Source organism: Bidens hawaiensis, unplaced genomic scaffold, assembly GCF_021521415.1.
Source record: "Bidens hawaiensis isolate Kalapana, Puna unplaced genomic scaffold, B.hawaiensis_p1.1 tig00002772_1, whole genome shotgun sequence".
NCBI lineage: Eukaryota > Viridiplantae > Streptophyta > Magnoliopsida > Asterales > Asteraceae > Bidens > Bidens hawaiensis.
This window is the reverse complement of record NW_027491150.1, coordinates 2,807,119-2,908,587: the sequence shown is the minus strand read 5'-3', so window position 1 is coordinate 2,908,587 and position 101,469 is coordinate 2,807,119. Positions and strand designations below refer to the sequence as shown.

Genomic DNA, 101,469 nt, shown 5'->3' with positions numbered 1-101,469 from the left:
ATGCGAAGATATAAGTAAAGATGTTTAAATATAATGTTTTGGGTTTTGGTATCAAAAAAAAGATTTAATGTTTTGTAACAAATTATTGATGTTTTATATTCCGCGAAAAGTTTTAATAAACTCTGATTGGTAGAACTGTGTTTATGAGTAAATCCGACGCTAAAGTAGGTCTACCGGGTTCGGGGCCATACATGTTTATTCTTATTTTGTCCAAACAGTTACCACTATAATTTCAATAGGCCACATGATCATTCCCTCTGGACACACATTAGTACTAATGTAATGTGCTTTCTATTTCTCATCATCCTCTAAACCTTAAAAATATTTTGTTGTTTCTGGCTTGATTACAACAAGTTATCAAGATAAAATCAACAACTTGGATATTCGAAATGGCATGCTATTCAAGATAAATTCAATTCTTGCTTTCAAAAGCAACCAACAAGCTATCACCAATACATCTTGCTTGTATAGCATGACGTCCCTCCAAAGTTTTTAACATAAATGGTACGGTTGGTTAGGATTTAGGAGCTCTTCCACAGTACTGAAATTAATTCAATAATTATTCTTGTTTTATATGCAAGTGGGTTTTCTACAAAAAATAATAATTTAAGACTAGAGTAGAGGAGACTTTTAGTTTTCTCGTTTACTCTATGATGTGGACCTTAGTCCTTGTGCTAATTCATATACCCCATTCAACCTTAGCCATTTGAAATATTTAATTCAACCCTATATTTGTATATTTTAAAAAAAGAACCTCATTTTATATATTTTATAAACTACCCCACTCAACATAGTATCTAACATCATTTTGAACAATGTATATTTTAAAATTTAACATGTTAAAATAAAAAAATATGTAGAAAGTAGAAACCGGCCAGACCAAACATATTTCGGTCGTCATTCTCTCATTTTAGTTTTGTTAGACACAGTGGTTACCATTTGCTTTGAACACCATTTCATCAGTGTTTCAATTGCTGCATATGGACCTGTTCGGTCCCGTTCGTGTTTTGAGTCTTTCTCGCAGCTCTTATTGTCTTGTTATTACTGATGATTACTCACGTTTTACTTGGGAGTTTTTCTTGTCAAATAAGAGTGAAATTGCATAATTTATTAAACGCTTTATGGTGCTTATGGAGAATCAGCTCAACTTAAAGCTGATGGGTATTCGATGTGACAATGGCACGGAATTCAAGAATTCTACACTAAATTACTTTTGTGCCGAAAAGGAGGTGCTTCGACAGTACAATCAGCTCGGAAACCGCAACAAAATGGTGTTGGTAAACGAAGGAACATAACTCTTAATGAGGCTACAAGAACTATGTTGTGTGATTCGAAGCTACCACTGTTTTTCTAGGCGGAGGCTGTTAACACATCATGTTATGTTCAAAATCGAGTGCTGATCAACAAGTCGCAAATGAAGATTCCATATTTATACGGGTAATTAGTGTGTTTGTGTTAATATTAAATATGCATTTAATGTGTTTAATCGGGTTATAAGGAAAGATATAGGTATTATAATAAAATTCCAAAAATAACGTGTCATGGTTGTTTACAATCTTGTCCTTATATGGTATATTAGATCTAATGGTTAAAATCACTTCTTACACTTTTTATAGAAAAATACTTCTTATTATAACTTTCCTCTATATATATATATATATATATATATATATACACACACACAGATATATATATATGCATATATATATGCTTTAACCAAAGTTCAGAAAAGTGATCAACTAATATGACAGATTTTAAGAAAATACGAAATATTTATGATTTACTAACAACTAACTGTAACGATTCCGACGAAACCCGGTATACCCTAACCGGTAAACAATAGTTACATCATATTTAATGTCGGGTACATGAGTTACCATAGTAATTATACGAGAATACATGGTTCACTGTATTGATTGTACGTGAATATATAATTCATCGTATTGAATATGCGATCAATCGATCGATAGTTATTGTAACCCGAACGAATCGAGGGTTCAATTATAGACGATATCTATAATATTTAGTGATTTTACGAAGCATTAATGCTTCGGGATAAGTGAATTAAAGCACAGAAAAAGAATTTCGATTTAATGGTACGTCGGTACATTAAACGAAACCTTTAATACCAAACCGAGCAAGAGACGATCGATCAAGCCGAAAAAGATGCGCAATAATTAATAATATGATGTTTTAAGTTAATAAATGTCATGGTTTAAGTTTTTAAAGTTTTTAAATCGGTTTTATATAAATTTCATTTTTTAAGCCAAAAACGACCGTTTTAGCCTCGTTTTAAGCCGAATTAAACATTTAACCGAAAACGAAATGAACCAGATTATCCAAAACATTATCCAGATTGCCGAAATCCGAACATGTGGCCAAGAATGGAGAAGTGGGTCCCACCCCACCCCCCTATCTTAACCGATCGGACCCAAAGGGGGATTAAACCCCATTCATTTCTTTTTTCCATCAAACTCTTGCAACATCCATCAATCCTCTCCAAAGTATGATTCAAAAACCGAGAGTTCTAGCAAGAAAAACGAGGTAATGATCGAGTTATGTACGTGTTCATCTTCGTTTCTTGAGTTTGTTTGCAAGAAAATGAGGTTTCAAAGATGAAAACCGATTCTTGCATGATCAAGTGATGTATACGGGTTATACAAGGGATCTTGGTCCAAGAAAGGAGTTAAACGAACCAAGAACGAATTTTTACGGTTTAAATCTTTGTTTTTGAATCATAACCGAAACTATAGTGTAAGAGGCTTGATCGTGAGTGTAACTTGCTTGGTATTGTGGTATGTTGGTTGTAGGTTCTGTGTTTAGTGGTAGATAAGGCGGAAAGACGAGTTTGTAGCTTGTAGTGGCGGAAAACGAAAGGTATATTCGGTTATGTTCGGTTTTGGAGTTTTTGGACAGATTGTGGTAGGTTTAGAGTTAGGTCATGAAATTTGACAGAGGTGTTAAACACATGAAAATAAGAGTTCTGTGAAATTTTGGTAATTTTTGGACAAATGATGAATATTTGGTGAATTTAATGCTTGGTTTTGGCCAAAAATGGTGAAAAATAGTTAAATATCATGAAAAATTCTGGAAAATTTCAGATGAGCTTTTTATATCATGTTTATGTCACACACAAAATTTTAGGTCAGTTGGAGAAGTCTAAGTAGGCTTTTCGGTTAAACGAGTTCTAGGGCTTTCTAGCTCGGTTTTAGTGAAAATGGCATGTAAAAAAAGATTTTGGTTCTGGAAAAATTACAGGGGACTATGTGGATGGAAGGGGACATCCAGGAAAAAATTGGAATTTTTCTAAGGTCGTTTGGTATTTACGACATATTTAGTGTTTAAATGGTGTTTAAAAATAGATAAATAAATTTTAAATATAAAAATTAATTCTGGAAATATTTTTATAAAATTCCCCACTGTCAAAAAGTGATTTGGGAAAAATTTCAAGATCCGAGACAAAACGGATAATTATTTGTGCAAAAACAAACTTTTAAAGTTTAAAACGCGTAAACCGGTAAAGTTCGTCTAAACGAACTGAATGGTGTATAAAAACCCTAAAAATGAACTATTTTCATATAATTGAGTTAAACAAGTAAAAATGAATCATCCGAAAATAATTCGGATGATTTGGGTATTTTTAACCAATTTAACAGTTTCCGGTACGCTAAAGACGGAAATGGGTCCCGCGGCCAATCGGGGCGTCTAAACCGAGCTATAATTTCACATCTTTAATTAAATTATCAGTCAACCACTACTTTCGGGACGTGTGTGACCAAACTCATTTTTGAAACGTAAAAACGGATAACCGTGCTAGGCACGCAAAACGAGAAAAACGACTAATAGTAATTGTGACCATGGAACTCTAAACGATATCACAATCTGAGTCCGGGGAAGTGTTTCTGGGTTAACATTTCCCCCGGAATGGGTACAGTACTGGGTTAACAGTGTCCCCAGATGTACCGGTTAACACGGTTAAAGATTATATAAACAATAATTGTATAATAACGATCGTAGGGATCATATTACAAGATTTGGACGTGTTAGTTGATAATGATTGTTGTTACCTGCTTGCATGTGCTAAGGTGAGTTTCACGAGCCCCTTTTTCTGAATTGCTTCAAATATTTTCCCGGGGCGGAAGCATGTTACTATTGAAATGTTTAAGTACATACTGAACGCATGGATTTGCGTGTGTTTATAATTATATGATTGTACAGGAATCGTACGGAATGGGTACAGTACTGGGTTAACAGTGCCCCCAGATGTTCTTAAAAGTGTTTCTGGGTTAACGTTGCCCCCGGAATGGGTACAGTACTGGGTTAACAGTGTCCCCAGATGTCCAAAGAGGTGTTTCTGGGTTAACATTGCCCCCGGAAAGGGTACAGTACTGGGTTAACAGTGTCCCCAGATAATATTATATTATGATATTGATTTTATCAAGGTTTACTCAAATTGTGAAACTCACCAACTATTCGTAGTTGACCCGTTTTCTCACATGCTTTTCAGGTACAATTAAGATGAAGTGATTGCTTACGTGCTAAGTGCTTGATGTGTGTAAGATTTGCGTGCGGGATGTTAGGATTTATTATAATAAATAGAATTATGTATCGTATGGTATGATGTGTGTATCACCTAGACGGTAATGAAATACGAGATAATGTAATTTGAAGTATATTAATGTATTCAGTTTTCTTTATAAACAATGTGGTTGATATCAGAGGTGTCTGTTGCACCCCGTTTACGTTTCCGCTGCGGTTACGGGGTGTTACGCTAACTAACAAAAACCATAAAAATAAAGGGTTGGCAGAGACTCGAACCCGCACCAGTGGCTGGCACAACAATAAATACGCACACCCCTTGTGACATTCATCATTTTTGGTTTAATCGTATTTGTATTTGTATGGAAAAACCGATGGTGGTGGTGATGATGTGGTGATGATGATGATAATCATGATGAAAATGGTAGTGGTGGTGGTGGTGGTGGTAGTAGTGATGATGATGATGACGATTATGGTGATGGTGATGATGATGAAGATGGTGCTGATGATATTGATGCTAATGATGATGATGGTGGTGGTGGTGATGATGGTGATGATGGTGATGATGATAATGATGATGATGGTGATGGTGATGGTGATGGTGATGATGGTGATGGTGATGATAATGGTGATGGTGATGATGATGATGATGATGATGACGACGATGATGATGATGATTATGATGATGATGATGATGGTGATGATTATTATGATGATGATGTTGATGATGGTGATCGTTAGAATGATGATGATGATGATGACGATGATGATGATGATGGTGGTGGTGGTGGTGGTGATGATGATGATCATAATGATGATGATATGATGGTGGTGATTGTGTTAATGATGATGATGATGATGGTGGTGGTGATGATGAAGATGTTAATGATGATGATGTTCATGATGATGATGATGTTGATGACGGTGATGGTGATGATGATGGTGATCGTGATGGTGATGATGGTGGTGATGATGATGATGATTATGATGGTGATGATGATGATGGTGCTGATGATGTTGATGCTAACGATGATGGTGGTGGTGGTGATGGATGATGTTGATGATTATGATGATGATGATGATGATGATGATGATGATGATGATAATGATGGTTATGGTGATAGTGACGGTGATGTTGGTGATGTTGATAATGATGGTGATGGTGATGATGATGATTATGATGATGATGATGGTGATGGTGATGATAATGATGATGATGATGATGGTGGTGGTGGTGGTGATGATGATGATGATGACGATGATGATGATGATGATGACGATATGATGATTGTGATGACAATGATGATGATTTAGATGATGGTGATGATAATCATGATGATGTTTATGATAATGATGGTGGTGATCATAATGGTGATAGGTGATGATGGTGGTGGTGATGATAATGATGATGATGCTAATGTTGATGATGATGATGATGATGATGATGATGATGATGGTGATGGTGATGATGTTGGTGGTGATGGTGATGGTGATGTTGATGGTGATGGTGATTGTGATGGTGATGGTGATGGTGATGGTGATGATGATGATGGTGATGATGATGATGAAGATGGTGTTTATGATGTTGATGCTAATGATGATGATGGTGGTGGTGGTTATGATGATGATGATGATGGTGATGGTGATGGTGATGGTGATAATGATGGTGATGGTAATGGTGATGGTAATGTTGACGATGATGGTGATGGTGATGGTGATAATGATAGTAGTGATGATGATTATGAGATGATGATGGTGATGATGATGATGATGATGATGATTTGATGATTGTGATGATGATGATGATCGTGATGGAGATGTTGATGATGGTGATGGTGATGGTGATGATGATGATGATGGTGGTGGTGGTGGTGGTGGTTGTGGTTGTGGTGGTGGTGGTGGTGATGATGATGATTTGATGATTACTGATGATGGTGATTGTGATGATGATGAAGATGGTGGTGGTGATGATGATGATGATGATGTTCAAGATGATGATGATGTTTATGGTGATGATGATCGTGATGGAGATGGTGATGATGATGATGATGATGATGTTGATGGTGATGGTGATCGAGATGGTGATGGTGATGGTGATGATGATCTGATGATGTTGATGCTAATGATAATGGTGGTGGTGGTGGTGGTGGTGATGATGATGATGATGATGATGATGATGATAATAATAATGGTGATGATGATGATGATGGTGATGGTGATAATTATGGTGATGGTGATGTTAATGGTGATGATGGTGATGGTGATGATGGTGATGTTTTTGATGATGATGGTGATGGTGATGATGGTGATGTTTTTGATGATGATGATGATGATGATGGTGAAGATGATGATGACGTTGACGACGGAAATTGTGATGATGATGATGATGATGATGTTGATGATGGTGATGGTGATGGTGATGATGATGATGGTGGTGATGATGATGATGATGACGATGGTGGTGGTGGTGGTGATGTTGATAATGGTGAAGATGATGATGGTGATGGTGATAATGTTGATGATGGTAATGATGATGATGGTGATGGAGATAATGATGGTGGTGATGGTGACGGTAATGTTGATGGTGATGATGATAGTGGTGGTGATGGTGATGGTGATGATATTGATGGTGATGATTTATGTAACATAATGGAATATGTAACATAATCGATTATGTAACATAATCGATTATGTAACATAATTGATTATGTAACATTATCTATTATGTAACATAATCGAAAATGTGACACAATCGATTATGTTACATAATGGAAAATGTAACATAAAACATAATCGAAAACCGAAAATGTAACATAATCGATTACGTTACATTTTCGAAAATGTAACATAATCGATCGAAAATGTAACATAATCGATTATGTAACATAATCGAAAATGTATCCTAATCGATTATGTAACATAGTCGAAAATGTAACATAATCGATTATGTCAAATAATCGAAAATGTAACATAATCGATTATGTAACATAAACGATCGATTATGTAACATAATCGATCGATTATGTAACATAATCGAAAATGTAAAATAAATGATTATGTAACATAATTGAAAATGTAACATAATCGATTATGTAACATAATCGAAAATACAACATAATCGAAAATGTACCATAATCGATTATGTAACATAATCGAAAATGTAACATAATCGATTATGTAACATAATTGAAAATGTAACATAATCGATTATGTAACATAATGGGTTAGTAACATAATCAAAAATGTAACATAATCGAAAATGTAACATACCCGATCGATTATGTAACATAATCGAAAATGTTACATAATCGAAAGTGCAACATAATCGATCATGTAACATAATCGAAAGTGTAACAAAATCAAAAATGTAACTTAATCGATTATGTTACATTTTAGATTATGTTACATGATCGATTATGTTACCTTTTCGATTTTGTTACATAATCGATTATGTTACATTTTCGATCATGTAACATAATCGAAAATGTAGCATAATCGAAAATGTAGCATAATCGATTATGTAACATAATTGAAAATGTAACATAACCGAAAATGTAACATGATCGATTATGCAACATAATCGAAAATGTAACATAATCGAAAATGTAACATAATCGATTACGTAACATAATCGATTATGTAACATAATTGAAAACGTAACATAATAGATTATGTAACATAATCGATCGATTATGTAACACAATCTAAAATGTAACATAATCGATATAATCGATTATGTAACTTAATCGATCGATTACATAATAGATTATGTAACATAATCGATTACGTAACATTTTCGATTACGTAACATAATCTATTATGTAACATTTTCGATTACGTAACATAATCCATTATGTAACATTTTATTTTTATATTTTTTGTGGTGAAGAATAACAAAATATAAGAATGATGAAAGAAAAAAAATTTAAAAATATTTTTTTTTATTAAATTAAAAATATTTCATTATTAGTTCTCTAGTTCTGTTCATAAAAAGAGTTCTCTCATGATCATCTCCCTATATATAATATATAAATATATATATAGAGAGAGAGAGGAAGGTTATAATAAGAAGTATTTTTTTATAAAAAGTGTAAGAAGTGATTTTAACCATTAGATCTAATATAAGGACAAGATTGTAAACAACCATGACACGTTATTTTTGGAATTTAATTATAATACCTATATATTTCCTTATAATAAGATTAAACACATTAAATGCATATTTAATATTAACATAAACACACTATTTACCCGTATAAATATGGAGTCTTCATTTGAGACTTGTTGATCAGCACTCGATTTTGAACATAACATGCTGTGTTAACAGCCTCTGCCCAGAAAAACAGTGGTAGCTTCGAATCACACAACATAGTTCTTGCAGCCTCAATAAGAGTCTTGTTCCTTCGTTTACCAACACCATTTTGTTGCGGTTTCTTAGCTGATTGTACTGTCGAAGCACCCCCTTTTCGGCACAAAAGTAATTTAGTGTAGAATTCTTGAATTCTGTGCCATTATCACATCGAATACCCATCAGCTTTAAGTTGAGCTGATTCGCCATAAGCACCATAAAGCGTTTAATCAATTCTGCAGTTTCACTCTTATTTGACAAGAAAAACTCACAAGTAAAACGTGAGTAATCATCAGTAATAACAAGACAATAAGAGCTGCGAGAAAGACTCAAAACACGAACGGGACCGAACAGGTTCATATGCAGCAATTGAAACACTAATGAAATGGTGTTCACTAGTTTTGGCTTATGAGATTCTCGATTGTGTTTACCCAAGGCACAAGCCACTCATTTTTCAATAGTAACAAAATCTTTGACATGTAATATCGGGTGGAGCCACTCCATTACCGTAGCCTTCGAGAGTTGGCCTGGCATATTGGCTCATGTTTAGTTCATTGTTTTGTGCTTCCATGACGAATATTTTATTTGTTATTTTCATTTCATATTCTTATCCCTTCTAAGGTACTTTGTCTAAGGCCTTTATACTCCTTCATCTATTGTTAAGTCTAACAATTAATCTAAGACCATAAAGCACAAAGCACTGTATATGCACATATGATGCAATAAATATAAACACGCACATCATTTCATGCATATTTATTTCCCCCCTACTTACTCTTTGTTGTTTTCAACACAATATAATTCTTGAGAATTCATAACGGTATGATACATTTGCTCTCATACAGGCCAGACATGAAAAAAATATATTATACTCATCCTGATCCCCCAACTAATATATTGTCTTTTAATATACAAATTTTAGTTTTCACATATTTTCTTTTTTATTTTCATTTAAGCACCCATACAAAACTTCCCTTTGTAGCTTCCATGGACCGCTTTTGGACTGAACCTCTCTTTTATCAAGAGCAATTATGGTTCGAGTCTAAGTATTTATCTCGAATACTTAAATTTCTCGTACCGTGCTCTGATACCAACTTGAAACTTCCTATTTCTTTTTATAAATACTACTTTCACAAAAGTTATTAGAGTAGGTCCCAGTTTACATCTAAAATATGTCACTCGTGGTAACATGTTATTAAAATATTTATTTTACAAAAAAAACATATTTATTTAATAAACTTTTTTATACAAACTTTTATACACGAGTAGGGTTCACTTGTCAGTCCAGTCCCGTCCATGAAGCTTCAACCGTCTAGGGGTGTTTTTCCTAAAAACATTTTAAAACATATTTTTATTAGCTTTCGCTAAGTAAGTACACCATTTTATAAAAATATGTTTTGTTTTTATTTGGAATTTAACAGCCAAATTCCTTGGGATTTCAACACTCAAAATCCTTATATTTACTCCACAATAATCTTTGGGAATTCAACACCCGAATTCCTTGGGATTTCAACACCCGAAATCCTTAATTTTACTTCTCATTATTCTTTGGAATTCAACACCCGGATTCCTTATGAGCTCATTATTAACCCATGAGGGTTAATAACTCCCTTTTTTATATTTGGGGTTCAACACTCGAACCCCTTAAGATTTCAACTCCCGAAATCTTTTATATATAGTATTAAAAGTTTGGAGTTTCAACTACCAAACCCTTGGGACTCGTAACCCGTATATTTATTAGAGGCATACCACCATATTTATTTTAAAGTTAGAGCCTCTTTTTAAGCCACACATTAATTCATATACTTGAACCCACAATCAATTATCAAATAATCATATATATGCATATAAAAATAATCATATATGAAACATTTGCAAAAGTAACATGACTATGGTCCGTGTAGGCATGCTTACCTTGAACTTAGAGGAAACACTAGTGATCACTTCGGTCGAGGTCCGATTAATATGGCTCACAACCTTTTAACTCTTACTTCCTTTAATATTGACACTCAAAATTATTATTATCATTATTATTATTATTATATTATTTTAAGGTTCACGCCCTATTCTTATATAAAACCAAACATATATATATATATATATATATATATATATATATATATACTAGGAGATTTATGGGATATACAAAACTTCAAGTTGAAGATTTAACTTATGTGTTTATCCATTGGGCTACGTAGCTTCCGTTAGTGCCGTTAAGTTTTCTTATTATTGTTAAGTTTCAATGTTAGTTAAGTTAAATTAGTTAAGTTAGTTTTAAATAAATAAGATAAAGAAATATAATATTTAGGCAGAACTTGGATTAGGGTTAATTATCTGAGCCATTCTCACGTGTCTTTGTGTTCGACATCCAGACTTCCATTAGACTGTGCTGCTACGCGATTGGTACACTTGCCGTTGTGGAAAGTTTAGTTAGGATTGTTTGGTTTTATAATTTAAGACTTAGTATTGAAATGCGAGAATTAGTTATTAATATTTATATATAGCTATTCGCACATCACGTTTACTGACTCGCCTTTGTTTGTTTCAGCGGTTTCCGCAGTCCGTTCATGTGCTAGTCGAAAAAAAAGTCGTTCCAGTTCAGAAATTGGAGAAACAAGCTCAGGTCCGAATGTAGAGGACATACATGGGATTAAAATCAAATTTAAACTATTAGGAGGAATTTAGGATGATCATCCGCATCTCGCGGAATTCTCTTACAACAACAGTTACCATTCAAGTATTGGTATGTCACCGTTTGATATGTTATACGCTAGACGTTGTAGAACTCCTATATGTTGGGGAGATTGGTCAGAAAGATATTGGAAGTTTAAAAGTTGTTCAGGAAACCTCGTCAAGGTTCGATCAGATCAAGGCCAGAATGAAAGCTGCTCAAGACCGACAAAAGTCATATGCTGATAAGCGGCGACGACCGATTGAGTTTAGCATTGGTGATAATGTGATGCTCAAGGTCTTGTCTTGGAAGGGAATTATTCATTTTAGGAAGAGAGGAAAGCTGAGTCCAAGGTACATTGGACCGTTAAGATTGCTGAGCGTGTGGGTGAAATGGCTTACAAGCTAGATTTACCCGAGGAGCTAGAAGGAATTCATCCTACTTTTCATGTTTCTCATCTGAGAAAATGTCTAGCTGATAACACGTCTCATGTGCCATTAGTAGACACCAAAGTTGACGAAAAGTTAAACTATAAACGATTAAGTAACAATATCGATTATGTAACATAATCGAAAATATTACATAATCGATTATGTAACATAATCGAATAAGTAACAAAATCGAAAATGTAACATAATCGATTATGCAACATAATCGAAAATGTAACATAATAGATTATGTAACATAATCGAAAACGTTACATAATCGATTCTGTAACATAATCGAAAATGTTACATAATCGATTATGTAACATAATCGAAAACGTAGCATAATGGAAAATGTAACACGATCGAAAACGTAGCACAATCGAAAATGTAACATAATCGGAAATGTAACACAATAAAAAACGTAGCATAATCGAAAATGTAACACAATTGAAAATGTAACATAATCAAGATGTAACATAATCGAAAATGTTTCATAATCGATAATGTAATATAATTGAAAATGTTACATAATCAATTATGTAACATAATTGAAAATGTTACATAATCAATTATGTAACATAATCGAAAATGTTACATAATCGATTATTTAACATAATAGAATATGTAACATTTATGTAACATAATCGAAAATGTAACTTAATCGATTCTGTAACATAATCGATAATGTAACATAATCGAAAATGTTTCATAATCGATTATGTAACATAATCGAAAATGTTACATAATCGATTTTGTAACATAATCGAAAATGTTACAGTATCGATTATGTAACATAATCGAATATGTAAAATAATCGAAAATGTTACATAATCGAAAATGTAACATAATCGAAAATATAACATAATCGATTTTGTAACATAATCGAAAATGTAACATAATCGAAAATGTAACATAACGAAAATGTTACATAATCGATTATGTAACATAATCGAAAATGTAACATAATCGAAAATGTAACATAATCGAACATGTTACATAATTGATTATGTAACATAATCGAATATGTAACATAATCGAAAATGTAATATAATCGATTATGTAACATAATCGAAAATGTAATATAATCGATTATGTAACATAATCGAAAATATTACATAATCAATTATGTAACATAAAAAAAAATGTTACATAATTGAAATGTAACATAATCGAAAATGTTACATAATCAATTATGTAACATAACCTAAAATGTAGCATAATCGAATATGTAACATAATCGAAAATTAAACATAATCGAAAATGTAACATAATCGATTATGTAACATAATCGAAAATGTAACATAATCGAAAATGTTACATAATCATTATGTAACATAATCGAAAATGTTACATAGACGATTAGGTAACATAATTGAAAATTTAATAAAATCGAGTATTTAACATAATCGAAAATATAACATAATCGATTATGTAACATAGTCGAAAACGTTACATAATCGATTATGTAACATAATCGAAAATGTAACATAATCGAAAATGTAACATAATAGATTATGTAACATAATCGAAAATGTGACATAATCGAAAACGTTACATAATCGATTCTGTAACATAATCGAAAATGTTACATAATCGATTATGTAACATAATCGAAAACGTAGCATAATCGAAAATGTAACACGATCGAAAACGTAGCACAATCGAAAATGTAACACAATTGAAAACGTAACATAATCAAGATGTAACATAATCGAAAATGTTTCATATTCGATTATGTAACATAATTGAAAATGTTACATAATCAATTATGTAACATAATCGAAAATGTTACATAATCGATTATTTAACATAATAGAATATGTAACATAAAAGAAAATGTAACTTAATCGATTCTGTAACATAATCGAAAATGTTTCGTAATCGATTATGTAACATAATCGAAAATGTTACATAATCGATTTTGTAACATAATCGAAAATGTTACAGTATCGATTATGTAACATAATCGAATATGTAACATAATCTAAAATGTAAAATAATCGAAAATGTTACATAATCGAAAATGTAACATAATCGAAAATATAACATAATCGATTTTGTAACATAATCGAAAATGTAACATAATCGAAAATGTATCATAACGAAAATGTTACATAATATAATTGATTATCTAACATAATCGAAAATGTAATATAATCGAAAATGTAAAATAATCGATTATGTAACATAATCGATTATGTAACATAATCGAATATGTAACATAATCGAAAATGTAATATAATCGATTATGTAACATAATCGAAAATGTAACATAATCAAAAATATTACATAATCAATTATGTAACATAATCTAAAATGTTACATAATTGAAAATGTAACATAATCGAAAATGTTACATAATCAATTATGTAACATAACCTAAAATGTAGCATAAACGAATATGTAACATAATCGAAAATGAAACATAATCGAAAATGTAACATAATCGATTATGTAACATAATCGAAAATGTTACATAGACGATTAGGTAACATAATCGAAAATTTAATAAAATCGAATATGTAACATAATCGAAAATATAACATAATCGATTATGTAACATAGTCGAAAACGTTACATAATCGATTATGTAACATAATCGTTTATGTAACATAATCGATTATGTAACATAGTCAAAAATGTTACATAATCGAAAATGAAACCTAATAAAAAATGTAACATAATCGAAATGTAACATAATCGAAAATGTTTCATAATCGATTATGTAACATAATTGAAAATGTAACATAATCCAAAATGTTACATAATCGAAAATGTAACATAATCGATTATGTAACATAATCGAAAATGTAATTTAATCGATTATGTAACAGAATCGAAAATGTTACATAATCGATTAGGTAACACAATCGAAAATGTTACATTATCGATTACGTAACATAATCGAACATGTAACATAATAGAAAATGTTACATAATCGATTATGAAACATAATCGAAAATGTAACATAATCGAAAATATAAGATAATCGATTAGGTAACATAATCGAAAACGTAACATAATCGAAAACGTAACATAATCGAAAATGTAACATAATCAATTATGAAGCATAGTCAAAAATGTTACATAATCGTTTACGTAACATAGTCGAAAATGTTAACATAGTCGAAAATGTTACATAATCGAAAATGAAACCTAATAAAAAATGTAACATAATCGAAATGTAACATATTCTATTATGTAACATAATAAAAAATGTAACATAATCGAAAATGTTTCATAATCGATTATGTAACATAATTGAAAATGTAATATAATCGAAAATGTTACATAATCGATTATGTAACATAATCGAAAATGTAATTTAATCGATTATGTAACATAATCGAAAATGTTACATAATCGATTAGGTAACATAATTGAATATGTCACATTTTCGATTACGTAATATTATCGAATATGTAACATAAATGAAAATGTAACATAATCGATTATGTAACATAATCGAAAATGATTCATAATCGATTATGTAACATAATCGAAATTGTTACATAATCGACCATGTAACATAAGCGAAAATGTTACATAATCGATTATGTAATATAATCGAAAACGTAACATAATTAAAAATGTAACATAGTCGAAAATGTTTCATAACTGATTATGTAACATAATTGAAAATGTTACATAATCAATTATGTAACATAGTCGAAAACGTAACATAATCGAAAACGTAACATAATCGATTATGTAACATAGTCGAATATGTTACATAGTCGATTATGTAACATAGTCGATTATGTAACATAATCGAAAATGTAACGTAGTCGAAAATGTTACATAATCGAAAATGAAACATAATAAAAAATGTAACATAATCTAAAATGTTACATAATCGAAACTGTTACATAATTTATTATGTAACGTAATTGAAAATGTAACATAATCGATTATGTAACTTAATCGACAATGTTACATAATTGAATATGTAAGATAATAGATTATGTAACATAATCAAAAATGTAAATTAATCGAAAATGTTACATAATCGATTATGTAACATAATCGAAAATGTTGCATAATCGAATATGTAACATAATCGAAAATGTTACATAATCGAAAATGTAACATAATCGAAAAGGTAACCTAATAAAAAATGTAACATAATCGAAATGTTTCATAATCGATATGTAAAATAATGGATCATGTAACATAATCGAAAATCATCATCATCATCATCATCATCATCATCATCATCATCATCATCATTATCATCATCACCACCATCATCATTATCATCATCACCATCATCATCCCCATCGCCCCTAGCTGATCGATTGTGTTATTTTAATGAAGTCGTTTCCTAAAGACTTTTCGCTGATAGATGAAATGAAGAAAATTAATAAGCATAATTAATAAATAAATGACGTTAAAGGATTGTCCCCTCTTCTCAGTTTAATGACGGATTACCGAAGAATATGTCGCTGAAAATTATTTTCTCTGAGAATGAGGAAATCCGAAGATTTACATATAAGGTGTATGTATCTTAGTTACAGTTCGACCTCGTAATCCAAGGTATTATTTATATTTTGATGTGTTTTCTTTATTTTTTAGTGTTTAGTCCATAGTAACACTCGGATAAGTCTGCCCGAAATGGCTCATACATATGTTATTGGATGTTTGTGATTTTTGATGGCTTTATGGTAGATTTTCAATGGGTGATGTGCTAGTTTGACTAGCGGATGTGGTGATGATGTGACGTAAATGGAACTTGTTTTAGCGGAAGTGGTGACATGGCAGCTTTTGGTGTCTGTGCTAGTGCAACTAGCGGATGTTAACAGTTTTTGAAAATCCACCGATCGCTTGAGGATGTGGATAACGATTTGGTTAAAGCTCCAATGTTGCTCTAGGATTAATACCAAAAGAAAATTTTAAGCTTCTCTCAACGTGACGGAAGACCAAGTCAATTACAAATTAATGGAACTTACTATTGGGTTTGTGAAGGCTTAGAGATCTTGAGCCCGGTTTTGGCCCATGTTAGGTTTCTTGGGGCCCAAGCTGAAAACCTTAATTTATTCTTTATATATATCGTTATCATGTAATCGTAATCTTTTGTCTAAGCTTAATGAATAACCCTAGTTGCGACCCGTGGATGTAGGTCCCCCACTGAACCGAACCATGTTAAAATTCTTGTTTCGTATATGGAAGAAAAAAATTGTTACAGCGTGCTTAATTGTTGTGCTCGTTTATGTGTTGCTTTGATTCCACATCGTTGCTTTGTTCCTAACCCCTACCTAGTACCTTCTAGTTATAGATTTCTTTGATTTTCAACAAATAATATAATTTTGTTTTTCTTCACATCCGCTAGTGGCTAGTCCCACTAACGGATCTCACCAAAAGCCATCTGGATCGTTCTCCATGATGTCACAACCACATCCGATAGTCAAATTAGTGGATCACCCATTGTCAAAAGAAGTTTCAAATTCCAACCAAAAGCCATGCAATAACAATAGATAACTACACCAAAACAAAAAACTAGTCATATCTTAATCTTGCAAAAGGTTGATTTTTCAAAAGACTAAAACACACGAGCAAATATGAAGTTTGAATTATATATGTCTCCAATAACGCCTACATTTCATGAGTTAAACTAGAATATACTCAAAATTGCAAAACTGAAGTTTTGTGATATAGCCTGACCCGCATTATTCAACCAGTTTTCAGTTTTATTACATTCAAGTTTAAGAAAATATTGAACTCGTGTAATTGATTCGATTAACCTGCCGTAAGCACAACTACTAATTACACGCAAGAAGCAACATCTGAACTTGATAGATAATTTGAAGGTCATGCGACTCAGTCACTAGTTGTCGTAGTTTCTTGGAAGACAGCCGCAAATCTAGCATATGACAATGGGGCTTCAAATCCAGACACAAATCTAGCGAAGGACATTGGGGGTTCCGATGGTATCGGAAGTTGTGTGGACCAGTGGCTTTCAAGCATAAAAACAACGGTTGACATGGTTGGACGATCTTGTGGGTCTTCCTGAACACATAATAACATGATAGATCCATCTAAGAGCTTCGTCAATTGCAACATTTTGAACTAGTGAACGATCTATTAACTGTTCTCCTTTATTTTCTTTCCATAAGTGTCATGCCTTCAATAATTGGATACGTTAAAAATTGTTCATATTTCTAAATAAAAACCCTAATATAACCAAAGATTTTATCGAATATAGATAGTGAAGGTAAATTGCTTACTGTTGAGAGGAAGTTTTGAGGCTCATTGTCTAAACAGAATCTGGTGTTTCGTTGTCTAGAAATGACTTCTAACAATACCACACCAAAACTATAAACATTTGATTTTGTAGAGAATAATCCCTCCATTGCATATTCGGGTGCCATGTATCCACTATGGTAATACGTTCCATTATCAGTAACAAAAATGATATAGGCCTTTTCGAAAGAGAAAAACTGTATATTAAAACCTTGCAGATTATCGGAGGTGGTAATTAGTTTGGGACTGATTATGTATAACTATTTATTGAATTTTAAAGGTAGTTGTACCAACATACTTAAATATTTGATTGAAAAAAGTGTGTTTGCTTGTCTATTCTAGAATGAATTAATTGTTTTTAATAAGAAAAGGTTGCAAGAGTAACCAATCCCAAACACCCTTAATATATAATTTATAAAAAAAAACTAAAATATGAAGGATTAGAATGGATTACTAAGTTCCAACGATTCTATTGGTGTTAGCTTCCATTTGATTGCACCCAAAAATTCTAGCAGTGCCAAAATCGGATATTTTTGAGTTCATCTCACTGTCCAAAAGAACGTTGCTGGCTTTCATATCCCTGTGAACTATTTTGAGGCGCGAGTCTTCGTGTAAGTATCGAAGTCCCTTAGTGAGTCCACTTACGATGTTCGAGCGCTTAGCCCAGTCGAGTTCCTTGCACTTTTTAGGATCTGTTACATTAAAATGTTAAAGATATAACAAACAAAAAATAATCTATTGATTAACTTAATTGTACAAAATCCCTATTAAGAATTGGGGTTTATGTGGTGAGAAGTTTGTCGTAAAAAGAAGTTCTAGATCTCTTGTGATGAGAGAATAGAGAGAACCAAACATGAAGGTTTCAAGACTGTTGTTAGCCATAAACTCGTAAATCAAAATTCGTTCGTTTCCTTTTATGCAATAACCCAAAAGCCGAACTAGATTCTTGTGTTGCAATTTTATTATCAGATGTACTTCTGTCTTAAACTCTTTCAGACCTTGCCTAGAGTTGCTAGATAGCCGTTTCACTGCTATTCGTTTTCCATCTAGAAGTTGACCCTATAAAAAAAATTAGGTTGAAGTGAAAAGATGATTAATTAAGGATTTTAAAACTACTTGTTTAATAATTACTTTGTAGACAGGACCAAAACCACCTTCTCCAAGCTTATTTTCTACGGAAAAGTTATTGGTGGCAATTGCAACATTCCCGTGAGGGGCAATTTATTCTTTTTTATTCCTTTTCCTAAATACACCCCAGCCGTACACGTAAGGGAGCTTGCAAATTAGCACTAGGGTTTATTTGAGGAGAAAAATGACAAAATTGCCCCTCATATGAGGCTGATGAGTTTAATGATCAGACTTAACGGGGTTTATGGATTCGGGTTTAACTGCAAGTGAAATGAAACGACAGTGACGAAAACCACAAATTTAAAACTGTTGGACTAAAACCAAATATTTGGACAAAACTTATGGACATAAACCCCAGTTTATTATTATTATTATTATTATTATTATTATTATTATTATTATTATTATTACCTGCTCTATTTTTTTTCTTATATGCAATCATATCATATCTTCATAACTTAGACTAAACATCATCTTCTACATTCATATCATATTTTTCTCGCGTCTGAAGCTGTATAGTTATTTAGCCGAGTTTAACGAGTCATGCATGGTAATGTCATGATCACTCCAAGATCAACGAATGTAGTTTTCAGCAGATTGAGTTTTGCAATTAAAAAAAGATAGCTTACCCGCTTGCCTTTTGTTTCGACGTAGTCACTACTTTATTTATTTTAATTTTTAAAATTTATCTAAAGTATAATTAAACAAACTGTCCCTTTCTTTTCCATGCGAAAGTTAAACCAATGGTCCATTTATTTTCCTATTAAACCATAAACAAACAGAAAAAAAGGAGAAATAAAAAATTCGTTCATGGCTATAACACATTTCAGCTCCATAATACAATATTATAACAGTAATAAACAAGTAATAAATCATTTATTAAGAGTCCCACCTTGGTTATAGTGGCTGCTTACTTTTTATTATCATACACATATCGATATTAATATACCAACTGTAAGAATTGTTTGTATGCATTATTTTATACATATACTTATTATTTTAAATGGCTAAATGATAAGACGTCTTTAGGGCTTATTTTTTTTTTTTTTAATTTTTACAAGTTATTTGTTTTTTCTTTATTGTGAGAGTTGTTTTCAAGAAATGTTTTTCAAAAAAGTTTTTCGCCAAAAACTAAGAAAAGAGTTGAAGTGGGGCCTTTTGCAAATGGTGGGGCCAGGCGGGGGTTGAATAGTGTTTAAAAAAATAGTGGTAACTTAGGATAGTGATGAACTGATGATTTAAGTATTTAACCATGCTTTTAGGTGTTTTTAAAACTTTTTATTAGATGGGGTTTTGAGTGTTTTTAAATAATTGTGTTTTTATAATGTGAAAGCTGACTAGGTATGTTTTGGGTGTTTTTGTACCTTCTTATTGTGGATGGTCTAACAACTAGATCATGTATTATTAATTCAAGACTCTGTTGTACGACTCTTGGTACGTTGATTACATGTTTGCTCTACATTTATTAGCAAAATAATTTTCCCACCGGCTTTCTTGGTCGCTAGATGTTGTTTCTGACGTTTTTCCTACAAAAGTTTTGTCGGAAGTTTTTTTTATTTAAATGAACTGGCAAAGGGTTGTCGTGTCCACATATATAGGTAGCCATTGCGTCATAAGTTGGGTCGCTGATTATTCAAACCAGAATCTAAAAACCAACGGTTCCAGATTCGAATAAAGGATTTGAATCGGGCTTTCGAATATTCGACTCTGGTGAACGGGCTTCGACAAATTTTAATCAACAAAATATTGGCCCAACAAATAAGCTTGGGTTTGCATCCCCGGTAGGCCCATACCCTCTTTTAAGGGCCCAACCTCCAATTCATACCTTTAACTCATTAATTAACCCCCAAGCCCTTCAATATCTCTATGGACTCCCCAGCACTTGAGGCCAACATGTAGTGAACATGCGGTGAAATGTAAACGAGTCAAGTCAAGTCGAGCTAACATGGGCTCGAGCTCAAGCTCAAGCTCAAACTTAAATGAGGCAACTCGGCTGAGCTCGAACTCGAAGTTAAACAAGCCTAGCAGTGAGCCAACGAGACGAGTTGCCTCGTTTAAGTTGTTTTAGCTGGCTTTATTCGAGCCTTTATCGAGCGAGCTATGAGCCATGGTCTTTTTGAACAACACTAGGTGAAACATCTGGCTTATTAGGATATATAAACATCTTACAAATGGGTCCAACAACTAGTTCTCTCCATTGTTAGTTTCATGGAACTGGGATATTCGAAAGGTTGATGTCAACAATCATATGCCTAACACTGTATATATCACAACCTCGCTTCTTTATTAACCCGATGCATGTTCGTCATGTTTGCTTGCCGAAGAAAGCCATACTTTTTTGCCTTAAGCATGCTCTTTGAGCTTGGTTCACCCTATGATGTGAGTATACATGTAACAATTTATATAAATACTATAGTAATCACATGACCTGTGTGTATAAATTAACAAATTGTAAATAATCATTAATCGACAACTTAAAATCAAAACTATAATTTGTAAACTAATTACATTTAATCACCGTGTTCGATACGGTTTGGTTAGTTACCAAAAGTCTACTCATTATTTTCCACAAGGACCCCAATCCACAACTATTATGAGTCAAGGACGCGCACTTGGTTTCCTAGTCAAGAATTAGTTGTCACTTCTCTTTCCCAATCCAAATCTATTGATAAACTAATGTTTTACCCGGCCGTTATGTCTGTAAACCCCAGACATTGTCGGTCCCAAGCGTTGAGATGACAAGTCGACGCGAATTTGGTTGGTTTCAGCTACGTGCTTTATTGTACCGGAACTAAAACCAAAAATAAAACAAAACAATTATAAAAAATGAGGTGGCCAATGGGGTGGCATCGATTGGTAAAACTCGAGCATTAATAAAACCCGAGCGTTGTCGATACCGGTGGTAAGTCTATGCAACTTCTGATGGTTTGTACTTTATGATAAAATAACTAAAACAAAATCAAAATTCGGTTAGTTTTCATAACGTTCGTTACGCTATTGGAACTAAAACAAAGCGTTGTGAGTCTACGCGAATTCGGTCGAATTCCGTCACGTTCGTGATGGTACCAATACTAAGATAAAACAAAAATAAAATTGGAATTCGGTCGGGTTTTGTTACATTAATTACGAAGCGTAACTAATAACAATGTGTTAACCAATACGGTGCCGCCAAGTGATCAAATGTAGTCCTTGTGACACCAAAGCTCTGATTTATATATATTATTTAAAATAATGCATACCACAACTTTTGTGAGAAGTGTAGGAAGCCATATGAATTTAACACGTGGCAATAACACACCGAACTGTACAGGGGTATTTTGTACAGGCGACCATGAAAGAAGACGAGACCTTGACACCTTGTTTGTCGAGAAGACGAAGGGGGGATCTTGGTTTGGTAAACCATCAAATCAAAAGTTTGCTTGAAATCGTCAATCAAATTGGAATAAACCGAAGGCTCCAGGGAAAAAAAAAGGATTGTCGGGTGAAAGCAAAGAAAAATACCTAAATAAACGTTGTCTCAGTAAGTGCTACAATTGTGAAGAATTGGGACACATGGGCAAGGATTGTAAATCCGAACTGAAAGACGAGGAAATGTAACCAAGGTCGAAGAAGGACGAAACGTAGAAGCAAACGAGGCCTAAGCGCAAGAAGTACGTTAGATTAGTTATACTATATTTGTTTAACAAATCAAAGATAACAAATCAATGATTATGCATTTGTGCTAAATTTTCCACAAAGACTTTGTTTGAAATAGTGTCACTATAACGTGTCCTTGACTCGTTAATTGTTAGTGAATCGTGACTTGGTTTCCTTTATATAAGGTTCATGAGGAATTAATCACTACACTCACCACTACCATTGTTGAATCAATAGTGGCTGACCAATCATGTCAACAGTAACATGGAAACCATTTTTGTTACTCTCACTTATATTCATATATTTGATAAACTTTCCCATAATATTAGCCCAAACTGATCCATACGTAGATAAACTATGTGATAACTCCTATCTCAATTACACTACAAACAGTAGTTTCCAAACAAATCTCGATCAAGCACTCCGCATTCTTCCCACAACCAACTCCGGGTATGGTTTCTTTAACACGTCTTCTGGCCGAACCCCCGATACAGCCTATGCTATCGCCCTTTGCCGGGGTGACACCAACACGAGTTCATGTGTTGATTGTTTGAATAATGCTACTGTGAGATTGAGGCAGGATTGTCCCAATCAGAAAGATGCTGCTATATATTATGATAATTGTATGGTCAAGTATTCGGATAATATATTTTGGGGAAAACTGCTGTAAAGAATATTATACCGCATGCGAGTCTGCTTAACGCTTCGGACCCTGCTGGGTTCAATCAGGATTTGCGGAAGCTGTTGGCAAACCTGACAGATGAAGCGGCTGGTGCCAGTCTGCTCAAGTACGCTACCGGCACAATGACACGATCATCTGATCCCCCAGCGACGTATGCGCTTGTGCAGTGTACTCCAGATCTAACGAACCAACAGTGTACCGAATGCTTGGGTGATGCGGTTAGTCAACTCGCGAAATATTTCGGGAGTACTGGGATGAGGGTGCTTCTCCCTTTGTGCAATTTAAGGTTTGAAACTTTTCGGTTTTATAACGATGTGGCGGTTCGTCCTCCACCTCCGCCTCCATCTGTGCCTGGTACGCAATATTTTCATTTTAAATAATAATCTATACATACTAAGCCTTGCAAAACGAGTGGATCATATCAGGTCATAAAGAGTTCAGGTTAGGACTTTAGTCATTAACTAATTATCATATCCTGCTTACTAAGGAGCATCAAAATGAAAAATTTGCGCTCAACATCATCATCATGCATAAAAATACATTGTTAAAGACCATATATTGATTTATGGCGTAGGCCAAATGTCATGTTAGAACATTCACAACAACAAACTCATACAAACCGATACATTATCGTCACATCAGATTCCAAACTTTTTTTAAAAACCTCAACTTTCTTCCACAAGAACAAACCTCCACAAACTTTATTTAAAATATTAAATATGTATGCATATGTATATGTATATATAGTATGTGTGTGTATAAGAGGGGAGGGACCCACTATGCAAGTTTGAAGCATGTTTGCAACCATGGATTTTGTTTCCTTGGACGTGGCACCACAATGATGTTTCCTTGCCACATCAAGTTTGCTTCCTTGCCACATCAACCAAACCCAAAATGTGACGCCACATAGGCATCATGTGTGGAGTATATGGGACGGTATCACATTTCACACTTAAAATCATGTATTATGACGTGATGAAATGTAAAATGTAGTGGTGGGGTGGTAGATAAATGACTAGTTTATATTACCAATTAATAATTAAAAAGTAAAAAAATGAAACAACTTCGCCTCATGCCCACGAAGATCCTAACGGTTGCGCCGCACCCGGTGTGTGGCAATGTTTTGCACCAGATAGCCTACGTGGCGGGGCTTAGTGCCCACCCCACCATTTCACTAACACATTGCCTTAATACGAGAAAACCTTTTATAAAAATTTCATTTTAATTATTTTATTGTAAAAAAGAGAAAATATACTAATATTTCGACACCTTTACCTTTTTTTTAAAAAAAACTCTCATAAGTAAAAAAAAACAATTTGTATTAGTTACATTTAAATTTTAAGTGGACCATTTAAATTTTACACAAATTCATCTAACAATTTGTGTGACCGTGACAGTGGTGCGTGCAAGAAATAATAAAAACCTAACTCGAATAGTAACATCTATCGTAATGACGATTGCTGCATGTCTCGAATAGTAACATCTATCGTAATGACGATTGCTGCATGTGTGATAATTGTCGTATCTCTTTGCAACTTCGCAATATTAAGGAAGAAGAAACTGCTTGAAAAGAGTTTAGAAGGTAGACTTTCAATTTCCGTTAACATTAATCCAAAACATCTAGGTAAAACTTATATTGGAGTACAAATTTATATTGTCATCCACCCCTCCCTATCCCCTAGGTAAAACTACGGACATTAGCATTCTGGAATTTTTGGAGTACAGTTTGGATAGAGTATTGGAGGCAACAAATGATTTTAGTGAAGACAATAAGATCGGACACGGTGGATTTGGATCGGTTTATAAGGCGTAAGGCCCCGAACCCGGTAGCCCTACTTTCGCGTCGGATTTACTCATAAACACAGTTCTTACAAATCAGAGTTCATTAAAACTTTCGCGGAATATAAAAACTTTCTTAAAACATTTCATATCAAAACACGTCTTGTCTTAAAACATCATTTTGCCTTTCAAAATAAACGAAACATTAAACTTAAACATCTTGAGTCTTCCGATGCCAGCCTCTTTGTGACACCCGGTAATTTCCCAATCCTATAAACTAAGTAATCAACCTAATAATTAGGTGATTGTAAATATTATGCGCGCTATGTTAGAATCAGCGCGGGCAATTGTTATGTTCGCCCTGCGCGAGCGCGCTATGTTAGAACCAGCGTGGGCATATGTTATATGCGCCATGCGCGAATGTTTTGGCTTTATGTTTTCATGTAACTTAACGTTATGTTGTCTAATGGGTTGACCATCCCGCATGATGCTAAGGCGGGTGCATCCTAAATCGTTTATGCGCGTGCGGAAGGGAACTAACCTCCCCGCATGGCGGGAACATTGAGAGCTAGTTTGTCTGAAGCTCCAAGATGGAATTGACTTCAACATGACTGATCACTATGTTGAAATACCAAGACCACCTGGAGAATTTACAAATGAAACTCAATGTCCCTAACTGCGAGAAGGTTACGCACCTACCCGCAGCAAAGAAATGTCCTTCACGCAGAAAGCTATGCGCACAAAGTGATACGCGCAGAACACTTAGTCTATTCTCCAGATGTAAGGAGATTACTCCCGCCCAAAAGGAAACAGTAGCGTGTTTCAGAGATTTTCCACTTTTTACTGTACACTGACAAAAGTACCTGAAAAAGCATACTGTAACATGAAAAGTCAACTGTCAGCCACCCTACTCCCACCAACCACAGACCTGCACGTCCTGACCAAATCAAATCAAAATCTTTTATCCACTACTCCACTTTTAAATAAACAATAATAATTTCCATACTTTATCATCATTACACCTAGATATGAAAAGATTACAATCCCCTAAAGCAAGGGATTGTGTTCCCTCGAGTTTGCCTATAAATATGTAACCTAAATTATCACCCAAACACACTTCAAACTTCTCTCTTAAGAACTGCAAACTTGCACTAATCATCTCCCAAGCATCCATTGTTTTCATTTCCGATCCTGTTGCTAGGTAAGCCAAGATTATAACCTTGAGATCTACTTTCCAACCCTTATATTCTCCTATTTCTTGATCTTAATATATATACTTCTTGTTATTTAATCGTATTCTAGACCTTCAATTCAAAGGCCAACACCAAGAAAACCCGAATCTCGATTAATCCCTTAACAAGAACCACAGGTGAGTCTCACAGCCCCTATTTTCACTGTTTTCACTATTTTTAAACTGTTTTCGGGGCGAGGGACACGTACTTAAATAATGTTTTATCATGGTATACTTACAAGCTATGCAAGCGATTATGAGTTTAAATTATGTTTCATGATGATCAATGCAAACGGTTATCTATGATTTACGATGTATGTGCGCCAGAACTCGAGTAAGTGATCACTTTACCATTGGAACTCTAAGGGTAGGGACTGCTGGTTTGATCCGCCCACTCGTAGGGGTCGCACCTCTTACACAGACGAGTGCCTAGTAGGGTCATGGGGCAGTACTATGGGATTGAGCCCGCTCGTAGAGGTCGCTCCTCTTACGCAGATGAGCGCCTTGTTTTCCGGCACAACGTCCGCGCGTAACCCGCGGGACGGTATTACAGTATTATTTCGCTCGTAGTGGCAGCGCCACTTACACAGACGAGCACGGCTTTTTAGAAATGTCCACGCGCAACCCGCGGGACGGTATTACTTATTTCGCTCGTAGTGGCAGCGCCACTTACACAGACGAGCACAGTTCCCAGAAATGTTCGCGCGTAACACGCGGAACGATTTTATCAGAATATGTTGATAAGACTATGATTTACCAAGCATGTGTTTTAATAATGCTATCAGAATAATGTTTCAGAATGATTTTTATCAAATTATGACGCGATTCGATTTATCAAGTTACTAAAACTTGTGAACTCACTCAGTTTATACTGATTCAAATGTTTTACGTGTCTTTCAGGAGATAACTAGGTAGCGCATGGAGTCACACTTAGAGCACCACACGCTGAACATCTAAAACTAGCTTTTTGGAAGATTTTAGTTCTATCCCTTCGATGCGCGTGGTTGTTCTCGCCGCGCAAGGGGATATGGCGTGGAAATCTTCAACAGTTTTTCATACTTGGATGTTTTTATGTAATTTTTAAACAATGTAATGTATTTGTATTAAACGTTTCATGCGCAATGAAAATCTTATCTTGAATGTTTGCAATGGCCCGTGCTTAAGTATCAATCCCCACTCGCGCGCGCCCGGCTGTTTCCGCCGTTCAGGGCCGGGTGTGACAGATTGGTATCAGAGCACTGGTTATAGCGAACTAGGAAAAGAAGTTTTAACTTAGACTATAACCGTTGGGGAATCGCATGAAATATTTTTCAAAGAAAATATTTTCAAAAGAAACTATACACACACTTAGGAACACGGGTCACACAATGTCTAGTGAATAAAGATAAAGAACATTATGTGCTCAGAGTACATGCGCTAAGTTTAATATATTTTCGTTCTCTTTTAAAGCGAGAATGCCTCCAACTAGAGCCAAGGGAATCACCATGACACCCGAGGAACTCGCGGAAATAATCGCGCAGGCGATCGCGACACATGAGGCCAGCAAGGCCGAATCAAGTCAGGGTCGTCAGAACGAGACCCCAGAACCCGAATCAGGAGCCTTGGACAAAGGATGCTCCTATAAGACATTTATGGCCTGTAGGCCTTGGCCATTCAAGGGTACCGAAGGGGCCATTGGGCTCTACAACTGGATTGACAAGATGGAGACAGTTCTCTCCATTAGCAGATGTAGTGAGAACCAGAAGGTCCTTTACGCGACCTGCATGTTCCAAGAAGCAGCTTCGTCTTGGTGGAAGCTTCAAGTGAAGACTTTGGGGCGAGAAGTTGCTCTTCACAAGACCTGGGAAGAACTGAAGGAAATGATGATGAGAAAGTTCTGCTCTCGCGCAGAAATCCAGAGTCTGCAGCAGGAATTCTGGAACCACACCATGGTAGGAACGGATATCGACGCCTACAACAACCGGTTCAACGAGCTTTGCCAGTTGGTGCCAGACATGGCAAACACGGAGGAAAAGAAGATCGAGAGGTATATTTTTGGGTTACCTCCTGTTGTTAGGGTTCCGCTCAACGCCGCAGCGCCTCCAACCTTTGATGAGGCGGTAGCGCGGGCCATCACCCTTACAAGGGATACGGTCCGTGCGGGTATGTTGACTACGCGCGGAAGCGAGCAGCGAACCTCTGACTCCAAGAGGAAATGGAACTCTCACCACCGAGGGTCCGACTCCAAGCAGCCACCGTTCAAGAAGCAGGAGAGCGCAAAGGTTTACGCGATCCAAGCCGCAGAGCCATCAAGGAAAGGATACAGCGGGCCTTACCCATGGTGCAACAAATGCAAGTTTCACCACGAGGGTGAATGCGCGAGCGTCTCGTGCGCCAAATGTAACAGGCCAGGGCACAAGACGGTGAATTGCCGTGCTAAAGAAGCTGGAGCCAGTGACAACTGCTACGCATGCGGAAAGCTAGGGCATTTTAGTCGGGATTGCCCGCAAAAGGGAAACCAAGCTCGCGGGAGAGCTTTTGTGATCGGCGCGGGCGAAGCTAAAGAAGAGCCGAATGTGGTAACCGGTACGTTTTTGCTTAACGGCCATTTTGCATCTGTTTTATTTGATACTGGCGCTAACCTAAGTTTTATATCCGCTGAGTTTAAAAACCCCTAGGCTTAGCAACCAGTAGGCTAGACACGCCTTATACTATAGAACTAGCCAATGGTAGGCAGTTATGCGCGAACGAAAGAACTGAACAATGTGTTATAGTCATGGGAGGTCACGGGTTCAATATTAACTTGTTGCCAATAGACTTGGGAAGTTTTGACATTGTGGTAGGTATGGATTGGTTAGTCGAGAACCACGCGGAAGTTATTTGCCATGAGAAGCAGGTTCGGATCCCACTGTTGAACGGAGAAACCTTGGTAATTCAAGGGGAAAGAAGGGGAGTTGCGACGAAACTGATTTCGTGCCTAAAGGCGCGCAAGTGCCTAAGGAAAGGGTGCTACGCCTTCCTGGCGCATGTAGTAGAGAAGAAAGGAGATGAGCGAAGAATTGAAGACTTACCAGTAGTGCGCGAATTTCCAGAAGTTTTTCCTGAAGATTTGCCCGGATTACCGCCGCCGCGACAAGTCGAATTTCATATTAATTTAGTCCCAGGAGCTGCGCCAGTAGCTCGAGCGCCTTATCGATTAGCTCCATCTGAGATGCAAGAGCTATCCAATCAGTTACAGGAACTATTGGATAAGGGTTTCATACGCCCAAGCTTTTCACCTTGGGGAGCTCCAGTACTGTTTGTTAAGAAGAAGGATGGTTCCTTCCGGATGTGTATTGACTATAGGGAGCTGAACAAGCTGACAGTCAAGAATCGGTACCCCTTACCGAGGATTGACGACTTATTTGACCAGTTACAGGGATCCAGTTATTATTCGAAGATAGATCTACGGTCAGGATACCACCAACTTAGGGTCCATGAGGAAGATGTGCCGAAAACAGCCTTCCGAACTAGATACGGCCATTATGAGTTCTTAGTGATGCCTTTCGGGCTAACTAATGCGCCGGCTGTGTTCATGGATCTGATGAACCGCGTGTGCAAACCATACTTGGACAAGTTTGTAATTGTATTTATAGATGATATTCTGATTTACTCTCGGACCAAGGCCGAGCATGAGCAACACCTGAGATTGATTTTGGAATTGTTGAGGAAAGAAAAGTTGTATGCGAAGTTTTCCAAGTGCGAATTTTGGCTTAGAGAAGTTCACTTTCTCGGTCACGTCATAAACGAGAAAGGAATACACGTTGATCCTTCCAAAGTCAAGGCCATCGAAAACTGGGAAGCGCCAAAAACCCCAACTGAGGTGAGGCAATTCCTAGGACTAGCTGGCTACTATCGACGCTTCATTGAGAACTTCTCCAAGATAGCTCTACCACTGACCGCGCTAACTCAGAAAGACAAGAAGTTTGTTTGGGGCGAAAATCAGGAAGCGGCATTTCAAATGTTAAAACAGAAGTTATGTAGTGCGCCAATTTTGTCTCTGCCCGAGGGGACGGATGACATCGTCGTTTACTGCGACGCTTCACATCAGGGACTCGGATGTGTCCTTATACAGCGAGACAAAGTCATAGCATATGCCTCGCGCCAACTCAAGAACTACACAACGCATGATCTGGAACTTGGAGCGGTTGTCTTCGCGCTAAAAATTTGGCGCCATTACCTCTATGGTACAAAGTGTATAATCTTTACGGATCACAAGAGCCTTCAACATATATTCGATCAAAAGGATTTAAACATGAGGCAACGAAGATGGGTGGAACTGTTGAATGATTATGATTGTGAAATAAAGTATCACCCTGGAAAGGCGAATGTGGTAGCAGACGCGCTAAGTAGGAATGAGCGAATAAAAACGCTACGAGTCAAGGCCCTAAGGTTGACCATTCGCGCAGATCTCTCTACCCGCATCCGAGACGCTCAGCAAGAAGCCTTGAAACCAGAGTTTGTTAAAAACGAATCCCTTGGGGGTATGATTAAGGATTTGGAGCTCAAAGAGAACGACACTCGATATTTTGCTAACCGCATATGGGTCCCTCTCAAGGGAGGATTGCGCGAGCAAGTATTAAACGAAGCTCACAAGACGCGGTATTCCGTACATCCTGGCGCAGACAAGATGTACCAAGATGTTAAAGCGCTGTATTGGTGGCCCAATCTTAAAGGCGCCATCGCGACATATGTCAGTAAGTGCCTGACGTGTTCGAAGGTAAAGGCTGAATACCAGAAACCATCAGGGTTGCTTCAACAGCCAGAAATTCCCATGTGGAAGTGGGAACAAATCTCTATGGACTTCATCACCAAACTGCCAAGGACACCTGGGGGTTATGACACGATCTGGGTTATTGTGGATCGGCTAACTAAGTCAGCGCACTTCCTGCCGATCAAGGAAACCGATAAGATGGAAAAGTTAGCCCGATTGTATATTCGAGAAGTAGTTTCAAAACATGGAGTCCCGGTGTCCATCATTTCTGATAGAGATAGTCGGTTCACCTCAAGATTTTGGAGATCGTTACAAGGGGCTTTAGGTACTCGTCTTGACATGAGTACGGCATATCATCCCCAAACGGATGGACAAAGCGAGCGAACAATCCAGACATTGGAAGATATGCTGCGCGCGTGCGCAATCGATTTCGGAGGTAGCTGGGATGCTCATCTCCCATTGGTCGAATTTTCTTACAACAACAGTTATCACACAAGCCTCAAGGCTGCGCCGTTTGAAGCTTTGTATGGGCGCAAGTGTAGATCCCCACTGTGCTGGGCTGAAGTGGGTGAACAGCACATGACTGGTCCAGAATTGATCCAAGAAACAACAGACAAGATTTTTCAGATACGGGATCGCCTTAAGACAGCGCGCGACAGACAGAAGAGCTACGCAGATGTGCGAAGGAAACCGTTGGAGTTTCAAGTAGGGGATAGAGTACTTTTGAAAGTCTCTCCATGGAAAGGAGTCCCCCGTTTCGGCAAGCGAGGAAAGTTGAATCCGCGCTACATTGGACCATTTGAGATCCTGGAGAGGATCGGTCCGGTTGCTTATAAACTCCGTTTACCCGCCGAACTCGGTGGAGTTCATGATACGTTCCATATATCCAACCTCAAAAAGTGCTTATCTGACGAAACGTTGATTTTGCCGTTGGAAGAGATTCACATCGACAAACAACTGCACTTCGTAGAAGAACCTATAGCAGTAACCGATTGGAAAGAACAAAAGTTACGCAGAAGCAGAATCAAGTTAGTAAAGGTTCAATGGAACTCGAGGCGTGAGCCTGAATTCACTTGGGAAAGAGAAGACCAGATGCGCATGAAATACCCACACCTCTTTCAGAGCATGGCTTCTGCCAGCAACGTCTCCTAAATTTCGGGACGAAATTCACTTAACAGGGGGAAAATGTGACACCCGGTAATTTCCCAATCCTATAAACTAAGTAATCAACCTAATAATTAGGTGATTGTAAATATTATGCGCGCTATGTTAGAATCAGCGCGGGCAATTGTTATGTTCGCCCTGCGCGAGCGCGCTATGTTAGAACCAGCGTGGGCATATGTTATATGCGCCATGCGCGAATGTTTTGGCTTTATGTTTTCATGTAACTTAACGTTATGTTGTCTAATGGGTTGACCATCCCGCATGATGCTAAGGCGGGTGCATCCTAAATCGTTTATGCGCGTGCGGAAGGGAACTAACCTCCCCGCATGGCGGGAACATTGAGAGCTAGTTTGTCTGAAGCTCCAAGATGGAATTGACTTCAACATGACTGATCACTATGTTGAAATACCAAGACCACCTGGAGAATTTACAAATGAAACTCAATGTCCCTAACTGCGAGAAGGTTACGCACCTACCCGCAGCAAAGAAATGTCCTTCACGCAGAAAGCTATGCGCACAAAGTGATACGCGCAGAACACTTAGTCTATTCTCCAGATGTAAGGAGATTACTCCCGCCCAAAAGGAAACAGTAGCGTGTTTCAGAGATTTTCCACTTTTTACTGTACACTGACAAAAGTACCTGAAAAAGCATACTGTAACATGAAAAGTCAACTGTCAGCCACCCTACTCCCACCAACCACAGACCTGCACGTCCTGACCAAATCAAATCAAAATCTTTTGTCCACTACTCCACTTTTAAATAAACAATAATAATTTCCATACTTTATCATCATTACACCTAGATATGAAAAGATTACAATCCCCTAAAGCAAGGGATTGTGTTCCCTCGAGTTTGCCTATAAATATGTAACCTAAATTATCACCCAAACACACTTCAAACTTCTCTCTTAAGAACTGCAAACTTGCACTAATCATCTCCCAAGCATCCATTGTTTTCATTTCCGATCCTGTTGCTAGGTAAGCCAAGATTATAACCTTGAGATCTACTTTCCAACCCTTATATTCTCCTATTTCTTGATCTTAATATATATACTTCTTGTTATTTAATCGTATTCTAGACCTTCAATTCAAAGGCCAACACCAAGAAAACCCGAATCTCGATTAATCCCTTAACAAGAACCACAGGTGAGTCTCACAGCCCCTATTTTCACTGTTTTCACTATTTTTAAACTGTTTTCGGGGCGAGGGACACGTACTTAAATAATGTTTTATCATGGTATACTTACAAGCTATGCAAGCGATTATGAGTTTAAATTATGTTTCATGATGAGCAATGCAAACGGTTATCTATGATTTACGATGTATGTGCGCCAGAACTCGAGTAAGTGATCACTTTACCATTGGAACTCTAAGGGTAGGGACTGCTGGTTTGATCCGCCCACTCGTAGGGGTCGCACCTCTTACACAGACGAGTGCCTAGTAGGGTCATGGGGCAGTACTATGGGATTGAGCCCGCTCGTAGAGGTCGCTCCTCTTACGCAGATGAGCGCCTTGTTTTCCGGCACAACGTCCGCGCGTAACCCGCGGGACGGTATTACAGTATTATTTCGCTCGTAGTGGCAGCGCCACTTACACAGACGAGCACGGCTTTTTAGAAATGTCCACGCGCAACCCGCGGGACGGTATTACTTATTTCGCTCGTAGTGGCAGCGCCACTTACACAGACGAGCACAGTTCCCAGAAATGTTCGCGCGTAACACGCGGAACGATTTTATCAGAATATGTTGATAAGACTATGATTTACCAAGCATGTGTTTTAATAATGCTATCAGAATTATGTTTCAGAATGATTTTTATCAAATTATGACGCGATTCGATTTATCAAGTTACTAAAACTTGTGAACTCACTCAGTTTATACTGATTCAAATGTTTTACGTGTCTTTCAGGAGATAACTAGGTAGCGCATGGAGTCACACTTAGAGCACCACACGCTGAACATCTAAAACTAGCTTTTTGGAAGATTTTAGTTCTATCCCTTCGATGCGCGTGGTTGTTCTCGCCGCGCAAGGGGATATGGCGTGGAAATCTTCAACAGTTTTTCATACTTGGATGTTTTTATGTAATTTTTAAACAATGTAATGTATTTGTATTAAACGTTTCATGCGCAATGAAAATCTTATCTTGAATGTTTGCAATGGCCCGTGCTTAAGTATCAATCCCCACTCGCGCGCGCCCGGCTGTTTCCGCCGTTCAGGGCCGGGTGTGACACTCTTATTCAGTGCCACGTGTCTCCTCAAGCGAGATGCCTCCTCCTACTCACCTGCGTGCATACTAAAAGTCAGCTACGCTGAGTGAGTTCTAGTTAATCAAGCAACTTATCATACAACCACTACATGCATCATATACGTATCCGAAGACACGTAGTCCACTATCTAACCTGCTTACCTTACCACTTAGCCTCTTATTTACACCTACCACCTTACCACTTTGCCACTTTAATAACGTATAACGTTATGCCACTTTGCCACTTAGCCACTTTAATAACGTTTAACGTTATGCCACTTTTCCACTTTAATGACGTAGTCACGTATAGGCTTACCCTACCACGTACTATCGTCATGCCACTATCACTCTTACTACACCCTTGCCACTTCTAACACGCTCTACCTCTACTTATCTACAACATGCTTCATATCATTTACATAATAAGCAAGTCACAACATAGCATACATACACACTAATAACCACTTGGCAATCACTGTCCTTGGCGATGCGTGCAATATCCGAAGATCGTTCACGCACCAACAAGTATTATATAATAGCTACCTCGTATAACATCTATAGCATACACTTACCACTTAAGGTAAGTGTATTCACACTTCACATCGAGTATGCACACAGCCCCGAAAACATAACAAGAAAATGGGGCTAGAAACTCACCTGAACTCTGCTTCTTCCTCCGATAGTTGTAAATCCCTTCTTTAACTGAGCTCGGCTGACTGAATAAGTTACACGTATCAATACTCGCCTGATTTAATCTGGTGGCCTAGTATTAGCTTACTTTTACTTATCGTTTTTAATTTATTTTCTAATCGAACTTGACTTTAGGCGAAGTTAAACCTTAGGCGAACTTAGCTTTAGGCGAAGTTAAACCTTAGGCGAACTTAGCTTTAGGCGAAGTTAACCCTTAAGCGAACTTAGCTTTAGGCGAAGTTAACCCTTAGGCGAACTTAGCTTTTAGGCGAAGTTGTGATCAGGCGAACTTAGCTTTTAGGCGAAGTTGTCATCAGGCGAACTTAGCTTTTAGGCGAAGTTGTCATCAGGCGAACTTAGCTTTTAGGCGAAGTTGTCATCAGGCGAACTTAGCTTGCAGGCGAAGTTCATCAGGCGAACTTAGCTTGCAGGCGAAGTTGTTGGCTGCAGCTACTGTTCGTCCTTAATCATCTTCGTTTCTTAATCAAATAACTCGATTTAGGTACCCACGTAATCGTCTGACCAGCGCCTACAAACCCCAACCATCCAATCGGCCTAACATCGATGTTTAAGGGGTGCGATTTAGGCATATAGGTTACGGGTTCTTTTAGGTTAACAATTAACCTATCAAATGCTAATCAATTCCAGTAATATTTGTTGTTTTAGGTTCGTTTATAACAAACTAACACAGATCTATGATTTCCCAAATCAAACCGAACCTATACGAACGATTTCTAACTATAAACGTACCTTGAACGAGTCGAACTACGAACCCTGTTAAGTCTTGATGTTGTTTTGGTCCGTCACGACGTTCCAGCACTAACAAGCTCGGGTTTTCGCCTTCGGATCTTGGTTCGGGTTATAAGATGGTGTTGTGTGTGTTTTGGTGGTGTATGGAATATGTGAGAATGGGGATTAAATGGTGATTAATGGTATTTATATTTAGGGATCATGGGCTTAAGCCCATGGACTCTCCTTCCTTCTTTCATAACCCAAGTCCATAACCCATATCCATTACCCAACACTAGCCCGACCCATACCAACTCCTACTCTATTTATTTATTTCCCGCTAACCCGAGTAAACTTTCCCTCTATTATTAAGTAATACAATATTATTTTGGAAATTTCGGGATGTTACATAAGGTAAGAAAAATGATTTTAGTGAAGACAATAAGATCGGACAAATAGAGCCTAATGTTACATCAATGTATGATAATACAAGGGGGAACTTGAAGATGGAAGACTAATAGCTGTGAAGAGGTTATCAAGGGATTCTGGACAAGGTGAACAACAATTCAAGAACGAGGTTATGTTGGTCGCAAAGCTTCACCATCGCAATTTAGTTGGGTTGCTTGGTTTCTGCGTAGAAGAAAAGGAAAGACTCCTCATATACGATTTTTTGTCAAATTCAAGTCTGGATAAGTTTTTATTCGGTAATGATGTTCTTCTAAACCCACAAATAAATTTGGTTATGAAGTCCAATTTGAGTGTTTTCAGCGTGTGAATTTGCAGATCCCACCAAGAGAGAAATTCTCGATTGGGATACGAGATTCAACATAATAGAAGGTGTTGCTCGGGGACTACTCTATCTTCACGAAGACTCACGCCTAAGAGTCATTCATCGTGATCTTAAAGCTAGTAACATTTTGTTAGATGATGAGATGAACGCCAAAATCACAGATTTTGGAATGGCAAGATTGTTTAACGCTGATCAAACACAAGCCAATACAGGGAGGGTTGTCGGAACCTAGTAAGTAGACAACCCTCAACCCTAAATTATTATATATTTTCAATAACTTGTGACAATTTTTGTCACAAACTGATCATAGGGCCGAAGATGGTTTTAGCCACACGATTTTCACCCTTAACTATCTTACAATTAAGCTAATGAAACATTATCAAATGCTAGTTCATAGGTTATCATCTTATCGTACTCCTACTTGTCATCACGTTCCAACTCTATTCCCTCAATGCAACTTACAGTGGCTATATGGCACCTGAGTATGTTATGCATGGCCAATTCTCAGTTAAGTTAGATGTCTTTAGCTTTGGTGTGTTGGTGTTAGAAGTTATAATAGGTCAAAACAACCAAAGTTTCCAGCATGAGGATGGAGTATACCTTCTCACCTATGTAAGTGCCACATATATTTCAAACTTAAAACCAAAATATTGTGTGTTTTATTTATTTTATGCAAACTAACATGATATCATACCAAATATATTGATCTCTTCTAGGTATGGAGAAATTGGCGAGATGGAACACTATCAAACATAATTGATCCCGTATTGCTGGGAGGATCAAGTTCATTAAACGACATCATTAGAAGTATTCACATATCATTATTATGTGTCCAAAAAAATGTTGTAGACAGACCAACCATGTCTCAAGTCATTCTAATGCTCGGCAGTTCCACCATCGCTCTCCAAGTACCACTAGAGCCTGCATTTTTCATCCACGACAGTGTTGATAATGTCGATACTTCGGAGGGTAGTAAAACATCTGAATCACCGTTGGCCTCAGTGAATGACCTTTCGAATACTGATATGGCTCCTCGATGATTGTTCACATTTGTTTATGTAATAAAAGTTTTAAATCGTTTTTACCTTTTAACGAATGTTATGGAAAAGAAAGGCTTCCGTACGGCAATAATTAATTAGTTCATGTTACTAATTCTCTTTCACATTCCATATTTATTGACAAATATTGAATATTATAAAAAAAATTAGGGGCCACCATACGGCAAACAGGTTATATGCAAGAACATGTTAGGGGTGGTCCTAGCATGTTTAAAACGTAAGGCTTCTGTTAATCGGCCAGTTTCAATCGACAACTCTTTCCACACTACACAATTATTATCGAATTAAAGTTGGTAAAAGAGAATGTGACATGAATTGACTATTTTCTTTTCTCGTAACAATAGTTTTTTTTTTCTTTTTTTGTTATAAATATAACTAAAACAGTTTGTTCCATATATAAAAAGAATGAATCTGTAATTATATTTAACATGTAATTATTGTTGGTATATATGTTTGTAACTCTTTCTACTTTGTTGTATGACTTGTATGATTGACTAAAATTTATTTTAATTCTTAGAAAAATATAATCAAATGCGATGAAATGTACTTGATTTTCTTCTGAAATTGAAGCTTGAAATTGGCCTAGCATTAAGGACCATCAATTCTTCCATGACTATCAATTTTTAAGTTATGAAGGTTGTATGTAAGTTCACAATGATTTCTGAACCTAGTCAAACATTATCTAAAAAGCCGTGAAAAGCTGAGAAGGGTGTGTGGTGATCCAAAACGACTCGTATAGGCTATATTAGTCGTAAAGAGGGTGTATGAGGATTATACGAGTAGTATAGGCTATACTACTCGTATGGATACCAACAATGTCTCGTATAGTCCATACAACTCGTAGAATAATTTGGTCAAACACCTTTTTCAAAAAGCTGGTTGTTGTCAGTGTACGGATATCTATACGACTCGTATAAGCTATACGATTCGTATAGAGGGTGTATGAATTTGAAGCAGGGTGTCTTATTAACAGGCCCCAAACTAATTAAGACACTCTTTTTCATAGGAAAATAATGTTATGTTTTGACTACGTCTTAAAATAAGGTTATACAAAATTTTAACTTAACATTTACAAATTGACATAGTAAACATAAAAATCGAAAGCGATATAGACAAGAATCTTCGAAATCATACATTAGAACAACGCGAATTATGATGCTCCTGTGACGACTTTTAACTAGCTACATGGAAGCTGTAGTAGAAGTTGTTATAGGGCGATTAGAACTCAGGTCACTGGCTGTCTTAGTAATTTGTTCTGAAGCGAATGCAAATCTAGCAAATGACAATGGCGGTTCAGATGGTGCGGGAAGATTAGTGGACCATTGGCCTTCAAGCATGAAAACAACTGTTGACATGGTTGGGCGGTCTTGAGGATCTTCTTGGACACATAATAATGCGATATTAGTCCATCTAAGAGCGTCGTCAATTGCAAAAGTCTGATCCATCCTTTTTCGTCACATCACCACAACCATCTGGGTCGTTCTCCTAGTCACCGCCACATCTACTAGTCAAACTAAATGGATCACCCATTTTCAAAAGACTAAAAATACAAGTGGCATATGAAGTTTGAATTATGTCTCCAATAAGGCCCACATTAATACATGAGTTAAACTGGAATATTCACATAATTGTGAAACTCAAGTTTGGTGATCATATATTTATCAGTTGTAAACAGAAAGCCTGACCCGGATTATTCAGCCAGTTTTCATTTGTATTACATTCAAGTTCAAGAAAATATGGAACTCTTGTAAGTGGTTCGATTAACCTGCCGTAACTACTAATTACAAGCAAGAAGCAACATCTGAACTTGCTAGATAATTTGAAGGCCGTGCGGCTCAGTCACTAGTTGTCGTAGTTTCTTGGAAGACAGCCGCAAATCTAGCATATGACAGTGGGGGCTCAAAGCCAGACATAAATCTAGCGAACGACATTGGGGGCTCCGATGGTATGGGAAGTTGTGTGGACCAGTGGCTTTCCAGCATAAAAATAACGGTTGACATGGTTGGACGATCTTGTGGGTCTTCCTGAACACATAATAAAGCGATATTGATCCATCTAAGAGCTTCGTCAATAGCATCATTTTGAACTAGTGAACGATCTATTAGCTGTTCTCCTTTGTTTTCTTTCCATAAGCGCCATGCCTTCAATAATTGAATACGTTAAAAGATTGTTCATATTTCTAAATATAAACCCTAATATAACCAAAGATTTTATCGAATATAGATAGTGAAGGTAAATTGCTTACTGTGGAGAGGAAGTTTTGAGGCTCATCGTCTAAACAGAATCTGTTGTTTCGTTGTCCAGAAACGACTTCTAACAATACCACGCCAAAACTATAAACATCTGATTTTGTTGAGAATAATCCCTCCATTGCATATTCGGGTGCCATGTATCCACTGTGGCAATATGGTACATTATCAGTAACAAAAAGGATATAGGCCTTTCCGAAAGAGAAAAAATATATATTAAAACATTGCAGATTATCGGAGGTGGTAATTAGTTTGGGACTGAATATATATAACTATTTATTAAATTTTTAAAGTAGATGTACCAACATACTAATATGTTTGATTGAAAAAAGTGTGTTTGCTTGTCTGTTCTAGAATGAATTAATTTTTAATAAGAAAAGTTTGTAAGAGTAATCAATCCCAAACACCCTTAATATATAATTTATTAAAAAAAAACTAAAATATGAAGTATTAGATTGGATTACTAAGTTCCAACGATCCTATTGGTGTTAGCTTCCATTTGATTGCACCCAAAAATTCTAGCAGTGCCAAAATCTGATATTTTTGAGTTCATCTCACTGTCCAAAAGAATGTTGCTGGCTTTCATATCCCTGTGAACTATTTTGAGGCGCGAGTCTTCATGTAAGTATCGAAGTCCCTTAGCGATTCCACTTACGATGTTCGAGCGCTTAGCCCAGTCGAGTTCCTTGCACTTTTTAGGATCTGTTACACTAAAATGTTAAAGATATAACAATCAAAAAATAATCTATTGATTAACTTAATTGTACAAAATCCCTATTAAGAATTGGGGTTTCTGTGGCGAGAAGTTTGTCGTAAAAAGAAGTTCTAGATCTCTTGTGATGAGAGAATAGAGACGAACCAAACAGGAAGGTTTCAAGACTGTTGTTAGCCATAAACTCGTAAATCAAAATTCATTCGTTTCCTTTTATGCAATAACCCAAAAGCCGAACTAGATTCTTGTGTTGCAATTTTATTATCAGATGTACTTCTGTCTTAAACTCTTTCAGACCTTGCCTAGAGTTGCTAGATAGCCGTTTCACTGCTATTCGTTTTCCATCTAGAAGTTGACCCTATAAAAAAAATTAGGTTGAAGTGAAAAGATGATTAATTAAGGATTCTAAAACTACTTGTTTAATAATTACTTTGTAGACAGGACCAAAACCACCTTCTCCAAGTTTATTTTCGACGGAAAAGTTATTGGTGGCAACTTGTATCGTACTTAAATCGAAGAAATTTATATCTCCGGTGTCGTCATCTTCCCTATCATGGTCAGGTGAATCGTTGTTTAATTTTGTATGTTGCTTGGGCAGCAATTGACCTATATCAAATTAAATCATTGGTCACAAAGATCATTATCATTTTCGGGATACTTGAATCCATGGTTATTGCATAAATCATAACTAGTTTAACGGTACTTATATGTTGTAAAAACTTTCTAACATCTCGATCGGTTAACTACTATTTTTCAAGATACCAGTGTGTAGATACCAAACTATGTTAACAGCTTTTTATAAGAAGTACAAGCGAGCTCGATCGGTTATGTTATTACCTTGATACTTCTGTTTTTTATGTCGTCGTTGATAAATAAAGATCACTACTGCAATCACCATAACAGATGCTAAAATTGGACCACCGATCATGAGTACTCTTATGCTACTTTTGTTTGTAATTCGTCCTGTAAACGTGACAGTTAAGTGTCCAAATTAAAATAGGCGATCGATGCCAATATGGTTTGATCAGAAAGAGTTTAAGAATCAATTAAAAGTAGTGTAAAACCACTCGCCTGGTGGATCCGGATACCATGTCGAATTGACGCAACTATAATTCTCGTATCGCAGAATACAACTAGGATTGTAAACTCCTACTCCCAAACTTCTGTCGAATAATCGACTAAATGCAGTAACTCTAGCCAAACAATCGTCACATTCAGTCGCAGACAAATCAGGTGTACACTGCATGTATGCATATATAGTCCACAATATTCCTGGTACAGTCATGTTGCCTGAAGCATATTTACGGAGCGTCCCACCATTCGCTGCTTCAAGACGCAGTGCGTCAAGCAACATCACCACCGTCTGGTTCCATTGATCGTAGCTAGAATTTTCAATAAGATACGAATTGTAGCCGTAGGCAGGACTACCATCATATGATAGGTAATTTAATGACCTGTTTGAGTACTTTAGAAAACAAAAATCATACCATCCTGCAGCCTCGGTTGTATTACCACACTGGTTTATTAACTTGCGAATGGCATCATCTACACATCTTCTGCAGCTTTCTGGCTCAATGTCTCTGCGGCAAAGGGCAGCTGCATTAGCTTGTCCAGACGTCGAATTGTAAAACCCGAAAACGTTATTTGTTCTAGTGATGGTGTAGAGTACGTTGTCAAGGTCTTGATTGTAAGGAGAGTTATGTTCGTAAGTACCAGTGTCACCGCAGTACGGCCCCCAGAAATCACTTTCCGCGGTTGCGATATTAAGTATGTATAATAAGATTAATAAAAGAAACAAGAACCAGATGTGTAAATTCATTTCTATTGATCCTTGATTCATAACTGATGTGAAGATATAAAAATTAGTGACAACTTCGTCATCTAGGATATGTGCTCTTGTTTCTTGTTGATCTAATTATATATAATCATTAATTAGCATAATCAAACAACGACATAAAACAATAAACATTGTAACTAGTGTAACAATTACAAAAACTATTACATTTTTTTTGTTTTTCACGCGTTAACATGGGTTTGATAATGAAATTCGAATACAAAATATTATAGAGATTGTGTTGATAATCAAATACGTCTAAATTTAAAAAAAAATCTACATACGCAATATACGCACTATGATTTAAAGACAGATTTCTTACTGTTGATAAGAGGTTTTGGGGCTGATCTTGGTAAAAGAAACGATTATTTCGTTGTCCGGAAACGATTTCTAACAAGACACCAAAACTGTAGACGTACATCTGATTTTGTGGAGAATAGTCCTTCCATTGCATACTCAGGTGCCATGTATCCGCTATCAGAATCAAGATTCATCATAGGTTGTAAATATTTTCTAGAACGAAATGTGTGTTGTGAAAATTTATGCTTGATTTCAAGTTAGCCCATTTTTAGAGATTTCCCTTATATAGTTGTAGGATAGAGTGTACTAACTTTGTAGAAAGGCCAAGTACAATTTCCTCTATCTTGGCCCAGACGGATCAAACAATCAGATCAAACGAACAAACAAACGAATATACACACGATATTAAGGTGACAACCTCGACTCTTTTCATATAATCAAACGAACTTAACAAACGAACATAATTTCACGAACATACAAGGAGAGACCTCTCTTGACTCTCTAGTTATCGGTAAAGAATAAGTTGAACTCGAGTTTGTAGGAAGTATTACGTGATGGATAATAAATGTAGATAGTTGCAATAAAAATCAGCAATCAAAGACCAAGACAAAGAGCAAGAGCTACTAATGTATACACAATCAAAATTTCAGCAACCAAAACTTTGTATTACCAAATAATTTAAATATTTAATACAATGAACAACCAAAAAGTCAGAATAAGTCAATCAGCAATGTATACACTAAGGAAACGAAATACGGTCTTCTGTTCTAGTCACAATCTCCAACTAGCTACCTAGAAGCCGTAGTAGAACTTGTTACAGAGGGATTTACACTTAGGTCGCTAGTTGTCTTAGTTTTTTCAGAAACGGATTCAAATCTAGCAAATGACAATGGTGGTTCTGATGGTCGAGGAAGTTTAGCGGACCATTGACCTTCTAGCATGAAAACAACCGTTGACATAGTTGGGCGGTCTTGGGGATCTTCTTGGACACATAATAACGCAATATTGATCCATCTTAGAGCTTCGTCAATTGCAAATTTCTGGATTAGACGGTTATCTATCAGTTGTTCTCCTTTGTTGTCATTCCATAAGCGCCACGCCTTTAATAATCAAATACGTGCAAGTTTATAAAACTCACTATACTCATCATATGTCGTAGGATTTATAGGAGTGAAGAAAAGATGGATTTCTTACCGTTGAGAGGAGGTTTTGGGGTTGATTTTGGTAAAGGAAACGATTATTTCGTTGTCCGGTAACTATTTCCAACAACAATACACCAAAACTGTATACGTCTGATTTTGTCGAAAATAGTCCTTCCATTGCATACTCGGGTGCCATGTATCCACTGTCACAATAAAGATTAATCATCAATAGTAAGTATTTTAAAAAATGAAAAATATGTTGTAATAATACGAAATATACCACATAAATTATCAAATATTGTTCTATATATACAAACACCTTGATACTGTCATATTGACCCTTTCGTTTTAATGATTATTACTTAGTAAGTTAGAATTAGTAAAATTTGAGAACTTACTAAGTTCCAACAATTCGATTGGTAGCAGCTTCCATTTGATTGCCTCCGAAAATTCTAGCAGTACCGAAATCTGAAATCTTTGCATTCATCTCGTTATCCAAGAGAATGTTACTCGCCTTCATGTCCCGATGAACAATTTTAAAACGTGAGTCTTCGTGGAGGTATCGAAGTCCCTTTGCAATTCCAATCACAATATTGGAACGCTTAGCCCAGTCTAGTTCTTTACACTTGTTAGCATCTGTTACGATAAAAACTTAGTCGGTTCACTCATCAAAGATTACCTAAGCTAAGGCTAAACATACATAATGACTTTTTTAAAACAAAAACTAACCAAAGAGGAAGTTGTTGAGACTGTTGTTAGCCATAAACTCATAGATGAGAATTCGTTCGGACCCTTTTACACAATAACCCAAAAGCCGAACTAAATTCTTGTGTTGAAGCTTTATAATTAAGTTTACTTCGGTCTTAAACTCTACAAGACCTTGCCCCGAGTTCTTAGATAACCGTTTCACAGCTATTTCTTTTCCATCTTGTAGTATACCCTATAAAAATAGTTCAAAAAATAAATACATTATAGTTATTTGATGTAATAGCCCTGCTTGCGGTGCGCACATATGATGTATATATGTGTGAACCCTCGGGTGGGCAAAAGTGAAATTGCACTAATTTTGACGTTATTTTACTAATCTCGTGAAAATAACGTTAAAAGTGACGGACGGTTAATCAGGCATCATGTAGTGGCGTTGATAGCTGAAAGATAAGGGTACATGCACCGATCAGCCGGTGTCCCGATGATTGAGTGCTATGTGCCTTATGTCCAAGGCTTGATGCAAAACTACTATCGAGCCGGGGGTCTCACCGGAAGCAGCCTCTCTATCCCTATGGGGTAGAGGTAAGGCTGCCTACATCTTACCCTCCTCAGACCCTACCATAGCTTTGCTATTGGTGGGATATACTGAGTACGATGATGATGATGATGATAGTTATTTGATGTAAAATTGATAAGCATATATTTTGATAACTATAAAAATTGTTTGTTACTTTGTAAACGGGACCAAAACCGCCTTCTCCGAGCTTATTTTCCTGTGAAAAATTGTTGGTAGCAGTCTGTATGGTACTTAGATTGTAGGAATTCATCTCTCCCGTGTCGTCATCTTCCCTTTCACGCTCGTTACTTGAACCGTCACTAAGCTCCACTTGAACCTCCGGTAACAAGGGACCTATCCAAATTTAACATGTACTAAATGTTCAATTTTCTTTAAAAAAACATCTTATAGGATACTCTAAGTTTACCTGTTTGATTCTTCCTTTTCTTCCGTCGTCGGAGAGTAAGGAAAACTACAACGATGATAATTCCTACCACTCCTAAGATCGGGCCAACGATGACTCCAATGTTAGTCTTACCTGCAAACACGACGGTTTAGTAATCTAACACAATAATAAAGTTAACGAGTTCAATCATCAAAAGCAGAATGGTCTTTGAGATTTTAAATGCCCGAATACCAAAAAATGAGCCCTTAAATATAAAACAATGTCAAAGATCCACAATAATTATTAATTACTAATACAGTTAACACAACATAATTTGACCAGAATGATATACATAAAAAAGTAGCCTTTCTAAAAGAAAATAATACTTTACTTTCGGGTTTTAATTAAATGGATATTGCGTGATAAATGTTGACCCTTTACTTTAAGCTTTAATTATTGGGTTTATAAAAATGGTTGGGCCGGCCCTGAACAAAAGAAGCTAAAAAAACACTTGCCCGAAGATGTCGAAGACGGAGACGATGGAGACGTTGGAAGTGGAGACGATGGAGGGGATGGAGATGGCGTTGGGGCCGGAAGCCAAGTCGGACCGAAAAACGAATAATTCTCATACTGAAGAACACAATTAGGCCTGAAAACTCTTCCACCCACTCTTCTAATCAAGGGTCTAACCATGTCAAAGGCTACACTTAAGCAATCGCGGCAATCCATCGCGGATATATCCGGTGTACACTGCATAATTGCATACACGGTCCAAAACCCGGGTGGCGTTAAGTTTCCGGAAGCATACTTCCGGAGCTGCCCGCCACCCTCAGCCACGGGTAACAACTCGCTCAACAAATCTTGCACCGTCTGATTCCATGTCGCAAACATGGAATCAGACGCATTTCGAGTGTTTGTAATGTACAAACCAAACTGATTGTTTATCGAACCCATAGACCGGTTCGAGTACCTTAAGAAACATGTTTCATACCATCCTGCAGCCTCTATTTGAACTGGACAATCTTGTTTTAGCCGACGTGTAGCGTCGTCTACACATCTACGGCAGTCTTCGGGTTCTACATCTCCACGACACAGGGCAGCTGCGTTGGCTTGTCCTGACGTGGAGTTGTAGAACCCGAACCCGTTATTTGTCCCAGTTAACATGAATAGGACATCATCCAGGTTTTTTCGGTACTCGGAGTTCTGTGTGTAGTTACCGGTCACGCCGCAGTACCGGCCGCCGCCCCAGAATTCGTCTTGGCTGGTGGCAAGATTGAATATGCATAATAAGATTAGAACAAAATAGATGAGGAAGTCCATTTGGGTTAATAGTGTACCAAGTGATTGATTTATGGTTTGATACTTTGAATAAGTTATATATTATTATAGGTATTAAATGACTTGGTCAATGGAGTTGGTCAAACTTTTGAAAATGAAAAAAATTAACTAGACCTCATCAAGTCAATACAGATGCATTTTGCTTTAGTTTATACCTTATAGATATAAAAAACTAGTAGCTAGGATGGTATGAAGAATGTATATAAAACATGAATCAGAACTAATCAAAATAAAGTTATAAGTTACTGTGTCGATTCGTCACGTTGTTGGTATATGGTAACGACACAAGTAAGTTTATGATAGCAGTAAATACTTTATTTCGAATACAACTCTGTTTTAATAAAGGTTATATAAAAACATTGGGAAATAAAATAACCACAAGTCCACAACCACATATCTAGTTATTTTTTAAGCTAACGAACACAAATAAATAACGAAAAATAAAATTATTAAAAAGTTAAATGGGGTAAAAACATAACATGTATGTGTTATAGTATAAGAGGTAAAATACATTTTTAACGACATGTATGTTTTACTTTTAACATTAAAGTTGCTATCCAATAAATAGGAACTCTTCTTCACAAAACTCACTTTGCTTTTTATTTTACATAAATGGTAAATAAAATGATAAATAAAAGGGGTAAAATCATTGCAAAATAAGTGTTGGTTTAACCCTATAGCAATCAGTGGTTAAAGTTATTAATTGGTATTATATTTACATTATCATTTTTTTTACCTTTTTAATTTTTTTGATAGGTTTGCCTCTTATCAAAGTTTCCGCAAATTTCATGAAAGTAAATAAATTGAAAATTTTTAATAATATAGCTCATACGTTTACCCATTGTTCATAGTTAACCCGGAACATTATTTCGATTTCAAAATAAAAATCCAGATGGGAAATTCGTTCGTGTTAATTATTGACTAAGTGATTTAAGTGTTTTATTAAGGTTAAAGATGGTCTCAATCTTATGAATAAGTCTTTGGAATCGGACGAAGTTATGAAAATGAAGAAAACAGACAAAGACAAAGTGATGACATAGATAATATATATCTTATAATAAAGTTTTATGCGTATTATTTTGACTAATTAGTTTCCTTAAATTTGTTTGATTTAGGTCATCAGATGTTGGAAACAAAGAAAGTTCGGTACGAAGGCTAACTAACTACTTGTTTCCTAAGATAAAGTCATAAAACAGTTATTTTATTTGTATTTGGAAAACTGTTATATGTTTTTCATCTTGGTATATGTTTTTTATCTAGAACGATGAACATTAGCTAAACCCCTAAAAAGCTCTCAGTCTTAGGTAGGTTTGATATCATAGGACATAATCCACCTAGTGGCGCTTCACGCAAACACAAGAATATGATGCCTGAGTGAGATTCGTATGGTGATAATAGTCATATCGTATGTTATTAATTAAAGAGAAGTATAGTGGATCACCACCCCACACGATTCCTTTATATATTTTAATAAAAAAAAATTTCTACATTTGGTAAGTATAAGAAATCACACCTTAGTTTTCACACTAAACTGGTAACACGGTTGGTCTTAAATTGGATGTTTGTCTACTTTTGACGGGACTCGTTACATCTATATAATGATATGTTAGTCATTTTAGGTTATATTTTTTAAATCATTGAGCCTAGTTTACTCTACATCATCATTTGTTAGCTAAAGATTATCCCTATCATTTAATTTGGTTTAGTTCAATCTTTTATAATCAAATAATATGTGTAATACTAATCACATACTTTTCGACTATCTAGTATCCTACTTACACCATCTATCTAAGTTAATATGCTTTTGCATGATTTAGTGATGGTCATCAATGTGCGAGACGTGTTCAATCGGATTCATGTGCCTGATATGATTTCGGGTTTAAATTGTTTTCAACATATAAATTATTTTAGTTTGTGTTGGGTGTCCATTTTCATTGGGCATTTAAAATAAAAGCCCATGATTTCCTATCATTTAATTTAGCTTATCAAATAGGCCATCTCACCATCATTTGATTTTAGCTTATTAAAGCTTGAATTGATCGTAATTAGAATCACTACCAGAAAACATGTCCTTTTCCTACAAACATTTTTTACAAAATTTCCACAAAAAATAATTCCAACAGATAGGAAAGTTGTAAGAAGTTTGCAATGGTATATATTTGTAGCAATTTTGTAAGAAAAGCTGTTGGAAAACGGTTGAATAAAATTTTCAAGTATGTATTTTTTTAACACCACTTTTTTGTTGGAAAATTGTTAGAAATTGGGTTTTTTAACAGATTTCCTACTAAATCAGTCATAGAAAAATGTCTAATTTTCTAGTAGTAGTTTTTCAAACAGATTAGCCCATATTTTCTACTTGTCTCGGGCCCTCGGATGTTTTGGGATTCTCGAAGACGATTCAAGGGACCATGAGTCCATGACTCCATTAAAGAAAAAAAGCTATTAACAAATCAAATAAATTCAAAACAACACCGGATTTGACTTGTACTTTACACTAATATATTTCCATACATTATCCAACATTAATAACATGTAACAACCAACCAAATCCAAACAAAAATAATGTGTCCAGTTCTTCACTAAAACATAACATAGAGAATCAATTTAAACATAAAACCTTAACTCATGAAATCCAATTATATAACACAAGAATTGCCACAAGAGCCAAGATCATGTCACCTTTTTTATACCATCTTTTTCCACATCCTACATCACATGAATTAATACAATCATTATCACTATAAATTACAAAAAAAAAAAAAAAATTATTTACCCTTAAAAAATAAACAGAAATACCTGACGGGTTCGGGGATGGAATATTCGGCCTTGAATCGTTGTCATAAAACTCAAAATCATCATACCACATACCACAGCTCACTCCAAGCATCTCCCATCCCGTTCGATTCAACACATACGTTTGATAAGTCGTTAAAAGCTCCCCCAAACACTTTACACAATCCGATTCGCTTAAATCTTGACTACATTGCCCCAACCCATACCTCTCTCTATTGTTCCCAACATCAATAACATCCGTCGGATACATCTGTGATGCTTTAGAAACATTTCTTACTAACGTTTCCATCATCGAGAATCCTCTTGTAAACACATCGGGGTCATCAAGTCCATGGTTCCCATAAGTTGACGACGATGAGCTATTCCAAAGTTCACCAAAGAAAATATTATTCGAAAACCTTATATTGCACAAACTAGACCATATTGCCAAACTAATGCTTTCGGGACATTCTTTAAAAGATGTGCTAATGGAATCGTTCAAACAATTCGAGCATGTGATGGGAGAAGCATCTGCCCGACACCACCCTAGACCATAAACTCGGCCTGAACCATTCCCGACACTAGTATTGAAGAACCCGCCTTGAAGAGGAGCGTTCACGACTAAGGAGCCTAAAAGGGTTTTGAGGTTTGTTTTGTAGACGGTGGTCACGTTTGGGTTCAGAGCATCTAAACATTCGGGACCCAAATGAGTTGCACCGTCTATGTGACAAACCCCTGATAGAATAAGTAACATTACACATATCATTAAATTGTCCATTTTTGAATTGATGTTTTGTGTTACTGTTTGGTCTATTTAAATTTGATTTTTGGGTTATTAAAATGTAATCCATTGACTTTTGATAAAGTATATCTGGCTCTTGTTGACCTTGTCATTTGACCATATAAATATGGTCAAATGACAAGGTCAACAAGAGCCAGATATACTTTATCAAAAGTCAACGGATTATATGAATTATAATAATATGTATAACGGGAATGTGGGATTCTTAACTGTATAAAAGAAATAAAAATAAGTAACAGTAAAAACTTTATAAAAATAAGTAGCAACAATACTACACGCAACCAAGTATATATATGCGTATGAAAATAAAATCACAACACTCTTAGTAGTTAATATTATGCAAGTATAGACCAAATAGATATAAAATACCAAGATTGTTCAATAACATATTTTTATACACATTGTAATCACTTGTTTTGTTTAATTATAGTGAGATTTCTTATACATTATGACAAGGTTTTTTTGCCTAAGAAAATTCAGTATATGCTTAAAACATAAAATATTTGTCTTGTTACTAAAACTTGGTTGACCATCTACGATAATAGTGCTCAACCAAGTTTTAAGTAAATCCAGTTGCTCCGTTTAAGGAATATACAGGTTATTGCACAAAACTTTTTCGACTATTATATACACTTTCATGAAGGTACTTATTTAATTTTCGACTATTATAACATAGACAAAAAACTCTTATTGTTTTGTGCATTATCGAATCCTCTCGTGAAGCAAATTATCGTCATAACGCACGAGAATATCCAATTAACGGGCTACCTAGATTAGCATAAAAATACATAAGCATAAGCATTTATAAACATAAGCATAAGCATAAAAATTACATAAGCATAAGCATTTATAAACATAAATATAAGCATAAAAATACATAAGCAATAAACATAAAAAAACATAAGCATAAAAATACATAAGCATAAGTATTTATAAACATAAGCATAAGCATAAAAATACATAAGCATAAGTATTTATAAACATAAGCATAAGCATAAAAATATATAAGCATAAGCATATATAAACATAAACATAAGCATAAAAATACATAAGCATAAGCATATATAAACATAAGCATAAGCATAAAAATACATAAGCATTTATAAACATAAGCATAAGCATAAAAATACATAAGCATAAGCATTTAGAAACATAAGCATAAGCATAAGTATAAGCATAAAAATACATAAACATAAACATAAACATAAAAATACATAAGCATAAGCATTTATAAACATAAAAATACACAAGCATAAGCATAAAAATACATAAGCATAAACATATATAAACATAAGCATAAGCATAAAAATACATAAGCATAAGCATTTATAAACATAAGCATAAGCATAAAAAAACATAAGCATAAGCATAAAAATACATAAGCATAAGCATATATAAACATAAGCATAAAAAAACATAAGCATAAGCAAACATATATATAATACATAAGCTAAGCATATATAAACATAAGCATAAGCATAAAAATACATAAGCATTTATAAACATAAGCATAAGCATAAGATTATAAATAAGCTTATGTTTATATAAGCATAAAATTAAGTTTTTTTTATGCTTATATAAGTATAAGCATAAACATAATTTTATGCTTATATAAACTTATGCTTATGTATTATATATATGTTTGCTTATGCTTATACTTATATAAGCAAAAGCATAATAATACATAAGCATAATCATATATAAACATAAACATAAGCATAAGATTATATATATGCTTATGCTTATATAAGCATAAGATTATGTTTATGTTTATGCTTATATAAGCATTTATGCTTCTATAAGCATAAGCATAATAATACATAAGCATAAGCTAAGCATAAGCAATATATAAACATAAGCATAAGCATAAGATTAGATATATGCTTATGCTTAAATAAACGTAAGCCTAAGCATAAGATTATATATATGCTTATGCTTATAAGCATAAGATTATGCTTATGCTTAGCTTATATAAACATAAGCATAAGCATATATAAACATAAGCATAAGCATATATAAACATAAACATAAGCATAAGCATAAAAATATATAAGCATAAGCATAAGATTATATAAGCATAAGCATATATAAACATAAGCATAAGCATAAGCATATATAAACATAAGCACAAGCATAAGAATATATAAGCATAAGCATATATAAACATAAGCATAAGAAAATATAAGCATAAGCATAAGAATAACTAAGCATAAGCATATATAAACATAAGCATAAGCATAAAAATATATAAACTGGAGTGGCGATCGAATCTGAATTCTCACCGGTGGTAGCCAAGCAAGCTTTGGGTCGAGGAGGTGGCTGACTTCTAGAACGGTTCAGGCAATCCCATTTCGTGTGACCTGATATAAACATAAGCATATATAAGCATAAGCATAAGCATAAGCATAAGCATAAGCATAAGCATATATAAACATAAGCGTAAGCATAAGCATAAGAATATATATAAGCATAAGCATAAGAATATATAAGCATAAGCATATATAAACATAAGCATAAGCATAAGAATATATAAGCATAAGCATATATAAACATAAGCATAAGCATAAGCATATATAAACATAAGCATATATAAACATAAGCATAAGCATAAGAATATATAAGCATAAACATACGCATATATAAACATAAGCATAAACATACGCATATATAAACATAAGCATAAACATACGCATATATAAACATAAGCATAAGCATAAGAATATATAAGCATAAGCATAAGAATATATAAGCATAAGCATAAGCATATACAAACATAAGCATATACAAGCATAAGATTATGCTTATACTTATATAAGCATAAGCATAATCATATATAAACATAAACATAAGCATAAGATTATATACATGCTTAGGGTTATATAAGCATAAGATTATGTTTATGTTTATGCTTATATAAGCATTTATGCTTCTATAAGCATAAGCATAATAATACATAAGCATAAGCTAAGCATAAGCAATATATAAACATAAGCATAAGCATAAGATTAGATATATGCTTATTCTTAAATAAACGTAAGCCTAAGCATAAGATTATATATATGCTTATGCTTATAAGCATAAGATTATGCTTATGCTTAGCTTATATAAACATAAGCATAAGCATATATAAACATAAACATAAGCATAAGCATAAAAATATATAAGCATAAGCATAAAAATATATAAGCATAAGCATATATAAACATAAGCATAAGCATAAGCATAAGCATATATAAACATAAGCACAAGCATAAGAATATATAAGCATAAGCATATATAAACATAAGCATAAGAAAATATAAGCATAAGCATAAGAATAACTAAGCATAAGCATATATAAACATAAGCATAAGCATAAAAATATATAAACTGGAGTGGCGATCGAATCTGAATTCTCACCGGTGGTAGCCAAGCAAGCTTTGGGTCGAGGAGGTGGCTGACTTCTAGAACGGTTCAGGCAATCCCATTTCGTGTGACCTGATATAAACATAAGCATATATAAGCATAAGCATAAGCATAAGCATAAGATTATATAAGCATAAGCATATATAAACATAAGCGTAAGCATAAGCATAAGAATATATATAAGCATAAGCATAAGAATATATAAGCATAAGCATATATAAACATAAGCATAAGCATAAGAATATATAAGCATAAGCATATATAAACATAAACATAAGCATAAGCATAAGCATAAGCATAAGCATATATAAACATAAGCATATATAAACATAAGCATAAGCATAAGAATATATAAGTATAAGCATATATAAACATAAGCATAAACATACGCATATATAAACATAAGCATAAGCATAAGAATATATAAGCATAAGCATAAGAATATATAAACATAAGCATAAGCATAAGAATATAGAAGCATAAGCATATACAAACATAAGCATAAGCATAAGAATAACTAAGCATAAGCATATATAAACATAAGCATAAGCAAAAAAATATATAAACTGGAGTGGCGATCGGATCTGAATTCTCACCGGTGGTAGCCAAGCAAGCTTTGGGTCGAGAAGGTGGCTGACTTCTAGAACGGTTCAGGCAATCCCATTTCGTGTGACCTGATATAAACATAAGCATATATAAGCATAAGCATAAGCATAAGCATAAGAATATATAAGCATAAGCATATATAAACATAAGCATAAGCATACGAATATATAAGCATAAGCATAAGCATAAGAATATATAAGCATAAGCATATATAAACATAAGCATAAGCATACGAATATATAAGCATAAGCATAAGCATAAGCATAAGAATATATAAGCATAAGCATATATAAACATAAGCATAAGAATATATAAACTGGAGTGGCGATCGGATCTGAATTCTCACCGGTGGTAGCCAAGCAAGCTTTGGGTCGAGGAGGTGGCTGACTTCTAGAACGGTTCAGGCAATCCCATTTCGTGTGACCTGATATAAACATAAGCATAAGCATAAGAATATATAAGCATAAGCATATATAAACATAAGCATAAGCATATATAAACATAAACATAAGCATAAGTATAAGCATAATAATATATAAGCATAAGCATATATAAACATAAGCATAAGCATAAGAATATATAAGCATAAGCATAAGCATAAGCATACGCATATATAAACATAAACAGAAGCGTAAGCGTAAGCGTAAGCGTAAGCGTAAGCGTAAGCGTAAGCGTAAGCGTAAGCGTAAGCGTAAGCGTAAGCGTAAGCGTAAGCATAAGAATATATAAGCATAAGAATATATATAAGTATATATAAACATAAGCATAAGCATATATAAACATAAGCATAAAAATATATAAACTGGAGTGGCGATCGGATCTGAATTCTCACCGATGGTAGCCAAGCAAGCTTTGGGTCGAGGAGGTGGCTGACTTCTAGGACGGTTCAGGCAATCCCATTTCGTGTGGCCTGATATAAACATAAGCATATATAAACATAAACATAAGCATAAGAATATATAAGCATAAGCATATATAAATATAAGCATAAGCATAAGCATAAGCATAAGCATAAGCATAAGCATAAGCATAAGCATAAGCATAAGCATAAGCATAAGCATATATAAGCATAAGCATAAGCATAAGCATAAAAATATATAAGTATAAGCATATATACTTAATCTTTTCATTAAACAATATTCTTCACGTGCCTCAAATCAAACAAAACCTAATTTCTGTCCAAAAGTTTTGCCATGATAACAACGTTTACCTTGAATTTCATTCTACTTTTTATGCTGTGAAGGACAAGTGTACACACATTACCCTCCTCACGGGTCCAAGTGACGGTGGACTCTACTCAATCAACCTTCCTAAAGCTCAACCAGTTCCCAAAGTCGCCTTTTCCACCTCTCGTGCGTCTCCTACTACATGGCATCAACGATTGGGGCATCCACATCATCAACTTCTTCAGACTATGTTATCTAAGTATTGTTTACCTATTTCCAATAAAACTGTTGACTTGCATTGTGATTCTTGTTCTGTTGGGAAATCTTCCAAACTTCATTTATTGTCATCTGATTACAAAAGTACTCATATTCTAGACTTAATATTTTGTGATGTTTGGGGTCCCGCACCGGTCACCTCCTTTGATGGTCATAATTATTTCTTATTATGTGTTGATCATTTTTCAAAGTTTATGTGGTTGTTTCCTTTAAAGCGCAAATCTGATGTGTTTGAAATTTTTAAACGTTTTGTTATCATGGTAGAACGACAATTTACAACAAAAATAAAGTGTGTACAAACTGATTGGGGGGGTGAGTTCAGAAACCTATCTAACTTTTTTTTCCTTTATTGGCATCATTCATCGTCTTTCGTGTCCCCACACAAGTGAACAGAACGGTGTAGTCGAAAGACGTCATCGACACGTTGTCGAGACTGGTCTCACCCTCATGGCACAAGCCAACGTACCACAACATTTCTGGCATTTTGCCTATGAAACAGCAGTTTATCTCATTAATCGGATGCCATCACGGGCTAACTCTACAATCTCCCCATTTGAACTTGTGTTCAAGCGCAAACCTGACTTCTCCTTTTTGCGGGTTTTCGGGTGCCGGTGTTATCCTCACCTACGCTCGTATAACTCCAACAAGATGGACTTTCGTTCCACACCGTGCATTTTTCTTGGGTATAGCACATCTCATCACGGGTATAGATGTTTTGATCCGGACACTGACCGAATGTATATTGCCAGATATGTTCGATTCCATGAAACCTTCTTTCCTTTCCACATCAAGCCTACTGATCTCCCTTCATCTTCCTTACCAAGTCCTTACTATTCAACCTATCCCACCAATGTTCCTGCTACCATCTCTACCGATCCGACCCCACCATCCTTTCCTTCCGTTTCCACTCCTAAACCTCCACAAACCAATACTGACCCACTTCAACACACCACCGAACCTGTTGTCACCAAGTCCTCTCATCCACCACAACAACCCACTCCACCTATCACTCAAACTTATGATCGTCGTCCCACAAATCAACCGACTGCTCCATCTTCAGCCTTTGACCGCTATAGCCAGTCGACCGCCACTACCCAAACCGCGGCTGTACAACAACCGCCTCAGCGCTCCCGACCCCCCAATCTACGCCAACAGCCCAAGCAAAGTACACCATATCAACCCACCTCACATTACATACTACCTTTACTATTGCCAACACAGATCCTCATTGGCGTCGGGCTATGGCAGAGGAATACTCTGCACTTATGCGTAATGGTATGTGGACGCTTGTTCCCCACACTTCTGGTATTAATATTGTGGACTGCAAATGGGTTTACAAACTCAAAAGAGATCAAACAGGCGCTATTAAACGTTACAAAGCGCGATTGGTTGCCAAAGGCTTCAACCAGCAGCCAGGTATTGATTATACGGAGACCTTCAGTCCAGTGGTGAAATCCACCACCATCAGAGTTGTTCTCTCTCTAGCTGTCACAAAACAATGGTCTCTCAGGCAGCTTGATGTCCAAAATGCCTTCTTGCATGGTGATCTGAAGGAAACTGTCTACTTAAAACAACCACCTGGTTTCGTTGATCCCACTAAGCCTAACCATGTTTGTTTGCTTCACAAGTCTTTATATGGTCTCAAACAGGCTCCACGGGCATGGTTCCAGCGGTTATCTCAAGCTCTCTTTGGTCTCGGTTTTATAGGATCTAAAACGGATCCCTCTTTATTTATCTACTCGACTAATGGCATTTTATTATATATGCTTGTCTATGTCGATGACATCATTCTCACAGGTAACAACAACAAAGCTATTGACCAGGTGGTGCACAACTTAAGTCGTTCGTTTGCGGTCCAAGACATGGGCCCATTGTCCTATTTTCTAGGTGTTGAGGTTACACATAAAGGGTCGGATATTATTCTATCACAACGAAAGTACATTCATGAGCTGCTAGATCGGACACACATGTCTCATTCTAAACCCGTTCCCTCTCCATGTACCACTAATGCCCATTTAACACTTGGTGATAGTGCCCTCTTTGAAGATCCAGTCCAATATCGACAAGTAGTCGGTGCTTTACAATATGCCACGCTATCTCGGCCTGATATTACCTTTGCAGTTAATAAAGTTTGTCAATTCATGCACTCACCAACTGTGAATCATTGGTCCGCTGTTAAACGAATTCTCCGGTATCTTCATGGGACAGTAGATCATGGTCTTTTGCTCTCTCGTTCCTCGTCCTCTACCTTACATGCATATACAGATGCGGACTGGGCCGGTTGCCCGGATGACCGTCGATCCACGGGGGGATATGCAGTCTATATTGGATCTAACTTAGTTTCTTGGTCTGCACGAAAGCAGAAAACTGTCTCTCGGTCATCTACAGAGTCTGAATACAAGGCCTTAGCTGATACAGTTGCTGAGTTGAGTTGGCTCGAAACACTATTGCGTGAGCTTCATGTTCCGATGAAATCAGTCCCAACCTTGTGGTGTGATAATTTGGGAGCTACGTATTTATCTGCTAATCCAGTGTTTCACGCGCGTACAAAGCATGTAGAAGTTGATTTCCACTTTGTTAGAGAGAAGGTTGCACAAGGAAAATTATCAGTTCAATTTATTTCAACAAATGATCAGATAGCCAATGTGTTCACAAAGCCGTTATCTTCTCAACGATTTCTCTTTTTGAAGTCCAAGCTAAGAGTCGATGCCCGGCCTTAGCTTGAGGGGGAATATTAGTCGATATTATATATACTAATATATTAGAGGGATTAAAGTGTAAATGTGTTTATTATTTATATCTCTTGTAATCTCACAATTACGTACAATATACAATACAACAATTTACCAAAGTTAATTAACATAAGCATAAAAATATATAAGCATATATAAACATAAGCATAAGAATAAGCATATTTATAAACATAATAAAATCACATAAGAAAATCAAGCAGATGAAAATTTGTGAGTTTGTTCATAATTATGCGTACCTCCTCTACAATCCTAAAAACTTCCACAACTGAAGCTGCTTGTTTCTGCTGATTTGATAAAGGTTCCCAGACCTGTAACATGTAATATATATTAGTGATATAGCGATAGCATCATAGCACGTATAATATGTGTATACACATGCTAAATAACTAGGCTTGTTATTTGTAAAACCTCAATGTATGATGTAAAATGATTACGACTTTAGAGATGAGAAAATGGTCAAACAAGCAATTAGAGTCAACAAAGGATAACTGTTACCTCAAGGTGGAAAGTACGTCCCGTCCACTCTGGCATGCGTTCATGCTGTGAGATTATGATCTCACGGCTTATTTTATGAATCTGGTAGAAATCAATTTCATGATCGGAAAATGAACTGACATCATTGTCTTCATCTTTAGAATTAAAAGCTTGAATCAAGTAATGCTCCAGGTGATGAGCTGCTGAAAGCACTGATATAGCATCTACCGAAAATGATATATTTTCTAAAAATGGTTTTTACAAAAAAAAAAACAAATTATAAAGGCTGTGGTAAATTAACATGAACAGAGCTACATAAAAGATTAAACTTAATCATAACACAAACCAGTTTTTTTCCCATAATATTGGTGCAGATGTACAGAGGCAACCACTCCTGCATCTGGACACCATTGGCACAGAACAGGTGAAAACACAGACAATTCTCTTTCAGCAACCACTCTCACTTCACTTGCAAGAAAAGCCAATGGATGTTTTCCCTCCATTTTAGATACGAGATTTATAGTATCTTCTATCTGGCAGTCATTAATATTTTAAGAATCACTAAGACGCTAGTGAAAATCAATTCAGTCAGCGTATAACGAAAGTTTATATCATGAAACTAACCCGCCTGCATGCAGCTTCAAGAGATCTCTCAACATACAACGTAGCCCTAACTGCAGCAGACTTCCCATTAGCATTCAAATTTGTTACCTGCACGTTAAAAAAATATGCATTCACATAATATTCAGATTTGAGAAAGGAAATAATTGTACCAAACAACAAACCTTGACTTCATTGTCTGTAACAGAATTATCCTTTCCAACAGCCAAGCCAATAGAAACCAGCTTCTGGAAGAAAACCGTCTTCTGAAGAGGAGATAAAAACAAACATTCAAATATAGACCATCATGAATCACCTAAAGAGATATATGCAGAGAAGCAAAATATGGAAAAAAGTAGCATCATCAAGAAACAAGAAATTACCTCCTTGAAATGCAGGTGATAATCATTCAGTCTACTATCACACCAGAGGCTTATGGCTCGGAATATTGCTTGCACTAAGCTCAATCTGGTTTCAGTAACATTGTCAGGACTTGTACACATTAGGCTATCTGTATATTGTTCCTCAGTTCCCTCTTTATAACTGTCAGACAGAACTTTTCGCACTTGAAGGCTTGCCTGATCAAGTAGTTGAAGCTCTTCTGTCTCAATAAACTTTGAAGCAAAGAAATGATATTAGTTTTCACTCAAAGAGATAGCTTAATAAAATTAAAACCTAGAGTTAGTACCTGCTGGAAAAGCACCCATCCATATAAAGCATCATGCATCTTTTGAGTTATGCCTAATGTACCCCAAGTCAACTTGACAAGTTTTAAATAATCAGCATGTTCCTATTACAAGATCAAATGAAAAATATCAAGCATCAGTTGCAGAGAAAACAAGAAACCCAGCTACTGTGATTGACCCAAGTTTTATTATAATTGCACTGATAGACACCTCGATGAGTTTGCCTTCATCCAAAATGTCAAATACTCCAAATAGCAACCTCTCAGAGTCTTATGTTTAAGTGATAACCAGCATTCCAGTAATTTGATCTGCCTTGAATATGGAAACTTCCCCGCATAGATGAAAGTGATGATGCCACCTGGCTAATAGCTAGTAGAACTTCAGCACGGTCAGCAGGAGTCATAATAATGTTCCATTCCTACAAGTGCCAAACATATATGAACAACAGAATTTGTTTAAACAAAAAAGAATCCAAATAAGAAATAACAGACCTCTGGATTTTAATCTTGTCAAGCAAAATGCCAAGTTCTTGCATTTCAGGATAATTGACGGACGAGAAGATTTCTTCTAGAATATTTGCCTATATGAACATGCTTTCAAAATTAAAAGCAATAAAAAAAACATATAAAAAAACAATTAAGACATTAAGTATACCTGACGTTTCCTCCATTGTGTGTAAGACCTTTCAACCAGAAATTCATTCTGTCGTATGCCACTTAAGAGCTCAATTATGACTTGAGGAATATCAACTTGCATGTTAGATTTTTTCATAGAAAACTGCATCAGCCTTTGCCTAATGCTTTCATCCATTGCTTCTGAAATCTAGTAAGAAAAGGACAAACATTGTTCTGACATGTGTTAGATTATTCTTTCCCTTATCTCATTTGCTCTTTTCTTATGATGATTATAAATAAAGAAATAACTAACCTGCATCTGAACTCTAATGTTGTCAATGTGCTCAAAGTGATTTTCAACAGAATGGGACCTGAGATGTCTTTTACCTCGCCGATTTTTTAACCCTGTCAGAAATCAATCAATCAATCAATCATACCCAGTAAAATCCCACCGACAGCAGAGCTATAGGTAGGGTCTGGGGAGGGTGGGATGTAGGCACACCGTACCTCTATCCAAAGGAATAAAGAGGTGGCTTCCAGAGAGACCCTCGGCTCTAAGAACATGTGTATGAAGCAAAAAAAGGAAATCAAAGTTTAACAGTTATATAAAAAACTACTACTAATTATAATAATATTAATAAAAAGGTCACAGTTTAACCGCAATATAAAAGCTAATAATAATAATAATAAAATATGTAAGGGAAATACCATTATGGTATGTGACCTAAATAAGTTAAGTCTAAGCCTTAAGGTATTCAATTCTCTCTAAAAATCCTTAACTTTAATTCTACTTCTCCACGAATTCCTATCCTCAACCATGTCCTCGGAGAGGTTTAGGTCTATCAAATCATGCCTAATCCTCTCATCCCAAGTCAATTTCGGTCGTCCTCTACCCCTCCTCCCCTCTATAGTAATGTTTTCTACGGATCTAACAGGATTCGTCGTCTGTCTTCTCTTTACATGTCCAAACCATCTCAATCTCCACTCTCTTATCTTGTCTGCTATGTTCGCCACCCCTAATCTCTCGCGAAGCACAACGTTTCTTATTCTGTCTAGCCTTGTGTGCCCACACATCCAACGTAGCATTCTCATTTCTGCTACCTCCATCTTCCGCACTTGTGCCTTCTTGATGGCCCAACAATCTGTTCCATATAGCATTGCAGGTCTAACTGCCACCCTATAGAATTTTCCCTTCAGATTAGTCGGGAAACTCTTGTCGCATAATATACCTGTGGCTGCTTTCCATCTACACCATCCTACCTGAACTCGGTGGGTCACATCACTGTCTAATTCCCCATCGCTCTGTACAAATGATCCTAAATACTTGAACTTCGTTACCTGCGGGACCACCTGCCCTTCAATTGTGATGTGTGCGTCTTCACTGTCGTTTATCTCACCAAAATCACAGTGTAGGTACTCCGTCTTAGATCGGCTAATCTTTAAACCTTTTGTCTCTAAGGTTGTTCGCCACTCCTCAAGCCTCATGTTTAGATCTTGTTTTTTCTCAGCAAGTAACACAATATCGTCTGCGAACATCATGCACCACGGGAGTCCCCTGAATCGACTTTGACAACTCATCCAAGACTACTGCAAAAAGAAACGGGCTCAACGCTGACCCCTGGTGAAGACCTACCTCTACAGGAAAGAAATCAGTATCCCCCACTGGCGCACGGACACTTGTTTCACTCCTGGTATACATATCCATAATTATCTCTATGTATTTCCTGGGCACTCTTCTACCCTCCAAGCACTCCCAGAGCACCTGTCGTGGCACACTGTCGTAGGCCTTTTCTAGGTCAATAAACACCATATGTAGATCACGCTTCTTCTCCCTATACTTTTCCATTAATCTTCTTATAAGGTGTATTGCCTCTGTGGTGGAACGCCCCGGCATAAAGCCAAATTGGTTGACCGTAACCTGAGTTTCTCGTCTAAGTCTAACCTCAATCACTCTTTCCCATAGCTTCATAGTATGACTTAGTAGTTTGATTCCTCGGTAGTTACCACAACATTGGGCGTCTCCTTTGTTCTTATAGATAGGAACTACAACGCTGCTCCTCCACTGGTCTGGCATCTTACCTGATTTGAGAATACTATTGAACAGAGTAGTTAACCACATGACTCCTTCCTCCCCCAGACACTTCCACACCTCGATGGGTATGTTGTCTGGGCCAACCGCCTTAGACCTTCCCATCCTCCTAAGTGCGTCCTTCACCTCTTCTCGTGTGATCCGTCGGCAGTAGCAGTTATTCGATTGTTGTCGATGAAAGTTTGTGTTGTCATGTTCTTCAGTTTGGTAAGTTTGTGTTGTCATGTTCTTCTTGGTAACCCTGTCAGAAATCTAGAGCCCTTATCTTTCTTTGAGTTATCTGAAGAATGAATGGCAATCCTATTGTCCCAAATTGACAAAAAGAGATAAAAGATCAGTAGAGTAGGATCACATATACACATCACACAGGAAAGTGAATACACACAAAATGTAGACAGAAGCTAATAAATGATTACCCAGAGAATGCAATGCATGAAAGCAGCACTTCATAGGCTGATTCCCGCAGGTCATCATCCGATAATCCTTAAAAGTTACTAAAACTATGTCAGTCACTCAAAAAAAGAAGACATCGCACTTCACAAGCTGAGATAGCGCTATTTCAAGAACAATAGTTCTCATCAAAGCATCTGGTTATAACTTAAAGATAAAAGAAGTAGCCTACACAATACCTGTTCTTAAAGCTGGGAGTCCCAAAGAAGGTACATCTATCTTCTTTGCAGACTTTGAACTTGAGGGTACCGCATAGAACTGACTCTCCCCTAAATCATGCCCAGAAACAGTTGCTTCTGAACCATTAGAATAAAACATGGGGATAGATGACCGTTGTCTATCAATACTGGCCTCAACCGAGGGCGATGCAGGTTGAGGCGGAGATCCAGCAGAGTCTGGATCAGACAGCAGAAAAAATGTCTCCCCCCTTTGGGAGTGTATCTGCAAAAAATCTCAAATATTAAAGTAATACTAGTACTAGAACAAAATATTAAAACTGAGCATATCAAAGGCTTACCAGTGAAGGAAACATAGACTCGTCAACATGCTTTGCGGTTGCTTTAGAAACATCAAGCACTCCACCTAATCACAAGAAAATTGCACATTTTATACTAATCCATTTGTTCTAAACCTAGCATAAATTTTATAATGAAAGAGTTAATGATTGTTTCTTCAAGAGTCAACTATGAGCATGTTTTAGCTTTAGATTTAAAAATCCATAACTAGAGTAAAATACGTAACAAAAACTGCATCACATATACTAGTAAAGTGCTACAAAAACCTAAAAATAGTCTTATTCTAGTATGAAATTTCAATTTGATAGCGAATCAATAGAGATTTAAATTTTAATTCAGATACACCCTAGCAATTTCGCTTTCGCATCAAAATCAACATCAAACACTTTATGTGCTTTAAAGCTTGCTAAATAGTCTACTATGTTGAAACTCAAATAACCAAACGAAGTAACAAATAATCGCCGGATTGTACGCATTCGCATTTGATGACGTAATCAGCGCTAATAGCATCGACAAGCGGATATCTCAAATTAACTAACGATTCTATTATGAAACTCTCATTTCATAACGAATCAATTCAGATTTAAATTCAAACTCAGATAAACCCTAGCAAACACTCTATGTGCTCTGATAGCTTACTAAACAGTCAACTATTAGCTTCTCAACAATTACTAAACTCAAATAACCTAATAAAGTAACAAATTAACAAACTACCGCCAGACCGTATGCATTTGATGACGTAGTCGGCGTTAACAGCATCGTAATCAATATCGAAAGTAGAAAACAACCAGATATCTCAAATTAACCTAAAAACTGTCTTAAATTAAATATTCTAGTATGAAACTCTCATTTCATAACGAATCAACACAACTTCAAATTCAGATAAACCCTAGCAAACTCTCTATGTGCTCTGATAGCTTACTGTGCAGTCAACTATTATCTTCTCAACAATTACTAAACTCAAATAACCTAACGAAGTAACAAACTACCGCCGGACTGTACGTATTCGATAACGTAATGGCCGTTAACAGCATCAAAATCAATATCGAAAGTAGAAAACAACCGAATATCTCAAATTAACCTAAAAACTGTCTTTAAATTAACTACTCGAGTATCAAATTCTAATTACATAACGACTCTAACACATATTCAAACTCAGATAAACCCTAGCAAACTCTCTATGTGCTCTGATAGCTTACTATACAGTCAACTATTAGCTTCTCAACAATTACTAAACTCAAATAACCTAACGAAGTAACAAACTACTGCCGGACTGAGCGTATTCGATAACTAAATCGCCGTTAACAGCATCAAAATCAATATCGAAAGTAGAAAACAACCGGATACCTCAAATTAACCTGAAAACTACCTTAAATTAACTAATCTATTATAAAACTCTCATTCCAAAACGAATCAACACATATTCAAACTCAGATAAACCCAAGCAAACTCTGTGAAACCTTACTAAACAGTCAACTATTAGCTTCTCAACAATTATTAAGCTCAAATAATCTAACATATTAACAAACTACCGTCGGACTGTACGAATTCGATGACGTCATCAGCTGTAATTTGAATCTGAACTGATTCGTTTTAATCAACATGTTCTCTGAAAAGTGAAAATACTTACTAAACAATCAGTCAACTATTAAAACGAATAAACGTAACAAACTAGTACCGGAACTGTACGCAATCGTTAACGTAATCAACGCTAATAGCATCGTAATCAAATTCAATACCGGAGCTGTACGAATTTGATGACGTAATCAGCGATAATTTGATTATTGATGTTTAGAGTGCAATAGTTAGGGTTTAGCTGTGCTGAATTTGAATTTGAATTTGAATTAATTTGTTATAAAATAAACGTCAACTAATAGCTTCTCAACAACTACAAACGAAATAAACGTAACAAATTAGTTACCAGACCGTAGGCAATTGATGACGTAATCAGCGGCAATAGCATCGTAATCAATATCGGAAGAAGAGGATTGAATATCGGAGGAGGAGGAGGATATAATAAAGTCCAGAAGCTTATGGCGATCGTGACGGTAACGGTGAAGAAGACGAGAAGAATAAGAGTCCATGAGAGGGGTATTTTGGGAAACTCCGCTTACATGTTATGTTGAAATGAAATGAAATGATGCAAGCAGAAGAAAGAAAATGAAATGAAATTGCTAGTAGTAGAATGATAAAATTTTAAAGAAAACTGCATTTGTGAAGGACTTACCAAGAAGAGTATGAACATAATCTGAATCCTCAGAAACATCAAATAGACTGCCAGCTCCAAGAGCATATGATAATGAGTCATTTAGCTCACCCAAGTAATAGAAAACCTGCATAACTTAAAGAATGAGCTGCTTTGACATGTAATAGAGTATAGACATGAAAATAGCATGTCCTGCTGACAGTAATAGTTTGTTAACGGCTAGTGATAGCTGTTTTTAACTTAAAAAAACTAATATTGAAGTAAATCAACAAAAACCAATGCATAAAATTTGTTAAGAAAAAAGGTACCTTTGAAACAAGTAAAGCAGCCAACTGCCTTTGATCAAAGTCTTCATTTTCATATACTCTCTCTGGGTTAAGAAAAAAACACAGTGTCAGTGAATTGACTGGCAAATACTTCATTGACCACAAAAGATTCAAGAAAACTCTTGATAAGTTGAACATCATATTTATATAAAAGTGAACAAAATGCTAAAAGGCAAATAATATGAAGGAACAGTCAGAGTTAAGTTTCAGGTTCTTTGATACTAATTAGCGTCTATAAGAAAGTACACGAACAGCTTAAGCTGTGTTGAAAATATCACTTGATAGTAGTAAACTATCACAGTACACGTCCAAAAGATTCCCATAAATTGAAGACATGAATAATAAGGTGTATGAATAGGCAGGAAAGCCTATGAATATCTAAAGGCAAAATACATAGTTCCTTAATTGAGTTAACCTATATCCTGCCCCTTGAAAGAGACAGGCCTCCTTTTACCCTAATGCCTTGCATAAAATAAAACAATAAAGCCTCTAAAACAAACACCAAGTCCTTACTTACAATAGCATGACACTCGGAAACTGGATTAACAACAAACTTATACTTTAAACACTGAATAATAATAAAATAACACGTAACAAAAGTAGATAATAAATGAAAAACTTGTATCTATCATATACAATAACATAAGGCCAGGCCTCTACAACAAATACGAAATCCTTAGTATAGTCTATAGCATGACTCTCCGAAACCTAATTAACAGAAAACTTCTACTCCAAACACTAAACAATAACATAAGGCCTCTTACAATAGCATGGGACTCGATAACTAATTAATGAGAAAATTCAACTCCAAATGCTGAATAACACAAATAAACGTAACAGAAGTAGATACAGTAGTTAATAAAAGACTTGTATTAATCAGACACAATAACATAAGGTCAGGCCTCTAAAACAAGTACCAAATCCTTACAGTAGGATGACACTCGGTAACCTAATTAACGACAAATTAAACGCAACAAAAGTAGATAATTAATGAAAACCTTTACAATAACATAAGGCCAGGCCTCTAAAACAAGTACCAAATCCTTACAGTAGGATGACACTCGGTAACCTAATTAACGACACAATTAATCGCGACAGAATCAGATAATTAATAAAAAAAATTACAATAACATAAGGACTCTAAAACAAGTACCAAATCCTTACTCGGAAACCTAATTAACGAACAAAATCAAACGCAACAGAAGTAGATAGATAGTTAATGAGAAACTTGTATGTGATAGAATAACATAATCTAAAACAAGTACCAAATCATAATACTTAACAAATGAGAAATTGTAATGAAGAGAATAATAATAAGATACATGATTGGAACGGTGGTAGAGATCTCAAGCCAGAAGTGATCGACGAAGGCGTTGAGATTAGAGATAGCGTGAAGCTTCAGAAACGGATGCGGCTCGTTAAGCATCGCCAACAGACCACCGGCTGAGCTCACCATACTCACCATACCGATCAACTTCCACTTCCAATTGATTGATTTCAAATCACTAATAATATTAATAATAATAATTATTAGGGATTCAACACGTTCCTTCGTTCGGTTTCAAATCACTAATAATATAAATAAATAATACCTCAAATTTCTCAGTTATGGGGTTAATTTTAGTAACCTGTTGTCTCCTCTTCCACTACTAGAAAATTAGGCATTTACGACGATCTTTTCCGTCAGAAAGCGATTGCAATAGGACTGTTGCGACCATTTTGCAACCGAAAATGCTGTTGGAAAAACGCAGGTCGTAACTGCTCTGTTGCGACCATTTCTACTTCATTAGTGGAAGGATCAGTTGCCGAGCGTTCAGTAATCAACCTCATTGTTCTGCTACTTATAATTCTAGCAAAAAGAAAAGGTTACATTAGTTAATAAAAACATGAAATCAACATATCATTTGCAGATGGACAATGTCAAGAACTATAATCCAAAAAACAGGATCTATGCACAAAATAGGAATAAATTTGAGGTAGAGAAATTTGCTCTACCCGAGTCCTAATGGATCTATGCCTCCATGCCACGTGACAAGGACTGTAAATTGTTGAGCCCCTGTGTTTTTTTCCTCTATTTTTTGAACCACAACTACTGGAGCCGGAACTGCTTTCGACTCCCTCACCGCACGCACCCTTTGAGCAAGCTGCAACAAGACCATTTCCAAATATAAACATTTAAACTAAAGAAAGAGAAACATGAAATTATAACTGTTAAGCATATATATATTTGGATTGCATATGGTACCTCATTTTCATTTACTTGCTTCCATTTAGTAGTTTCTACCCCTTCGGGGATTTTCTCAACTTCCCCCCTTATTGGGTCCGGCCTTCGAATCAATAGCAGTATCTTCATCCCCGGATGATATGCTAAGCATTTCAACCTCTTCCTCCCCCTCCTCCTCTTCATCGGAGTCGTCAGATTCCTCCGCGGCAATCCTACGCTTGTTAGCCTTCTAACGGCTCTTTTTAGGTATTCCTTTCCCAAGCGTTTGCATGAAACTAACTACAGGTTTTTTTGCCTTAGACTTACGTGATTTACCTTTCACTCGTTTTGGTACCTCTTCCTCATCGTTGTCGCTCATTTTTGTTTCTTTTCAGAGCGGAACTTCTCAAATACAGCAAGGAAAACTCGACTTTTAAGATCTAGAGCTGCCCTGAATACAACAAAACAGATTGATGGATGTCAAATAACAAAAACACCCAAAAGCGAAATACATATACTCATAATAATATAACAGATTAATGAATTATCAATTAATGGATTACATTACAGATCATAAGCAGAGTTTATATTTCATATCACAGTGTGTTTGACAGCAAATATGTTTTTTATTATATGCTGTGATTTGTTCACCTTCATTTCATGTATATAATGTGCATCCAATTCATGTACTTCTAAGCAGGAACTTTAGCCTAAGTTTGATTTTTGTTATTAAGTATTAACCAAACCGAAAACTGACAAACTAATCAAATAAACTGAATCATACACATCCCTACATCAAACAATATATAGAGATATGACAGTTGAGTTACTCTTCTTACAATAATAAGATGCTCAATTGACAAATCAAATTGAAGAGAAACCTACAAACCTAACGAATAAATAAACCAACTGACTGACTAATTGTGTACTAACAGCTTCCGATTGCAAATGACCTAATTGATTAATTAATGTTTAAACTTCAAACTATAGCTATATTCATAGATCCGATAGCAGACAGACACCAAATCAACAACTGTACGTAAGCAAATGCATAAATAATAATACCTTAAGAGGATGTAAATAATACTCCGTTGACGATTACTTTCGTGAAAACCCTAGCTCGCCTGTTTTTGGGGCTAATTGAAAGAGAGAGATGAAATAATAATTATTACGCAGCGAATCGGAGTCAACTGGTTCTTGTATCACCAAACTGAACTTATTAGGGCTCGAATTAGGGAGAATTGAGATCATCGTTTGCAGAGTTAGGGCTTCAATTCCTCGATTTCTCTCCGTCTGAACGGATACTTGCGTTTGGATGATGGAAATGGATGATGATAGAGATGGTGGCGTGGCGGAGGAGAAAGTGATCGGAACACCGGTGGGATCATACGGCTGCTGGCGCCAGAGAGGGGTTGCGGACAGGAGGAGAAATTACGGATAAAAATATTCGTGTTCGAGTAGTGAGTTAGTATTGTAAACAGACGAAACAAACATAAATGACTCTTAACTAATAAACAAACACAAGAAGGACCGATCTTAAAAACGTTTATGTCCTAACATTTTGTTAATTATAGACACTGATGAATGTGTACTTAAAGGGAGGGTGAAACCACTCTATTAGTTAACCATAAAGGTGCACAAAACAACCAGAACCGGAACCCGACCCGCGGGTACGGACTGGGATTTGGGTTTCCCCCGGTTCCTCCAATACCCGGTCAAAACCCGACCCTAACCAAAACCCAATGGAACCGGTCAAATACCCGACTATACCCGGAACCGGTTCCTACCCTCGCCCAGTTTTGACTTTTGTTAACCATGCCCTGTTCCGGTTCCTGAGAATACCCGGTTTGTGCACCTCTAGTTAACCATAAGAATCAAGAAGTGTCTTAAAGGTGAATTAGTTAACACTAGGGGTGCAAACGAGCCGAGCCCATTACGAAAACGAACCATAAAATTATGTTTTTAGAAAATGGCTTAACCAAACCATCGACAATTTTTCGCCTAATTGGTTTGTCGGTTATTTTGGCTATTACGCTAACCTTTACGAATTACTACATTTTTGTGTTTGTCGTGAGACAATTATTTCTCAAAATATTTTTATCTTATAAAACAAAAGTTTATAAAAAATTGTTAACGAAGTAAAAAAAATAAGATTGTAAGAGAGTAATATACTAGCTCTGTAACTTTAGTTTTCATAGCATGAGCTCTATGAAATCATCTTTAGAAGTTGATGAATTCAAAGATATATATGATACATATTATGGTATCGTCTTTGAGGACTCAAAAATAATATTTGCAAATTCCACGTTATACTTTGGCCTCGGAGCTGACAGATGACCGACCCGTTTGAACCATCTTTGCGGGTTTTGCAGGATCTTTCACCATCACGGGTTTAAACTGAGATAAGAATAGATATATCAGATAACAATCATATAATGCAAAATATAAAATATACTTACAACTTATTAATGGTTTTAGCAACCAATCTCATTTTTAACTTATTTTACATGTAAATTAACACTAGAAATAGAGATGCCACATCAGTAGTTATCGAAAAATCAGCAAAAATAAAAATTTTCTTCTAAAATATCAAACAAATACTCCCTCCGTTCCAATAAAAGTGTTAATATTTCCTTTTTTATTTGTCCCATTACAAATGTCCAGTTTCAAAATTTATTAGCTAATTTCCAAGTTTACCCTTAAACACACAACTAGTATTAATAAACAATATTGATGGACCCAATTTTCAAGGGCATTGTTGTCATTTGATAAGCAAAAAAAGTAATCATTCAATGGTCAAGTTATTCTACAAAGGGTAATAAAAATAAGAAGGGTGATAAGCCATAAATAATTGACATATGTCAAGTGGGGACCAAAGGAAAAAGGGTATAAAGGTAATTGTACACATTTTCTCTCTCCACATGCAAGACACGTGTTAATACCCCCATTATTTTAGAACATTTATAACTTTTTCGTATGATTATTTTAAAAAAAGATTCATCATAATAACAAGCGTTTTTTATCTTTAATATGAATATGATTTTTGTTATATAAAATTTAAAACAAAAATCACGTCATTGTGTCTTTTCGCACATCATTATGTCTTTTCGCTTATCATTGTGTCTTTTTTCATCATTGTGTCTTTTCGCACACCATTAATTGCAATGGCCATGGTCATGATACAAGTCAGTGAAGCTAGTGACTCTCGTGTCGGGGCCTTTAGGTATAAATTGTCACATTTACTATCAGTGTATTTTTTGTTCTTCTGACTAACCCTATAATGGCGTGCTCTTAATAATTAATAGACGACAGTTGGAAAAGATTATTCTGGATAAACATGAAGACACGATGAGCAAAATGGGAGCTATTTTAGCTTCAGGGATTCTTGATGCTGGTGGAAGAAACGTGACAATTAAACTACTTTCTAAAACAAAGCATGACAAAATGACTGCCGTTATTGGTATTACAAATAAACTCCAATTTACCGATCAATCCTACTGAATTCGAAACGACCAGAGAACAAATTCTGTGATGGTATTACATTAGCCTGACTTCAAGTCGCACATTATCATTTGTTAACCGACATTGATGTAGTAACTTCAAGTCTTCGACATCCTTAATGATAAATATTTACACAGGATTAATGCCGTTGTAATGTTGTACACACATCGTAATTGTCAATAGTATGCAAGCAAGGACTTATCATAATTCAGCATACAAAATCCAAAAGTTTAATGACCAATTAACTTGAACTTTAAGTACCGGATAAACAAGCGTGCATCACATAAATCATGTATTCAATCTCAGGGAACTAAAAACCAAGTTGAGGACTGAACAAAGGTATCTCTAAGTTTAGGCATCAATCATTAGCCTGGATATTATGGCGCGCATCTGTAATTCAGTACACAAAGTCATCATTTCTCCTAGTGTCGAATATTTTATTTCGTATTGTGTGTTGGAACACTAAGGTAAAATTTAGTATTTTTGAAGTCATCAAGAAGAGGGTTGTAGGGTATTTGGTCTTTGTCTTTGTGGGCAGACCAAATTCTTCCATAAACACCGACGTATCAAGCTGCATATATAATCACACAAAAACGCATCATTTAAACTGCTGATGTGGCACTGGCTGATGACATCAGATGCCATGTATGCATAAACTGTTAATTAAAAAGTAATTTGTTTAATGAGTTTACAAATGACCTATTTTATAAACTTTTTATCCAAAAAATATTTATTAAGTCTCACCACATGTGCCATATACATATACACTAAAATGAAAATAAGATGCAACATCAGCAAAAACATCAGGAACAAAGTGTATGCTGGTTTCTATTTTTTTAAGTCGTCTGTTATTTCACGCAATTAGCCTGTACTGAAATTGGATAAAAAGGTTTCAGCACATCAAGCTAACCCAACCCAGTTTGAGCATGACCTAAAAAAATTGGCTCATTTCAACATGAACCTGTTTTGACCCATTACCCGACCAACCTGTCTTTGCACTACAAGTAGATGTCAGATAAAATATTTGAACATACCGTTATAGTGCGCCTTTTCTTTCCTTGTTTGGAGGACCTATCAAAATGCTCAACTCGTGATTTTAACCACCCTGAACTGTAATGGTCGACACGTTATAAAAGCCAAAAATCTGTTGGGAAAAATATGTCTGCGTCACCCTGTAAGAGACTTGTTAGACAATATGATGACAAGTCTTATTACTCAAATTACAAACAGATTGATAGATCCACTGGTTTTATCCATTTAAAAAGTATTTAAGGAATTTGATACATAATCAAATAGGTTTACGAACATCTGTGTCGAATTAATTATTGCAGGAGTATTTAAAGAATACGAATGGCAAACAATACCTTGGCATCCAGATAACTGCTGTGATCTGAACTACTTCCATCTTTCTGCAGACAAAAGGCTAGTTGATCAAATGCCAGGAACATGATATGTAATATCATCATGTAAAACTTAAAACCAAATACAACCCATTTACTAAAGAGTTAAGAGTGGGTTGATCCGTTTATGTTTTATCTCTAATCGGATAAATAAAATTAAACAGGTATAAAATCAGCCAACATCTATTTTAATATTACCAATCATATTTGACAAATTAACTATTTAAGGAAAACCAGAACTTTTGGACACACTCAATAGACTCGTGTGATGAGCCTATGATAAACATAAAATGTTGAAAACGGAGATTATATCCTTCAACAATCATAGCCTTTTATGTGTATAATATTATAAATTTGGTGAAAACTAATGAACTATGGTACCTTGGTAGAAACCAATGGAGCTCTGTCACCAGGTACTTTAACATCAGAAGCGATCATTGACATCTTTGGCAGGGCTCCGTGTAATGCTTGTAGAAGTTTCTATATATCACATGAAGCCACATTACTACAAATACGAATTGTCAAAAAGATGGTACCCCATACTGTTTTACTGAATGCGCAAATAAATCTCTTGACTTTATTTTTACATGATTAACTCCATACACTTTAAAACTAAAGGATAGGTTTTTAATAAGAATTCATTTCATATATATCCTTCCAAATTTCATGACATCATACTCATATAGAAAACAATATTTACTATGAATAATGTCATAGTGTTCTGTTCGTTTATCTAGAGAAGCATGTTGCTGGCAAATATGATATTACAAATTTAAGAAAGGTGTATCAAACTATAAAGAGGATGTCTATGAAATTGTCCCTTTTAATAAGGTGTAGCCTTGATCAGGCAAAAAAGTACATTTATTATGTTCAAAGTGAACTGCAGGGACTTTATCATTAACTTCTAAAGTTAAGGAATGAATATAACCATAAGAGTTGTCCAATTTAGAAATTAAAACCGATCCTTACCAAACACCCGGTTGGTAGCCAACGTCTTCTAGGTTTGGGAAATATTTTAACCCAAACATTGCTTGGTAATGAAGGCTCCCGAGTTTCTAGGGGTCTATAATCTTTATCAACATTTAGAATATCCAAACAACCTTATGCCTATGTATTTATATATGCTTATGCTTATGTTTATGTTTATATATGCTTATGCTTATGTATTTTTATGCTTATGCTTACGTTTATATATTTGCTTATGCTTATGTATTTATATATGCTTATGCTTGTGTTTATATATGCTTATGCTTATGTATTTTTATGCTTATGCTTATGTTCATATATGCTTATGCTTATTTATTTTTATGCTTATGCTTATGTTTATATATGCTTATGCTTATATATTTTTATGCTTATGCTTATGTATTTTTATGCTTATGCTTATGTTTATGCTTGCGTTTGGATGATGGGAATGTATGATGAGAGATGGTGGCGTGGCGGAGGAGAAGAGTGATCGGAACACCGGTGGGATGATACGGCTGTTGGCGCCAGAGAGGGGTTACGGACAGGAGGAGAAATTACGGATAAAAATTCGTGTTTCCGTGTCAGTGCGTTAGTTTTGTAAACGGACGTTAGAAGACACTAAAAGACAAACAAACATAAATGACTCTAACGAACAAACAAATACGAGGAGGACCGATCTTGAAAAGCGTTTTTGTCCTAACATTTTGTTAATTATAGACAGTGATGAATGTGTACTTAAGGGAGGGTGAAACCACTCTATTAGTTAACCATAAAGGTGCACAAAACAACCGGAACGGGACCCGACCCGACCCGCGGGTACGGACAGGTCTTTGGGTTTCCCCGGAACCACCAATACCCGGTCAAAACCTGACCCTAACCGATACCTGAAAAAAACCCAATTGAACCGGTCAAGTACCCGACTATACCCGAAACCGGTTCCTACCGTCGCCCAGTTTTGACTTTTGTTAACCATGCCATGTTCCGGTTCCTGAGAATACCCGGTTTGTGCACCTCTAGTTAACCATAAGAATCAAGAAGTGTCTTAAAGGTGAATTAGTTAACATTAGGGGTGCAAACGAGCCGAGCCCATTACGAAAACCGAACCATAAAATTATGTTTTTAGAAAATGGTTGAGCCAAACCATCGACAATTTTTCGTTCAATTTGTTAGTCTGTTATTTGGCTATTAGGCTAACCTTTATGAATTACTACATTTATGCGTTTGTCGTAAGTGTAGATCCCGAATGAACCAAAAACACTTGGTTTTTGGCCGAAAGATCTTGTGTGAAGGCCGAAAACGATCAAAGACTGACCAAAAGCTGTAAACTACAGTCGAGAACACCCAAAAACGCGTTTGAGAGGCTGATGGTAACCAAATCCCTATTTTGGTGGGATTTTAAATTGTTTCCAAAGATAAGGAAATCCTTGACCAAACCAGACTATGTCCTTCTCCAATCAGTACCTCGCCGGAAAACACACAAACACCACAAAAACCCCGAGATCTTGAATCTGTTAATATCAAACAGAGCCTTGAATGGTTCAAAAGGCTCTGATACCAATTGTAAGTCCCGAGCTTGGATCTTTCAATATGATATCAACAAACCTAATGTTATTGCAAAATATAACGTTAAGTGATTCAAGACAAACAATGATAATACGTAAAGAACACGAGATCTTGCTTCAAAACACACGTTGTATTAACGTCGGGTGCTTAAGCACAATATTACATAAAACCCGTTCATGGCTAGAATCCCTATGAACACCAACCCCACCTACCCTATACATGTCATTTATATATAGGGAAACCAACAACCTAACTCAACAGAGCCCAAGCCCACCGAGATTACATGTCCAAACACTTATCGATATACAATAATATAAAACAAGTACAAACCACCAAAATAAACCCCAACAGTAAGACAATTATTTCTTAAAATATTTTTATCTTATAAAACAAAAGTTTATAAAAAATCAGTAACAAAGTAAAAAAAAATCGTATTCACCCTTATACATATGCTATATATTAATATCCATCACCAGTTAACACTAGATTTGATAATGCGTGACTATGTAACCTCAAATGAATCAACAATATTTGAACTCCGACTGCACATTGGTCGGTTTAAGGCTCTCAACCCGACTCATGCACGCCCACAACCGAATCAACATTTATATTTAACCATCACCATCAACATGTATTCTACAATTAAATAATAAGATTGTAAGAGAGTAATATACTAGCTCTGTAACTTTAGTTTCATAACATGAGCTCTATGAAATAATCTTTAGAAGCTGATGAATTCAAAGATATATATGATACACATTACGGGTTCTCCTTTGAGGACTCAAAAATAATATTTGCAAATTCCACGTCATACTTTGGCCTCAGAGCTGACAGATTACGATGGGGGAACCGACCCGTTTGAACCATCTTTGCGGGTTTTTGCAGGATCTTTCACCATCACGGGTTTAAACTGAGATAAGAATAAAAATCAGATAACAATCATCTAATACAAAATATAAAATTTACTTACAACTTATTACTGATATTAGTAGGGGTGTGCATGGTGCGGTTTGGTGCGGTTTTGGGATAAAACCGAACCGAAAACCAAACTTTCGGTTTTTCGATTTTTCAAAACCATTCGGTTTCGGTTTTTTTGGTTTTCGGTTTTCAGGTTCAGTTAGGGTTTTCTACTCGTATTTTGGGCCAAAAAAGTTTGACCCAAGATATCCAATTGGGCTTAATATTTTTCTTAAAAAAATAATGATTAACAAAATAATGTTTATTTGTGCATAGAATATTAAGAGCTAAAAAATATGCCTACATGCAATGTTATAAATTCAATAGAAAACGTTAAATATAAAATAAAAAAATTCAAGTGGATAGAACATAAAAGATTCAACTAAAAAGCAATTCAACATAAACGATGCACATTTAATAGAGCAATATTATATGTTGTTATCATTAATCGCATAAAGAATTAAACAAATAGTTATAGGTCGGTTTGGTTTTAATGATTACGGTTTGGTTCGGTTCGGTTATTACGGTTTTTTAAAGTTTTTTTTGGTTATTTCGGTGCGGTTTGGTTTTTCTGGTTATTCTCAATACACAAAACCGCACCAAAACCAACATCGCGGTTTTTAATAAAATACAAAACCGAACCATCGGTTTCTAATTCGGTTTGGATTTTTCGATTTTTTCGGTTTCGAATCGGTTTTTTCGGATTCATGCACACCCCTAGATTTTAGCAACCAGTCTCATTTTTAACTAATTTTACATGTAAATTAACACTAGAAATAAAGACGCCACATCAGCAGTTATCGAAAAATCAGCAAAAATAAAAATTTCCTTTTATGATATCAAACAAATATAATTATATATCGAAGAAGTGATGACGAACCTGGTATATAGAGTATATAACATTTCTTCTTATTTGTGCCATCATTTCAATAAAGAGATTGTATCCTTCAAGCTTGTACTCGATAAGCGGGTCCCATTGTGCATATCCACGTAAGCCTACAGCTTGTTGAACAAATTTAAGTGCTTGCAAGTGTTCTTTCCATAACCGATCTATGTTGCTCAATATTAAGAATCTTTCCGCTTCTTTCATTAATCCTGGTGCTTCTCTATCCACAATATCCTATAAATAAATTGCATGCTTGTTTATGTAAATTATAATGTAGTTCATAAAGTCAACAAGTCAACCCACTGACTTTCTTTTATATATTCAAGTAGGGGTGCAAATGAGCCGAGCCTGAGTCGTTTAACTTTCACAGAGCTCGAGCTCGGCTCGTTTAGATCTCTATTTCTAAAGCTTGAGCTCGGCTCGTTAGTCGTTTGTAGTTGTTCAAGCTCGGCTCATGCTTGGGTCTTTTACTATTTCTTAATTAATTTTTATATATTTATAATTATTATTATATAGTTTTTTTCCATTTATAATTTTATATATAACATACTATGTATTATTTAGTTATTTTTTCATAACACTGTATAGATTAATTAATAATTATTAAAGATTAATTAATAATTATTTAGTTGTTTTTTCATAACACTATATTATTTAGTTATTTTTCCATAACACTGTATTATTTAGTTATTTTGTATTATTTAGTTATTTTTTCATAACACTGTATAGATTAATTAATAATTATTAAAGATATATAGATACATATCGTAAAATTTATATTAATGACTTGTATAATTTATATAAATGACAGGCTCATTTAAGCTCGTGAATCGGCTCAAGCTCGATAAGTAAAGCTCGGGCTCCTTTATTAAACGAGCTCACTTTAGGGCTCGGGCCCGTTTAAGCTCGGCTCGATTGAGTTTTTTAAGAGCCGATCTCAAGTATCTCGCGAGCAGCTCGGCTCGTTTGCACCCGTATATGCAAGAGCAATAATTACCCTTTTCTGTCTCGTCCACGAAGACGAAGATAATTCCTCAACTCTTCATAAGTCGAAGAATTGGTCGCGAGTAAATCTGGAGTCAAATCAGTCAACAGATAGCAGTACCTGCAGTCAAATAAGTTATTATAATTAGTACTCTTACATAAAGAGGTAAAAATAATTAACAGATATCGAAATATGAACTTACTGCTGGAGTTTGGCAATAAGCTTTTCAAAATCCCAGTTTTCTTTAGGAGTATCAGGACCAATATTTGCCTCTTAAAATTCCAAAATAAATTAATAAATAAATTATATAATAAATAAATAAAAATCAAAAGTAGCAATATATTAAAACCTCTAATATGTCATCCATTGTGAGTTCAGCATACTCAATAATTAGAGATTGGAGATCTTCAGATTCTAAATGTTATGTTGTGGTCTCCGATCCATCATGGGTCGGGTCCGGTTTAGACGAATAGACAGAATTAGGAGTTTAAGCTGTTTGAGTTTTGGCCAAGCCCAAAAGCTCTAATCAGGCCCAGTTTAGTTAAAGGGTTAAACCCTAATTGTCTAGTCTATATATTCTCTCCTGTACTTGTAAGTTGGTATCACTCAATAATAAGAAAACCCTAGTTATCGACAGTGGACGTAGGTCATACACCGTGACCGAACCACTTAAATCCTTGTGTCTCTTTCGTTTATTCTTTCGGTTTTACTATTGTATTCGTGTTTGTGTGTGACTCCGAACCTAACAATTGGCATCAGAGCCTGGTTCTCGATTATACACACAGTTCCGCCGCCGCTGCTCCGCTGCTACAGTTCCACCGCCGCTGCTACAGTACCGCCGCCGCCGCTACAGTACCGCCGCCGCCGCTACAGTTCCGCCGCCGCTGTTTAGGGTTCCGCAGCTGCTGGTTCGTTTTTTCTGATCAGTTTCCAGTCCTTTTATTCCTTAGGTAGTTTGGTTGTTTGCTGTAATCAAAACTCAGTTTGGATAACGGCTGAGGACGGAAAGATCAAGATTGAGAAGTTTGATGGTCAGGATTTTGGATGGTGGAAAATGCAAATTGAGGATTTGCTATGTCAGAAAGACTTAATGGAAGCACTAGAAGAGAGGAAACCGGAAAGTATGAAAGATGATGAGTGGAAGGTACTTGACAGAAAAGCCATAGCTGTTATTAGACTCTCACTAGCTAAGAATGTGGCATTCAATATTGTAAATGAAACTACCACGTATGGTCTTATGAAAGCCTTGTCAAATATGTATGAAAAGCCTTCTGCATCAAACAAGGTATTTCTGATTAGACAGCTAGTTAACACCAGAATGAAGGAAGGGGCATCTGTTACCTCTCATGTTAATGACTTCAACACTATTATTTCTCGTTTGTCTTCTGTTGATATCAAGTTTGATGATGAAGTTCAAGCGTTACTCTTGTTATCCTCGTTACCCGAAAGTTGGTCAGGGACTGTTACTGCAGTTAGTAGTTCTTCTGGGAATACTAAGCTTACTTTTGAAGGAGTCCGGGATTTGATTTTAGGGGAGGACATAAGAAGAAGGAATTCTGGTGAGACATCTAGTTCTATATTGAGCACCGAAGGGAGAGGTAGGAGAAGAGAGAAAGGTAATGGCAGGGGTAGGTCAAAGTCTAGAAGAAGAAGTCAGTCAAAGCCCAGAAAAGACATCGAGTGTTGGAATTGCAAAGAAATGGGGCATTTCAGAAACCAATGCCCTAACCCCTCAATTTCAAAAGAAAAGAAAGAATCTAAGAAGGAAGTTAATCTGGCCACCGGTTCAGATGATTCAGAAGGTTCAGAAGAGACTCTTATCTGCTGTGTTGAAGAATCAACAGATTCATGGATTATGGATTCTGGTGCATCTTTTCATGCCACTTATAGCACGAAGAAGATGAAGAATCTCCGAACAGGTAATTTTGGTAAAGTTCGTTTGGCTAATAATCATGCTGTTGATATCACGGGGATGGGGGATATTGAACTAAAAACTTCATTGGGCACCTCATGGACTCTAAAGGATGTTCGGGTCGTTCCTAGCCTTAGAAGAAAGCTAATTTCTATTGGGCAGTTAGATGACCAAGGATATGATGTTATGTTTGGTGGGGGTCAATGGAAAGTTGTGAAAGGGAATCTTGTGATCGCCAGAGGTAAAAAGAAGGGCACTTTATACATGGTTGAAATTCCAGCTGATGGGGTAAATGCAGTGACCAGTGGACCGAGTCAGTCTAGTTTGTGGCACCAACGACTCGGCCACATGAGTGAAAAAGGGATGAAAATGCTCGTTGCTAGAGGAAAAATTCCAGAACTGAAGAAGGTTGAATCTGAATTTTGTGAACCATGTGTTTTCGGTAAAAAGAAGAAAGTATCTTTTGTGAAGACCGGAAAACAACCGAAAGCTCAGAAATTGGAGCTTATTCACTCTGATGTCTATGGACCAACTTCAGTCTCTTCTTTGGGAGGATCGCACTATTATGTCACCTTCATTGATGATTCGACACGCAAGGTATGGGTTTACTTTCTTAAAAATAAATCTGATGTTTTTGATACTTTTAAGAAATGGAAAACTGCTGTTGAATTGGAAACTGATTTGAAGGTGAAATGCTTGAAGTCGGATAACGGTGGTGAATACGTTAGCAAAGAATTCCGTGATTATTGTGAAGAGTACGGTATTCGGATGATCTTTACAGTCCCTGGCACTCCTCAACAAAATGGAGTGGCAGAACGAATGAACAGGACGTTAAATGAAAGGGCAAGAAGTATGAGACTTAATGCCGGGCTTCCAAAGACGTTCTGGGCAGATGCAGTTAACACTGCAGCTTATTTAATTAACCGGGGACTGTCAGTACCGCTGGGTTTCAAGACACCAGAAGAAGAGTGGAAAGGTAAAGCTGCAGATTATAAGCATTTGAAAGTCTTTGGGTGTAGCGCTTATGATCTAGTGAAAAATGACAAGCTTGATGCTAAAGCTAAAAAATATGTTTTCATTGGATATGGGTCAAACGAAATGGGCTACAGGCTTTGGGATTTAGAAAGCAGAAAAGTAGTCAGAAGCAAGCATGCAACTTTTAATGAGGCTGAGTTATACAAAGATAGAAACACTTCAAAATCAAGGGTTCAGAAAGAGCAGGTTGAATATGAAATTGATGCTCAGAAAAAGACAGTTGAGTCAGCTACCGAACCCGAGACAGAAACTGAAGAAACCACAGTTCCTGAATTTGAAGATGATGATATTGGTGGAAATGAAGAGTCAGAGGGAGTCTCTGACAGTGGGAGTTCAGAGTCTGAGGATGAATAGTCTCCACAAGAACCTGACCCGCCTCAGCACTGGGTTAGGAGGTCCACCAGAGTTTCTAAACAGCCGGTACGTTACAAACCTTCAGTTAATTATCTCCTTTTAACTGAAAATGGTGAGCCAGAGAATTATTATGAAGCACTTAAGTTGAAAGATTCGCTCCAGTGGGAGCATGCTATGAAGGAGGAGATGAACTCTTTGAGTAAAAACCAGACATGGGTTTTAACCAAGTTTCCACCAGATAAAAGAGTTCTACAGAATAAATGGGTCTATAGAGTCAAGGAAGAACATGATGGGTCTAAACGATACAAAGCTCGTTTAGTGGTCAAGGGTTTCCAGCAAAAGAAGGGAATTGATTATAATGAAATATTCTCTCCAGTTGTGAAGATGACCACCATCAGATTGATCTTAAGTATTGTTGCTGCAGAAAATTTACATCTAGAGCAATTAGATGTTAAGACAGCATTTTTACATGGTGATCTTGACGTGGAGATCTATATGGCACAACCTGAGGGATTTCAGGTTGCCGGGAAAGAAAAATGGGTCTGCAAATTGAAGAAAAGCTTGTATGGTTTGAAGCAGGCACCTAGGCAATGGTACCTAAAGTTTGATGATTTTATGGTGAGAACTGGGTACAAGAAATGCGAGGCCGACCATTGCTGCTACTTAAAGAAGTTTAAATGCTCATATATCATTCTACTTCTTTATGTAGATGATATGTTAATTGCAGGATCTGATATGAAGGAGATTCGCAAGTTGAAGAAACAGTTGTCTGATGAATTTGAGATGAAAGATCTTGGTCCAGCCAAACAGATTTTGGGGATGAGTATATCCAGAAAGAAAGATGGCTCCATAACACTATCCCAAGAGAAATACATAGGGAAAGTGTTAGAAAGATTCAGGATGAATGATGAGAAGACTAAACCGAGAAACACACCTTTGGGAAGTCATTTCAAACTTACCAAAGACCAGTCTCCCAGAACAGAGGAAGAAAGAACAGAGATGCCTAAAGTTCCGTATGCATCTGCTGTTGGCAGTCTCATGTACGCCATGGTTTGTACACGGCCAGACATTGCTCATGCTGTCGGGGTAGTTAGTCGTTTTATGTCGGATCCGGGAAAGGAACATTGGGAAGCGGTGAAATGGTTACTCAGATACTTAAAGGGTACTTCCAGTTTGGGGTTATGTTTTAAGGGGAAGGATACAATTCTCAGGGGTTATTCAGATGCTGATCTGGGTGGATGTAAGAAGACGTTTAAAAGCACTACTGGTTATGTTTTCACAGTTGGGGGAACAGCAGTATGTTGGATGTCCAGACTTCAGAAAAGTGTTGCTTTATCAACCACTGAGGCAGAATATATGGCAGCAGCCGAAGCAAGTAAAGAATTAGTATGGTTGAGAACTTTTCTTGAAGAGTTGGGAAAGAAACAGGCAGAGTTCTTCTTATATTGTGACAATGAGAGTGCAGTGAAACTTGCGAAGTATCCAGTCTATCATTCGAAGACTAAGCACATCGGGAGGAGATATCACTTTGTCAGAGATTTGATCAGTGATGGTGTTTTCAGTTTGAAAAATATCTCAGGTGCTAAGAATCCAGCAGATATGTTCACCAAGCCAGTGATACTGGATAAGCTGAAGCTGTGCAGAGCTTCAGCAGGCCTTCAGGAATAATGTTGAGAAGGCGAAGGGTAACTAGGAGGTGCAAAACCAGATGGGTTTTATTTTACATGTACAAGGCAATGCAGGTGAAGACATTTTACGTCTCCAAATGGGAGCAGGTTGAAATGTTTGACGCATCCAAGTGGTGGTTTAGAGAAGATGTCTCGAAGCCCAAATGGGAGATTGTTATGTTGTGGTCTCCGATCCATCATGGGTCGGGTCCGGTTTAGACGAATAGACAGAATTAGGAGTTTAAGCTGTTTGAGTTTTGGCCAAGCCCAAAAGCTCTAATCAGGCCCAGTTTAGTTAAAGGGTTAAACCCTAATTGTCTAGTCTATATATTCTCTCCTGTACTTGTAAGTTGGTATCACTCAATAATAAGAAAACCCTAGTTATCGACAGTGGACGTAGGTCATACACCGTGACCGAACCACTTAAATCCTTGTGTCTCTTTCGTTTATTCTTTCGGTTTTACTATTGTATTCGTGTTTGTGTGTGACTCCGAACCTAACACTAAAGCTCTTCTTCTCTCGGTATAAACACGGTCTCTTTGACTGTTCAAAACCTCGTCATATTCAAATAACTGTTTTCGGATGTCAAAAAAGTAATTTTCCACTTTTCTTTGGGCTTCATCGAGTGCTTTTGTCAGCATTTTTGATTCAATCGGTAGATCCTCAACTCTAAAAGCTCTCATCATGCCCTAACAGTTTTAATGTTCATTAAGATTTAAATAATTTGTAATTATGTAATTAAGAAAGAAAAATATAAGACAAGAGTTTAAACCTGAATTCGATCCCCGCCAAATATTCGAAAGATGTTATCTTCAAGACTGAGAAAGAAACGGGTACTTCCGGGATCCCCTTGCCTCCCACTTCGCCCGCGCAGCTGTATACATTTGGAAGTTCAAATATTTGGCGGTTTTGAGAGCGGAATCTAGGAAGGTTGCTAAGCATGAGACAGCGTGTTTGGAGAATCAGCACATATTCATTCCATTTGCCTTCGACACTTTTGGATCCCAAGCTCACGAGGTGGTTCGCTTCTTGAAGCGGGTGCAGAAGGTGGTCCACAGTGACTCGCAGAGCCCGAGGAACCAAGAATTTATATTTAGTAGAATAGGCTTTGCGATTCAAAAGGGGATAGCGGCGCAGCTTGTTGCTCGCTTACCCATTATCCAGATGTAGCTCGGTTTGTGTTATATATAAAAGGATACGTGATTTTAGTTTAAAAAAAAATATTATTCACACACATGTAAGTGCATATGTATGTATAAGTGCATATGTATGCATGTTTATAAAAACAAGAACTCAATATTGCATATGCTATGCTGTGACGCAACGATCTATGCTATGCTATGCTAGGCTAGGCTACACTATATAGCATAACATAACTACATACATATATAATGGGTGAGGTCACTGTACAATAATTGCTTAACGTACGATAGGTACGCGAGACGCTCAAAGGCAAAAACAAAAACACTCAAAGGCAAAAAATTCTAAAACGCTCAGCCAAAAAACTAAAACGCTCAGCCAAAAACTTAAAACGCTCAAAAACGGTTTTCGTGAAAAAAAGTAAAAAATTGATTGATAAACTGTTTTTTTCGGTGAACCAATGAAATGATTAATTGGATATGTATTGACGATTCCAAGATGTTGGGATGTGATTTCATGGATCGATTTCGTGAATTTAAGATACCCGTGTACATAAAAATATATATAAGCTAACGGGCCGAGTGCAAGTATAGATATTTCACCAGGATATTGTGAAATTGTATCAACTAAAAACTCAGATGCGGATTTCTCTATTTTCTTTGATTTTGGCGCTAGTAGATTTAAGTCTCCTAGTCCATCTGATCCATGAATAAAATCTAGTATCTCTAGCTATCCTGGCTGTCCACCCTGTAACATGTAAAATATATAAGCATAAGCATATATAAACATAAGCATAATCATAAGCATATATAAACATAAGCATAAGCATAAGAATATATAAGCATAAGCATAAATAAACATAAACATAAGCATAAGCATAAGAATATATAAGCATAAGCATATATAAGCATTAGCATAAGCATATATATAATCTTATGCTTATGTTTATGTTTATATATAAGCATAAGCATAAGAATATATATAAGCTAACGGGCCGAGTGCAAGTATAGATACTTCACTAGGATATTGTGAAATCGTATCAACTAAAAACTCAGATGCGGATTTCTCTATTTTCTTTGATTTTGGGGCTGGTAGATTTAAGTCTCCTAGTCCATCTGATCCATGAATAAAATCTTGTATCTCTAGCTATCCTGGCTCTCAACCTAGTAACATGTAAAATAAATATAAACATAAGCATAAGCATAAGAATATATAAACAAAAGCATAAGCATAAGCATAAGCATAAGCATATATAAACATAAGCATAAGCATAAGATTATATATATGCTTATGCTTATATATAAGCATAAGAATATATAAGCATAAGCTTATAAAAACATAAGAATATATAAGCATAAGCATATATAAACATAAACATAAACATAAGAATATATAAGCATAAGCATATATAAACATAAGCATAAGCATAAGAATATATAAGCATAAGCATATATAAACATAAACATAAGCATAAGAATATATAAGCATAAGCATATATAAACATAAGCATAAGCATAAGAATATATAAGCATAAGCATATGCATATATAAACATAAGCATAATCATAAAAATAGCATAAGCATATATAAACATAAGCATAAGCATAAGCATAAGCATAAGTATATTTAAGCATAAGCATATATAAACATAAGCATAAGCATAAGAATATATAAACATAAGCATATGCATATATAAACATAAGCAGCATAAGAATATATAAACATAAGAATAAGCATAAGAATGTTTCTTATTATTTCCTTAGTTTAAAGACGATATCTGAAAATGGTACAAACTAAAAGAACGAAAAGTGTAATTTACTCTAGATAAAAAAAATTGGCATCAGCATACATTTAGCAATCTGAAAGTAATAGTTGTTACCTGTTGCATCAGAATATTCAACACATGTTGCTAAATCATCATGATTTCCAGCAATTTTACTGATTCCTGTATGTAACACAGTTGCATTTAAAATGGTCTGAACATCTACGTTTGTCAATATCATCATTATGCATTTCACTAAAGCATACTAATATCAAAACCTAAAAACACATTTATTTCAAGATATCGAGCATTAACTTTGACTTGTCAACTAAATTTAATCAAAAAAGTTTAAACCTGAAAACAAACCTGGTTATGGAACAATCAGAAACGGTACTAAATGCAACCGCCTCCCCCATGGATCTCCAACAATCCAGAAGCTCTGCTTCCCCAGAAGCTTCGAAAGCCAGTTTAGATCCATCCACATCATACAATCTAAGACTCTGTGAACACAATATTTAATTATTCAATTACACTGAATATGTAGTATCAAGAATTGCACACGCAGACCCTAACTCACAATAAAAAAAGGTTACTTACACTATCCCAGGATGAGATGAGGAGATTGTTGGAAACTGGAGCAAAGCGAATTCTGGAAATAGCATCTTGAATTGGACTTTCTTCAAACTTTAAACAATGTGTGTTCATCTTTGTAAACTAGCAAATATTGAAGTCGTTGAGCCTAAAGGTTTAAATAAACAGTTAAGGTGTGTCATTTGTGATCTAAATGTATATATGATGCCACAAGTGTGACGTGTTATGTGTTGTGATAAGTAATGCTGCATAATTAATAAAAAAAACTGAACTTCAAAGTTCAAACTCATCTCCCAAAAACAACCAAATTCACACAAACAGCAAAGTATAAAGAACCACTTCAACAATATTAGTTCAAATCAGTACTGATTTTCACATCTTATGGTTCAAACTTCAAAGTATTTCAATGTTAAAACATTCTTCTAACTACTTCAGTTAAGTAAACAATGTGCATCCATCTTCGTAAGCTGGTACGTGTTGAGGCTTTTAAGTCCTAAGCTACATAAAAATCTGGATAACAGCTAAAGTTCTTACCAATTTATGCAATCGTGTAACGTTTTGTCATCATATTACGCAACATTGTGCTTACTATATGCCAGTTGTAATCTACTTGATGATATCTAATGCTTCCTGATCAATAAGAAACTGAGCTCCAAATTCATCTCACAATAACAACAAAAACACACACAAACACCAAAGCACACGGAACAAGTTCAACAACGTTTTTTCAGATTCTATCGTTTCCAAGTACTTCAACATTATTACAATCACACCTTCTAACTACTTCAGTGAATTAAACATACATTATATACGGTGGGCAAATAAACCGGTTAACCGACCCGAAAAGCAATCCAAAACCGAACTGGTTTGAAACCGCTTATGTAGAAACCGGTTCGGAATCAATTGAAACCGTAGGTTCGGAACCAGTTTGTAATTTTCTCCACAAAAACCGGTTAACCGAACCGAAACCGGTCAAATCCGAACTGTAACCGAACTCTGATTAACTATACTAACTAACTAACTATTCTTCTAATTAACTAACTAACTAATAGTAAAAGATTCATGTCATCAACAGAAGCCACGTCAGCATCAATCAGGTAGAATAAATACCAACAGTTACTGGCTTAATCGATGAAAATTGAGCTAAATTAGCAGAGTTAGGGTTTCGACTAGTGTATTTCATTTTAATTTTCTAATTAATTAAAAAAAATGAGAAGTTATGAAGGATTTTGAAGATATGAGAGAGTATTACACTGACTTAGGGTTTGTTGATAAAAGTAACTGTAGATCGGTCGGATGAATCTAATAGTAATTGAATTAGGTGATTGAGAAGGTTCGTGACGTCGTGGACGGCGGTGCTGCCGGTGGTAGGTCGGTAGTACGGCGGTTGCGGACGGCGGTTGGATGCTTGTCGTGATTTATTTGGTTCAAAAGTGAGTTTTTTTACACATGTAAAAGACGAAAAATGAAATTTACTTTTTTATAGAACACGAAGGGTAAAATGTGTAAACACTTGTTGTTTAGATAAGACATCTCCAACCAGCCCCTCGATTTTGTCGGTGCGTCGTTAACTACTTAACTCGCTTGGTTGGATGTTACCCGTACCCGATTAAGTCACTCGACACGATGAGCACCCTAGTCTGTAGAGGTCTTTGGAGAGGTGAGTGTAACATAGTTATAGGGTCATGCTAAGACCATTCAATGTCAACAATAGCGGAAGTAAAAAAAATTCATCCAGATATTCAGAGACGACTCTAGTGAAGAATATAAGAAGGGAGTAGAGAAGGCGTTTCGTGCCTGTATGAGGTTGTCTTTAGACATGTTTTTTGTAGTATATATGTACAAGATTGGTTGGGCCGGCCCTGATCAAAAGAAGCTAAAAAAAACACTTGCCCGAAGATATCGAAAACGGAGACGATGGAGACGTCGGAAGTGGAGAAGATGGAGGGGATGGAGATGGCGTTGGGGCCGGAAGCCAAGTCGGACCGAAAAACGAATAATTCTCATACTGAAGAACACAATTAGGCCTGAAAACTCTTCCACCTACTCTTCTAATCAAGGGTCTAACCATATCAAAGGCTACACTTAAGCAATCGTGTCAATCCATTGCGGATATATCAGGCAGGCCCGGCCCAAGGGTGTGGCAGGGTAGTCGACGGCCATAGTCCCGACTTATTCTGTCATTATATTGTACTAAGCTTTTTCGACCATTATATACACTTATATGATGCTACTTATTTAATTTTTTACTATAATAATGTAGATAAAACACTATTTTATGTTTTGTACGTATATTGAATTCTCTAGTGAAGCAAATTATTGTCACAACGCGCACGAGATGTGTCAATTGGGTCAAGATTTGGTTGAGAACAAAAGACGTATTTTTACACTCGATCGCTTCATATTTATCAACTCTTAGTTAGCACCTACATGGTAGAGGATGATTCCAATACATTTATGTTAAAGATGATCAAGTTTAATTAATAACATGACTTCAAACATACTATGGGATCATGAAACCAATAAAACAAACCACCTCAAAACATTTCAGACTTCAGTTCACACCCAACAATATAATGATAGAATAAGTTATACACACAAAATTCCAGTTAATGACACTACATTACCACAATGTGTTGACTACTTGAAAGTCAAGCCCATTGTGCCAAACATCCAGCAAGGTCAAAATCTGGATACATTTAAGTTTTTAACCAACAAGTCAAATTACACTAAACTGATCATGATGATATCCATCAGTAGCTCATATCATTAGGCAAAAGTATGTTTAATGTTCACATAAATTAAAAGATTTGTTCTATGCAAGCGGCGACCGAAGAACATGATCCTTTGAGGTATCGACTGCAGCAGGGGAAGCAAACTGCCACATGGGCACTCCTTGGAATCCCATGTACGGAATGTACTTGTTGCCGCCAACGGGTGCGGGCCCAGGAACTGGGACTGGCATTACAGGATGCACTGGCGGGTAATAGGCGGCCGGAGGCGGGTGGCAGCAGGCGGTTTTCAGTTGTTGCTCGAGTCTCTCTTTCTCTGACTTCAACTTCTGTTTCTCATCTCTCAGCTCATTCTTCTCAACCTGACATAATAAAGTACAGCTTTTATGGTCAAACTCGCCACAATTCAAATAAGAATTGAAATAGACCAGGTTGTAAAAAGACTCGACTTGTCCACACAAGTCACAATTTGTAACAAAGATTGATAAAGTTATAAACTTTATGCAGAAAAACTTACCAATTATAGAATCTTTTGAGGTTAAAAGTAATGTACATTTGACAGACTAAGTCAAAATTGCATTTTTACCTTCAATTCATTGATTTTCACTAGCAAATCTTGTGAAGAATCTTTAAGCTTTTCAGCTTCATTCCTTAACTGAGTGACCATTCGAATAGCATCCGCCAATATAACGCTCTTATCCGTCTTGGTTGATCTTCCCGGGTCCAATATTTCATTCAATTCTTGAAACCTTTCAAACAATAATAAAACACAAAAAAGTTATTATTTACCATATTAGGAGAATACAAATTCACATGCATGCGATATAAGTATGGTATACATAAAACTATAGCTTGCCTGTCATTCAATTTGTCCCTTCGTTTCTTCTCTCGACATGCTTTAGACTCGGAGCATGATCCAGGATTTGCCCTACAACAAAAGTTAATAAGCATGGATGTACTGAAAGAATAAAAACTGAAAATAATTTATTTGTACTTTTAAATACCTCTTTCGAGAATCCTCCTCCTTGGTAGCATTATATGAATCTTCAAATCCTTTACTGGAAAAGTAAAAGAGAACACACAAGATTATCATGATGAAACTAAATAAAACTACTCTAGTAAGTGGTAACTAAATAAAACTACTCTTGTAACAGTTTTTCTCAAATGTAAATACTTCAACCATAAATAATCAAAACACTCAAATCCGATTATGGTCACTCTGCAAGTCATGATAATCACCCTAGTCACATTCAAACACCAAACATAGCAGCTTTGCATGAAACTGAAAAAACCTAACCTGGAACAACTGAACCAAAACAAAAACCAATGGTTTGATTTTATGTGTTTCGTAAAAACTGAACCGATCTTACAGACTTTTATTTTTTATTTCAAGTTATAAATAAATAATTCATAATAGTTTACATTGTTAACCTAGATATTTTATCCCAAATGTATACTAATCAACTATTTATTAGCTAACAAAAAGATCTTTGGCCAACTTATTTTTCGGCCCAAATGTTCCAAGCCCAGATGAATAAACCAAAACCGAACAGGCGAACAGTTTTGAAAAACTCAGAAACCGACATTTCAGTTCTTGGTTTGGTTTTAACCCAAAACCGAATCGGCCCATCCCAGGCAACAAAACATATAACAAGCTTATGTATTCATTCATTCCTGCAACCTCAACTATGGTTATCAATTTTAAAGATAGTTTAACTAATTATCAAATTGGCTCATAAAATCCAAACTTGTAATTTTATTTTGGCATGATGATAGCAATTTCTCTTTTAAAAAAAAATCTATACCAATCGTTGGTATCCCAATAGTATGTATTAGATTCATGAACACAAAATTATTTTTTAGATTCATGAACACAAATTAATTTTTAGATTCATGAACACAACCCTAAAATCAAAATAGATAATGTTTACAAAATTAATTATCAAATTCATGAACACAACCCCAAAATAACAAAATTAAAATAAAATATGGTTACAAAATTAATTATTAAATTCATGAACACAAATTTAACGGGAAAGTTAACGTACAAATAAATTAACACGCTAACTGTGCGAATCAAGTAGTGTAATTATATATACAAGTAGTGTAATTATGTAATTACAACGTAGTGTAATTATGTACACTACACTATAATTACACTACTTGTATATATAATTACACTACTTGATTCGCACAGTTAGTGCGTTAATTTTATTTGTTCGTTAACTTTCCCCGTTAAATTTGTGTTCATGAATTTAATAAATAATATTGTAAATCCATTTGATCCACCCCCCAAATTTAATTATTGTTTACATAATTCATAAACACACCCCTAAAATTCAAATACCTTATATTATCCAAGGCATCAAAATTTTATAAACACTTCAACAAAAGATAAACATGTATATTAACAATTAAACTAATTGCATGAAAAAATTGAATAAATTGACCTGGAATTAGTTGAACCGGAGAACGGATTAGCCGACCACTGAAACTCCGGTTCAAGCGACGGAAGCTCGCCTCCGGGAACCGAAAACTGGTCGATTAAACTGAAATCGAAGAAGCAGTTCGATCCATCGTTGTTGGAATCGTCAGCCATTGAAATCAATTGCCGGAATTTGAATTAAATACTCCGGCGTGATATTGAAGTAGTTAGGGCATGAAATTGAGATATGAGAACTGTAATGAATGAAGAGATTTTATTATTAATATTATTATTCGGTGGGAATGAGAATTTGGGAATTTAGGGTTAGAAATTGAATCGATAAAAGAAAGAGATTGGATTTGGGATTGGTTACTGGGTGGCGGGTGTTGTTCTTAGCTTTACACGTCGCAATAATAATAATAATAAACCAGCCGGGCTTGCCCCAATTATAAGAAATATTATAAGAAATATGATGGATGACCAGGATGTCCTGGATTTGAATCTTCATTCTGATCGGATTTTACTAGACCATTAAAATATGTCGTGTCTTCGGGCGGGGTTAGCCAACTGGGTTTTACCGGGATCATCAAGTCAAACTCGGATGTCAGCGTGGATCCCGATCATATCAACATAGTTGGCCTGAGTAGGGTGGCAGGGCGGGACGTGTTCGCGCAGTGAGATAACTTTTAACTGTGAAAGTCACCGATCAAAATAATAATAATAATATATGACACGATAGATCCTTTACTATCACCTTGTTTCACTAACAACACTATCTAATGATATGAAAGAATTGTGCGAACAACGAACCGTTCATGAGAAAGTTCGTTTACGTTCATTAGTTGATTAAAAGAACGGATGAGAATAAGGAACTTTTTTTGATTAACTAAATGAATGAGTTTAATTGTGTACGTGAACGTTTGATGATATGGTTGTTTACATCCATTTATATTACTTAATGTTTGATTAACTAAGAGAGCCCAGATTTGGTTTCTAGCCCTAATATTTAGTTTCAGAGACACTAAGGGTGATGATGAGAGACTAGACGAGTATATGGATTTCACTAGTTGGATCCTTGAACTAAACGGGTTTTATCTCACCGCACGGGCGTGCTTGAGGTGAGGTTTTTCCCGGATCGAAAGATGAGTATATCTCGATGTAGTGAATTTAGTCAGTAACCCATTTGAAGAATTCAGTTGGCCGTTCAAATAAAATGTTTGTTTGTATATGTTTATTCATTAAAGGTTTTAATATATATGCGAAATTAACATATTTATATGAATGCTAAATAAAACGCTAACACAAACATAATAATCGGATATAACCGCTAACACCAACCACCTCACTTCTCGTTTAGCGTATTAAAACAAAAGAATGTTTGTGTTCGTTCGTTTGTGTTCGTAAACCCTTCACAAACAAGTTCATTTCGTTAATGAACAAACACACAAAGAGTTAGTCTCATTCGGTTAGTTGTTTGTGAACCGTTTGTTTTTCTAATAAAAGTTTAACATGTGAACATGAACAACTTACAAAGCATCCATCTATCTATTATTAGAAACCATATTCAAGTGTCCCAAAATTCGTACGGTTGTTAGCCAATTTTGAGGAAATTGTAGGAGTATGGTACTAAAACCCGGTTCTACGACCCTAAATCTATTATGTTTGGCTTATTTTATTACATGGACTAATACAACGTTATTGGGCTGAGAGGGTTTTGTGAAGGTAACCCTAACTGGGCTAGGCCCATTAGGGTACCATGATGGTGGCCATGAGACTCTATATAAGGAGGTCTCCACCTCCTTATCAAGGGTCATGCTCAATAAGAGCCACCACCACCTTTTTGTGTCTGTGAACAAGAAATCCTCAGGATATCTTAGCAGTCGCCTCCACACCCCCGAAACCATTGCAGGTCCCAGCATTGCAGGTCACAGGCGTTGCCGCAGAAGAAGAAGATCAAGACGTGGTTCGTTCATCTCGAAAATCCGTGGAAACATCGTCATGGATCAGGTAAGATTCATTTCGTGCTTCGACATTGGCGCCATCCGTGGGACGGCAACGAACTGCCCTTCGATCTTCATCTCGGCTGTCAGATCTCTCCCAAGAAAAACACAGATCTGGAAGTTTACAGAAAAAGGCTTCAAAGCTTGTTCTATTAAAGCTCAAAAAGATCCATAAGATCTAAAAAGAGGCTTCCAGATCTGGGCAAGAAGAAACGGCCTGATTCGAATGGTCAGATCTCCGAATCTGTGATGGTTTTAAATCTGCTCCGGGCTTCAGATCTGTCCAGATCTGATTCACAGATCTAGGTCTAGATTACAGACCTGGATTTTAGGTCTAAAGTTGCAGATCTGACTCTAAAATTGCAGATCCAGAAATTACCAGACTTCCGCCGCCATGTACGCACGCCCGTGGGTTCTCACTCCGCAGCCGTGCATGTGCCGCCGCGGAAACCACCATCTGGGTTTTGCGCAAGAGACCTCCGCCATGCACGCGCACTCACGAGTCACCACTCTATCGCCGTGCATGCGCGCATCAGGCTACGCGCCAAACTTCAAGGTTGGGAATCCTCCTAATATCCCATATGGCTACGCGCCAAGGTTGGGAATCCTCCTAATATCCCATATGGCTACGCGCCAAACTTCAAGGTTGGGGATCCTCCTAATATCCCATATGGCTACGCGCCAAACTGCAAGGTTGGGAATCCTCCTAATATCCCATATGGCTACGCGCCAAGGTTGGGAATCCTCCTAATATCCCATATGGCTACGCGCCAAACTTCAAGGTTGGGAATCCTCATAATATCCCATATGGCTACGCGCCAAGGTGGGGAATCCTCATAATATCCCATATGGCTACGCGCCAAGGATGGGAATCCTCATAATATCCCATATGGCTACGCGCCAAACTTCAAGGTTGGGAATCCTCATAATATCCCATATGGCTACGTGCCAAACTTAGGGGTTGGGAATCCTCATACCATATGCTCACGCATCACATATGCTCACGCATATTACACATGCTTACGCATCACATGCTTACGCATCACATGCTCACACATGTCACAGTCTACACGCACGCGCACGCAACATCTGCGCGTGGCGCATAACACAAAACCAAAGTCTACGCGCACGCGCATGCAACATCTGCACGTGGCGCATGACATAAAGTAGCTCGTAAGCCGCCTCACGCGCAAGCTCCACTATTATTACAGCTCATAAGACGCCTCGCGCGCAAGCTGTTATTATTCTTACAGCCCGTAAGTCGCCTCACGCGCAGGCTTTATTATTCACAGCTCATAAGACGCCGCGCGCGCAAGCTGTTATTATTCTTACAGCCCGTAAGACGCCTCACGCGCAGGCTTTATTGTGCTACAGCTCGTAAGACGCCTCTCGCGCGCAGGCTTTATTATTCTTAGCTCGTAAGTCGCCTCTCGCGCGCAGGCATTATTATTCTCACAGCTCGTAAGACGCCTCTCGCGCGCAGGCTTTATTATTCTTAGCTCGTAAGACGCCTCACGCGCAGGCTTTATTATTCTTAGCTCGTAAGACGCCTCTCGCGCGCAGGCTTTATTATTCTTAGCTCGTAAGACGCCTCACGCGCAGGCTTTATTGTGCTACAGCTCGTAAGACGCCTCTCGCGCGCAGGCTTTATTATTCTTAGCTCGTAAGTCGCCTCTCGCGCGCAGGCATTATTATTCTCAAAGCTCATAAGACGCCTCTCGCGCGCAAGCTTTATTACTTTCACAGCTCGTAAGTCGCCTCACGCGCCAGCTCAATTATTATTCTCAAAGCTCATAAGACGCCTCTCGCGCGCAGGCTTTATTATTATCGCTCGTAAGACGCCTCACGCGCAGGCTTTATTATGCTACAGCTCGTAAGACGCCTCTCGCGCGCAGGCTTTATTATTCTTAGCTCGTAAGACGCCTCACGCGCAGGCTTTATTATGCTACAGCTCGTAAGACGCCTCTCGCGCGCAGGCTTTATTATTCTTAGCTCGTAAGTCGCCTCTCGCGCGCAGGCATTATTATTCTCACAGCTCGTAGGACGCCTCTCGCGCGCAGGCTTTATTATTATCGCTCGTAAGACGCCTCACGCGCAGGCTTTATTATGCTACAGCTCGTAAGTCGCCTCTCGCGCGCAGTCATTATTATTCTCACAGCTCGTAGGACGCCTCTCGCGCGCAGGCTTTATTATTATCGCTCGTAAGACGCCTCACGCGCAGGCTTTATTATGCTACAGCTCGTAAGTCGCCTCTCGCGCGCAGGCATTATTATTCTCACAGCTCGTAAGACGCCTCTCGCGCGCAGGCTTTATTATTATCGCTCGTAAGACGCCTCACGCGCAGGCTTTATTATGCTACAGCTCGTAAGACGCCTCTCGCGCGCAGGCTTTATTATTCTTAGCTCGTAAGTCGCCTCTCGCGCGCAGGCATTATTATTCTCAAAGCTCATAAGACGCCTCTCGCGCGCAGGCTTTATTATCCTTAGCTCGTAAGTCGCCTCTCGCGCGCAGGCATTATTATTCTTAGCTCGTAAGTCGCCACTCGCGCAGGCTCTATTATTATAGCTCGTAAGCCGCCTTACGCGCAGGCTTCATTATTTTTACAGCTTGTCACCATCATGGGAAAAACCTCCAAAAACTCAGACAATAAAGACAAGGCCAAAGAAAAGGGAAAAAACCGCCTCACACCTTATAAAGTCCAGCGCTCCACCTAGACGCTTGCGCGCCCAGGAGCAACACTGGACTTGGGGGGCTTGTAGGGGTATGGTACTAAAACCCGGTTCTACGACCCTAAATCTATTATGTTTGGCTTATTTTATTACACGGACTAATACAACGTTATTGGGCTGAGGGGGTTTTGTGGAGGTAACCCTAACTGGGCTAGGCCCATTAGGGTACCATGATAGTGGCCATGAGACTCTATATAAGGAGGTCTCCACCTCCTTATCAAGGGTCATGCTCAATAAGAGCCACCACCACCTTTTTGTGTCTGTGAACAAGAAATCCTCAGGATATCTTAGCAGTCGCCTCCACACCCCCGAAACCATTGCAGGTCCCAGCATTGCAGGTCACAGGCGCTGCCGCAGAAGAAGAAGATCAAGACGTGGTTCGTTCATCTCGAAAATCCGTGGAAACATCGTCATGGATCAGGTAAGATTCATTTCGTGCTTCGACAGAAATGATTACATATTTGTGTAATATTAGAACATGATGTTGAAAAAAATGTCACATGGGTTGTTTTGAATGAAAATAATGTTATTAAAATTACCAATCATATTAATATATATGTAAGGATATCTTTTCCCTTTTGAAAAACTTATTATTTGAGTTGACAATATGCTTTATGTACCACTCACAAAAAGATCAAATTGGGTGAACAAAAACCAATCTCACACAATAAAGTTTTGTACAAACAATAATCACAAAAGGGTCCACAAACCAAGTTGATTGGGGATAGAAATGTACAAGAAAAGAAGCACAAGGTACAAGTTGGAGTAGCACTAGACAACAAATTGGCTGTTGGATTGAAGAAGGGTCTCAATCCTTTTCTTGATCTCTTCTGGATTTGCTCCCACAAGTCTCCCAACTACAACACCTTCTTTTATTAACAAGAATGTTGGCATTGCCTTCACCTCATATTTGCTTGCTATTTCCTACAATTGTTTATTAATTTTTCAAGATGAGAGTAAATTACATTAAAGTATATATGGTTTGGATAAACAGACACCACTGATGTGTCATATAGGCTGTATAAAGTGCATAAATTGTCATACGGGTCGTACGAATACCAAATCGTATGACCCATATAACATGTTTGACTAACGTAGAAATGACTGCTAAGACCACCGACAAAGTACATATGGTTTGCCGCGCGTATGCTATTTTCCGCCTTTCATACAGGCCACCGTATGCAATCATATGGCATGTATAACATTATAGGGTCCATATGATGTGACAATTGTGTATTTTTTGGGTTGTGTTTGTATAGCATCGCACTATTATATATATTAGACTATAAAAAAACTAACTTTACAAACATACTAAATTTTTAAATCATGCTATTGTATGTAATTAACCTTTTACAGCTTCTAAATTGGGTAGTGTGGCGATCTCACGAACGATGATGACGTGGCAACCGTATAGGAAAATATCAGTTACATGATGAAGTGGTCACTAGATGCATATACAATAGCAAGAATTAAAAGTTTGTTAATTTAAAATGTAAGCTTTAGAGTCTAAAACAAGTAATAGCAATTGGTGCATATTTCAACACATCACCAAAAAGAACATATTCACATCAATTTCAAAAGAAAATATAGAGTTTTCACTAAAAAGATATTTTCTAGAGTTTTGAGAATCAAAATAAAGTACAAAAACACGCATCAAGTATTTATTTGTATTCCCTATCAATTTCCCATAAAGAAATAGACTTTTGAACAAAAAGAACCACCGTTTTCGTAACGCATGTTGCGCTACAACTACTAAATTGTGGTGTAAACGCGCCAAGAATAATATGTAAGCTGTAAGATTTACCTTAAAGTCATCAACATCAACTGTCATAAAGATTATGTCATTGTAAACTAAGGCCAGTTCTTCTATAAAAGGGTTCATGGCAATAGAGGGGATGCACCATGATGCAGTAAAATGAGCCACAATCTATAAAAAATATAAACACAAATCCATTAAGTATACACAATAAAATATAAACACCAAATTGATTTGCATATTATGAATTTTTGTCACTTAGAAGTAACAAAAAGACACCAAAAGACTTGACCTTTTTTTACAGGTGATTCCTATCTCATAATGGAATTTGAGATTTGGAATCAGAATTCAAATCTGACAATAAGAATCAGAATTCCAAAAATACCCTTTACAGTTTATATAACAACCAACAAAAAACTAATAACAGTTTCTGAAATAAAATAAGATCAGATAGAATAAATTCATAAAATGTTTAAATTTTTAGTGTTTAATTGAATAAATTCTTAGGTATTCCACTTCCAACTACACAAACACCTAAAAGAATATTGAAGATAAAAATGAAAGCTTTTTTTCAAGTTGATAAATATGCATATACTAAAAACAGTTTCTGCAATAAAATAAGATCAAATGAAAAATTTATAAAAAGTTGATATTTTTAGTGTTTAATTGAATAAATTCTTAGGTATTCCACTTCCAACCACACAAACACCTAAAAAAATATTGAAGAAAAAAATTAGGACTTATTATTCAAGATGATAAATATGCATATACTAATAACAGTTTAGCAAAAAAATAAGATCAAATGAAAAATTTTATAAAAAGTTCATATTTTTAGGATATAATTTAATAAATTATAACTAATTGATGCAAATACTTACAGGGGTACCATCAGATATTGATTGTTGAAGATATGAATCCCATGTTTCAGTTGAATTAATCTTGGCAACTCTTGGATTTGGGATTTCTTGATCAGCATCCATTTTCCTTCTTTTTCAATGATTTATTTACTGGTAACTTATGAAATAATTAAGTTTATAATAGCAATAAATATTGTTTCGGATAAACATAAATTGGGACCCATTTTTAAAAAATAATTTCCAGCAGATTCTTGAAGGTGTCACAGCCCACAGGTATTGTGTATGATTTGTCATTTGCACTGATACATCTGATGAGATACAAACAAATTTAATAATTGTTGATAAGTAACATAGATTAATAAATCATTAGAGTATATTTCCCAATAGATATCAAAAGTCAAAAGTGACATTTTCAATGTTTTTTATTTAAATTAGATAACATATAAAACTTGGTTTAATTTTCATCATTTTCATACCAAGTCTTTTAACCTTAAATTAGTATCCTTTCATTCCTTTAACATCATCATCTTCATCATTTAAATCTCATAACTTTATTTTAATATTTTATGATCCTATCTTTTCTGACTTATAAATTGTATTCCACATGTCAATCATAATTTCATATATGCATAAAAAATTATATTCATACATAAATCATTCTCTTTAAAGACAATGTTAAATGGATCGGAAGGGGGGGATTCGAGTTAATGGATCGACCTCTCGTTAATTAATTCATCATCATCATCATCATCATCATCGTACTCAGTATATCCCACCAATAGCAAAGCTATAGTAGGGTCTGAGGAGGGTAAGATGTAGACAGCCTTACCTCTACCCCATAAGGATAGACAGCCTTACCTCTCGTTAATTAATTAAGTATTGCAATTAGAGACAATTATCTATTTTATTTATTAGATGGAGATGGATTTTTATTTAATAGTTAAATGGAAGTTGTTTGTGTCCGTTTCTAACTAAATCGAGTCTCTATATAATCC

At 36.1% G+C, this 101,469-nt stretch overlaps 6 protein-coding genes and 3 pseudogenes across 7 annotated transcripts; 1 reads left to right on the top strand and 8 right to left on the bottom strand.

The window, feature by feature from the left end:
• Window positions 1-17,803: 17,803 nt before the first annotated feature.
• LOC143621244 (G-type lectin S-receptor-like serine/threonine-protein kinase At4g03230) lies at window positions 17,804-19,447 on the bottom strand (the record flags this gene model as incomplete). The annotated part of the gene is made up of 5 exons (XM_077092738.1): window positions 17,804-17,992; window positions 18,211-18,361; window positions 18,681-18,918; window positions 19,075-19,285; window positions 19,358-19,447. Coding segments are annotated over 5 exons (879 nt in total), but the record flags the coding sequence as incomplete, so codon positions are not given.
• Window positions 19,448-23,198: 3,751 nt separating this feature from the next.
• Window positions 23,199-38,436, top strand: LOC143621201 (cysteine-rich receptor-like protein kinase 8; annotated as a pseudogene). The gene is made up of 7 exons (XR_013151472.1): window positions 23,199-24,030; window positions 25,109-25,254; window positions 25,355-25,479; window positions 36,736-36,946; window positions 37,026-37,263; window positions 37,497-37,644; window positions 37,749-38,436. The product of XR_013151472.1 is annotated as a cysteine-rich receptor-like protein kinase 8 (transcript).
• A 1,653-nt stretch (window positions 38,437-40,089) lies between these two features.
• LOC143621243 (uncharacterized) lies at window positions 40,090-47,458 on the bottom strand. Its single transcript, XM_077092737.1, has 10 exons — window positions 46,492-47,458; window positions 46,019-46,144; window positions 45,767-45,945; window positions 45,057-45,267; window positions 42,123-42,962; window positions 41,889-42,014; window positions 41,482-41,657; window positions 41,354-41,409; window positions 40,804-41,049; window positions 40,090-40,597 (listed from the first exon to the last, which is right to left on the bottom strand). Exons 1-10 carry the CDS (start codon window positions 47,294-47,296, stop codon window positions 40,270-40,272), a joined length of 3,093 nt encoding a protein of 1,030 aa, XP_076948852.1. The 5' UTR covers window positions 47,297-47,458; the 3' UTR covers window positions 40,090-40,269.
• A 2,479-nt stretch (window positions 47,459-49,937) lies between these two features.
• On the bottom strand, window positions 49,938-50,913 carry LOC143621241 (antimicrobial ginkbilobin-2-like protein). Its single transcript, XM_077092736.1, has one exon. The coding sequence runs from the start codon at window positions 50,862-50,864 to the stop codon at window positions 49,938-49,940; it is 927 nt and encodes a 308-aa protein (XP_076948851.1). The 5' UTR covers window positions 50,865-50,913.
• An 8,360-nt stretch (window positions 50,914-59,273) lies between these two features.
• LOC143621240 (protein unc-13 homolog) lies at window positions 59,274-66,606 on the bottom strand (annotated as a pseudogene).
• Window positions 66,607-73,109: 6,503 nt separating this feature from the next.
• Window positions 73,110-76,102, bottom strand: LOC143621239 (uncharacterized; annotated as a pseudogene).
• Window positions 76,103-79,523: 3,421 nt separating this feature from the next.
• On the bottom strand, window positions 79,524-85,375 carry LOC143621238 (protein translocase subunit SECA1, chloroplastic-like). The gene is made up of 5 exons (XM_077092735.1): window positions 85,256-85,375; window positions 84,992-85,172; window positions 79,865-79,935; window positions 79,718-79,785; window positions 79,524-79,635 (listed from the first exon to the last, which is right to left on the bottom strand). Exons 2-5 carry the CDS (start codon window positions 85,167-85,169, stop codon window positions 79,524-79,526), a joined length of 429 nt encoding a protein of 142 aa, XP_076948850.1. The 5' UTR covers window positions 85,170-85,172; window positions 85,256-85,375.
• Window positions 85,376-90,550: 5,175 nt separating this feature from the next.
• LOC143621125 (transcription factor ILR3-like) lies at window positions 90,551-93,430 on the bottom strand. Its single transcript, XM_077092643.1, has 5 exons — window positions 93,158-93,430; window positions 91,712-91,765; window positions 91,564-91,635; window positions 91,294-91,456; window positions 90,551-91,069 (listed from the first exon to the last, which is right to left on the bottom strand). Exons 1-5 carry the CDS (start codon window positions 93,304-93,306, stop codon window positions 90,791-90,793), a joined length of 717 nt encoding a protein of 238 aa, XP_076948758.1. The 5' UTR covers window positions 93,307-93,430; the 3' UTR covers window positions 90,551-90,790.
• Window positions 93,431-98,544: 5,114 nt separating this feature from the next.
• LOC143621124 (thioredoxin-like protein CXXS1) lies at window positions 98,545-100,756 on the bottom strand. The gene is made up of 3 exons (XM_077092640.1): window positions 100,496-100,756; window positions 99,666-99,788; window positions 98,545-98,785 (listed from the first exon to the last, which is right to left on the bottom strand). The coding sequence occupies exons 1-3, from the start codon at window positions 100,595-100,597 to the stop codon at window positions 98,633-98,635; spliced, it is 378 nt and encodes a 125-aa protein (XP_076948755.1). The 5' UTR covers window positions 100,598-100,756; the 3' UTR covers window positions 98,545-98,632.
• Window positions 100,757-101,469: the final 713 nt, after the last annotated feature.

Bases quoted from the DNA above. Each gene is read 5' to 3' on its own strand.
- LOC143621243 (XM_077092737.1), bottom strand. From the start codon at position 47,296: ATGGACTTCCTCATCTATTTTGTTCTAATCTTATTATGCATATTCAAT. The intron at 46,145-46,491 runs GCAAGTGTTTTT...TAGATTACTAAA, and splicing joins TCCGTCTTCGACATCTTCGG to CCGTCGTGTTTGCAGGTAAG. The intron at 41,410-41,481 runs GTAATTATTAAA...TTTTTTTTATAG, and splicing joins GTTTTGGTCCTGTCTACAAA to GGTCAACTTCTAGATGGAAA.
- LOC143621241 (XM_077092736.1), bottom strand. From the start codon at position 50,864: ATGGACAATTTAATGATATGTGTAATGTTACTTATTCTATCAGGGGTT.
- LOC143621238 (XM_077092735.1), bottom strand. From the start codon at position 85,169: ATGATGAGAGCTTTTAGAGTTGAGGATCTACCGATTGAATCAAAAATG. The intron at 79,936-84,991 runs CTTTAGTGTTAG...CCACAACATAAC, and splicing joins TTATACCGAGAGAAGAAGAG to ATTTAGAATCTGAAGATCTC. The intron at 79,786-79,864 runs GTTTTAATATAT...GAATTTTAAGAG, and splicing joins CAATGGATGACATATTAGAG to GCAAATATTGGTCCTGATAC.
- LOC143621125 (XM_077092643.1), bottom strand. From the start codon at position 93,306: ATGGCTGACGATTCCAACAACGATGGATCGAACTGCTTCTTCGATTTC. The intron at 91,636-91,711 runs GTATTTAAAAGT...CTTTTGTTGTAG, and splicing joins GAGGAGGATTCTCGAAAGAG to GGCAAATCCTGGATCATGCT. The intron at 91,070-91,293 runs GTAAAAATGCAA...TTATTATGTCAG, and splicing joins TGAAAATCAATGAATTGAAG to GTTGAGAAGAATGAGCTGAG.
- LOC143621124 (XM_077092640.1), bottom strand. From the start codon at position 100,597: ATGGATGCTGATCAAGAAATCCCAAATCCAAGAGTTGCCAAGATTAAT. The intron at 99,789-100,495 runs GTAAGTATTTGC...TATTTTTTATAG, and splicing joins CAATATCTGATGGTACCCCT to ATTGTGGCTCATTTTACTGC. The intron at 98,786-99,665 runs GTAAATCTTACA...AAACAATTGTAG, and splicing joins TTGATGTTGATGACTTTAAG to GAAATAGCAAGCAAATATGA.